At 42.2% G+C, this 125,516-nt stretch overlaps 7 protein-coding genes across 20 annotated transcripts in view; 5 read left to right on the top strand and 2 right to left on the bottom strand.

The window, feature by feature from the left end:
- zmynd19 (zinc finger, MYND-type containing 19) overlaps positions 1 to 2,530 on the top strand; it is a 3,096-nt gene extending 566 nt beyond the window's left edge. Inside the window, exons 2-6 of the mRNA XM_046368200.1 lie at positions 884 to 943; positions 1,100 to 1,206; positions 1,369 to 1,509; positions 1,973 to 2,153; positions 2,358 to 2,530. Of these exons, the coding sequence (XP_046224156.1) occupies positions 884 to 943; positions 1,100 to 1,206; positions 1,369 to 1,509; positions 1,973 to 2,153; positions 2,358 to 2,501 (633 nt within the window). The 3' untranslated portion in view covers positions 2,502 to 2,530. The remainder of the gene's footprint in view (positions 1 to 883; positions 944 to 1,099; positions 1,207 to 1,368; positions 1,510 to 1,972; positions 2,154 to 2,357) is intronic.
- A 14,747-nt stretch (positions 2,531 to 17,277) lies between these two features.
- tmem141 (transmembrane protein 141) lies at positions 17,278 to 18,917 on the top strand. The gene is made up of 5 exons (XM_046368199.1): positions 17,278 to 17,464; positions 17,737 to 17,803; positions 17,921 to 18,004; positions 18,157 to 18,264; positions 18,433 to 18,917. Exons 1-5 carry the CDS (start codon positions 17,411 to 17,413, stop codon positions 18,498 to 18,500), a joined length of 381 nt encoding a protein of 126 aa, XP_046224155.1. The 5' UTR covers positions 17,278 to 17,410; the 3' UTR covers positions 18,501 to 18,917.
- Positions 18,918 to 24,680: 5,763 nt separating this feature from the next.
- On the top strand, positions 24,681 to 55,970 carry LOC124048977 (suppressor APC domain-containing protein 2-like). Of its 3 annotated transcripts, XM_046370225.1 has the most exons (7): positions 24,682 to 25,720; positions 40,508 to 40,638; positions 52,044 to 52,190; positions 52,848 to 52,952; positions 53,250 to 53,369; positions 53,629 to 53,785; positions 53,834 to 55,970. In XM_046370225.1, the coding sequence occupies exons 1-6, from the start codon at positions 24,910 to 24,912 to the stop codon at positions 53,755 to 53,757; spliced, it is 1,443 nt and encodes a 480-aa protein (XP_046226181.1). In that variant the 5' UTR covers positions 24,682 to 24,909; the 3' UTR covers positions 53,758 to 53,785; positions 53,834 to 55,970. The 3 variants fall into 3 exon arrangements, with proteins under 3 accessions (XP_046226182.1, XP_046226181.1, XP_046226180.1); XM_046370226.1 differs by having other exon boundaries at positions 24,681 to 25,720; positions 53,253 to 53,369; positions 53,629 to 55,970; XM_046370224.1 differs by having other exon boundaries at positions 53,629 to 55,970.
- A 5,607-nt stretch (positions 55,971 to 61,577) lies between these two features.
- On the top strand, positions 61,578 to 62,601 carry LOC124048017 (proteinase-activated receptor 3). The gene has a single exon (XM_046368370.1). The coding sequence runs from the start codon at positions 61,703 to 61,705 to the stop codon at positions 62,516 to 62,518; it is 816 nt and encodes a 271-aa protein (XP_046224326.1). The 5' UTR covers positions 61,578 to 61,702; the 3' UTR covers positions 62,519 to 62,601.
- Positions 62,602 to 63,048: 447 nt separating this feature from the next.
- Positions 63,049 to 65,852, bottom strand: LOC124047874 (zinc finger protein 260-like). Its single transcript, XM_046368198.1, has 2 exons — positions 65,539 to 65,852; positions 63,049 to 65,278 (listed from the first exon to the last, which is right to left on the bottom strand). Exons 1-2 carry the CDS (start codon positions 65,735 to 65,737, stop codon positions 63,699 to 63,701), a joined length of 1,779 nt encoding a protein of 592 aa, XP_046224154.1. The 5' UTR covers positions 65,738 to 65,852; the 3' UTR covers positions 63,049 to 63,698.
- An 84-nt stretch (positions 65,853 to 65,936) lies between these two features.
- LOC124048975 (PH and SEC7 domain-containing protein 3-like) lies at positions 65,937 to 80,190 on the top strand. 8 transcript variants are annotated; one of them, XM_046370218.1, is made up of 18 exons: positions 65,937 to 65,999; positions 66,581 to 66,721; positions 66,814 to 66,961; positions 67,964 to 68,058; positions 69,805 to 69,861; positions 70,015 to 70,703; positions 71,044 to 71,104; positions 75,482 to 76,694; positions 76,873 to 76,953; positions 77,076 to 77,247; positions 77,379 to 77,468; positions 77,593 to 77,636; positions 77,844 to 78,016; positions 78,215 to 78,285; positions 78,423 to 78,568; positions 78,945 to 79,089; positions 79,350 to 79,502; positions 79,624 to 80,190. In XM_046370218.1, the coding sequence occupies exons 6-18, from the start codon at positions 70,170 to 70,172 to the stop codon at positions 79,906 to 79,908; spliced, it is 3,168 nt and encodes a 1,055-aa protein (XP_046226174.1). In that variant the 5' UTR covers positions 65,937 to 65,999; positions 66,581 to 66,721; positions 66,814 to 66,961; positions 67,964 to 68,058; positions 69,805 to 69,861; positions 70,015 to 70,169; the 3' UTR covers positions 79,909 to 80,190. The 8 variants fall into 8 exon arrangements, with proteins under 8 accessions (XP_046226174.1, XP_046226176.1, XP_046226175.1 ...); XM_046370220.1 differs by lacking the exon at positions 69,805 to 69,861 and having other exon boundaries at positions 70,149 to 70,703; XM_046370219.1 differs by lacking the exon at positions 69,805 to 69,861 and having other exon boundaries at positions 70,020 to 70,703.
- Positions 80,191 to 97,937: 17,747 nt separating this feature from the next.
- LOC124048974 (paired box protein Pax-8-like) lies at positions 97,938 to 111,293 on the bottom strand. 5 transcript variants are annotated; one of them, XM_046370211.1, is made up of 13 exons: positions 111,145 to 111,293; positions 110,511 to 110,675; positions 106,405 to 106,533; positions 105,308 to 105,473; positions 104,869 to 105,066; positions 104,588 to 104,664; positions 104,015 to 104,140; positions 103,720 to 103,889; positions 103,400 to 103,520; positions 102,555 to 102,791; positions 102,007 to 102,108; positions 99,991 to 100,077; positions 97,938 to 99,063 (listed from the first exon to the last, which is right to left on the bottom strand). In XM_046370211.1, exons 3-13 carry the CDS (start codon positions 106,472 to 106,474, stop codon positions 98,993 to 98,995), a joined length of 1,425 nt encoding a protein of 474 aa, XP_046226167.1. In that variant the 5' UTR covers positions 106,475 to 106,533; positions 110,511 to 110,675; positions 111,145 to 111,293; the 3' UTR covers positions 97,938 to 98,992. The 5 variants fall into 5 exon arrangements, with proteins under 5 accessions (XP_046226167.1, XP_046226169.1, XP_046226168.1 ...); XM_046370213.1 differs by lacking the exon at positions 106,405 to 106,533; XM_046370212.1 differs by lacking the exon at positions 110,511 to 110,675.
- Positions 111,294 to 125,516: the final 14,223 nt, after the last annotated feature.

The following is a 125,516-nucleotide window of genomic DNA, read 5'->3' as shown; positions in this document are numbered from 1 at the left end:
CTAGCCATGCTGAAGCTAGCTACATTTAACCGACGTTCGTAGCTAACTAGCTAATTTATGGACGCAACGATGTTATGGGTCAATGTTAAAAAAAGTAAAACATATCCTGGCCTCCAAATGCACACTTCACAAACGGTCAAGCAAATTGTAATGTAGCTAACTGGCGACACTGGCTAGCGAAGTAGTAGGAAGCCATTGCCACGCTCTACCAGGAACACCGGCATGACAGCTCTCAAGTAACGTTTGTTACCTTTTGTGTTTTAGCTAACTACGGTATTATTATTGTTTAAACAATCTTATTGTTTTGTCTTTACATTTGAAGGCTGTCAAACTTCGTCTATGTTCCATTATTATTGACCTGTAACTGACGTTACCCCTAGCTAGTGTTTTGTTTAGCTACGTCAAACAGTTTTTACCAGACGAATTTGAAGTGACTTTAATATTTGTGTCTTCTTGTTTTTAGCTAGGACAGTTGGTAAACATTGAAATGTCACTTGTAGAAATGAGAACCACTTGGACATATCACGTGTAATGGAGTGACCCCTGGTACATTAATCCATCTAGAGACCATATATAATAGTCCATCAACACTTTACATTTACATTTAAGTAATTTAGCAGACGCTCTTATCCAGAGCGACTTACAAGTGCTTTTGCGTGCCAGTCAGTGTGATCGATAGCTATGTTTCCTCAAAATGCTTCTGTTTTTAAATGATTGCTAACATACTCAAAGCAAATTGACTCAGGATATTGATTATACCATCACATGTGTTAGGTCATCTCACACAACTCATTGTTGTAATCTTGCCCCATTGTTTTTAATCCCACACAATAATAGTGTAAACTCGCATTACATGTGGCAATAACTGTCCATTATTTTGCAGACAAAGTACACACTGATTGATGAACAGGACATACCATTGGTGGAGAACTATGCTTTTGAGGTAAGAGGGTTAGGATTTATGTGGAGGTTTTGTGCGAGGGTTGTTATACTCAGACCATTCCCACGCTATCCTGGCCTGGCCCTGGTAAAAACAACTGGACTTGTCTTGACTATGAGGCCTTGGATAAATAAATCAATGTTACACCATATTTTTCAGGCACGCATGGAGGTAGATGCAGACGGCAATGGGGCAAAGATCTTTGCTTATGCCTTCGACATTGGCAAAGGGCGCTGGGCTGGCAGGCCACTGCACGAGCTGCTCTGGTGAGTTGGTGTCCCATCTCCAAAATCTGCAACTAAATACATCCTCATAGTCTGTCGGTTAGGGCAGCTTTTTGCCTTTATCTAACAAACTGCATGCTTCATATTCAGTGTGTGATGCTGGCAGACCAGTTGAGTCATAAGACGATTTGAATGTTTATCCAGGGAGAAACACAGAGGAGGCATCGCTCCCAGCTTCCAAGTAGTCCACATAAACTCTGTTACAGTGGATAACCGTCTGGACAACCTGCGACTGGTCCCCCTGGGCTGGAGCCCTAAATCAGAGGAGATCTCCAGCAAGCAAAGGTATTGCAGCTGTGCGCTTCTGCTCCACTACAATTACTAGAGCTACATTCTGCTCTCCTAGCATTCTTCACTTCTCCACTACAATTACTAGAGCTACATTCTGCTCTCCTAGCATTCTTCACTTCTCCACTACAATTACTAGAGCTACATTCTGCTCTCCTAACATTCATTACTTCTCCACTACAATTACTAGAGCTACATCCTGCTCTCCTAGCATTCATCACTTCTCCACTACAATTACTAGAGCTACATCCTGCTCTCCTAGCATTCATCACTTCTCCACTACAATTACTAGAGCTACATTCTGCTCTCCTAGCATTCATCACTTCTTTACTGAGGAAATGACAACATAATATTGAGAAAATACAAGGTTATTCAGACTTGGCCTGGTATTACTTGTCCATTTACATGTTTCACTTGTCAGAACATAACTTTGAACGGGTCTTTTTTTCTATCCCTGTAGAGAGCAGTCTTTGTACTGGCTAGCCATCCAGCAGGTACCAGCTGACCCCGTAGAGGAGCAGTACCTGGAGCTCAGTCGTACCCGCTATTACAATGCTAACGGAGAGCTGGTGGAGGAGGAGGAGTGCTCCTGTACTTACTATGAGTGTCACTACCCACCCTGCTCGCTCATCGAGAGGAGAGTATGTACTGCTACCCATATATTCTGCTTTCTGTTATTTTCACTCTATACTCACTCTTGGGAAGGGAGTGCTGAAGTACATGGCTTTGAGGATATTTGTGATCAGAGGCTGACATAGATTATTGTTGCTATTTTGAGGTGTTTAATATAAGTCTCAGTACAGTGTCTTTCCACCAGTTTGACTTTGTATTCCATCTGCCCACAGCTTAGAGAGTTCAACATCTGTGGCCGCTGTCAGGTGGCTCGCTACTGTGGCTCCCAATGCCAGCAGAGGGACTGGCCCGCCCACAAGAAGCAGTGTCGTGAGCGCAAGAGGGTCCTAGCCCTAGAGTCTGAACCTGAGCGATGATCTCTGAATCAATCACCAGAATAGGGGAATGGGGGTGGAAATGAAGTGCGGGGGGGGGGTCTGCTGACAGACAAATGACAGAGGACAATGTTGGTTGGTTGAAAGGGTGGGAAGATAAAAAAAAAAAAAAAAAAAAACTACAACCAGTTCACAGAACTACAAATCTCCATAACTTGCTTTTTTTGGAGAGGGAGGTCCTCCTGGAGCTCTACCTGCTGCTATGAATTTGTATGTTTGAGTAAGAAGAGGTCACATGGATGAAACTGGCTGTACTTCTTTTGGACTACAATTGATTACAGTTGTCATCAGCTTTCTCCTTACTCCCACCCACCAACCAGTAATGCCGTGTGTACAGGGATATAGGGATGACAGTGCCTGCTGTTCACCTGGTACAATGGACATGGACCTTTTCACTGTACTATTACTCCCTCTTGGACCTTTGGTGCACATACTCAAGACACCTTCCTGTCATGCTCCAAGACCAACATAAAACGGATAGATTTTCCATGCTGTTTCACGCTAGCAGTATTGTGTGTGCTGCCATTATGGACTGAAGGATATAGATGAAGTGTTGAACATTGGGGGGAAGGGGGGTTCTTTTGTTCTGTGTATTATTATTTTTTTTGATGGTGGGAAGGGGTTAGTGATTTTTGGACTTGTGTTGAACATCCCTGAATGAATCTCTCTCGATCTGTTCGGTTTCCCTTCCAGACGCTCACACCCAGTCCCTGTCGCTAATGTTTGAGGGATGTCCTGGGAACAACTTAAACCCAGGTTGGCCATTGGACAGGCTATGTTGGGATTGTATGAAATGGCCCGAATATGTTTTGTTTTCTACACATCAGTCATTAAAGAGATCTGTTCTATGTCCAAGTGATCGTAGATGAAATTATACATTTTCCAGATCACCACCTCAGTGTACTATTCATGCATACCTGCTCACACTTTGTCTTCCTGTAACCTCGCTCCCATGCTATTCCACACAGTGAATATAATCCTGGTACATCAATGATTCAAAGTTGGATTTTAGTGGTAGTGACCATAGCATTTTATGGGAGTGAATTTACTGAGTAAAGTATTTGTAGTTATTTTAGCTAGTCGTGTGACTGCTTGGGGTGTGCTGGCATACAGGGTAGAATTAGGGGAAGGTGTTGTGGGAGATGATTGGTAAATTAACACAATGCCTCTGCGCCGGGAGTTTCTCTTGGTTTTCCTGTGTTGGCTGGAGAAGTTTGAACCGTTGGTCTACCAGGCTCTTTGCGCATTTGGGAAGAAGTGTATGGGAATGAGATTTAGGTGATTTCAAGATAACTGGGAATTCAGCAATAACCCAGGTCAAATCATGACGTTGGGGATCTTTAGGTCGGAAAGTCTGAGCTCGAGAAAGATGCCAGCTTACGACTTGGAATTCTGAGTTCAATGACCATTAAAAATTACTTTCCCAGTCGGAGCTATTTTTTTTCTGACTTCGCAGTTGTCTTGAATGCACTGAAGTCGGAAGTCTGAGATTTCCCAGTTGTTTTGAATATGGCATTAGTCTTCCTGTTTTCTTTTAGTTGATGAATCTTGACTAACATTCGCAGATCTAGCATGTAACAAGCAGACAGATGTAATACATGCAACACATTGACTGTTAGTTATGTATGTAGACCGGTTCATAACACTGCACTGAGTTGTTTTAACATACCCCACTGTTATCTTTTTTTTCGAGGAAGGGAGAGTTTGGACCATTGTGTGTCTTTAAAAAAAAGTTTAAATGGTAAAGGAAAAAGCATGAATCAGAATAAAGACTAAAGTTTGGGATAACTGTAAAATGAAAAAATGTTTCACATTGATGTATGACCCTTGTGGGAATTTAAGGGACCCTCTTGGTATGTCACCACTAAAATGACTGTTCTTCACATACCTATGATTTATGATGTTGGTTCATTTAGAGCATTCAGAAAGTATTCAGACCCCTTGACTTTTTCCACATTTTGTTACGCTACAGCCTTATTCTAAAATGTATTAAATATTTGTGCTCCTCATCAATCTACACACAATACCCCATAATGACAAAATGAAAACAGGTTTTTGGAAATGTTTGCAAATGTATTAAAAATAAAAACAGAAATACCTTATTTACATAAGTATTCAGACACTTTGCTATGAGACTTGAAATTGAGCTCAGGTGCACTCTGTTTCCATTGATCATCGTTGAGATGTTTCTACAACTTGATTGGAGTCCACCTGTGGTAAATTCAATTGATTGGATGTGATTTGGAAAGGAACACAACTGTCTATGTGCATGTCAGAGCAAAAACCAAGCTATGGGGTCAAAGGAATTGTCCATAGAGCGCTGCGATAGGATTCTGTCGAGGCACAGATCTGGGGAAGGCTATCAAAAACATCTGCTGCATTGAAGGTCCCCAAGAACACAGTGGCCTCCATCATTCTTAAATGGAAGAAGTTTGGCACCACCAAGACTTCCTAGAGCTGGCCGCCCTGCCAAACTGAGCAGTCGGGGGAGAAGAGCCTTGGTCATGGAGGTGACCAAGAACACGATGGTCACTCTGACGGCTCCAGAGTTCTTCTGTGGAGATGGGAGAACCTTCCAGAAGGACAACCATCTCTGCAGCACTCCCAATAAGGCCTTTATGGTAGAGTGGCCAGATGGAAGCCAATCCTCAGTAAAAGGCACATGACAGCCTGCTTGGTGTTTGCCAAAAGGCACCTAAAGGACTCAGACCATGAGAAACATAATTCTCTGGTTTGATGAAACAAAGATTGAACTCTTTGGCCTGAATGCCAAGCGCTACATCTGGAGGAAACCTGGCACCACCCTTACGGTGAAGCATGGTGGTGCAACAGTTTTTCAGCAGCAGGGACTGGGAGATCAGTCAAGATCGCAGGAATGATCAATCAAGCAAAGTACAGAGAGATCCTTGATGAAAACCTGCTAAAGAGTGTGCAGGACCTCAGACTTGGGCGACGGTCCCTAGGCACACAGCCAAGGCAAAGCAGGAGTAACTTCAGGACACGTCTGAATGTCCTTGAGTGGCCCAGACTTGAACCTGACGAACATCTCTGGAGAGACCTGCAGTGCAGCGACGCTCCCCATACAACCTGACAGATGATATTTAATCCATTTTAGAATAAGGCTGTTATGCATCAAAATGTGGGAAGAATCAAGGGGACTCAATACTTTCCGAATGCACTGTATATTAACGAAACGGTCAATCTTTCATTTAGCATACTATAATAGTTTTACAAAGGGGCAATTTGAAGGGGTTGCATATCAGGGTTAGGCTCAGAAAATGATAGCAGGGAATTTATTGTGGAGCTTGTAAAATCAGATCGTTACCTCTTGAAAATGTAGGCCTAAATCTATTTGCTGGTGTGAATAAACTAAAGAGGTGACAGTAGGCAAATGTACAAATAAAGGAGCCTGGACAGTTTAATGTGTGTCTAAGTAAAATGGAATGAATAACCTTTACTCAACGTCAACATGGTGATCAGTGGGCTGGTCTGGTACTGTGCAGCTCTCTAGGACAAGAGATAGGAGCATAAGGAGCCTGTGATGTTTATCTCCTCCCTCTCCTTCATATTCCCCAAGCGAACCCAACCCAGGCAGAGAAGGGAGAAACCCTCACTATTGAATTAGGACCTATGTGAAAAAGCGGTTAAAGGATAAACATTTTTTTCCAGAAAAACACTGCGACTGCTACTAGAAAATGTCACAAGTCTATCTTCATTGCGGTTCAATTTGCCCAGAGGCTCGAATGGTGTTATCGTAGCACTAACGGACAGATTGCAATGCTTTCAAAAAAACAATATATCTTTGCACACCTGAGCACAGTGGATATTTAACTGGACTTAACGGACAGCCTTTATGGATTTCAAAGGTCTGTATCTGAGCCACAACTCTCACTCAGCACTGACCCAGTGACTATTTTAAGGCTTATGTTAATATAATTAAATGGGTATTATTTTAAGACAGACTGCATCTTGTTGGAACGCTACACAGGCAATCATATCCAAATCATTCAACTTAGACTCCCTTTTTATAGGGCTCCTGAGTGGCGCAGCGGTCTAAGGCACTGCATCTCACTGCAAGCGGTGTCACTACAGTCCCTGGTTTGAATCCAGGCTGTATCACATACGGCTGTGATTGGGAGTCCCATAGGGCGGCGCACAATTGGCCCAGCGTTGGCTGGGGTAGGCCGTCATTGTAAATAAGAATTTGTTCTTAACTGACTTGCCTTTTTAAATAAAGGTTACATTAACCATAAAAGGCACTAAAGTCCTGAAATAATAGAATACATGACAACTGATGGCCTGTCCTGACCCATGTCACACCAATAAGTGATATGGAAGCTGGAAGCTGGCTTCACTTGACTACGCCTGAGTATAATGTGACTACTGAAAATAATGTTTACTGCTACTGTTTGTAATTTGTATAATCATGGTTCTGAGACGCACATACATAATCTCTAAAGCATATTAATGTCAGGCTTTACAATGTGACAGCTCCTGACCAGTGGTTAATGTTTTTTCCCCTGCTCATTCAGGCTTTGCAGTACTGCAGCCTATCTTCTTGGAGTCCTGGTGGAAAGAGGTTGTGCAGCATCTGCAGGTCATGGCTCCAAAGTGCAGCAACAGCCTTGTAGGGACGCTAGGGCAACTCCTAACCAGACATGATCCAGCCATTGTGATGAATGCTGCTGGTGCCTTAGCCTCTTTGGTGTGTGGGTGTGGCAGCCTTACCAGTAACCCTCTGTCTTGAGTCATCCCTCTCTCTCAGGTTGAGAGCTCGGCTGGGCGTGGGTGGCTACACAGAGATCAGGCTGTGTTTGGGCAGGTCTTGACCAGCCTGTTGACCCTGCTGGACCAAGGACGGGAGAACAGTCAACTCTGCTGCCCTGATCCTGGTCAGGCTGTCTCTGTGTAAGGTGGCCTGCCAAGGCTTGTTACGCCACCCTGAAGTCCCCAGCACCTTAAGCCACCCGGCACAAAGCCGGACAGAGGAAAGGACACGGGGATAAGGTCTTGTGTGGCAAAACACAACTCTGCCATGATACTGCGCTGTTGATCCCAGAATGCCATGCCAGTAGGAATTGTGTTATTGCTTCACTACCTCAGATTGTTTCATCAAATATTGACACTGACAGGTTATCTTGATTTTGAATCCACCTCAAGCTCTGTTATTCAAAGGGGTATTGTTTTGTTAATCTCTCCAGGTTCACCGTCTACAAGCCCTGATGAGTGAGGTGGCTGAGCCAGAGGCGGGACAGACGGCCTGTTTTGCATTGAGTTGCCTAGTAACAGAAGATGGACACGATCTGGTGCTGGATAGCCCCTCCTTCCCCAGTCTGCTTGATTCCCTTCTTTACCGCTTACAAACAGAAGACCAGGACAGTTCCTGGTTCGCTGCCATGTATGTCCATCACTCCGCCTGGCTCATTCTGTCATCAAGAATAATTAATCTCGCTGTTACTGTACCATTAGAGAACATGGAAAATATTTCACAATCTATCATAGTGTAGCCAGATAGATACCTGGCTGAAGCACAGCCCCTCACCCTTTCCATCCTCTCACAGGGCAGTGAAAGTACTGTCACGAACAGCTGGAATTATTACACGTGAGAGCACAGGTTTCTCGAGTAGCGACTGAAAATTGGCTCAGACCACAGTACTCTCTGGAACATCTCTGTTGAACCAGATTATTCCAACAAACCTCGAATGCCATGCATGCTTGGTTGGTCAGTTATTACATAGCTTGAAAAATAGGCTAATATCAATAGGATGTCTATTACTGTATTGATCATATTACTATAAGGTTGATTTATATATCAATATCCATTAGTTATCAATTACTGGTGGTATAATTACATTAAAATGACAATTGCATACTCTTTTCAATATGGATAAACAACACCTCAACCAATGAAATTTACATTTTGTTGTTACTTGCATTTATTTCTCAATCAGGGGAGGCTGCTGAGGGGAGGACGGCTCATAATGGCTGGAACGGAGCGAATGGCATCAAACACATGGAAACAATGTTTGATGTATTTCATACCATTCTGCTCCATCCATTACCACGAGCCCATCCTCCCCAATTAAGGTACTACCAACCTCCTGTGGTCTCAATCCCATTCTGACTCCCCTCCAGTCTCTCTCCAGCTCTCCCTCCATTGGCCAGGAGCTCAGGGAGGAAGTGAACTCATGTCTTAGGAACCTGTAGCTGTTTTCCAAGCCATTGCCCCTGACAACTAGACTCCTCCCATTGGGGGCCTGCACTGTGTCCTAGGAGAAGAGTTTCCTTGAGAATGGGCTAGAGATCACATGCAGGTCAGCTGACTTTATTATAGGGACCTTTTCACCAAATAGACCCACTCCAAGGGTCAATATTTTTAGCAGAAACATAAATGAAAAAATAAAAATTGTTACATGGACATGCAACATTGTGTCATTCAATGTAGAATTGGAAATAGTCAACCAATATCAAAAGGTATCGTTGTGGAAGCAATTGCCTGATACTCTTTTTCGGTCCTCAGCCTTCTGGACAGAGACTGTTCTCTATCTTGGAACCCTAAGTCTTGTGACCTTGTCTGTCTTTATCCTCAAACATGGACATTGAACTCTCACTCCGACTACTCCACTCTACCTCTGAATCATGCCATAGAATCAGAGGATGGAGGGACAAGGCCTGGTCCTCCACAGGAGCTATGTGTGATTGGATGCACAGCGTCTCATGTGCGACGGAGTTGGGTTTCACTGGCGGGCAAGTTAAAGCCCAAGGTGTATCAACTGTATCGTGGTCAAGCGCTAATAGAGCTGGGATAAATTATGCTACTCCAGTCAATGCAGATTTTACTAACAGCAGCCTTAAACATTTACCATAACACCAAATGTCTTTTGTACATTTATATTTGCTAGGGCTATAGTGGGTGGTCTGTCCCCAGGAACCTTGTACCAGCTGAGTGTGTGTGCAGTGGGGCCTGGTGAAGAGGTTGGCCCCTCTGTGGCGGTGAAGGTCCGTACAGCCGAGGCCACCAACACAGCCTATACATGTACTGTAACGGCCATCACTTCCAAAGTGCGAAATTAGAGACTGCCTATCACCAAGAGGACCGACAGGACAAGAGGTCAAACAGGACAATGACCCTAAGCACACAGCCAAGACAATGCAGGAGTGGCTTTGGGACAAGTCTCTGAATGTCTTTGAGTAAATGAGCCTGGACTTGAACCATTGTGCAACAATGCTCTCCATCCTACCTGACAGCGCTTGAGAGGATCCACAGAGAAGAATGGGAGAAACTCTCCAAATACAGGTGTGCCAAGCTTGTAGCGTCATACCAAATAAGATAAGCTGTAATCGCTGCCAAAGGTGCTTCAACAAAGTACTGAGTAAAGGGTCTGAATACTTATGTAAATGTGATATTTCTGTTTTTAATTTTTTATACATTTGCACAAATTTCTAAACCTGTTTTTGCTTTGTTATTATGGGGTATTATGTGTAGATTGGGGGGGGGGGGTGTAAAAAGTCAAGGGGTGTGAATACTTTCTGAATGCACTGTTGGTGAGTATCAGAGCATGTTACATACACTGCTCAAACAAATAAAGGGAACATTTAAACAACACAATGTAACTAACTCCAAGTCAATCACACTTCTGTGAAATCAAACTGTCCACTTAGGAAGCAACACTGATTGACAATAAATGTCACATGCTGTTGTGCAAATGGAATAGACAACAGGTGGAAATTATAGGCAATTAGCAAGACACCCCCAATAAAGGAGTGGTTCTGCAGGTGGTGACCACAGACCACTTCTCAGTTCCTATGCTTCCTGGCTGATGTTTTGGTCACTTTTGAATGCTGGCGGTGCTTTCACTCTAGTGGTAGCACGAGACGGTGTCTACAACCCACACAAGTGGCTCAGGTAGTGCAGCTCATCCAGGATGGCACATCAATGCGAGCTGAGGCAAGAAGGTTTACTGTGTCTGTCAGCGTAGTGACCAGAGCATGGAGGCGCTACCAGGAGACAGGCCAGTACATCAGGAGGCGTGGAGGAGGCCGTAGGAGGGCAACAACCCAGCAGCAGGACCGCTACCTCCGCCTTTGTGCAAGGAGGAGCAGGAAGAGCACTGCCAGAGCCCTGCAAAATTACCTCCAGCAGGCCACAATTGTGCATGTGTCTGCTCAAACGGTCAGAAACAGACTCCATGAGGGTGGTATGAGGGCCCGACGTCCACAGGTGGGGGTTGTGCTTACAGCCCAACACCGTGCAGGACGTTTGGCATTTGCCAGAGAACACCAAGATTGGCAAATTCGGCACTGGCGCCCTGTGCTCTTCACAGATGAAAGCAGGTTCACGCTGAGCACGTGACAGACATGACAGAGTCTGGAGACGCCGTGGAGAACGTTCTGCTGTCTGCAACATCCTCCAGCTTGACCGGTTTGGCGGTGGGTCAGTCATGGTGTGGGGTGGCATTTCTTTGGGGGGCCGCACAGCCCTCCATGTGCTCGCCAGAGGTAGCCTGACTGCCATTAGGTACCGAGATGAGATCCTCAGACCCCTTGTGAGACCATATGCTGGTGCGGTTGGCCCTGGGTTCCTCCTAATGCAAGACAATGCTAGACCTCATGTGGCTGGAGTGTGTCAGCAGTTCCTGCAAGAGGAAGGCATTGATGCTATGGACTGGCCCGCCCGTTCCCCAGACCTGAATCCAATTGAGCACATCTGGGACATCATGTCTCGCTCCATCCACCAACGCCACGTTGTACCACAGACTGTCCAGGAGTTGGCGGATGCTTTAGTCCAGGTCTGGGAGGAGATCCCATCTGCCACCTCATCAGGAGCATGCCCAGGCGTTGTAGGGAGGTCATACAGGCACGTGGAGGCCACACACACTACTGAGCCTCATTTTGACTTGTTTTAAGGACATTACATCAAAGTTGGTTCAGCCTGTAGTGTGGTTTTCCACTTTAATTTTGAGTGTGACTCCAAATTTAGACCGCCATGGGTTGATAAATTTCATTTCCATTGATCATTTTTGTGTGATGTTGTTGTCAGCACATTCAACTATGTAAAGAAAAAAGTGTTTAATAAGAATATTTCATCCATTCAGATCTAGGATGTGTTATTTTAGTGTTCCCTTTATTTTTTTGAGCAGTGTATATCATATCTAATTTTATTTGTCACGTTTTCATAAACAACAGGTATAGACTAACAGTGATTCTTACTTTTGGGCCCTTCCCAACAATGCAGAGAAATAATAGAAAAATAATAACACGATAAATAAATTCCCAATGATTAACAATAACTCCACTATATACACGGGGTACCAGTACCGAGTCGACGTGCAGGGGTAGAAGGAGGTAGATGTGTACATAGAGTGTACAACATATTACGAACACCTGCTCTTTCCATGACTGTCCAGGTGAAATCTATGATACCTTATTGATGTCACTTGTTAAATCCACTTTAATCCATATATTTTATTAGGGATCCCAATTAGCTGTTGCCAAGGCAGCTGCTACTCTTCCCTGGGTCCAAAAACATTAAGGCACATCACATAAAAAATTGCAAATAAAACAGATCATATAACATTACTACACCCCTACTTATCCACAACACAAAATGTACAATAGCACCATACAACAATACCATTATGTGTGGAGTGCGTGTGCTAGCATGTGTCTCCTCACAGTTTGTTGTTCCATAAGGTGTTTTTTTTTCAATCTGATTTTACTGCTTGCATGAGTAACTTGGCGTGGAATAGAGTTCCATGTAGTACTGTGTGTTTCCCGGAGTCTGTTCTGGACCTTAGGGAGTGTGAAGATAAGGGGAGAAGACCGGTTAAAGAAGCATTTTTTAAGACTTGGGTCAATTGAGACATGGATTGTGTATTTGTGCCATTGAGAGGATGAATGGGAAAGACAAAATATTTAAGTGCCTTTGAACTGGGTATGGTAGTAGGTGCCAGGCACACTGGTTAGTGTCAAGAACTGCAATGCCGCTGGCTGTTTCACACTCAAGTTTCCTGTGTATCAAGAATGGTCTACCACCTGAAGGACAACTAACTGTGGGAAGCTTTGGAGTCAACATGGGCCGGCATCCCTGTGGAATGCTTTCAGCACCTTGTAGAGTCTATGCCACAATCAGTTGCATTGTCTTAGTGACGTTGAGCGAGAGGTTATCTTGGCACCACATTGCCGGGTTTCTGACCTCCATGTAGGCTGTCTCATTGTCGTGTCGTGTATTATGCTTTGAAATCCCTTCCTATAACAATAACCCTCTCTGTTCTAGGACCAGACTTATAACAGGACCAAGAGTACAGAGCGAAATCAGAGGAAGCAATTCTCTGACAACAAACTTGACCAAACTTTATGGGGACTGAATGCTGAGTTAAGGCTGCCAGGCTTGCTAGGACAGACCAGATGCAACTTCAATTAGCACTTGGGGTGTGAACTGAGAGGTGTTGAGGCCTTTGGGCCCAACAAGTGCAGGAGTCCCTCGCAGCCTGCCCCACCCAAACCCAAAGGCCTTTGAAGCCCCTTCCTGCTGTTCAGAGACCATCCACTGGCCTTTTCTACAAGAAATCTGCCTCCAGAAATAAAAGCTTCTCTCAAGTGGGTGTGTCACCTACTCCCATTGCCTGCTGCACTGCTGCTTGGATTCCACCTGGCGATCTGTTCACCTTCTGTCTCCCCCTGTCAGGTACCCCCAAGCTTTCGCTCGCATCGAGCACACACGCACTGTTGGGGCGAGTGACTCTGAACTTACAATGACTAGCCCCAAGTCGTTATATATGAAACATTTTCCGTGTGCATTTTGCTATTTTGTTTTTTGCCTCATGACTCCTGCATGCTTTGTTGACTATGAACTTTCTTGTTTGCCCAACCGTGGGACAGACTGTTTATTCCCACACTCGAGACTCTGACTCTCTATTGGTTACACTGACTTTTGGCCTCCCATCCTATTCTAACCACCTCTCTCCGGCTTTGTATTAATGTTACTGAAATTGCTGTACAATATGATCTTGTTGTCATCTAATGCACATTCAAATGTCATAAATCAACACTGCAGAGCTCTCCTTGTCCTCTGCTGTGCCTTGATTGTATTACTGCTGATGATGTCTGGAAATGTGCATGTACACCCTGACCCATCTACTGTTGCTAGCCACAATTCTGACTTGTGCTCTGATATCTGCTACACTGATTTCTGCTCTCGGAAAAGCTTGGGTTTTCTGCACTAGAAGCTTATTACCTAAAATGGATCAATTAAAAGTGTGGGTTCACAGCTCCAAGCCAAATGTGTTGGTTATTACTGAGACGTGGTTAAGGAAGACTATTTTGAATACTAATGTTAACCTTTCTGGTTGTAACCTTTTTCGACAAGACAAATCTTCCAAAGGTTGGGGAGTGGCAATCTTTACCAACAGTCACCTTCAGTGCTCAGTTGTCTCCATCAAGTCTGTCCCCAAACAATTTGATTTGCTGGTTTTAAGTATTAAACTTTCAAATACCTCTTTGTTGACTGTTGCTGGGTGCTATCGTCCTCCTCCAGCACCTGCCTGTACCCTACCTGCCCTAAACTCTCTTCTGCCCCCATACACTAAGTATGAATGTGTCCTGCTAGGTGACCTAAACTGGGACAATCTTAAACCATCTGACCAAGTCCTAAAGCAATGGGACTCCATAAATCTTTCTCATATTATTATCAATCCTAAAAGGTATGACTCCATACACGCAGAAAAGGCTCCTCTCCTCTATGTTATCCTCACAAATAAAAACAGGTTCAGCCCCTGGTTCGACAGTGATCTTGCGGATTTACATGCATACTCAGGCTGACTGGCTCTTGTTCAGACAAATGAGAAATAAGTGCACTCAGGCTATCTCGAAGGCCAAAGTTAGTTACTTTAAGGAGCGGTTCTCTCTCTGTGGGTCTAACCCCAAGAAGTTCTGGAAAATGGTTAAAGACCTGGAGAATAAACCCTCTTCCTCACAGCTGCCCATTTCCCTCAATGTTGATGATGTGATTGTTACTGACAAGAAGCACATGGCAGAGCTCTTTAATCACCACTTCATTAAGTCAGGATTTGACTCTGCCATGCATCCTTGTCCATCCAACATTTCCTCATCTCCCACCCCTTCTAACGCGACTATCCCCGATGCTTATCCCTCTTTTTCCCCTGCCCTGCTACAAAGTTTCTCCTTGCAGGTGGTCACTGAGTCCGAGGTGCTAAAGGATTTTCTTAAACTTCGGAGCTTCTTAAACTTCTAAACATGGTTTAGACCCTTTCTTCTCAATTAAGGTTGCTGCCCCTATCATTGCCAAGCCTATCTCCAAACTTTTTAACCTGTCTCTCCACTCTAGGGAGGTTCCCATTGCTTGGAAGGCAGCCATGGTTCATTCTTTATTTAAAGGGGAGCTCAAGCTGATCCTAACTGTTATAGGCCTATTTCTATTTTGCCCTTTTTATCAAAAGTATTGAAAAAACTTGAATAATCAACTGACTGGCTTTTATTTTTATCCAATTGGTAGTAGTTACAGTCTTGTCTCATCGCCGCAACTCCCGTACGGACTCGGGAGAGGCGAAGGTTGAGAGCCATGCATCCTCCGAAACACAACCCAACCAAGCCGCACTGCTTCTTGACACAATGCACATCCAACCCGGAAGCCAGCTGCACCAATGCGCAATGAGACAAGGATATCCCTGCCCGGCCAAACCCTCCCTAACCCGTACGACGCTGGGCCAATTGTGCGCCGCCCCATGAGCCTCCTGGTCGCGGCCGGCTGCGACAGAGCCTGGGCGCAAATCCAGAATCTCTGGTGGCACAGCTAGCACTGCGATGCAGTGCCTTAGACCACTGCGCCACCCGGGAGGCTTGACTGGCTTTCTTGATGTCTAAAGTATTCTCTCGGATATGCAATCTGGTTTCCGCTCAGGTTATGGACTGTGACACTGTAACCTTAAAGGTCCTCAATTATGTTACCATTGCCCTTGATATTAAGGAATGTTGTGCTGCTATTTTTATTGACTTGGCCAAAGCTTTTGATATGATAGACCATTCAATTCTTGTGGGCCAGCTAAGGAGTATTGGTGTCTCTGAGGGCTCTTTAGCCTGGTTGGCTAACTACCTTCCTCAAAGAGTTCAGTGTATAAAGTCAGAACATCTGCTGTCTCAGCCACTGCCTGTCACCAAGGGAATACCCCAAGGCTCGATCCTAGGCCCCACGCTCTTCTCAATTTACATCAATAACATAGCTCAGGCAGTAGGAAGCTCTCTCCTCCATGTATATGCAGTTGATAGTCTTATACTCAGCTGGCCCCTCCCCGGATTTTGTGTTAAACGCTGTACAACAAAGCTTTCTTAGTGTCCAACAAGCTTTTTCTACCTTTCACCTTGTTCTGAACACCTCCAAAACAAAGGTCATATGGTTTGGTAAGAAGAATCTCCCCACAGGTGTGATTACTACCTCCTGAGGGTTTAGAGATTGAGCTAGTCACCTCATACAAGTACTTGGAAGTATGGTCAGATGGTAACACTGTCCTTCTCTCAGCACATATCAAAGTTACAAGCTAAAGTTCAATCTAGACTTCATTTCCTCTATCGTAATCGCTCCTCTTTCACCACAGCTGCCAAACTAACCCTGATTAAGATGACCATCCTACCCATGCTAGATTACGGAGACGTAATTTATAGATCAGCAAGTAAGGGTGCTCTCGAGCGGCTAGCTGTTCATTACCATTCGGCCATCAGATTTGCCACCAATGCCCCTTATAGGACACATCACTGCACTCTATACTCCTCTGTAAACTGGTCATCTCTGTACACCAGTCGCAAGACCCACTGGTTGCTGCTTATTTATAAAACTCTCTTAGGCCTCACTCCCCCCTATCTGAGATATCTACTGCAGCCCACATCCTTCACATACAATACCCGTTCTGCCAGTCACATTCTGTTAAAGATCCCCAAAGCACACACATCCCTGGGTCGGTCGTCTTTTCAGTTAGCTGCAGCTAGCGACTGGAATGGGCTGCAACAATCACTTAAACTGGACAGTTTTATCTCAATCTCTTCATTCAAAGACTCAATCATGGACACTCTTATTGACAGTTATGGCTGCTTTGCGTGATGTATTATTGTCTCTACCTTCTTGCCCTTTGTGCGGTTGTCTGTGCCCAATAATGTTTGTACCATGTTTTGTGCTGCTACCATGTTGTGCTGCTGCTATGCTGTTTTGTCATGTGTTGCTGCCTTGCTATGTTGTTGTCTTAGGTCTCTCTTTATGTAGTGTTGTAGTGTCTCTCTTGTCGTGATGTGTGTTTTGTCCTATAATATTATTTTTTAATCCCAGCCCCGTCCCCGCAGGAGGCCTTTTGCCTTTTGGTAGGCCATCATTGTAAATAAGAATTTATTCTTAACTGACTTGCCTAAATAAAAGCTGACTATGACCAGTAGAGTAAAGCATTGGATCACACTGAAAAATCTTACATGTTCAGAGAAGAAAATAATCAAGACTGTGACAAGCATGTTCTATTGTAGTTTTGATTATGGGTCTTTTCATTTTTTTGTATGCTAAAATCTTAAACTTTTGCATAATATATAAATTACAAATCTTTACACAGCAGAAAACAAACTATACCAATACGATTGATCTACCCATAAAAGTGAATACAGTAATGCACACTTTATGCCTCATTAGTTAAGAGCTGCACTGACGCCCCCACACCACGAGGCGTCGTGAGTCATTTAGTATCACAGAAACCTTCATAAAATTATACCCTTTGGGATTTGTTTTACTCTTTGCGGAAGTTGCAAGTCTCATAACAGTTACGTACACATTGGCTTGTATATGTTGGATATTGTAGTGGTATAATAAATACGTAAACTTAATTAAAGTGTTTATTTACGAAATGGTCAACCTTGGACTCACAAAAGTGGACGATGCGCTTGCAGCAAAACATCCGGTTGGTCCTTTCTCTTTTTACTGCTTCAACCTTTTACGCAAGACACTGCTGAATGGTTGCTGTAGCTCAGCTGTAGATTACACGTGCTTTGTGTTTTGACGTTTTAAACACGATTATATACATTTGCTAGGTTTTACAGCCTTCCTTGCTAGTTGTGTTCTCAGATTTCTTACCAGAGCTACCTAACCTGGGACACATATTGAACATAAAATAATCTCTCATGATGATTGCATTTTGTATTCAACCCATTTGCGATCTTTCTTCTCTCTCAGGGTTTACAGCAGTATGCTGCCTGTCAGTCTCGTGCCTTCATGAAAGGGACAGCGACCTTTATATTGGGTGAGTGACACTCTCCCAATGCTTTGTTTTCACTTCATTTAATAGCAATTTATTCATGCATGAATGCATCGTGGAGCCTCTTTCATGTACCCTAACATTTCCTGTACTCTATTGTAGGGACAAGTGGATTATTTCTCATACAAAAAGTTATTCAGAAGAGGCTTCCATATCCTTTGCAGTGGAACCTGCTGATTTCAACAGGTGAGAGTGTGCTTGTGTACTCAAATGACGGAATGTGATGTTTAGCTATAACTTGCAGTAATATAGAGTTTAGAATGATTGTCTAAACGTCAATCATGTCTACCTCTTTGTCTCACCTTGTTCCTTTCATTGCCCTCTCTATTCCCCTTCAGCGGCTTCGTCAGTGGGCAGCTATGCAGTGACACGCTGGGAGACAATGAAGTGCACTGACCTATGGATGCTAATAGAGACAGGGAAAGTACCAGACCGAACACCACACAGTGAGTATAGCTGTGGTTCTACTCTATTCTATGCCATTCTATACTACGTGGACTAAATCTCAATGCCGGTTGTGAAGACGGACACAAAATAAGAGGGGTAGACATTAGGTCAGCAGTTTATTCAGCTCTCAGGTCTCTGACATCTCTCTGTGTCTGTCTGTATTGCAGTAGCAGAGCCTGCCCCTGAGGAACCAGCTGGGCCTAAGAAGACCCCATATGGAGATGTGATGGAATGACCACAGGACATACTCATGTACAGGCAACCCCAGTCCTCTGCTTCACATCTCAACCACTCAACCCTATCAATAAACACATTTATTTAGGTATTATGGTTCAACTGCGTCACCATTAAACAATGTTCTGCCATGCTGGACTTAGTTTCACGTGGGTTCAGTGATTGAACCCTTTATATAGATCAGAAAACCTTGTAAATTGATCATGGCATTTTGTCAGATTGGGCCAACCTGACTTGTGTCCAGATGAGTACTATATAGTGCATAGTTTATTTAATATATGGAAAAGGTAAGGGAAAAACATTATATGTTATAGAGTGGGCTTGAGGGTTGAATAAACAATGTCCGTTTGATCACATCCTGTAAATACTTCACCTGTTGTATTCGGCGCATGTGATAAATAAAATTTGATTTACTGGGTTTAATGCAATATAAATCATGTCTATCATTAAGCTTTTATCTCCTCAAAGGTAAACCACTGTTGACACATGAGTAAGGGTCAGATTTCCAGACCAATAGGCTGTGAGATTTGGATTTGGAGCGCAGGGTTTTTTCTGGATCAAAAAGGGTGGTTGGTAGGGGGTGTGGCAAAGAGCGTGGCTACATTTATAACACATTTTAGAGGCTCCCATCTTGGAGATGAGAGTCTAAAGCTATTTATCTAGGGCTTCCTGAGTGGTGCAGCGGTCTAAGGCAGTGCTTGAGGCATCACTACAGACCCGGGTTCAATCCCAGGCTGTGTCATTGGCCTAGCGTCGTCTGGGTTAGGGGAGGGTTTGGCCAGGGCGGGCTTTACTTGGCTCATCACTCTAGTGTACCGGGCGACTTTTGTAATGCAGCTGAGAGAAAATGTCGCATTTTAAAACTTCTTCGGGTTTGGTGTCTCTTCCACGGGACGGTAGAGCTAACGTAGGCTAAATCGATTAGCATGAGGTTGTAAGTAAAAACATTTCCCAGGACAGACATATCTGATATTGTCAGAAAGCTTCAATTCTTGTTAATCTAACTGCACTGTCCAATTTTCAGTAGCTAATATAGTGAAAGAATACGATGCTATTGTTTGAGGAGGGTGCACAATTTTGAACATGAAAAGTTATTAATAAACAAAATAGGCACATTTGGGCATCTTGATTTAAAATTTGAACAGAAATTCAATGGTTCATTCAATGGTTAATCAAAAATGTTTTACATACATGCCATCTTGTGGCCAAAATCTAAATTATTCCTGGGCAGGAATAATACATTATGGTCTTTCTCTTGCATTTCAAAGATGATGTATTATCTTTTACCAGATCTATATTGTTATATTCTACTACATTCCTTTCACATTTCCATAAACTTCAAAGTGTTTCCTTTCAAATTGTACCAATAATATGCATATCCTTGCTTCAGGGCCTGAGCTACATGCAGTTAGATTTGGATATGTCGTTTTAGATGAAAATTTAAAAAAAGGAGCTATTCCTTAAGAGGTTTAATGCTCATTTCCCACGATTCTACATATTCTGCCATGGAGCTGAGGATTTTTTTGTTTTGTTTTAAAGGTAGTTTCTTTTGCTTAAACAATAAAAAAATGAATACTGCTAAATTGTTTTGGTAATTTTCCTTTCTCCCTGCAGTCTAGTTTTTATTTTGGTGATTGTTAGTTCCCAGAGATTATATTATTAAAAAAGATATAGGTCCATTATCTTTTCAACATACTTTATATCTGGTTTTAGTCGTTTAAGTTTACACTTATTTTTTTATATTTTTTTACACTGTTTGCACTTAGGTGACCCGAAAAAACGCTTAGGTGGGCCCGCCCAAGGATTACAATGGCAGAAAAATCCCTGGAGCAGGATACGAGGGCAAATGTTGCATTTTGACAGCGTTCCACAAATTTGTTTTCACTTTTTGGGGGGATTCAAATTTTAAGCTCATGATCCAGTATTATTTTTTATGCCTTGGTTGGCATGCTGTACGGCTGAAACAAACCAATAGTTTCCTAAAGTGCCACTAGTGGTTAGTATGGATCATTGAGGTTTTGTAGAATTCTTGCACATTTAACACAGTTTGGGAAAGGTTATACTAGCAGCATAACATACAGTACATACCGTATATCACTAGGTATAATGCTTTGTTTCTCTTTCATTCAGAATTGACTTTATTTAGCAACTCCTCAACTTTACTTTGAGTCAACAGAGGGTGTGAGCAGGATGCCTTACAAAACTGTTTGACAAAGGTCTTCTAGAATTGCATTTTAAGGACTGTACTGTCTGTATTCATCCACTTGGTGAATGTGTCTCACACTTTATGTAGGCTAATACTACATCAATTTATTTAGGATATTTTATGATTATAGCTTTAAATACTTAGTGGATTTTTTAAATGAACACATTTGTGAGTACTTTGCATGATTTGCCTAATTCTGTTCAATTTAAAGTCAATGGAATTTGCGTTGATGAGAGATGGCAAAGAAGTGATGACCGGAGGGGAGGGAAGTCCACACGAGGGTACGCTAATGTGAAGATGTCTGTAATGATACATGACATAATGTTCATTGAACTGAAGCAGTTTAAAATTATTAGGCTAAAACAGATTAGCACAATGTGTTGATTTCCTGTTAGTGATAAGCATTAGTGTTAACGACGTACAGGATTTATCTCTGAAACATCCATTAAACAGATCATGTTTGCCTTTGTCACTTACAGTATATATATATATATATATATATATATATATATATATATATATATATATATATATATATATATATATATATAGTAAATGCTGTGAGTCTGGAGAGGGGGCTTTGGTCACCATTATTTAGACATGCCACCACTAGCTGGCTCACGTATATGTAAAGCCACTCACATCTCTCGTGCGGATTTGCTCATTTGGTTGAAGAAGAGGCATGAGAGCGTGAAACTATGACCATTTGACACTTCAAGTCAGTGTATTCTACCTCATGTCCTGTCTCATTGCAGTAACGGCATATAGTCGTATGTGTGTCTTAATCTTCTCATGTCCCAAATGACCAGCTTAACTCATTCTATTGACTCTGAATGACTTTTCAGGACATTCAACACAATGTGTACGTCCCACACAATGCATTAGCTGATAATCCAAAAACGATAACACCAAGCTTGATCCGGTGTAGTAGTGGCCACGACACCATTTTGCTCCTCCCTTTCTATAGGTATACACTTTTACAAGCACTTTGCTACACCCGCAATAACATCTGCTAAACACGTGTATGTGACCAATAAAATTGTATTTGATTTGAAGATTGTCAAGGATCTCAGCCACCCGAGCCACAGCCTGTTCACCTCGCTACCGTCTACAAGGCGGAGACAGTACAGGTGAATCAAAGCTGGGACTGTGAGACAAACATTCTCTATCTCCAGGCCGTCAGACTGTTAAATAGTTTCACTAGATGGCCTTCGCCCAGTACCCTGCCCTGAACTTTAGTCACTGTTTCTAGCCTTCTCTAGAGCAGAGTTTGTAAGGATTCAAAATATACTGATGCTGGGTAAAACATGAAGATGTAGTATGGTCCAAGCTCCTTTTCTCAAGGCCATTAAAAATCATACTTGAAGCTAGTGCTAACAGGCATATTGGAATTGGTCTGATATTTCTGTCTTCATACATACTAGACAGTGTGTCATTAATATGTAGTTTGGTATATACACTGATTAACAATGCTTCGAAGAACAAGAACACATTGTTCATAAGCCGCCTGTCACGTGATGAATTTGATAGATGGCTTAGACTAGAGCAAGACATGCATTACAATCTATAAATGCATACTGCATTCTGAAGAAGTCTGAAGAATTTGGCTAAGATATCAGTCCTTTGCATCATTATTGTTATAAAAAACACAGGATCAGCTTCATGGGTGGTAAAAATCAGTATGTGTGTAAATAGAACACAATGAGATTGTATTGTATCTTAAACTATACTGTGACACCATTTGCATAGCTGAACTAGTTTCCTTTTCAAATTTGTGCAAATATGTGTTTTTCTCTCTTAATGGAGGCCTGTGAAACAATAGTCTTTTTACACATAATTATCTGGAGAACCTAGGTGACCAAAGTCCATTCCCTTAGACACCCAGAGAAGTGCTTAAATAAACCCTCTTAATAAACCCAGAAACACCAGAAAAGCAGGAACAGAATGAAGGCTTGGAAATGGGGGATACCTAGTCAGTTGTACAACTGAATGCCTTTAACTGAAATGTGTCATCCGCATTTAACCCAACCCCTCTGAATCAGAGATATTTGGGGGGCAGCTTTAATCGACATCCACATCTTAAACACCCAGGAACAGTGGGTTAACTGCCTTGCTCAGGGGCAGAATGACATATTTTTACCTTGTCAGCTCAGGGATTTGATCCAGCAACCTTTCGGGTTACTGGCCCAACGCTCTAACCACTAGGCAATCCTTGTCATAGATGAGGATTGGATTGGTTTCATTATTTGGGAATAGACATTCACAGTCTAATCTGAAGGCTAAATGAGATAAAGACTTGGCACTATCTGTTCCCTCCTTCAGCCTCCATCGCTTAAATGTACTTCCACTTCTTCTTTGTCTTCCATTATGACTCAACTTAGGATAAAAGTCTAAGATTTGAAGCACTTCCGACAATAATGCAGTGACCCAGCTCTCAAATGGTTTGCCACATGCACAGCGATATTGCTGAAGGGAGAGACAGAGATACAAAGCACAAGTAAAAAAATATATATATAATGTGTGTGCGTGTGAGCGTGTGAGTTGGCCAGTGGGGTGAGGGTAAACCTATGGTTCTAATAAGTAAGATAAACAATAGCAGGGTCAGGGATAATTCCCTCAGTGCACTCATGGTTTAGCTTCCACTGATGAACTGTGGGCACTGTAGTGTGTGTGTGTGTGTGTGTGTGTGTGTGTGTGTGTGTGTGTGTGTGTGTGTGTGTGTGTGTGTGTGTGTGCTTGCGTGCGTGCGTGTGTGCGCAGGCTTATGTGTTTGTGTGACTGTGGCAGTGTATGTGCGTGACAGGGAGAGAGAGACAGGGTGAAAGGAAAAGGAGGGGATGGAGGCTGGTAGAGAATTGAGGATTAAATTGTCTGACTCTGAACCTGCCGATCAGTAAAAGAACACCACTCACATTGGCAGTGCAGTCTATCTCTCTCTGTCACGTGCACACACACACATGAGCATGCACACGCACGCACACACACCATCTTTTTCTCTAGCTATGCTACTACATAGGAGTGTGCACTAGCTGACCCCGGTGGAGTAGCCAAAGAGGGTTTACTGTTAGGATAATTCCTTCCATTAATGACCAAAGCCACTGTGTGTACGACCTTCTACTATATGCAATTGTCAGATCCTTTACTATGACAATCAATTTGATCTCACCCTCAGGCATTCAGTGATTCTGTTCGCAAAATCAATATGTTATCAATAATGACTAGTACTGTGTTGGTTGGTTTACAGTGAGAGGAGAGAGTAGAAACAGGGATACATCATAAATGTAGCCTATATAAGTTGCAGCATTCCCTGTGACAGAGTGAAACTTAAATGACATCAAATTAAAAGGTGTCCTCAAGGGATGAGAGAAGAATTCAAGTCTGAGCAAGCGAGGCTTGAGGATGAAATGGAAGTGACTGCTCTTCTCTAATGATGTATCTACATGGAGGAAAGACGAGATAGCTGTGACTTGTGTTAGTTATAAGAACCTTTTTTCTAAAGATATATTACGATATGTTTGGTCATATAAAGCTTACAAAGCCCTATATGTTAAACATTGTGAAATATTAGTGGCTTAGTCAGTTAAAACACTTTCATTTATGGAATATAGTGGTGATACAATGCTCTAATCTACAATGTCTCACTCATAGGCTACAGTGTATCATATGCCTATTACTATGTATAAACATTATTGTAAACATCTTGGATAAAGACTGACTATTTATTTTTATTTTTTTACAATTAGACCCAGATGTAGGGTAAACACACATATTTCCTCACTCATTAAGTGGGTAGGGTATGAATCCTTGGGCGAATAACTTCCGGCTCTATGAATAACAAAAGCACAACTCAAACTTCTACCTTCCACAAGTTCCTACCAATAAGCGCACGGCAATTCTGACGATGACCAATGGCTGTGTCCCTAGACAAATCTGCGCAGACGTTTGAAGGACTGTCCAGTTGAAATAAAGTATCCTGGAGCTGCAAATCCGGAGAGGGAAAGCAGTGTTTCGTCAATGGAAGGCATAAAGAGAAATGGGTAGAATTTCTCATTAATTTTGAATAAATATAGTAGGCTAGACTACTTATTACAAACGAATAGTTGTTGTATCACGCGCAAAGTAATAAGACTTTATAACCACGTTATAAAATATATCTTGGTGAGGTTTGAGTTTGCCATTATTCAGTTCAACGATTAATAAATGAATGGCTCTGATAGTGACTGATCGGAGGAGCAAATTGAACGGGTCATCGACAATTTACGGTAGGATTGGCACAAGAAGAGAAGGCAAGACCAGCAGAACCGGTAAAATGCAGCCTAAAGACACGGAATATTCAACAGATGGGTTACCCAAAGCATTTTTACACAGTTTGAGGACACTCTTTGACATCCTTGATGACGGGAAGAGAGGGTATGTGCACATATCGGAGATTGAGAGTCGATGGCAAGGGGCAGATACTCATGATTTGCCCGGCGGGGTGCTGGAGTGCCTGAGGCGGGTGGCCCCACCGCATGGTTGCCTGACATTTGAGCGCTTCGTGGCGGGGTTGCGATACTCGATGCTGAACCCGGACAACAATAACCAAATAAAGGGCCCGTCTGCCGTGCACCCGGAACACCCGCACTCGAAACAGCACCATCTGGCAGCGCAAAAACCAGCCCCGCTTTCTGCCTGCTCTGTCGGAACTCGGATTGAAAACAAAGTTATTCCACTGGATCCGAGCAACGGGACCAATAAAACGCATCACAACCGCGCGTCCTCACTTCAGAGTCGGTCCAGGCACGAGGAGGAGAACACTGGATACCCAGTCACCTCTGCCGCAGGTGGCCCCGTGCGGTACACCAATGCGGGTTATGAGAGATCAGGCAGAAGTTTGGAACGGATTCCCATTGTGTTCGAAAGCGGTTCGTATCGAGAAGATTCGGTTCGAATGGTGAAGCAAGCTCATCCACAGCAGAATCGGGTGAGGTCCATAGAGTCCCTTGCGCTCGAGTCACCAAGCCTCCAAAAACCAAGTAAGTTTGAATGTCACTCTTGATTGATTTCACATTGTGATAAATTAAATACATATCTGAATGAGTATTGAGTGAGTCTGCAGGAGAGATGAATTATCTAAGATCAGCACCAGTCATCCATCTCTCTCTCTCGCTGTCTCTCTCCATGGGTGTATTTTGTTTCTCACTAGGGTAAGCGATCGGGAAAGACTCAATGATGTAAAGCTCATTGATCGTCACTCAGTAATGAGATCAAGTGGGTTGTAAACCGGTCAGGGCTATTCTGCTGTCTCAGTCTCATTGACCCAGGTGTGGACATAGAGGGGTATGAAACACACACACGAGCACTTATCATCGCTATACCAGACACGCAGACATCCTCTCACTTAACCTCTGCAACACAACAGGTTAAGTTCCAGGTTACAAAATGTTTAGCATCAAACTAAATCAGTGGTGTAAAGTACTTAAGTAAAAATACATAAAAGTATCTACTTAAGTTGCTTTTTTGGGGTAGCTGTACTTTATGATTGATATTTTTGACTACTTTTACTTTTACTGAACTACATTTCTTAAGAAAATAATGTACTTTTTACTTCATACATTTCCCTGACACCAAAAGTAGTCATTACATTTTGAATGCTTAGCAAGACAGGAAAATGGCCCAAATCACACAATTATCAAGAGAACATCCCTGGTCATCCCTACTGCCTCTGATCCTCTGGGCACACTAAACACAAATGCTTCGTTTGTAAATTATGTCTGTGTGTTGGAGTTTGCCCCTGGCTATTTGTACATTTTAGAAACACTAAAATGGTGCCGTCTGGTTTGCTTAATATAAGGAATTTGAAATTATTATACCTTTACTTTTAATTTGGATACTTAAGAATATTTGAGCAAATACATTTACTTTTGATATTTAAGTATTTTTAAAACCAAATACTTTTAGACTTTTATTCAAGTAGTATTATACTGGGTGACTTTCACTTTTACTTGAGTCATTTTATATTAATGTATCTTTACTTTTACACAAGTTTGACAATTGGGTACTTTTTCCACCACTGGACTAAGTGTCAGCTGCCCTCTGAGCTCTTGATGCATGCAGTCTCGCAGGTTGACGTTTATTGTCATGAATCCTGCCCTGGAGGCAGAACTGAGCGATTTCCTCTAGATGGGCCAGCTACAAAGTCAATATTGGCTATGTGTGATCCTCCATTCAGCCTTATGTAGACTAGTAACATTTGATATTGCTTTTTTTACGTTGGATAAAAGTAGAGATTCAGAGCTATAAAATGCTATATCATACACTGCAGTTGAGAAAGTAATTCTGCTTTGAAAGTTGACAAACTTGTAACCCCACTTTTGAGAAAATGTCCCTTGAATGTTTTGGTACACCTACTGGAGAGCTCATCTTTCTCTACACCTATTCAGCATCGTTCACACACCCTTAAGCCTTAGCCCCACCTATCTCTTTACAAAACTCCAGGTAAAAATACACTTCATCTAGTACTTGGCCTATATCCTAATCTGACTTTGAAAGTGTCCAGATAAAAATATTTTATTTATATTTTATAATTAGCATATTAGATGATGCTTACCCAGACACTTGTCGAAGTTGATGGGTCATGTGAAAGACATGCTATAACCACCCCCAACCACATCTAGAAAAGTGGATGGGTCACTATTGTCTAGACATGTACAGTACACATGTTCATGATATACAATAGATGTCCGTAACCACCCCCAGACATACCTGGCTAACTTGATGGGTCATGTAATCATTCTATTGCGAAGTAGAGTCTTTTGTTTAGACATGTAGCCAGCTAGCTAGCTAAACAATGAACCATAATCCCAGCCCATAGCTACAGTACAAATGGATTGTCATAGCTAGCCACTATGCATGAAATGATAGAGTATGAATCTGCAGGTAGGTAAAACTAACCAACTATGAACCACAATCCCAGCCCATAGCTACAGTACAAATGGATTGTCATAGCTAGCCACTATGCATGAAATGATAGAGTATGAATCTGCAGGTAGGTAAAACTGTTAATGATAGCTAGATAGCTGTGTACTGTACATGTCTAGACAATAGTGACCCATCCACTTTTCTTGAAAGTCCAATATTTTAAAATCTTGGCTGCTGATATGCAAAACATTTTGGGACTGTATCAACAGTGGACTAAAGATACCAAAAGTTAAAAGATACCAAAAAAAGATACCAAAAGTTAGTTTTTGAGTGCATTTTCCATTTAAGATTCAGTGCTGGCAGTCAACATATAATAATAGAATAATAAAAAACAGAACACATTACCTGGAATGACATTCACTCTCACAGGTGGCCAAAAATAACAAACTGAAAGCTCAGCCCCAATAGGCCAGGCCTCCAAAATCACATTGATCTGTCAAAGTCGTTATTTGATTTCAGACTAATTGAATAGGTTGAAAGAACCAAAGCGTAATTTTGGATCATACCAATCAGAAAAAACACTTCAGATGAAGAACTGTGCCGTCCTACTTTTTACAGTGCAGGACAAGTACTGTGCAATAGGCTCCATTTTGAGTCAGCTAACTGATTCCCAGATCTTTTGATCACATCCTTTCTTTTAGTGTGAAGGTGCCTACTCTGAGCTTGTCATCACAGCCTTGTAACTTCTAATTTGACCTCACCTACACACATGCTAACACCAAACCTTACCCTACACTACACCCATACTGCTAGTGTCAGTGTTTATGGACAGCTCTCTTCAATAACTTAGCTGTTTGTTATCTCCCTCTATGTGAAGATGTTAAGACCAGTCACGCCGCTGCTGTACATTTTCTAGCCCTGGAACCACTGGAACCACTGCCAAATTGCCACATTAGAACAGAGAACCAGAGCCCACAGCTAGGGGCCACAGCTAGGGGCCAATCTTTCCACACTCGCTGGTATTTTACTAATGGGTGAGCTCAGCTAACTTAACCACCATTATTTCAAAGCCCTGGTATGCCTTTTAAATCTCTCCGCTCTAGTGAAAAGTGTGTAATTCAGTAATTGGCCTCCAACTTGTCCAGCGTGAGTCACAGATCATGTCTCAAATTCCTCAGGATGCTTAGCCAGAGTTTAGACTGGGGTTTGGACTGCTGCTAACGGGATCATCAGCCCAACCTTTACTGGTCCTTTCCCGGTGCCCTCATTAGACTGGCCTGTGTTCACCGAGGTTGTGAAAGCCATGAAGAAAATCCTGCTTTGTCACATGCATCTCACACACACACACACACACACACACACACACACACACACACACACACACACACACACACACACACACACACACACACACACACACACACACACACACACACACACACACACACACACACACACACACACACACACACACACACACACACGCACACGCACATACGCACACACACACACACACACTTTCTCACTCACTCTCTCACACACACACACACACACACACACACACTCTCTCTCTCTCTAATGGCCTTGCTGAATCCAAGCCTGTCTGTCTGTATAACTGGGAATGTCAGAAGCTATAACTGTGACATGTCTGTGAAGAAGCAGCCTGGAGGCCCTGGCTAGCTAATTACGTCAGTGCCACAGAGCCACTCTAGAGGAGCCTGTACATGGGATTGGAAAGTGTGGTGAATGGTGATGTTAACTCCCCCAGCAACCCCCTGGATTAGAGCAGATTACCACACGCAGGGTAATTGAGGCACGTCAGCTGTGAAATCCTGCCCACCCCTGAAGAAGCGGCCATTACCCTGCAATGGGCCAGCGGCTGGTGCTGGATTGTGGGCTATGGTTTACAGAGCTACTGACCCCAATGCTTTAGTGTCCTGCCAAGGTTATGCTGAATTAAAGGCATAATAACAATTATCATTCCTCTGGAGCACTGGAAAATAATTCCCACGCTTTTAAAGGCAGCTTCTGGACAGCATAACTGTGTGGGTGAAATGACATCCATGCTATATGATGCTCTAAACATTAGGAAAGATTTAACATTTTTCATGGCTGCAGATCCTGCTGTTCTATCTCTGTGTATCTGAGCAGTGAGCTGTAGGCAGCCAGACAGGCGGAGGAGGCTGTGTGGAAGTGGTTGGACAGAGAGAGAGAGAGAGAGAGCCTGTCAGAGCTTGCCTTCCTGACCCGTCTGACTGCAGATTAGCTGTGGGGTGTGAGGAACAACTCACCTCAGGAAAAACTGGCTCTGGAGAGAGAGACAACAGGGGAGGCGCAAAGTACAGGAGGGACATTCTTTGTCAGCCGTTACTGCTCAAGACAACATGACATCACCTGTGGATGCACGGATCAATAGAAACTGCTATAAAGACATCCCTCAACTGCCTGGAATGTTATTCATTCACAGCACAACAGAGTTAGGAATGTAGTACAGGCAAAGTCAGTGCCATATGTGATAATGTCAATATTTCCATCAGCACTGAGTTAATAATAGACAATGCTACGGTAAATGTTAAACTATTGTTAGCCTTCTATCCAAGCGTTAAAGAGACTCTATAATGAGTGCAAATAAAATGAGCTGAGTCTAGATCAGTTGAGTGTGATAGAATAAGCCTACAGATTCCCCCGTGGGTCACCATTTTATCTTAAGCTGAGCAGCATTCATACTCTGTAGGGCAGATTCTGACCCTGATATGATGATTTCAATACCAACTCACTATCTTTCTTGCTGTCTCTCCCACTGTCTCGCTCTTTCTCTTCTCTATACTCTCTCTCACTGACTGGCTCTTTCTCACATGCTCCCTCAAACTAACCTCTCCTCTGCTGTACAATCAAAAAAGTTTTTCATCACAATTTCTTGCTGCTGGAATGGAAAAACAATACATGTTGTGTTTATGTGTTTAGACCAAATGGGAAATGGCACATCGACAGAGGAAACCATTTCAATTAGCAATGCTGTTATAAGGTGTGCAAATGAGGCTTACGTACACTGGTAAACAATATCCTCTTCGGGTGCCAGAGTCCAACTTGAAGACTATCTAGAAACACTAAACTAGGAGCTTTACATATTTCTCCTTACATATTTGGCCACTCTGAACCCCACATACTTCTGCCCTCAAGGAATTATATCCAGTTACCGATTGGATAAGAGCGTCTGCTAAATGACTTAAATGTAAATGTAAATGTAACAGGATTTCTGGGAGTCATGACACAACATGGAAGACTATCATGTTTTTTCTGCTCTGTTATCTACTATCACCTGAACTTGCATTTTCTTCTCATCTCCCCCCTCAGAAATGTAACTTGTCCACATTCAAAACAACCAGAGGGAAACCTCTTGTCTCTCAGTTGATATTGGTTAGCAGGGAGGTTAGCTTCCTCGTGTGGCCACCATAGGCACTGCAGGATGTCTCACACACAAAATCAAATCAAATTCTATTTGTCACATGTGCCGAAAACAATAGGTGTAGACCTTACAGTGAAATGCTTACCTACAAGCCCTTAACCAAAAATGCAGTTTTAAGAAAAATAAATGTTAAGAAAGTATTTACTCAAATAAACTGAAAATAAATAAAAAGACGAAAATAGAAAAATAACAAATAATTAAAGAGCAACAATAAAATATCAGTAACGAGGCTATATACAGGGGGTACCGGTAGAGTCAATGTGGAGGCTATATACAGGGGGTACCGGTACAGAGTCAATGTGGAGGCTATATACAGGGGGTACCGGTAGAGTCAATGTGGAGGCTATATACAGGGGGTACCGGTACAGAGTCAATGTGGAGGCTATATACAGGGGGTACCGGTACAGAGTCAATGTGGAGGCTATATACAGGGGGTACCGGTACAGAGTCAATGTGGAGGCTATATACAGGGGGTACCGGTACAGAGTCAATGTGGAGGCTATATACAGGGGGTACCGGTAGAGTCAATGTGGAGGCTATATACAGGGGGTACCGGTACAGAGTCAATGTGGAGGCTATATACAGGGGGTACCGGTACAGAGTCAATGTGGAGGCTATATACAGGGGGTACCGGTACAGAGTCAATGTGGAGGCTATATACAGGGGGTACCGGTACAGAGTCAATGTGGAGGCTATATACAGGGGGTACCGGTAGAGTCAATGTGGAGGCTATATACAGGGGGTACTGGTACAGAGTCAATGTGGAGGCTATATACAGAGGGTACTGGTACAGAGTCAATGTGGAGGCTATATACAGGGGGTACTGGTACAGAGTCAATGTGGAGACTATATACAGGGGGTCCAGGTACAGAGTCAATGTGGAGGCTATATAGAGGGGGTACTGGTACAGAGTCAATGTGGAGGCTATATACAGGGGGTACTGGTACAGAGTCAATGTGGAGGCTATATACAGAGGGTACTGGTACAGAGTCAATGTGGAGACTATATACAGGGGGTCCAGGTACAGAGTCAATGTGGAGGCTATATAGAGGGGGTACTGGTACAGAGTCAATGTGGAGGCTATATACAGGGGGTACTGGTACAGAGTCAATGTGGAGGCTATATACAGAGGGTACTGGTACAGAGTCAATGTGGAGGCTATATACAGGGGGTACTGGTACAGAGTCAATGTGGAGGCTATATACAGGGGGTACTGGTACAGAGTCAATGTGGAGGCTATATACAGGGGGTACTGGTACAGAGTCAATGTGGAGGCTATATACAGGGGGTACTGGTACAGAGTCAATGTGGAGGCTATATACAGAGGGTACTGGTACAGAGTCAATGTGGAGGCTATATACAGGGGGTACTGGTACAGAGTCAATGTGGAGGCTATATACAGGGGGTACTGGTACAGAGTCAATGTGGAGGCTATATACAGAGGGTACTGGTACAGAGTCAATGTGGAGGCTATATACAGGGGGTACTGGTACAGAGTCAATGTGGAGGCTATATACAGGGGGTACTGGTACAGAGTCAATGTGGAGGCTATATACAGGGGGTACCGGTACAGAGTCAATGTGGAGGCTATATACAGGGGGTACTGGTACAGAGTCAATGTGGAGGCTATATACAGGGGGCACCGGTACAGAGTCAATGTGGAGGCTATATACAGGGGGCACCGGTACAGAGTCAATGTGGAGGCTATATACAGGGGGTACCGGTACAGAGTCAATGTGGAGGCTATATACAGGGGGTACCGGTACAGAGTCAATGAGCGGTGGCACAGTTTAATTGAGGTAATATGTACATGTAGGTAGAGGTAAAGTAACTATGCATAGATATTAAACAGAGTAGCAGCAGCGTAATGCAAATATGGGACGACAATGCAAATAGTCCAGGTAGCCATTTGATTAGCTGTTCAGGAGTCTTATGGCTTGGGGGTAAGACAAATTGTATATAAATGGAGAAAGTTCAGCACTGTTGCTACTCTCCCTAGGAGTGGCCGTCCTGCAAAAATGACTGCAAGAGCACAGCGCAGAATGCTCAATAAGGTTAAGAAGAATCCTAGAGTGTCAGCTAAAGAAATCTCTGGAACATGCTAACATCTCTGTTGACGAGTCTACGATACGTAAAACAATAAACAAGAATGGTGTTCATGGGAGGACACCACGGAAGAAGCCACTGCTGTCCAAAAAAACCCATTGCTGCACGTTTGAAGTTTGCAATAGTCACCTGGATGTTCCACAGCTCTACAGTAGAATATTTTGTGGACAGATGAAAGTTGAGTTGTTTGGAAGGAACACTATGTGTGGAAAAAAAGGCACAGCACACCAACATCAAAACTTCATCTCAACTGTAAAGTATGGTGGAGGGAGCATCATGGTTTGGGGCTGCATTGCTGTCTTAGGGCCTGGACAGCTTGCTACCATTGACGGAAAAAGGAATTCCCAAGTTTATCAAGACATTTTCTAATACAATAAAATTGTATTTGTCACATGCGCCGAATGCAACAGGTGTAGTAGACCTTACAGTAAAATGCTTTCTCATAAGCCCTTAGCCCTTAATCATCAATGCAGTCTTAAGAAGTAAAAAATAATTGAGGAGCAGCAGTAAAATAACAGTAGTGAGGCTATATACAGGGGGTACCGGTACAGAGTCAATGTGGAGGCCATATACAGGGGGTACCGGTACAGAGTCAATGTGGAGGCTATATACAGGGGGTACCGGTACAGAGTCAATGTGGAGGCTATATACAGGGGGTACTGGTACAGAGTCAATGTGGAGGCTATATACAGGGGGTACTGGTACAGAGTCAATGTGGAGGCTATATACAGGGGTACTGGTACAGAGTCAATGTGGAGGCTATATACAGGGGTACTGGTACAGAGTCAATGTGGAGGCTATATACAGGGGGTACTGGTACAGAGTCAATGTGGAGGCTATATACAGGGGGTACTGGTACAGAGTCAATGTGGAGGCTATATACAGGGGGTACTGGTACAGAGTCAATGTGGAGGCTATATACAGGGGGTCCAGGTACAGAGTCAATGTGGAGGCTATATACAGGGGTACTGGTACAGAGTCAATGTGGAGGCTATATACAGGGGGTAACGGTACAGAGTCAATGTGGAGGCTATATACAGGGGGCACTGGTACAGAGTCAATGTGGAGGCTATATACAGGGGGTACTGGTACAGAGTCAATGTGGAGGCTATATACAGGGGGTACCGGTACAGAGTCAATGTGGAGGCTATATACAGGGGGTACTGGTACAGAGTCAATGTGGAGGCTATATACAGGGGGCACCGGTATAGAGTCAATGTGGAGGCTATATACAGGGGGTACCGGTACAGAGTCAATGTGGAGGCTATATACAGGGGGCACCGGTATAGAGTCAATGTGGAGGCTATATACAGGGGGTACCGGTACAGAGTCAATGTGGAGGCTATATACAGGTGGTACCGGTACAGAGTCAATGTGGAGGCTATATACAGGGGGTAACGGTACAGAGTCAATGTGGAGGCTATATACAGGGGGCACCGGTATAGAGTCAATCTGGAGGCTATATACAGGGGGTACCGGTACAGAGTCAATGTGGAGGCTATATACAGGGGGTACCGGTACAGAGTCAATGTGGAGGCTATATACAGGGGGTAACGGTACAGAGTCAATGTGGAGGCTATATACAGGGGGCACTGGTATAGAGTCAATGTGGAGGCTATATACAGGGGGTATCGGTACAGAGTCAATGCGGAGGCTATATACAGGGGGCACCGGTATAGAGTCAATGTGGAGGCTATATACAGGGGGTACCGGTACAGAGTCAATGCAGAGGCTATATACAGGGGGTACCGGTACAGAGTCAATGTGGAGGCTATATACAGGGGGTACCGGTACAGAGTCAATGTGGAGGCTATATACAGGGGGCACCGGTATAGAGTCAATGTGGAGGCTATATACAGGGGGTACCGGTACAGAGTCAATGTGGAGGCTATATACAGGGGGCACCGGTATAGAGTCAATGTGGAGGCTATATACAGGGGGTACCGGTACAGAGTCAATGTGGAGGCTATGTACAGGGGGCACCGGTATAGAGTCAATGTGCGAGGGCACCGGTTAGTCGAGGTAATTGACGTAATATGTACATGTTCGTAGAGTTATTAAAGTGACTAATGCGTAGATAATAACAGAGAGTAGCAGCAGCATAAAAGAGGGGTGGGGGGTGCAAATGGTCTGGGTAGCCATTTGATTGGATGTTCAGGAGACTTATGGCTTGGGGGTTGAAGCTGTTTAGAAGCTTCTTGGACCTAGACTTGGCACTCCGGTACAGCATGCCGTGCGGTAGCAGAGAGAACAGTCTATGACTAGGGTGGCTGGAGACTTTGACAATTTTTTGGTGCTTCCTCTGACACCTCCTAATATAGAGGTCCTGGGTGGCAGGAATCTTGGCCCAAGTGATGTACGCTCTTCAGTGCCTTGCGGTCGGAGGCCAAGCAGTTGCCATACCAGGCAGTGATGCAACCAGTCAGGATGCTCTCAGTGGTGCAGCTGTAGAACCTTTTGAGGATCTGAGGACCCATGCCAAATCTTTTCAGTCTCCTGAGGGGGAATAGGAGTTGCTGTGCCCTCTTCACGACTGTCTTGGTGTGCTTGGACCATGTTAGTTTGTTGGTGATATGGACACCAAGGAACGTGAAGCTCTCAATCTGCTCCACTACAGCCCCGTCGATGAGAATGGGGGCGTGCTCTGTCCTCCTTTTCCTGTAGTCCACAATCATCTCCTTATTCTTGATCACATTGATGATGAGGTTGTTGTCCTGGCACCACGCTGCCAGGTCTCTGACCTCCTCTATATAGGCTGTGTCATCATTGTTGGTGATCAGGCAAACCACTGTTATGTCATCGGCAAACTTAATGATGGTGTTGGAGTCGTGTCTGGCCGTGCCATGACCAGCCTTTCAAAACACTTCATGGCTACAGATGTGTGTGCTATGGGTCGATAGTCATTTAGGCAGGTTACCTTAGTGTTCTTGGACACAGGGACTATGGTGGTCTGCTTGAAACATGTTGGTATTACAGACTCAGACAGGGAGAGGTTGAAAAAGTCAGTGAAGACACTTGCCAATTGGTCATCGCATGCTCAGAGTACACGTCCTGGTAATCCTTCTGGCCCAGCGGCCTTGTGAATGTTGACCCGTTTAAAGGTCTTACTCACATCAGCTGCGGAGAGCGTGATCACAGTCATTCAGAACAGCTAATGCTCTCATGCATGTTTCAGTGTTACTTGCCTCGAAGCGTGCATAGAAATTATTTAGCTTGTCTGGTAGGCTCGTGTCACTGAGCAGCTCTCAGCTGTGCTTCCCTCTGTAGTCTGTAATGGTGATACTAACACATCCGATGAGTGTCGGAGCCGGTGTAGTATGATTCGATCTTAGTCCTGTGTTGAAACTTTGCCTGTTTGATTGTTCATCAGATCAGGCAAATCAGGATTTCTTATAAGCTTCCGGAACATATTCCAGTCTGTGCTAGGAAAACAGTCCTGTAGCTTAGCATCTGCTTCATCTGACCACTTTTTTATTGACTGAGTCACCGATGCACCCTGCTTTAATTTTTGCTTGTAAGCAGGAATTAGGAGGATAGAATTATGGTCAGATTTGCCAAATGGAGGGCGAGGGGGAGCTTTGTACGCGTCTCTGTGTGTGGAGTAAATGTGGTTTAGAGTTTTTTCCCCTCTGGTTGCACATTTATCATGCTGATAGAAATCAGGTAAACCAGATTTAAGTTTCCCTGTATTGATGTCCCCAGCCGCTAGGAGCGCCGCCTCTGGATGAGCATTTTTCTGTTTGCTTATTGCGGTATACAGCTCGTGGAGTGCGGTTTTAACTACAGAAAACGTTTGGTTGAGGTTATTGCTGCCAAAGGAGGATCAACCAGTTATTAAATTCAAAGGTTCACATATCTTTTCCCACCCTGCATTGTGAATGTTTACACGGTGTTCAAAAAAGACATGAACACGTAAAATTGTTTGTGTGTTATTAGTTTAAGCAGACTGTGTTTATCTATTGTTGTGACCTAGAGGAAGATCAGATCTAATTTTATGACCAATTTATGCAGAAATCCATGTATATCCAAAGGGTAGCCTAGCTCTATGTATTTGATACTAACATTATATAAGAGCAAAGATACCCAAACACTAACATGTACCTAAAGTGTATGTTATTCCTCACAGCAAATGGTTAGGTTTTCATTTAATGTGTTAGAAGCATATACAGAGTTCCAACAGTATTGGGACAATTACACATTTTTCTTGTTGTTTTGGCTCTGTACTCCAGCACTTTGGGTTTGAAATGATACAATGACTATGAAGTTAAAGTGCAGACTGTCAGCTGTAATTTGAACGAATCATGAATAATGACGAGTGATAAAGTTACAGATGCACAAGTATCATACCCCCAAGACATGCTAACCTCTCACCACTACAATAACAGGGGAGGTCAGAATTATTTGGAGGGGTATGATATTTGTGCATCTGTAACTTTATCACTCGTCATTATTCATGATTCATTCAGGATTATCCGTAATCATATGGAAATGTCTGCTCTATCCAACATTACAACCAACTAGTTGCAGCATGACCACAAAAAATGGAGGAGGCAGGTAGAAGGGGGGAAAGTAAGGAACTTGTCTGTCGGCCCTGCATTAAAGACCATCATTTGTTAAAGAAAACTTTGATAAATAAAAATATATACCAGTTTCATTTAAGGACCAAAAAATTGACAGCTGTGCCATATAAATTGCAAAATAGTTGGGAACAGATTTTTGATGTACCGATTCCATGGCACATGGTTTATGAATTGACACGCAAAACGACGCCGGATTCAAAACTTAGAATTTTCTATTTAAATGATTATACAAAATTATTGCAACCAATAGAATGTTATATATATGGGGGATACAATCTTCCCAGCTCTGCAGAGTTTGCTGTGAGGAGGCAGAGTCATTAGATCATGTATTTTGGTATGTATCATGTATCATGTATCATGTATCATGTATCATGTATCATGTATTCTGTCCATATGTAGCTTGTTTTTGGTCACAGGTCCAGGAATGGGTGAAGAATTGCAACATTTACCTAGAACTAACACTACAGATAGCAATACTGGGTGATTTGAAAAGTCATAGTCAATGGATTATTAAAATAATATTTATTTTAGCAAAAATGTGTATCTTTAATTTACAATCTGTAGAAACTATGAGAATAGAAAGGTTCAGTACTTTTGTGAAACATCACAGCACAGTTGAAAAATATATGGCAAATAGAAATCCAATATTGATGGTGTTAAGAGATAGCTGGGAGGGGTTGAATGGAGATGAAGTATGGTGCTAATAACAAGAAGATAACCAATGTAAAACATACGGGGTCTGGAAAATGTATATAGGTTCAGAACTTTTCTGAATTACCACAGTTACAAATATATGGCAAATAGAAATCCAACTGGATGGACATCAGAAATAGAGGCCAGGACTAAAAACAAACTAAATATAACTATTGTAAAATATATTGTGTCTGTAAAATGTGATTAGTATGTATAAGCTGGAAGTAGAAGCCTATGTGTTATTGTTTATTAGTTTACTCCAATTGTGTGTGTGTGTGTGGGGGGGGGGGGGGGGAATAATAAAGGAAGGTATATTCTTTTTTTAAAGTGTGTATGTGTATATACAAGTTTACATACACCTTAGCCAAATACATGTAAACTCAGTTTTTCACAATTCCTGACATCTAATCCTAGGAAAAATTCCCTGTTTTAGGTCAGTTAGGATCACCACTTTATTTTAAGAATGTGAAATGCTTTTATGAAATGCTTTTCACATTCCCAGTGGGTCAGAAGTTTACATGCACTCAATTAGTATTTGGTAGCGTAGCCTTTAAATTGTTTAACTTGGGTCAAGCATTTCAGGTAGCCTTCCACAAGCTTCCTACAAAAAGTTGGGTGAATTTTGGCCCATTCTTCCTGACAGAGCTGGTTTAACTGAGTCAGGGTAATAGCACTCCTTGCTCGCACACGTTTTTTCAGTTCTGCCCACAAATGTTCTATAGGATTTAGGTCAGGGCTTTGTGATGGCCACTCCAATACCTTTACTTTGTTGTCCTTAAGCCATTTTGCCACAACTTTGGTAGTATGCTTGGGGTCATTGTCCATTTGGAAGACCCATTTGCGACCAAGCTTTAACTTCCTGACTGATGTCTTGAATGTTGCTTCAATATATCCAATATATTTTTATGGCGGTTTTGGAGCAGTGGCTTCTTCCTTGCTGAGCGACCTTTCAGGTTATGTCGGTATAGGACTTGTCGGTATAGGACTCGTCGGTATAGGACTCGTACTGTGGATATAGATATTTTTGTACCTGTTTCCTCCAGCAGCTTCACAAGGTCTTTTGCTGTTGTTCTGAGATTGATTTGCGCTTTTCACACCAAAGTACATTAATCTCTAGGAGACAAAACGTGGTACCTTCAGGCGAAAAATTGCTCCCAACTATGAACCATACTTGTGGAGGTCTAGAATTTATTTTTTGAAGTCTTGGCTGATTTATTTGGATTTTCCCATGATGTCAAACAAAGAGGCACTGAGTTTGAAGGTAGGCCTTGAAATACATCAACAGGTACACCTCCAATTGACTCAATTGATGTCAATTATCCTATCAGAAGCTTCTAAAGCCATTAAATAATTTTCTGGAATTTTCCAAGGCACTGTCAACTTGGTGTATGTAAACTTCTACAGTGAGTTATTAGTGAAATGATCTGTCTGTAAACAATTGTAGGAAAAATTACTTGTCTCATGCACAAAGTAGAAGTCCTAACTGACATGCCATAACTATAGTTTGTTAACAAGAAATTTGTGGAGTGGGTGAAAATGAGTTTTGATGACTCCAACCCAAGTGTATGTAAACTTCAGAGTCAAATGTATGTATAAATGTATGTATATGTATGTATATATACCCGCAATATTAAAGCTGATCCACCTCCCCCCAAAAAACAGCTGAGTCACAAGCTTGATGTCGTCATTGTGTGCTATGAATTTGAAACTAAATGCTTTACCTTTTACTACTTTAATACACATATAAGTGAATTTGTCTCAATACTTTTGGTCCCCTAAAATGGGGGGACTATGTACAAAAAGTGTTGTAATTTCTAAACATTTCACCCAATATGGATAAAACTACCATCAAATTAAAGCTGACAGTCTGCACTTTAACCTCATAGTCATTGTATCCAAAGTGCTGGAGTACAGAGACAAAACAACAGAATTTTCACTGTCCCTATAGTTTTGGAGCTCACTGTACAATGTACTAACCAGACAGTTGATACCTGTGTTCCAGACAAGATCTGGAAGTCTGTTGGTGACCACCCCTTCCTGCCCTCTCTCTGGTCCAGGTTTTGTGGAGGCTGGTTTGCCGAGGTCCCAGAGTGAATCAGCCACAGGATTCACTGCCTCCAGACGCCATGGGCGGAGCCGGGATGAGCAGAGACGCCACACTATCACCAACGGAGTGGGTTACGGAATGGTACGTACACGCGTACACACACACACACACACACACACACACACACACACACACACACACACACACACACACACACACACACACACACACACACACACACACACACACACACACACACACACACACACACACACACACACACACACACACACACACACTGTTGCACAGATTTAAGACAGGCAGTCAAACAACCATGTTCTCAACGCTGGTGATGTTCAGTGATGGTGTTCATGTTAGGGGTCATTTTATCTAGAGGATGGAGCTGAGAACAGTTCCATATATAAACAGGCCTTTCTGCTCTGTGCATACTTCTACTGCTCTCTGGCACCTTGTTTCTGTTGGCCAATACCCACCATTCCACCCCTCTCCCTACTTCCCTCCCCTTTTTTCTCAGTCCAACCCCTCTCCTACTGTTGCACTCTGAATCTCCTGCCCCCTTCCATGCCTCCTCTCTCTCTCTCGCTCTCGCTCTCTCTCTCTCTCTCCCTCTCTCTCTCTCTCTTCCTCTCTCTCTCTCTCTCTCTCTCTCTCTCTCTCTCTCTCTCTCTCTCTCTCTCTCTCTCTCTCTCTCTCTCTCTCTCTCTCTCTCTCTCTCTCTCTCTCTCTCTCTCTCTCTCTCTCTCTCTCTCTCTCTCTCTCTCTCTCTCTCTCTCTCTCTCTCTCTCTCTCTCTCTCTCTCTCTCTCTCTCTCTCTCTCTCTCTCTCTCTCTCTCTCTCTCTCTCTCTCTCTCTCTCTCTCTCTCTCTCTCTCTCTCTCTCTCTCTCTCCCTTTCTCTCTGTCTTTTCCTCTCTCCTTCCACTCTTTCTCTCTGTTGAGTTGTAGAGGGAGATCCTCCCCCTCCCTCCACCCCCCTCTGATTGCCTGTCCACATGGTAATGAGTCGGGTCGGACCCAGGGGCCTGGAAGCAGGGGACTCGCTTGGTCCACCCGACCCAGCCTGGACAGCCGTTTGGGCAGCCTACACCACTGTCTTCATCCCTCTCAGCAGCAGTCTGTACAGCAGTAAGGCACTGCAATTTTTCCTTTGGGTGAGTGAGAACAATTACAGGAGAGACGAAGAGAAGGAGGGATATTTAGACTGGCCATTGAGGAGTTTCCATGTATATATATGTCTACTACCCACTCCAGATGCGTGTCAAGCTGTGTCAATATTTAACTATGGAGTTATGAGCAGAGTCAGAGAGAGATAACAAGTTGTCAACTAGCTGAATGTTTGACAGTTCTGTTGTGTGTCTGTGGTTAATGAGTTGTTGAAGCTAGTGAACAGTGCCAGTGGACACTGCTAGTGTGGGTTTGTATCAGGTTGTGTCTTGTTGATAACCTGTAAACCCCTAGATGTCATCTTAATGCTCTAGCAGTTGTATGGTAGTTTGTACTGTTTGGAGCTGCTGTGTAGACTAGCCCCATGCACATTATATAGAAATAGGAGAAATCTTCTCCCTGTATTGGATTTTGGTGATATTGTTTATATGCTTCTCCCTGTATTGGATTGTGGTGATATTGTTTATATGCTTCTCCCTGTATTGGATTTTGGTGATATTGTTTATATGCTTCTCCCTGTATTGGATTTTGGTGATATTGTTTATGTGCTTCTCCCTGTATTCTCCCTGTATTGGATTTTGGTGATATTGTTTATATGCTTCTCCCTGTATTGGATTTTGGTGATATTGTTTATATGCTTCTCCCTGTATTCTCCCTGTATTGGATTTTGGTGATATTGTTTATATGCTTCTCCCTGTATTCTCCCTGTATTGGATTTTGGTGATATTGTTTATATGCTTCTCCCTGTATTGGATTTTGGTTATATTGTTTATATGCTTCTCCCTGTATTGGATTTTGGTTATATTGTTTATATGCTTCTCCCTGTATTGGATTTTGGTTATATTGTTTATATGCTTCTCCCTGTATTCTCCCTGTATTTGATTTTGGTGATATTGTTTATATGCTTCTCCCTGTATTGGATTTTGGTGATATTGTTTATATGCTTCTCCCTGTATTCTCCCTGTATTGGATTTTGGTGATATTGTTTATATGCTTCTCCCTGTATTGGATTTTGGTGATATTGTTTATGTGCTTCTCCCTGTATTGGATTTTGGTGATATTGTTTATATGCTTCTCCCTGTATTGGATTTTGGTGATATTGTTTATATGCTTCTCCCTGTATTGGATTTAGGTGATATTGTTTATATGCTTCTCCCTGTTTTCTCCCTGTATTGGATTTTGGTGATATTGTTTATATGTTTCTCCCTGTATTCTCCCTGTATTGGATTTTGGTGATATTGTTTATATGCTTCTCCCTGTATTCTCCTGTATTGGATTTTGGTGATATTGTTTATGTGCTTCTCCCTGTATTGGATTTTGGTGATATTGTTTATTTGCTTCTCCCTGTATTCTCCCTGTATTGGATTTTGGTGATATTGTTTATATGCTTCTCCCTGTATTCTCCCTGTATTGGATTTAGGTGATATTGTTAATGTGCTTCTCCCTGTATTCTCCCTGTATTTGATTTAGGTGATATTGTTTATGTGCTTCTCCCTGTATTCTCCCTGTATTGGATTTAGGTGATATTGTTTATGTGCTTCTCCCTGTATTCTCCCTGTATTGGATTTAGGTGATATTGTTTATGTGCTTCTCCCTGTATTGGATTATGGTGATATTGTTTATATGCTTCTCCCTGTATTGGATTTTGGTGATATTGTTTATATGCTTCTCCCTGTATTGGATTTTGGTGATATTGTTTATGTGCTTCTCCCTGTATTCTCCCTGTATTGGATTTTGGTGATATTGTTTATATGCTTCTCCCTGTATTGGATTTTGGTGATATTGTTTATATGCTTCTCCCTGTATTCTCCCTGTATTGGATTTTGGTGATATTGTTTATATGCTTCTCCCTGTATTCTCCCTGTATTGGATTTTGGTGATATTGTTTATATGCTTCTCCCTGTATTGGATTTTGGTTATATTGTTTATATGCTTCTCCCTGTATTGGATTTTGGTTATATTGTTTATATGCTTCTCCCTGTATTGGATTTTGGTTATATTGTTTATATGCTTCTCCCTGTATTCTCCCTGTATTTGATTTTGGTGATATTGTTTATATGCTTCTCCCTGTATTGGATTTTGGTTATATTGTTTATATGCTTCTCCCTGTATTGGATTTTGGTGATATTGTTTATATGCTTCTCCCTGTATTCTCCCTGTATTGGATTTTGGTGATATTGTTTATATGCTTCTCCCTGTATTGGATTTTGGTGATATTGTTTATGTGCTTCTCCCTGTATTGGATTTTGGTGATATTGTTTATATGCTTCTCCCTGTATTGGATTTTGGTGATATTGTTTATATGCTTCTCCCTGTATTGGATTTAGGTGATATTGTTTATATGCTTCTCCCTGTTTTCTCCCTGTATTGGATTTTGGTGATATTGTTTATATGTTTCTCCCTGTATTCTCCCTGTATTGGATTTTGGTGATATTGTTTATATGCTTCTCCCTGTATTCTCCCTGTATTGGATTTTGGTGATATTCTTTATGTGCTTCTCCCTGTATTCTCCCTGTATTGGATTTAGGTGATATTGTTTATGTGCTTCTCCCTGTATTCTCCCTGTATTGGATTTAGGTGATATTGTTTATGTGCTTCTCCCTGTATTCTCCCTGTATTGGATTTAGGTGATATTGTTTATGTGCTTCTCCCTGTATTGGATTATGGTGATATTGTTTATATGCTTCTCCCTGTATTGGATTTTGGTGATATTGTTTATATGCTTCTCCCTGTATTGGATTTTGGTGATATTGTTTATGTGCTTCTCCCTGTATTCTCCCTGTATTGGATTTTGGTGATATTGTTTATATGCTTCTCCCTGTATTCTCCCTGTATTGGATTTTGGTGATATTGTTTATATGCTTCTCCCTGTATTGGATTTTGGTGATATTGTTTATATGCTTCTCCCTGTATTCTCCCTGTATTGGATTTTGGTGATATTGTTTATATGCTTCTCCCTGTATTCTCCCTGTATTGGATTTTGGTGATATTGTTTATATGCTTCTCCCTGTATTGGATTTTGGTTATATTGTTTATATGCTTCTCCCTGTATTGGATTTTGGTTATATTGTTTATATGCTTCTCCCTGTATTGGATTTTGGTTATATTGTTTATATGCTTCTCCCTGTATTCTCCCTGTATTTGATTTTGGTGATATTGTTTATATGCTTCTCCCTGTATTGGATTTTGGTGATATTGTTTATATGCTTCTCCCTGTATTCTCCCTGTATTGGATTTTGGTGATATTGTTTATATGCTTCTCCCTGTATTGGATTTTGGTGATATTGTTTATGTGCTTCTCCCTGTATTGGATTTTGGTGATATTGTTTATATGCTTCTCCCTGTATTGGATTTTGGTGATATTGTTTATATGCTTCTCCCTGTATTGGATTTAGGTGATATTGTTTATATGCTTCTCCCTGTTTTCTCCCTGTATTGGATTTTGGTGATATTGTTTATATGTTTCTCCCTGTATTCTCCCTGTATTGGATTTTGGTGATATTGTTTATATGCTTCTCCCTGTATTCTCCCTGTATTGGATTTTGGTGATATTGTTTATGTGCTTCTCCCTGTATTGGATTTTGGTGATATTGTTTATTTGCTTCTCCCTGTATTCTCCCTGTATTGGATTTTGGTGATATTGTTTATATGCTTCTCCCTGTATTCTCCCTGTATTGGATTTAGGTGATATTGTTAATGTGCTTCTCCCTGTATTCTCCCTGTATTTGATTTAGGTGATATTGTTTATGTGCTTCTCCCTGTATTCTCCCTGTATTGGATTTAGGTGATATTGTTTATGTGCTTCTCCCTGTATTCTCCCTGTATTGGATTTAGGTGATATTGTTTATGTGCTTCTCCCTGTATTGGATTATGGTGATATTGTTTATATGCTTCTCCCTGTATTGGATTTTGGTGATATTGTTTATATGCTTCTCCCTGTATTGGATTTTGGTGATATTGTTTATGTGCTTCTCCCTGTATTCTCCCTGTATTGGATTTTGGTGATATTGTTTATATGCTTCTCCCTGTATTGGATTTTGGTGATATTGTTTATATGCTTCTCCCTGTATTCTCCCTGTATTGGATTTTGGTGATATTGTTTATATGCTTCTCCCTGTATTCTCCCTGTATTGGATTTTGGTGATATTGTTTATATGCTTCTCCCTGTATTGGATTTTGGTTATATTGTTTATATGCTTCTCCCTGTATTGGATTTTGGTTATATTGTTTATATGCTTCTCCCTGTATTGGATTTTGGTTATATTGTTTATATGCTTCTCCCTGTATTCTCCCTGTATTTGATTTTGGTGATATTGTTTATATGCTTCTCCCTGTATTGGATTTTGGTTATATTGTTTATATGCTTCTCCCTGTATTGGATTTTGGTGATATTGTTTATATGCTTCTCCCTGTATTCTCCCTGTATTGGATTTTGGTGATATTGTTTATATGCTTCTCCCTGTATTGGATTTTGGTGATATTGTTTATGTGCTTCTCCCTGTATTGGATTTTGGTGATATTGTTTATATGCTTCTCCCTGTATTGGATTTTGGTGATATTGTTTATATGCTTCTCCCTGTATTGGATTTAGGTGATATTGTTTATATGCTTCTCCCTGTTTTCTCCCTGTATTGGATTTTGGTGATATTGTTTATATGTTTCTCCCTGTATTCTCCCTGTATTGGATTTTGGTGATATTGTTTATATGCTTCTCCCTGTATTCTCCCTGTATTGGATTTTGGTGATATTCTTTATGTGCTTCTCCCTGTATTCTCCCTGTATTGGATTTAGGTGATATTGTTTATGTGCTTCTCCCTGTATTCTCCCTGTATTGGATTTAGGTGATATTGTTTATGTGCTTCTCCCTGTATTCTCCCTGTATTGGATTTAGGTGATATTGTTTATGTGCTTCTCCCTGTATTGGATTATGGTGATATTGTTTATATGCTTCTCCCTGTATTGGATTTTGGTGATATTGTTTATATGCTTCTCCCTGTATTGGATTTTGGTGATATTGTTTATGTGCTTCTCCCTGTATTCTCCCTGTATTGGATTTTGGTGATATTGTTTATATGCTTCTCCCTGTATTCTCCCTGTATTGGATTTTGGTGATATTGTTTATATGCTTCTCCCTGTATTGGATTTTGGTGATATTGTTTATATGCTTCTCCCTGTATTCTCCCTGTATTGGATTTTGGTGATATTGTTTATATGCTTCTCCCTGTATTCTCCCTGTATTGGATTTTGGTGATATTGTTTATATGCTTCTCCCTGTATTGGATTTTGGTTATATTGTTTATATGCTTCTCCCTGTATTGGATTTTGGTTATATTGTTTATATGCTTCTCCCTGTATTGGATTTTGGTTATATTGTTTATGTGCTTCTCCCTGTATTGGATTTTGGTGATATTGTTTATATGCTTCTCCCTGTATTGGATTTTGGTGATATTGTTTATATGCTTCTCCCTGTATTGGATTTAGGTGATATTGTTTATATGCTTCTCCCTGTTTTCTCCCTGTATTGGATTTTGGTGATATTGTTTATATGTTTCTCCCTGTATTCTCCCTGTATTGGATTTTGGTGATATTGTTTATATGCTTCTCCCTGTATTCTCCCTGTATTGGATTTTGGTGATATTGTTTATGTGCTTCTCCCTGTATTGGATTTTGGTGATATTGTTTATTTGCTTCTCCCTGTATTCTCCCTGTATTGGATTTTGGTGATATTGTTTATATGCTTCTCCCTGTATTCTCCCTGTATTGGATTTAGGTGATATTGTTAATGTGCTTCTCCCTGTATTCTCCCTGTATTGGATTTAGGTGATATTGTTTATGTGCTTCTCCCTGTATTCTCCCTGTATTGGATTTAGGTGATATTGTTTATGTGCTTCTCCCTGTATTCTCCCTGTATTGGATTTAGGTGATATTGTTTATGTGCTTCTCCCTGTATTCTCCCTGTATTGGATTTAGGTGATATTGTTTATGTGCTTCTCCCTGTATTGGATTTTGGTGATATTGTTTATGTGCTTCTCCCTGTATTGGATTTTGGTGATATTGTTTATATGCTTCTCCCTGTATTGGATTTAGGTGATATTGTTTATGTGCTTCTCCCTGTATTGGATTTAGGTGATATTGTTTATGTGCTTCTCCCTGTATTGGATTTTGGTGATATTGTTTATGTGCTTCTCCCTGTATTGGATTTTGGTGATATTGTTTATGTGCTTCTCCCTGTATTCTCCCTGTATTGGATTTAGGTGATATTGTTTATGTGCTTCTCCCTGTATTGGATTATGGTGATATTGTTTATATGCTTCTCCCTGTATTGGATTTTGGTGATATTGTTTATATGCTTCTCCCTGTATTGGATTTTGGTGATATTGTTTATGTGCTTCTCCCTGTATTCTCCCTGTATTGGATTTTGGTGATATTGTTTATATGCTTCTCCCTGTATTCTCCCTGTATTGGATTTTGGTGATATTGTTTATATGCTTCTCCCTGTATTGGATTTTGGTGATATTGTTTATATGCTTCTCCCTGTATTCTCCCTGTATTGGATTTTGGTGATATTGTTTATATGCTTCTCCCTGTATTCTCCCTGTATTGGATTTTGGTGATATTGTTTATATGCTTCTCCCTGTATTGGATTTTGGTTATATTGTTTATATGCTTCTCCCTGTATTGGATTTTGGTTATATTGTTTATATGCTTCTCCCTGTATTGGATTTTGGTTATATTGTTTATATGCTTCTCCCTGTATTCTCCCTGTATTTGATTTTGGTGATATTGTTTATATGCTTCTCCCTGTATTGGATTTTGGTTATATTGTTTATATGCTTCTCCCTGTATTGGATTTTGGTGATATTGTTTATATGCTTCTCCCTGTATTCTCCCTGTATTGGATTTTGGTGATATTGTTTATATGCTTCTCCCTGTATTGGCTTTTGGTGATATTGTTTATGTGCTTCTCCCTGTATTGGATTTTGGTGATATTGTTTATATGCTTCTCCCTGTATTGGATTTTGGTGATATTGTTTATATGCTTCTCCCTGTATTGGATTTAGGTGATATTGTTTATATGCTTCTCCCTGTTTTCTCCCTGTATTGGATTTTGGTGATATTGTTTATATGTTTCTCCCTGTATTCTCCCTGTATTGGATTTTGGTGATATAATAATAATAATAATAATATAAATAATATATGCCATTTAGCAGACGCTTTTATCCAAAGCGACTTACAGTCATGTGTGCATACATTCTACGTATGGGTGGTCCCGGGGATCGAACCCACTACCCTGGCGTTACAAGCGCCATGCTCTACCAACTGAGCTACAGAAGGACTGTAATATTGTTATTGTTGATATTGTTTATATGCTTCTCCCTGTATTCTCCCTGTATTGGATTTTGGTGATATTGTTTATGTGCTTCTCCCTGTATTGGATTTTGGTGATATTGTTTATTTGCTTCTCCCTGTATTCTCCCTGTATTGGATTTTGGTGATATTGTTTATATGCTTCTCCCTGTATTCTCCCTGTATTGGATTTAGGTGATATTGTTAATGTGCTTCTCCCTGTATTCTCCCTGTATTGGATTTAGGTGATATTGTTTATGTGCTTCTCCCTGTATTCTCCCTGTATTGGATTTAGGTGATATTGTTTATGTGCTTCTCCCTGTATTCTCCCTGTATTGGATTTAGGTGATATTGTTTATGTGCTTCTCCCTGTATTCTCCCTGTATTGGATTTAGGTGATATTGTTTATGTGCTTCTCCCTGTATTGGATTTTGGTGATATTGTTTATGTGCTTCTCCCTGTATTGGATTTTGGTGATATTGTTTATATGCTTCTCCCTGTATTGGATTTAGGTGATATTGTTTATGTGCTTCTCCCTGTATTGGATTTAGGTGATATTGTTTATGTGCTTCTCCCTGTATTGGATTTTGGTGATATTGTTTATGTGCTTCTCCCTGTATTGGATTTTGGTGATATTGTTTATGTGCTTCTCCCTGTATTCTCCCTGTATTGGATTTTGGTGATATTGTTTATGTGCTTCTCCCTGTATTCTCCCTGTATTGGATTTTGGTGATATTGTTTATGTGCTTCTCCCTGTATTGGATTTTGGTGATATTGTTTATGTGCTTCTCCCTGTATTCTCCCTGTATTGGATTTTGGTGATATTGTTTATGTGCTTCTCCCTGTATTCTCCCTGTATTGGATTTAGCTGATATTGTTTATGTGCTTCTCCCTGTATTCTCCCAGTATTGGATTTTGGTGATATTGTTTATATGCATGTGGCAACCCCTGACTCATCCTTGTAGTCTGTATAAAAATGTGGGATGGACCTCACTGTCTGTAAGAGAAAAAGCAATGTTCCAGAAACTCCCTTCATATGTAACTTCATTAAAATCACAAGTTACCAAACCCAGTCTCAGGAATGGATAACACTAGAGATCCTTTCAGTCTCCACAGATTTTTGTGGAAGGAACTGCTGAGTTTTATTTTTTTAACCTTTATTTAAACAGGGAGTCACATTGAGATTAAATATATATTTTACAAGAGAGCCCTGTATACATTCCAATAAAAACATCAGAATAAAACATACATATATATTTGTGTATATATATGTGTATGAAACAATATAATTTGATTTGATTTGATATAATTCAGCACACAATTAAAATAAACATATTTAATAAAAGCAATCACATTCAACTACATAGAGGTCCCCAATCAATCATTTAACTGCCTGAGTGGCACCAGAACATATAACTGCCTGAGTGGCACCAGAACATATAACTGCCTGAGTGGCACCAGAACATATAACTGCCTGAGTGGCACCAGAACATATAACTGCCTGAGTGGCACCAGAACATATAACTGCCTGAGTGGCACCAGAACATATAACTGCCTGAGTGGCACCAGAACATATAACTGCCTGAGTGGCACCAGAACATATAACTGCCTGAGTGGCACCAGAACATATAACTGCCTGAGTGGCACCAGAACATATAACTGCCTGAGTGGCACCAGAACATATAACTGCCTGAGTGGCACCAGAACATATAACTGCCTGAGTGGCACCAGAACATATAACTGCCTGAGTGGCACCAGAACATATAACTGAAGGAAACACTGGGGCAGCAGGTAGCCTAGTGGTTCGAGCGTTGGGCCAGTAACTAAAAGGTTGCTGGATTGAATCCCCGAACGGACAAGGTAAAATCTGTCGTTCTGTCCCTGAATAAGGCAGTTAACCCACTGTTCCCTGGTAGGCCGTCATTGTAAATAAGAATTTGTTCTTAACTGACTTTCCTAGTTAATTATAGGTTAAATATAAAAATGGTGATTTTAGATATGACAACATCATCAGTGTCATGCCATTGTTGGTGTTGTATGCTTTGTCATTTTAACACGGGTGATGTTAGCCTTGTCAGCTAGCTGGCTACCCCCTCTCCCCTCTCTAACTTTTCTATCATTCCCCTTGCACTTTCCCCCTCTCTCTACAGAGCTGCCCTCCCTGTGGCCCACCACACAAACACACAGCCTGACACTGGGTCACGCTTAATTTCAGCCACAATCCCCCCCACCCCTCTCCGTCTTTCTCTGCTCTCTCTCTCTTTCATCTCTCTTTCTCCTCTCCTCTGTCCTCTGTCCTCTGTTTGCAGGTCCCATTCAACCCAGCAGGGCCAGAGCTGAAAGGGAAAATGTGTTTAGTATGCAGTGATGGCACAAGAGGTTTATCCTGGCTGGTTATAGTCCAGATCAGATAACAACAACAGTATCAGCACACTCTGACAATGCTGGTTGGTTTATGTCATTGGGAAATAGGTCTTTGTACAGACATGGTTTTCCCAACAGTGATAGTGTATAGAGAGAGTGGATGACACATCAGGTGGCTGAATGCCAGGAATGGGGCCTGTGCTGTGCTGTGGCACTGGAGGATAAGATGGTCAGCAGAACTCAATGCTGTCTGCCTACCACTGGGACAGGACGGCCTGTTGGAGTGGCTACTGTTTACCCATTCTTAGGTCTATGCACGGTTACCATGGCGCTGGGCTGATTGCTCCTATGAATATTTCTCTTCCTTTTGAGGTCGGGGTACAATGCTGGCACAATTGGCCCTGGGCCATTGTCTCAGGACAACATGTAGAGATGTAGCTTTTTGACCATCATAAATGTGACATGCAAGCTTAGCTAATACACAACATTTACCCTGGGATGATTGTAAATTAGGGACCCCTTTTTTTGGGACTCAGGATGAGTCTAAGCTTGAGGAGCAAGCAGCAAGCATACAGAGTCGCCAAATGACTTCAGGTTAGTGACCCAAATTGATGATCATAGTGAGATAGATGTTGACTCCCTCTTGCTCCAGCTGAAGCAGATGAAGGAGTTGGAACAGGAGAAGGACTCTCTGCTGGCTGGTCTGGACTTGGTGGAGCGGGCTAGAGAGTGGTACCAGAACCAGATCCACAATGTCACAGAGAGACAGAGACACGTGGGCCAGAGCAACCACTGCACGGTAAGGACTGTTCATGAGGCAGCAAACAGAAGAAAAAAAACTGAAACAGGGAGGGACTACCTCCTGGACTTGTCCATTTTTATTTTTAAAATGAATATGTCCCGAGGGCCTCCGAAGAGGCACAGCGGTCTAATGCACTACATCACAGTGCTAGAGGTGTCACTACAGACCTGGGTTCCATCCCAGGTCTAGGGGAGGGTTTGGCTGGGGGGGCTTTACTTGGCTCATCGTGCTCTAGCGACTCCTTGTGGCGGGCCGGGCGCCTGCAGGCTGACCTCGTTTGTCAGTTGGACGGTGTTTCCTCTGACACATTGGGTGGCTGGCTTCCGGGTTAAGCGTGTGGGTGTTATGAATTGTGGTTTAGCGGGTCAAGTTTCAGAGGAATCATGCCTCGACCTTTACCTCCTGAGCCTGTTGGGGAGTTGCAGCGATGAGACAAGATCTAAATTGTGGGGGAAGAAAGGGAGTAAAAAAAATATATATATATATATGCTATATATATATATATTTTTAAATTACAAGTAAAAAAATATGAATATGTCCTAATGAACATGACCCAGGTCATGTACAGTATAATGCAGTACAATAGGTATGGATAATATATACATTCTCTGAAACTGTCTAGTTCTTACTGTCTCTCTTTCTCTCTCCCACCAGGATTTCTTCACAGAATCCCAGAATCAAAGTCGCATGGATGTTCTGCTTCCCAAGCTGCAGGAAGCCAACCGCTGCCTTAATGACCTCATTTCCTGCTCTGGAATGGTGAATATTGATGATTCACCTTGAAAGAAGACATATTACCTGACTGTGTGTAACTCAGCCTCCTCACTGCCCTATGAGGAATGGTTGTCTCATATAACTGTGCAATTTCTAAGTTCAATTTCTAAGTTCAAGTTCCAGTAAGAGGAAAACTCTTACTGAAATCCTCTCAGTGGCAATTATATGTTGAAAGTTCTTTCTATGTTTTAGACAGAGAGTATAGTCAACCCTAAACACTGGAGTCTTTACTGAAACATGGTAAATAATGGTGAATAATTTATTTCTCTCTCTCCCTCTTAGCAGTCTTTCCCATTCTCTGGCACCCAACCCACAGCAATCTCCTCCAGCTCCCAGCCTCCTGCCACTGCCCCACCACAAGCCATTCAGAGACTGAAGGACCAGAACCGCCTTCTCACCCAGGTAAACTGAAGATACTGTTAGATGTCAATTAAATGTACTGTATATGTATCCGTCCCCACTGTCCCTCTATGATCGTCTAACCTCTACCTATCTCTTCTCTTCTCCCTGCTGCATCGAAGCTCTGTATGTACACTCCTTAAATGCACAATAAAAGCTTGTTTAAACTCTCTTCTCCCCGGTCCATGTCTCCCCTCCTCATTTCCTCCTCTACCACTCCTCCTCCCTCCATCCCTCCATCCCTCTCTATGCCCTGGTGTAGGAGGTGACTGATAAGAGTGAGCGCATCACTCAGCTGGAGCAGGAGAAGTGCGCTCTGATCAAACAGCTGTTTGAGGCTCGCGCCCGGAGCACGCATGACAGCAGCACCATGGACTCCACCTTCATCTGAATACAGACACCATAATACAACTGTAGTGGTCTCCAGCTCTATCTGACCCCCCACTCACAACAAGACAACTGTAGTGGTCTCCAGCTCTATCTGACCCCCCACTCACAACAAGACAACTGTAGTGGTCTCCAGCTCTATCTGACCCCCCACTCACAACAAGACAACTGTAGTGGTCTCCAGCTCTATCTGACCCCCCACTCACAACAAGACAACTGTAGTGGTCTCCAGCTCTATCTGACCCCCGGCTCACAACAAGACAACTGTATCAGACTCAACTCACCACTCCTGGCATGATGAAAGCACCTTGAACTTTGACCCCCCACTTGACCACACCCTCTGGATCTCCCCAACTGACAACTCCACTTAAAATGGCCTGCACACTAATCTGGGCCGACCCCTCCTAGAGGAGAGGGACCCCCGAGTCCACCGTCTTCTGATACCTCACCCACTGGGCAGAAAGCCTGGAACACCATAGTCTAACCATTCCTAACTGGGACCTGCCCAGGATTCTACTCCCCCTCGAAATACTCCATGGATCTATTGTGATCCACTAGGATCCTACCTTATTTGACCAGACTTTCCAGACTTCCCTCCCATCACAGTATAAGCTATGTGATTGGACATCATGAACTAAATCTCAAACCCCTACATGGAGCTACTGGATCCCTGACAATCACAATGACAACAGCTCCTGTACAAATGCATTGGAGGGATTCCATTGGACACACACTACACAAAATGTATTTATTTTATGAAACATTTATTCCAGATACTTTGATCTCAGTCATACTTTGGTAGATATTTCTCCCCTTGTATTCCAATATATCCACTTGTGTATCTCAAACCTAATTGAAATGGTTGGTATGATGAGAAGCTGGGCTCTCCTGACCTGGAGGAGCTTACTGGTTTCTAGAGAGCTTTTCCCATCCCTGGGCGCCGAAGACGTGAATGTCGATTAAGGCAGCCCCCCGCACCTCTCTGATTCAGAGGGGTTGGGTTAAATGCGGAAGACACATTTCAGTTGAATACATTCAGTTGGAGAACTGACTAGGTATCCCCCTTTCCCTAAGGAGGACAACATGACTGTATAGTATCTCATTTACTGTTTGTCACTCTTTGTACCCTTAAGTGAGCCAAATACACATGATGTGAAGCACTAGTATATATAGTCTATTAAATACTGGGTGGTTTAAACCCTGAATGCTGATTGGCTGACAGCTATGGTATATCAGACCGTATACCACGGGTATGACAAAACATTTATTTGTACTGCTCTAATTACGTTGGTAACCAGTTTATAATAGCAATAAGACACCTCGGGGGTTGGTGGGGGGTTGGTGGTATATGGCCAATATACCAAGGCTAAGGGCTATATCCAGACATGCTTTGCATCGTGCGTAAGAACAGCCCTTAGCCGTGGTATATTGGCCATATACCACACCCCCTCGGGCCTTATTGCTTAATTACCCATCATCTTAAGAGTATAACAGAAGCGCAGCATGTAACTGTTGTTTTGTTTCCCTTAAAGGGAATGTATTGAGAGCACTAGAAAAGTGACACATATCCTACAAGCCAAGGAGACCTAGTAGAGGAGAGGGTAGTAGAGAAGTTTGCACGTAGAAGAGACTTGAAGATGAGAAGGATTGGTATTTTCTGAATGTGTTTGAGCCCTGGTCCCTGGTGGCAGAGGGACCACTGGAACGGGACAGGGTTCAGAGAAGAGTAATGTTGGATTGGCTAGTGGGAAAAAACGAGTCCTCCTTGGTTGATAGACTTCAAATGTAATGTAATGTGCTGTAATGATTCATGCGAGACTGGCTTTATAGTGCCACTTCCTCTCTGCCTTCCTACAGAGGTGTCTCAGAGCCTTTGTGTCAAAAATAAGTAATGCCATGTTAGTACAGGATGAACAGAATGTGCTTTGTGAGACCTGGTTCGCTGAGAGGTTAAAACCAAGCATAGGTACTGCTGCTCTTTCAATGCTGTGCTCATAATGATCCCACCGAACCAGAATCTAAACCAGTGGCCTCATAAACCACATAGTCAACTGGGCCCATTCAGTCTTGAATCCTCTTAGATTTCTAATTGAGAAGATGTTTTTTAGTGGCAGTAATTGCTATTTAACGCAACTATGTAATGATTTTGCAATGCAACTCTTATTAGGTACTGTTGTGAAGTCTGCATATAAATACTCTCTGCTGTGACTGACTGCCTAGCTGTCTCTCCTGTTTGATTTGATGTCTTTGGTCTTGTGATTATCTTGCTTCACATTGCATGTTAGTGAATGCCTTGCTATCCTTGCCTCTTTCTATTGAAGTATTCCCACTTAACAGTAAAATGAACTTGACCATAAGGTGCTATATTCAGGCCCCCTTTTTATTTATCTTGCAGTGTTTCACCTTGAGATCACTTTGGCTTCACTCTTCTATCCCTTTGTAATTACAGGGTCAATCCAGATGGTCATCAGTGGTAGAGGGTTTTGAAGATTTGATATATTGCCTCTTGTTGCACAAAGTTTACTTGATTTAGAAAGAGGTCTATTCAGGGGGATGTTACAGGATGTTGACTGAAAAGCTGTTGGGTGCAGGTGTCTCCAAGTCATGTTTTGCATGGCACAGTTGGGAGCTTAGACCTTTCATATTACTTCTCAATTAATATTCCAACCTCTTTTCCAGCACGGCAAACATTTAGAAAATGAAGTCAAATAGAAAAAATACTTACTTTGGTTAAACAAATGTTTATATGGACAGCACACTGGGAAAAGATGACACATTTGTATTAATCTTTGATTGAGTTGTCAGAAAACATGAATTCAAATCGAAATCAACCAAACCTTGTTGTTGATTTTGTAGTTGGAACCTGGGTTAAATTTAGAAATCGGAAACATCTATCAAAGAGCCATGTCGGGAACAACGTAGTCTCAAACAATGTTTACATTATGGGAACAACGTAGTCTCAAACAATGTTTACATTATGGGAACAACGTAGTCTCAAACAATGTTTACATTATGGGAACAATGTAGTCTCAAACAATGTTTACATTATGGGAACAACGTAGTCTCAAACAATGTTTACATTATGGGAACAACGTAGTATCAAACAATGTTTACATTATGGGAACAACGTAGTCTCAAACAATGTTTACATTATGGGAACAACGTAGTCTCAAACAATGTTTACATTATGGGAACAACGTAGTCTCAAACAATGTTTACATTATGGGAACAATGTAGTCTCAAACAATGTTTACATTATGGGAACAACGTAGCCTCAAACAATGTTTACATTATGGGAACAACGTAGTCTCAAACAATGTTTACATTATGGGAACAACGTAGTCTCAAACAATGTTTACATTATGGGAACAACGTAGTCTCAAACAATGTTTACATTATGGGAACAACGTAGTCTCAAACAATGTTTACATTATGGGAACAACGTAGTCTCAAACAATGTTTACATTATGGGAACAGCGTAGTCTCAAACAATGTTTACATTATGGGAACAACGTAGTCTCAAACAATGTTTACATTATGGGAACAACGTAGTCTCAAACAATGTTTACATTATGGGAACAGCGTAGTCTCAAACAATGTTTACATTATGGGAACAACGTAGTCTCAAACAATGTTTACATTATGGGAACAACGTAGTCTCAAACAATGTTTACATTATGGGAACAACGTAGTATCAAACAATGTTTACATTATGGGAACAACGTAGTCTCAAACAATGTTTACATTATGGGAACAACGTAGTCTCAAACAATGTTTACATTATGGGAACAACGTAGTCTCAAACTATGTTTACATTATGGGAACAACGTAGTCTCAAACAATGTTTACATTATGGGAACAACGTAGTCTCAAACAATGTTTACATTATGGGAACAACGTAGTCTCAAACAATGTTTACATTATGGGAACAACGTAGTCTCAAACAATGTGTACATTATGGGAACAACGTAGTCTCAAACAATGTTTACATTATGGGAACAACGTAGTCTCAAACAATGTTTACATTATGGGAACAACGTAGTCTCAAACAATGTTTACATTATGGGAACAACGTAGTCTCAAACAATGTTTACATTATGGGAACAACGTAGTCTCAAACAATGTTTACATTATGGGAACAACGTAGTCTCAAACAATGTTTACATTATGGGAACAACGTAGTCTCAAACAATGTTTACATTATGGGAACAATGTAGTTTCAAACAATGTTTGCCAGTGTGGGGTGTCTATGGAAAATCTAGAATCTTAAAACTGCTGGTACACAAATGTCTGGATGTAAGTATGTCAGTGAGGAAGAGAACAGGTATTCCACGAGATGTGATGTGTTTCTCCTGCATGGTGGAGAGAATGAGGCCTGGTTGTGTGAGGTCTGTCTAGAGAGAGATTGACTGATACATCCTCATCTGATACACTTTGTTCCCCTTCTATTGTATAACTACTTGTGTCTGTTGTTGCTTGTTAATAGCACTATTAAATAATCACACACATATACACTAGCACTGAAAAATTATGACTGATTTTGTTTCCAAATTGTCCATTCTCATCAAATATAAAAGTCACTAGTGCCAAGTTGATAGACAGGTTGAGATGAATAACCTTTGATTGTGTGTTATTGTAACAGGAGGGATGGACAGACACACAGTGTAACTAACCAGAAGATCTACCATGCTTAATGATCTGTCTATCAATAAGAATATCATTGAGAATATTAGGCACCACTTCCAGATTGCTAGAAGCTATATAGTCAACTCTCAGATAGAGATCTTTGTATCTTCTCTGTTGAGAAATAACACATGTGGCTTCTCTGACAGATCAGTGGCACCCATTGCAGTTGAGTAGGGGGCTCTTGCCTCACAGATAACCATCCGATTAGGAAATGTCCTACTACGTTCTCACTGCATGACATAATTCATCCAATATTCATGTTGTACCCTTGGATTTTATTAGGTCAGATCCAGTGGAGGAGATTTTAATAAGGAATATAATTCTGTTTGTCCTGGGCATATAATTCTCTGGAAAAAACTTGATTGGAATTGGTGTAATGTCTTGCCAAAGTTTTAGAAATGGTGAGACAGCGGGGTTTATTCATTAGAGACACGAGTTTAAAATATATTATATATGTAATACCTATAGAGCCAATTAACAATGAACATATGACATTCACATTTTTTATTGCTCTACATTTCACCAGCTTGAAACACAACAACAACCATGAACATTCCTAATTAATTACGATCAAGTCCACTGATTCCACTTGAAGCATGAATTCCCACTAATTAAAAGGGCACCCAAAGCAGCAACAACTAAGCATATTGAGTCAGAGACTCCAAGGGCAGTTTTCCTCTGCTGTTCATCTCTCTCTCAGAGACTAACTAAACAGAATGGCAATGGCATCCCAGGGGCATCGTGTCGTCTGCATGACTGACTGCTGCATGGTGGGGTCGTGACTTTTACACAACGCACTGTCTGTGGGATAGGAGAAGCATGGAAACAATGTCTGGCATTATGTGGTCTTCAATTATGTTGTTATGTTGTTCAAAAAGGTTGTCACTTTTCTCTAAGATACTTGCAAGAGAAAGGGATTTAACTCAACTAAATGGCATCTCCTTTAAACCTATCAGTTTCATTGCTGTCATTTTCATCAAACTTGGCAATCTAATGAGACATTTCCTGAAACTGATAACTGAAATTACAAGGAAATTACATGAAACAAAATCAGAATGGAATAATTAAAATGTATATGACATTTGAATGTGGGGACATTTAAATGAACTTTGCTTTGATCTTTTGTCTGCTGATAAAAACAGAACCTGGTCTTGTGGCTGCAGGTGGAGCTCAGAGCCCCGAGCAGAAAGTGGCGCGTGTCTGGGAGTCTTCCCTTATATGAGCAAAATATGTCCTGTATGAACATAGAAGTAATGTAGACACAACCTTGGATTCAGTCACGATGAACAAACCTGGGTTGTCTTTCGACAGATGCTGTGGCAAGTTGTAATCATTAACCAAGATAAACACACAAAGTTATACAGAAGTTATAACCATATTCACCCCAAAAAATCAGACAGAAACAAATCAGACATACAAATTAGTAAAGGAATCAGGTGAATCCTTCTGGACTGGATCCAGTTGAGTTGATTGACAGTCATTGGATGAAAAGTTTATTCAAATACTTTAAAGATAACCACCAATATGTGGCATCATAGTGAAGTGTCATTTAATTCCAATTTATAATTGAAAAAAAGCTTCCTTCATTTGTGTAGATGTCTTTATTTCTCTAAGTTACGGTTCTTCCATAATTGTATGAAAATGAAGAAAGAACAATCTGTGCTCTGTAATTTGAGAGGTCATCTGAAAGGTCAAACAAACTCTTTATGAGATCAGTTTCCGACATTAAGAGTAGGCTATTAGGAGCTATTCTATATATCTGTACAGATAACATGCCAAACAGCACATGCAGGCTATGCATCAAGGAGCCTTTTTCGCCAATGAAGCCAAACACAAAATCCTCACTGCCAATGTACTGTGTACACCACTGACAGTCCTCACGGATCACAAAATAATGCATGTCATGCCCATGTAACAGATTACCCTTTGTTACACTGAATTTCAGAAGTGATCTTCTGGATTGTTACATCAGTTGTTTACCACCAAATTTCCGTCAGGCTCCAATGGCGTGTTGCATCATTGCCAATCAGTGTGAATGGCAATGGCTTCTCACGACACATTCTCCAAACAAACCAATGGAACCATTATACCCACACCTCTCTTTAAATGTATTATTATTACTATATGTATTACACTATAACTGTTTAATAAATGACAAAACAGTACTGTTACATAGTGTTTTAGCCATGCAAATGGCTTAGTGATGTGTGTACAGTGAGTTAACGGCCAAGCGTGCTATGGATGCCAGGGGAAACATTTTCCAGGTTTCCACACCCTTATCTTCATGTGGTGATTGGAGCATCAGGATCCCCGTAGTGTTGGGTCATCGGTGAGGGGGTGTTCTCTACACCTTATTTTGTGGTGAGGGCTCAGTCCATACTCACACACTCACAGATGAACACAGATGAAGAATTGAGGATGAGCAACAGTGGAGACACCACAGTGCAGACACCACAGAGCAGATACCATTCACTGCAACACAGAGCTGAACCAGCTGAAGACATACTGTTCCTTCAAACCAAAAGCCCTGTATAACCAGTAAGTCTGTCTCTTTATTTTGCATAGACTGGGAGGTTCTCTCCATTCAAATGTTTTATTACCGAAAGCCCTGTAACCTACCAGTCAGTCTGTCTCTTTGTTTTGTATATACTGGGAGTTTCTGTCCATTCAAATATTTTCAGAAACCATCAATGAGCTTCTTATCAGTCGAGCTCCAGGTCAGGTGTCCCATTATTAGAACAGAAGAACCAAAGTTTTAATTTATATTGTCAAGCATTGTATATGAGTCTGGGCTTTAGCTACCGTACATAGGAATATCTCCTGGGAAACAGAGTACATACGGCAAGTCTCAGTCTTTATTACGTGCCTAGAAACTAATACGGCATGTACTCACAGTTTACGTTTAAACATGGTACATATTACAATCATGTGGCAAGGGGAATATATCAGACAACTAGATTCTGGAATTAGGTAACATGATTTCTTTTTTAAGACAGATATTAAGTCATGTTGATGTTCTTCAGTGGGTAAAGAGAAAAATGAAGATGCTACAGGAAAGGTTGTTTTAAGTGTCAAACTAGCTGTTAAAGAAGTTGTGCTAAATCTGACAAGTTTGTATTATTTTTTTGTCCAGATATAGAGTTCTTGTCCAGTGTCCACTGAGTCTCCCACTAGTCCAGACATCATGGAGGTGTTCTTCAACTCGTCTTTGCTCTTCATCTCACACAAACCATTAAACTCCAGCATAGGGGACAAGACTGTATATGAGCAGTGTGACGGCATGCCAGACCGTGCTTCTCTTCTACCTGGTGCTGCAGTTCATCAACATGTTCTTGGGGATCCCAGCCAACGTCATGGTGCTGTGGCTCCTGCACAAGAACAAGAGTGACTCCACCACCTCGGACATCTTCATCAAGCACCTGGCCATCCTGGATACCTTCTTCTGCCTCATCCCCCCTCTGGAGCTGGCCAACATCGTCTACCTGACCAGCAGCAGCACCTGGTACGTGATGCGCTTCTTCTACGGCGTCAAGGACTCCTCTCCACTCTTCCTGTCCTGCATCTGCCTGGACCGCTACATGGCCGTGCTCCACCCAATCACCTTCACAGAGCTCAAGGACCGCAGCCACCGGCCTGTGCTTGCCGCCGTCGTGTGGATTGTCACGCTGGCCTACTCCACCGCCAAGTGCGTGGGCAACATCGTGAACTTTGACAAGGTCTTCACAATCATGATCCTGGCAGCATTCGCCTTCATGGTATTCTGTAATGTCGCCATCCTATGGGCCCTGAGGCAGTCTGGGCCGGGCCGTGACGAGATGCACCCTGTCAAGAAGAGAGCCTTTAAAATGGTCCTCATCATATTGGCAATCATTGTTTTGAACTACTTCCCTCCTGTGGCTCTGTTCCCCTTCCAGCAATACTTCTCCCCAGATGTATTCCAGTGCTACATCCACTACATTGCCTTTGGCTTCATGGACATTAGCAGCAGTATCCAACCTGTGCTTTACCTGTCAAAAGAGAAAATACTACCACAGAAACCTGGCTGCTGCTGTACCAGAAATACAGCCAACTCAGGATGATCCCTCAACACACATACAGTACTGGTAGAAGTCTGGTTATTATGGTGGGAAGTAGTTTTGGTCCAAAACTGACAATGTAAGGACACAAGATGTTGGTAGACTACTAGTAGACAACTATTCTCAGATTTAAGGTGAAACTAAATTAGCATATGGGCAAAATGTTTTTTTTTTAAACTTCCTTTATATCTTTGTTTTTACTTACTTCACGCTGCATATATGGGGATGGAAATGCCTTCGAGAAAATAAGCCTATCTAGAAAGTAAATGCAATAAAATGTTGAGCATACTCAGTTCTTTTGACATGTGTTTGTATGCCGATGTCATTTCATGTTACTTCTGTTGTATCAAAGGTGTGTAATGAATTAGTAACACAAATATTAACATATACTCTATCATGTCTTCGAGGATTATGCATTTGGTTGTCTGTATACCAACTGATTTGAATGCTGGTGTCAGAATGATAAAAGGTCAAAAATAAAATTGTAGAAATAAATACAACACTGTAGAAACTGAGGAATGGAGGTATTTGGTTTTGATAAATTATTTTTAATTTGGACTAACAGCAGAATATATTCCATATTAAGGATAGATCCTCAGTAACAAGTCAATTTTTATGTATCATTTACCACAATACATCGGCCAATTAATTACACTTTGAATAATAAATAATTTCGAAAGTTTGGCATCATTCTTACCAAAATAATCCAATATTCTACCATAACATTCATGTCTTAAAAGTATGGCTTCTAAAACCATTAACTGTGAAAATTAGTGACATGTTCATAGATTAAATAAAATGGTTTGTCTCTAGGTAAAAGCCATTGCAACCAATCATTATTTACACCTTGCACAGCCTAAAATGCATGACACTCTTAAAGAAAATCAACATTTTGTTGATCGAGAATATGCCTTAAAAGCTATGTACAATGTTAGAAAATAACATTACCTCTTTATACATAGAAAGTCTAACACAAATGACAATCATTACCATACTTCATTACTTGTCAAGAATGGCTCTTAGGCTACATACACTCAAATCTGTTTCCTGTCCTACTACTTGGGGAAATCTAAGCTTGAGTTCTTCTGAAATTCAGCAGTGTTTCTACAATGTACTGATACATCAACATTAAATAGCCATATAGAGTGCACTGTAACACATACAGTAACATGACATAACAGTCTTAGTCTTCAGTCTTTATTTCCAGGTTATGGGGAACATCAATCCCACTGGTACTGCTCTCATTCTCCTCGGTCCTCAGCTCCTCAGCTCCATGAGTCTTCTGGTGCTTTTTGAGGGATGACTGGTCGGTGTAGGTCTTCCCACACTGGTCACAAGGGTAGACCTTCTCCTTGGTGTGGACCTGTTCGTGTCTCTTCAGATGGCCAGACCTACTGAAGCTCTTCCCACAGTAAGAGCAGCTGAAGAGTTTCTCCCCTGTATGAGTCCTCAGGTGCAGCTTGAGGCTGCTCGCCACACTGAACCTCTTACCACACTCTGAGCATGTGTACGGTTTCTCTCCTGTGTGCATCCGCTTGTGTATGGTGAGGTGGCCTGCCTGGCTGAAGGTCTTCTCACACAGGTCACAATGGTACGGCCTCTCCCCTGTATGAATCCTGTAATGTGTTTTCAAGTCCCCCATTCCATTGAACCTCTTGCCACACTGTACACAGCAGTAAGGCTTCTCACCAGTGTGGATTCTTTGGTGTATCCTCAGGTTACCTGCGTTGCTGAAGGTTTTGGCGCACACAGAGCAACTGTATGGCCTCTCTCCTGTGTGAGTTCGTAAATGGACTTTAAGCTGGTTGTGTTCACTGAAGCGTTTCCCACAGTGTGGGCAGCAGTACGGTCTCTCTCCCGTATGAACACGCTTGTGTATCCTGAGCTGGCCCGGGTGACCGTAGTTCTTACCACAGAGGTCGCAGCTGAACGGTCTCTCTCCCGTGTGAGTGCGTTTGTGGGACTTGAGCAGGTCTGCTCGGCCAAAGCGTTTGCCGCAGTAGTTGCAGCAGTGGGCCTTCTCGCCACTATGAGTCCTCAGGTGGATGTTGAGGGATTGCACTCGACTAAATGTCTTCTCACACTGGGTGCAGTTGTAGAAGCCTTGTGCGTTTTTAGAGGACTCTGCAGAGTTCAAAGTGGGTAAAATATCCTCCCCACTCATCCCAGCAGGGTTAGATCCCATGTCAGGGTAGTATGTCAGGAAGGGGTCTTCTTCTGGTTCAGCCTCTCCAGTTACATTGTGACACAGCCTTCCCTCTGACTCAACAAAATGGCCACACTCGTCTCCCATCTCCATGTGACTGTCAGACACTATGGTGACTTTGACGTCACTGTCGCTGTCTCTAGAGTCCACATCTGTGTCCAGTGGTGACTGAAGGTGTTCATCATACTCTTCAGGAATGATGTAATTCACCTCAGCACTCTCTGTCTTAATTTGCTTAGAAGCCAGGTTGAGAGGAGACGGGGGCTTTGAGAGGTCTATGGCGTAGTCATCCTCCATATCAGGTTCTGTCTTTATGTTTTTGAACATTAAGGCAGAAACGTTTTGGAGGCATTCTGGTTCCTGCTGAGTTGCTGCATCTGTAAAAGAGACAGACCCTCTGCTCTGAGGCATTTTGTCCTTCTGCTGTCTCCTGGAGCTCCTTCGCTCATCACCCTGTGTTTTGATTGGCTTCTGGGTTTGGCCGACAACTGAATGGCTGGAACAGGTCTTCCTTGACAAGTCAGGGAGGTGAACAGCATCCTGGTTACTTCCAGGGTCTGTGCAAAACAAAACACATGTTTAAGTTTTTTTTAATTTTTTAAGTAAACTGTTATCCATGGTTTCAATGGGTGTCTGGAATAGGACATGTAAACATGCAACAGAGTGAGGGTCAGCTTGGCTCGGTGGCCATATTGAGGGCGGCTTGTACCTCAAGTTTGGACAACAAAGGACAGTTAGGCCTACCTCGTTATTTTGCAACCAGGTGTGCATCGATAGATGCACACATTTTTAAAACAACTGTGCATTATGTACATACCCTTAACTATCGAATCCTTGTTGTCTTGATCGTGCAACCTTTGTCTAAGATCTTCATTCTCAGTTTCAATTCTTTGTAATTTACCCTTGTACTCAGACAATGTCTGGTCCACTGACTCCAATATGTCACTCACTGTGGCTTTAAAAATCGCATTCAGAGACGACTCCAAGAATACTTTTAAATCTTTTGACTTGGCCATAGTTTACTAATAAATAGCATACAAATAAACGATAAACATATTTTAAAACCTTCTAAACTATCTTACAAGATGGGTGTGTATGATGTTGCTGCCGTGTACGGAACAAAGCGAACCAGTAAACGTCGCGTGAAAGTGACGTACCGTTCCTTCGTTTCGTTGTTCTCTTTCCGTAGTGCCTTTTTACCGCCTCCGCAGTTTAGGAGTACGCATAGCATGTGTGTTGGCCGTCTATTCAAGCGTAGCAGCCACCTGGCAGGTAAAGGTACGTTTAATGTTCATTAATATGACATGCATTTAGTGCATTCTGTCGAGGGGAGCTTGTAGGGGGTTGTTTGGTGATTTGACACGTGTTTACTGTTCAAGTAGCTAGTGTTCAAGAAGCATCGATCCAAGTTATACTACTTGTCACAACAACTAGCTCTTCATGTGGTGTCCTACTGTATGTAGTGCTACAAAACAACATCATTTAGGAAGTCAACACATGTAAAGTGCTTGTTTACCTTTATTATTATTTTGATGTTTACATGGAACAATCCTTATGAAAAAAAACAGAGGGAATGTTGTCTAGGGAGCGTCTTCTTCCTCTGTAAGTAGACCTGGGGAATAGGGTCCAATGGCTTACATCGTCATTTGCTTAAAATAATGCCTGCTGTGTTCTGAGGCTCTACGAGTTCACTCCCTTGTGTCAGTCTGAGTTTCAGGAATGAAGTTCAGACACTCCCCTAACCTGTGTGGGTGCCTTTAGGCTGTGGGCAGAGGCCCAATGCTCTCAGGTGTCTTTGTGCGCTTTCTCTGACTGCCAATCACAATGTGGCTTTTCTTCCTGTTTGTTGCCTCTTTCAGCTCTCTCATTCCACTCCTCCTTCCCCTTCCCCTGTCTTTCCCAGGCATATCCGTGTTGCAGATGAGCAGAGAGTGGCGGAAGTCTGGGATCTGTTACCTGGAGATGAGAGGTATCTGTCACAGAGGAGTGGATCAGGACTTGTGAGTTGCATGCGTCCTCTCTCTGTGACACCCCAGGCTAGCACTGTCTGAGAGAGGCTGTAAGACTTGTTTGTTGTGGGTCTGTGTTGCAGCACCCAGATTGACAAGTCACTGGAGGGATTACGCCGTGTGCTGTAAGCCGTCTATCTACATGGCAATAAAGAGTTTTTTCCCCCCAGACTGACTTAAAGCCGTACTAGCTAACTGATCATATGATACCCCTTGAGAAAGCTTGAAAGGGTAAGTCGATATCCAAGTTTACTATGAAATTGGCAAGTGTTACTCTGTGAAACCTTGGTAGTTTTTAGGGACATTATTACCTTTGTAGCTCTAACCGTGCATTTAATGTATTTGAGTTTTTAACGATCTTAGCCATGTTCTGCTATGTCTAGTTTCCAGACAACAGTAGTGCTTAGTATCTAGAGTTTTTCCACACATGAGTAATATACTGTATTTTAAACATGTTAGTCTGTTGGTATATATGGTTTCATTCAAGTTTGTGGTTTGATTTCTGCATATTTGTATGTGTCATGTAGCGGCTTTGGTTGTGTTGTTTAATAGTCAATGTGGTTACAATCAGTTTGGAATCTCACTCTGATAGCCTGTAGGCTGCTTCAACACCTCTAGACTAGAGTTTCATGCAAAGTGTATGCTAATACGACGGTCCACTGGTAGGGGATACCAACAGATCCACATAATTACTGGGACATCCACAAGTTCATGTAATGGTTCATCAGCTGCGCTAAACCTTTGCCATTGTCTTCTTGTCGCTATTCCTTATACCTTCATTCCCTAATTTGGCTAAACATAAGGTAGTAATTTTAAAGGACACAACTGGAATCTCTGTTTTATCAATGCACGTTAATTCCTCAACTTTAAAAATCTGAAATCTTCATCGCCAGCATCATTCAAATCTAAGTACACAGATTAGTGTTGTTATTACACCAAACAATAGATAGGCCTATATTGTGCCTGCAAGGGAACAATGTTCCTCAAATTAGATTTCAAGTGGAACCCATAACCTCCTGAATAGCTTCAAATCTTATACCTAAGGAAAGTTGATAACTGTAAAGTGTTTTGTCCAGACTCCAATAAAAGAGTAAAAGAGTTGGTACAATACGTGTGGCTTTTTATACAATCTCAATGAATCTCAATCGCAAAAATTCAATGAGGAACTATGAGGTGCAGAAAGAACGTGTCCATTGATCATTCTAACTTTCCTCCACTCTTTGGTATTGGTAGATGCAGCGCCAGCCCAGCAGCCTGACAGGAAATGAGAAATGAGCACCCAAACAGGAAGTGTGGCCAAGCATTGTCCCGGATGTCGGTTGTGTGACGTGAGTAGATTATTGAAGAAAAGACTGAGAGAGTGACAGAGAGAAATGGAGTGAAAGTTTAAAATGGAGGGAATAGGTGTCCAGTATTTGAAAAATTTCCACATTAACCTACTTTTTATGACAGCCAGTAAATTCTGAAGACTTGAGGCTTAAAATGAGGCTTATAATAATAATAATATAATATATGCCATTTAGCAGACGCTTTTATCCAAAGCGACTTACAGTCATGTGTGCATACAGGCTTCACATGAATCGTTACCAAAACGCTGTGTTTAAATCAGATAGTGTCCTTGGTATGGATCAACAATACTACTGTATATCTTCACTGATATTTTCAGGGTCTGTCCATGGACAGTGACATACATGTACATACATTTACGTGCATGACATGAATGTACATTGCGATAGCTCAGGTTCATGGTTAGCAGTAGACATGAATATTCATGGCATCTGTTCACACCCCAACCCTCTGGCTCTCAATCTCTCTCTCTATCTTTGCTCTCCACCTTTTCTCTCTCTCCCTCTCTCTCATTCGGAGAGAATACTCTTCTGTGGTCAGGAAGTAAATGCGCCTCTTTAATGTTTCAACAAAAGTCATTGCAAGGCGCGTCCGCCATGCCATGCCAAAAGAGAGTGCAGTAAACAGGGTTTATTAAAATAAATTAACAGTGTTTGGTATACAGAAGTGAATGGTGAGTGTTGGCTTACGTTTTAATATGTTTTAGAGGCTCTTGGTTTGTTTGTCACTGAACCATGGCTGTTTGTGTGTGTGAGTGACATGAACCGCCACAGGTCTACATTTAGGGATTTTGTCTTTCTGTCAATTTAAAGAATGTTAATCTCACACCATAGTCCAGTTTTAGAAATTGTATACAATTTACTAATTTAAATGTCTTACTGTAAGAGTCTTAATATATTAGTCAGGTAGACAGTATTGGTGAGTAGATTTTAGACATGAGGCAGCAGACTGGTATTTTCTCTTGGATGTACTGCACCTGTTCAGATAGGCTTTCCTTTCATAGCTGGGCATAATATATATTCAGTACCAGTCAAAAGTTTGGACACACATACTCATTAAAGGGTTTTTCTTTATTTTTACTATTTTCTACATTGTAGAATAATAGTGAAGACATCAAAACTATGAAATAACACACATGGAATCATGTCGTAACCAAAAAGGTGTTAAACAAATCAAAATATATTTTATATTTGAGATATTTCAAAGTAGCCACCCTTTGACTTGATGACAGCTTTGCAAACTCTTGGCATTCTCTCAACTAGTTTAATGAGAAATGCTTTTCCAACAGTCTTGAAGGAGTTCCCACATATGCTGAGCACTTGTTGGCTGCTTTTCTTTCACTCTGTGGTCCAACTCATTCCTAACCATCTCAATTGGGTTGAGGTCAGGTGATTGTGGAGGCCAGGTCATCTGATGCAGCACTCCATCACTCTCCTTCTTGGTCAAATAGCCCTTACCTCTCAACAGTTTTCTTAGTATTAGCCTATCTAGTAATTTCATAATCACCCAGGTTTGGTAGCCTATGCTGTTTGAGGCAACACTTTCTGGCCATGGCCATGGTTGTTCATGCGGTGGTCAAAATATATCACTGATCAAATGTTCTCATAAGGTTCTCAAAGATTTTGTTACAGGAACAGACCTTTTTTCATGCACATTTTTTTTGTATACAGCGTTTGATAATTGAAATATCAGCCTCAACTTCTAGAGTTGCTTTTTTCTTTCTGAAGGCTAATCTGGGACATTTCTGGGGACAGCTCTAGACAGGGACAGGCCACCGAAATCAGGTACTCTCCCTGGATATTGGGGACGTCTGGTCACCCTACTCTACAAACACTACTTTGGGAATTTATGAACAAGGAGTCAGTAGTTACTCTGGGGTTTGGATTAATGTGTGTTGTGTAGTCATTTTGTTGTACATGAATGTTATTGCTTACTAGGGCAGCACCGGAAGCTGTAACCAACCACAGGAGTCTACCATGACAGCATCATTGTGACCTAATTCCGAGATGGATAACCTGCCCTGCACAGAGTAATGAGACTGAACTAAGCTGAACCGTATCTCTCTGCTTAGGACTGAGTGAAGAGAGAGGTTATGGAGGAGGCTATGGTGTGCTCTCCTCTCCCAGACCTCAAGCAGCCAAACAGCCAGGTATGCACCTCCTTGGAGCTCCTACCACCGAGCAGGCCCCTGGAGGAGGCTATTCGGTGGGGAGAGATGGAGAAGCAGGTGAATGAGGCCGACAGGGAGAAAGAGGACAACTCTCCTCAAACTGGAAGGATCTCTGAGGAGCCAGAGGAGCACTGGGACTCAATGAGTTTACCCGTATACCCCATGACCTGTCCCAGTGTCCTTCTGTCCTTTGCCACAGTGCAGTGGGACATGCCTGACCTTTCCCCTGACACACCCTTCCCCATGACTGACAATAGCTTGGCCGATGAGCTGGATTCCAGTGGAGCAGCCAGTCTGGACTGGACTGTGAACCCGCTGTCCCTTCACCACCAACAGCAGCAGCAGCATCAATCCTGTGTGACAATGATAAACATAGAGCTGTCTGTCCAGGAGAAGACAGAGAAGCACAATAGACCGGAACAGCAGTTGCCTCTGGACAGTGAAAACTCCCATCCGGTACGTCAGCCCAACAGGGAGGGACTGTGGTTATGTGTCTGTTTGAGATGATAGCATTGGGTACAATGTGTGTGCGTGTGTGTGTTTGTTTGTCTGCTAGAGTGCAAGAGGAAGATAATATTTAAAGTGATAAATACCAATACGTCTGTGTTCATAGATACCAGTATTTAAGTTTCAGTCATAGGCGGAGAAGAGGTGGATGGAATATATACAGTTATACGTATCAGTCATCTGAGACCCAGGTCCCCTCTGTCTGAGTGCTGATCATCCCACGTCTTACTTAATCACAAGTTCTCCCCGGCCCAATGTTTATTGTTGAAGGCTGCTGTTGCAATTCCAGGCATGTGACACACCGAGCCCAGATGTGGAGGCTTCAGCACAACAGCTATTTGAGGAACATGGTGAGTGCAGGCCCTAGTCATTGTTCACAAGCAAATCACAGGCAAACTATTATGTTAGCAACGGTCGTTGAAAAATTCATTCAATTAAATGCATGAGTTGGACAATAGATGAGGATGCTCCAAACTTATAGAATTTAAAAAGTCCTAGCTTATATATCATTGTACTGGCACTGACAAAGAATGCATGAAGTTTAGGCATTTTGGTGGGAATTCAGGTATTCAATTTATAGTAGAATTGAACGTTTTTTATGCACTCATATATAGAATTTTTTTCTTATATCAGTTTTAAAAAATGCATTGTGATAAAATAAAGAACTATATGTGCCTCATTTGCATATACAGTACATTTGGAAAGTATTCAGACCACTTTACTTTTTAAAAACATTTTGTTAGGTTACATCCTTATGATTTTCCTCATCAATCTACACACTATACCCTATAATGACAAAGCAAAAACAAGTTTTTAGACATTTTTGCAAATGTATTCAAAATAAAAAACTGAAATATCACATTTACATAAGTATTCAGACCTTATACTCAGTGCTTTGTTGAAGCACCTTTGGCAGTGATTACAGCCTTGAGTCTTCTTGGGTATGACGCTACAAGCTTGGCACACTTGTATTTGGGGAGTTTCTTATTTTCTGCAGATCCTCGAAGAGCTCTGTCAGGTTGGATGGGGAGCATCTCGCTGCACTGCTATTTTCAGGTCTCACCAGAGATGTTCGATCGGGTACAAGTCCGGGCTCTGGCTGGGCCACTCAAGGAAATTCAGAAACTTGTCCCCGAAGCCACTCCTGTGTTGTCTTGGCTGTGTGCTTAGGGTTGTTGTCCTGTTGGAAAGTGAACCTTCTCCCTAGTCTGAGGTACTGAGTGTTCTAGAGCAGGTTTTCATCAATGATCTCTCTGTACTTTACTCCGTGTATCTCTTCCTCAATCCTGACTAGTCTACCAATCCCCTCTGCTGAAAAACATCCCCACAGCATGATGCTGTCACCACCATGCTTCACCGTAGGATGGTGCCAGGTTTTCTCCAGACATGATGCTTGGCATTCAGGCTAAATCTTGGTTTCATCAGACTAGAGAATTTTGTTTCTCATAGTCTGAGAGTCTTTAGGTGCCTTTTGGCAAACTCCAAGTAGGCTGTCATGTGCCTTTTACTGAGGAGTGGCTTCCGTCTGGCCACTCTACCATAAAGGCCTGATTGGTGGTGTGCTGCAGAGATGGTTGTTCTTCTGGAAGGTTCTCCCATCTCCACAGAGCAACTGTGGAGCTCTGTCAGAGTGACTGTCAGAGTTCTGTCAGAGTGACCATCGGGTTCTTGGTCACCTCCCTGACCAAGGCACTCTAGGAAGAGTCTTGGTGGTTCCAAACTTCTTCCATTTAAGAATGATGGAGGCCACTGTGTTCTTGGGGACCTTCAATGCTGCCAAAAAATTTTGGTACGCTTCCCCAGATATGTGCCTCGACACAATTCCTTCGACCTCATGGCTTGGTTTTTGCTCTGACATGCATAAAAACCGGTTTTTGCTTTGTCATTATAGGGTATTGTGTGTAGATTGATGAGGGAAAACATTGATTTATTCCATTTTAAAATAAGGCTTTAACATAACATTGTGCCAGCAGAATACCAGCCTGCATCCCACTGCTGGCTTGCTTCTGAAGCTAAGCAGGGTCTCCCTAGATGGGAGACCAGATGCTGCTGGAAGTGGTGTTGGAACTCCAATAGGATCCACCCTTTCCTCTGGTCTAAAGAAAATATCCCAATGCTCGGCGTAGGGTGCTTTTCGGATGGGATATTTTACGTGTGTCCTGACTCTCTGTGGTCACTAAAGTTCCCATGGCACTTATCGTAAGAGTAGGAGTGTTAACCCTGGTGTCCTGGCTAAATTCCCAATCTGGCCCTCATACCATCATGGTAACCTAATCATACCCAGCTTACAATTGGCTCATTCATCCTCTCCCCTGTAACTATTCTCCAGGTTGTTGCTGTAAATGAGAATGTGTTCTCCGTCAACTTATCTGGTTAATTAAATTTAAAAAATAACAAGTGTGGAAAAAGTGAAGCGTCTGAATACTTTCCGAATGCACTGTACATAGTATACACTGTATACGCTAATGCACTGTACATAGTATACACTGTATACACTAATGCACTGTACATAGTATACACTGTATACACTAATGCACTGTACATAGTATACACTGTATACACTAATGCACTGTACATAGTATACACTGTATACACTAATGCACTGTACATAGTATACACTGTATACGCTAATGCACTGTACATAGTATACACTGTATACGCTAATGCACTGTACATAGTATACACTGTATACGCTAATGCACTGTACATAGTATACACTGTATACGCTAATGCACTGTACATAGTATACACTGTATACGCTAATGCACTGTACATAGTATACACTGTATACGCTAATGCACTGTACATAGTATACACTGTATACGCTAATGCACTGTACATAGTATACACTGTATACGCTAATGCACTGTACATAGTATACACTGTATACGCTAATGCACTGTACATAGTATACACTGTATACGCTAATGCACTGTACATAGTATACACTGTATACGCTAATGCACTGTACATAGTATACACTGTATACGCTAATGCACTGTACATAGTATACACTGTATACGCTAATGCACTGTACATAGTATACACTGTATACGCTAATGCACTGTACATAGTATACACTGTATACGCTAATGCACTGTACATAGTATACACTGTATACTCTAATGCACTGTACATAGTATACACTGTATACGCTAATGCACTGTACATAGTATACACTGTATACGCTAATGCACTGTACATAGTATACACTGTATACGCTAATGCACTGTACATAGTATACACTGTATACGCTAATGCACTGTACATAGTATACACTGTATACGCTAATGCACTGTACATAGTATACACTGTATACACTAATGCACTGTACATAGTATACACTGTATCCACTATTTACATGAATTACTAAATTAATATAAAGGTGTGGAACAGGGCTGCAACCACTAAAAACTTGCCCTGTCACTAGTCTTATACCTGTTACTAGTCTTATACCTGTCACTAGGCTTATACCTGTCACTAGACTTATACCTGTCACTAGGCTTATACCTGTCACTAGATGTATACCTGTCACTAGACGTATACCTGTCACTAGGCTTATACCTGTCACTAGGCTTATACCTGTCACTAGGCTTATACCTGTCACTAGGCTTATACCTGTCACTAGGCTTATACCTGTCACTAGGCTTATACCTGTCACTAGACTTATACCTGTCACTAGACTTATACCTGTCACTAGGCTTATACCTGTCACTAGGCTTATACCTGTCACTAGACGTATACCTGTCACTAGACTTATACCTGTCACTAGACTTATACCTGTCACTAGGCTTATACCTGTCACTAGGCTTATACCTGTCACTAGACTTATACCTGTCACTAGACGTATACCTGTCACTAGGCTTATACCTGTCACTAGACGTATACCTGTCACTAGGCTTATACCTGTTACTAGTCTTATACCTGTCACTAGGCTTATACCTGTCACTAGGCTTATACCTGTGGCTAGACTGCCTCATGAATTATTCATTACTGTTGTTGTCATGTAACCTTGCATAATTCAACAAGTGTACTATGCAATTTAAAATAAAAAAACGCCTGGCTCTAGATTACACCTATCAATACATATTTTACATTATTTGCAAAATCAGACACATTTTAATAATCCAAGTGTTCATTTTTGGAAATTGCTTTCATTTCAGAGCATTAAATTGTAAAAATCAACACTCCATCAAAATCAAGTTCTTTTTTTCCTCTTTCTTGTGACGAGACGGTGTGTTAAGTCTCAGACGAAGCATTGTTTCAGATACAGCGGAAAGCCGATGTAATCCATTGAGCTCATTTCAGCCAGAGTGTGTTTGCTGGGTAATTACCAAAGTTTCCGCAGTCGTTACGTTAAGAGAAACAAAACAATGGCAAGAGTGGGAAAGAGTCACCTGAGTAAAATGAAAGCAATCAATCCAGCGAGATGAGTTAAGTGACAAGTGGATTTTGCACCCCCTAAACACAGGAAATATATGGCTGAAAGGAAGAGATCCATAGGTGGGCAGGGCATGTGCGTTGCCACTTATATTAGCACACAGCTTGCATTTTTCCAAACACTGATCATTCCAACCCAATTTGAATGTTGTACAGTTTATTGAACAATTTTTGACATATTCTGATAGATGCTACCATTTCAAATGCTTTTGACTTCTCGTGACACTTTTACTTCATAAAGTACAGAGTGACTTGGTCAATGTTAATATGGGTATCTCTGTGTTCAGACTCTCTTTCAGAAAGCTCTCCGCGGCAGGAGACAGAGAAAGAGATGGGACAGCCTGTGACAGAAGATACTATCCCACCCTCTGACAGAGCTCCTAGCCCTGTACAGACAGGAGAGTCAGAGACTGGGCAGGATAGTGAGAGTCTAGACTCTGTACTGGGAGAGGAACAGGAACAGACTAGTAGAGTGCTAACAATACCAATCAATTCAGAGCAAGGATCAAGTTCTGCGAACTATGAGGAGAAGGGACAGGCTGTAACTAATTTAGTTTATAATGGAGATTGTGACGAGCAGACAGAACAGACCGAGCAGTCAGAGGGGAGGGAACAGTCAGATAGGGAGGGGGAATCCGAGACTATAGAACTCTTAGAGCATCTATTTGAGCCAGCTGAACTGAAAGAACAGTCAGAACTCACAGAGAAGTCTGAACACAGTTGGCAGTCAGAGCATAACTACACAAAACAGAGTGAATACAAAGACAACACCGAGACAACAGAGCAGCCAGAAGAGTCTGAGCAACTTGTAGAGTCCGACCAGGTAGAGCATTCAAATCAGTTAGGGGAGGAAGAACAGCAAACTGAAGAGACCCGTTTACAACAGGCAGAACAGTCAGACAAGATAGACCAGTCAGAGTCAGAGCAGACAGAATGTTTAGAATCAAAACAATTGCAACAGACACAACATTCTCAACAAATAGTGCACTCAGAGCAGACCGAATTTTCAGTGCAGACGGAACCACAGACAGAACCATCACGGGAGATGGAACACTCAGAGGATTCTGAGCAGTCAAAACAATCAGGGAAGACGGAACAGTCGGAACAGTCAGAGCAGACGGAACAGTCAGATCAGACAGATAACAAACCAGTACATTCAAAGCAGTTAGATCTATGTTTCCATTGCACAGAGGAACTTGAACAGTCAGACAGTACAGAAGAACTGACTGAGTTGACAGAAGAGAATGCGCAGACAGATCATTCCAAGCAGGTAGAAGAATTGGAACCAAAAGAGTATAAAGAGGATTCATGTTTGCCGCCCAGGGAAGGAAGTTTAGAGCAACTGGAGTCTCAGGTACAGCAAACAGAGGCCTCAGAAACAGTGGTGGTCCATATGAATGGTGGAGGTTTGGACAGGGAGAAGGCCTGCAGGCTGGCTGAAAGACTCTACAGGCTGGATGGGATCCACAAGACAGATGTGGTCAAACACCTAGACAAAGAGTAAGAACTAAAGGCTGCAAAACATGGAGTGACCAAACGTTACATTACATGGTTCTTATGCAGTAGTAACTATCAGGGTAATGATCTAGTAAGTGCATTCAGAGTTTCTTTCGCAGAAGGTGTCACCTTGAATCATGCACTTGACCTGTCCTTGTTTCCCTGCTCCTCTCTAATTCAGCAATGGCTTTAGCCAAGCTGTTGGGCAGGAGTACCTCAAGTTCTTTGACTTCACCGGTCAGAGTCTAGACCAAGGCCTGAGGTTAGTCCTTCACACGTCCTAATGAGATTTCTCCTAGTTCACTATAATAGTAATGCTCTTAAATGAGCATATTCCGTTGATAAATCATTCTCTACTTCCTCTATTTTGTCCTCCTCTCCCAGGTCTTTCCTGAGGGTGGTGGTGCTGATCGGTGAGACCCAGGAGAGAGAGCGAGTACTGCAGCATTTCTCCTGTCGCTTCCAGCAGTGCAACCCTCACACCTTCTCCTCTTCAGGAGAAGTACTCACACTCACCTGTGCTGTGATGCTTCTGAACTCTGATCTGCATGGACAGGTGAGTCCCCACTGCAGTGATGAAATACTGTGGCAAACGTGTAGATTTTTAGGCCTTTCACTGTAAGGAAATGGTTGTGTGGGTTGTGGGATATGTACACATTTAAACAATGTTTTTGTGTCTGTCCTCAGAATGTGGGTAAAGCCATGTCTGTGTCCAGCTTCGTGTCCAACCTGGATGGGATGAATGAGGGTGAGAACTTCAGCAAGGAGCTGTTAAAGGTAAGATTACACTCCTCATTCTACACCTACTCAATATTTCAGGAGAGACTGTTAAGTGTCCTTATGTAAGACTTAAGTGTCCTTTCAGTGTCCTTCTTTCAGTGTCCTCTTGTCTCTTTCTCAGGCTCTCTACAACACCATTAAGACTGAGCCTCTGGAATGGGCAGTGTAAGTAGTCTGACTTAAGAACAAGGAAATGGGTATCATTATTCTAAATTATTTACCACCAGCTGTTCAGTATCACAGTATTCTGTTACTTTCCCCAATAGATTTTGATTTTGTTTCACTTCTCACCTTTCATATTTTAATTACTCTTTTATTTAATTCCCATTGCTTCTTCATTTCTCCCCTCATCTCTCTATATGCCCTGTGCAGTGATGAGAAGGAACTGAAGAGCTCCATGCTGTTGGTGGAGGACGCTAAAGAGGACGCACCCTTGCGCTCCAAGAGCAACCCGTTCCAAGATGTGCCTCATGACAAGAAAGCCACAGTGTTCAAACAGGGCTTTCTCAAACGCAAGGCCCACGCTGACATCGATGGCAAACGCAGTGAGTTAGATTGTGACACTGTTTGCACAAAAACATAGGAACTAAAATGTCAGGGCAATAAACCATGTACAAGAGCATCGTAGTGTTTTGATGAATCTTTTGATGATTCATCAGTCTGACTAAATGATTTAGTGTGTGAGTGTGTTTGAGAAGCATCCTTTGACCTCAGGAGTGATGTAATGTAACTGTGTGTGACAGCTCCTTGGGGAAAGAGAAGCTGGAAGACCTTCTATGGAGTGCTGAAGGGAATGGTCCTCTACTTACAGAAGGTTAGTCTCCTCCTCCTCCTCTTTCTTGTCAACTCCTCCTTTTCCATACTTACCATTGAACAGCCTCTTGATAATGTCCAGGATGCCTTTCACACTAACCCCTCACTGCTAGTTACCTTGTCCTCCCCCCTCCCCAGGATGAGTATAAGATGGAGTGGCAGAGTACAGAGGAGGTGGTCAGTGTGCACCATGCCCTGGCAGAGCAGGCATCAGACTACACTAAGAGACCACATGTCTTCCGTCTGCAGACTGCCGACTGGAGGGTCTTCCTCTTCCAGGCCTCGTGAGTCTAGTGTGCGTGTGCGTGTGCGTGTGCGTGTGCGTGTGCGTGTGCGTGTGTGTGTGTGTGTGTGTGTGTGTGTGTGTGTGTGTGTGTGTGTGTGTGTGTGTGTGTGTGTGTGTGTGGTAGTGTCAAAGAGAGACAAGAACTATATCTATGTAGTATTGGAATTGTGAATGTACGTTTGTTATACATGAGACTAATGTGTTTGATGGTGTGAAGGAACAAACAAATGACTCAGGATGCAACAGTCCGGTAATCCCATGACTTTGCCTTTAATTCACATGATATGTTCTTATATAGTATATAAAACTAATATTAGATATATGTTAACTAATACAGTATATTCTATGTACATGGACCCATTGTCGTCCTTCAGCTCCACAGCAGAGATGAGTTCATGGATCAGTCGTATTAACCTGGTGTCAGCCCTGCACTCTTCTCCTCCCTTCCCTGCTGCCGTGGGCTCTCAGAGGAGGTTCTGCAGACCCATCCTGCCTGCCTCCCAGTCTGCTCACACACTGGTACTGTACTCACCACACACTTTCACACTCTTGGTTCACTCCCCATAGTCCCTGTCTCTTTGTTTTCTAATCTAATGCATTGTTTTCATCTTTGTAAATTGTGATATTTAGTGGTCTAGTAGTACGTTGAGACTGTTATGTACTATAGTTGTGCTGAGGCAAGTCGGGTCATCTGATCCTAGATCTGTGGTTAGGGACACCTTGTACCTAGTGTGTTGTGAGCCTGTTCACTGAGCCTGGCTCTCTGCTGCCCCCTGCAGGAGAGACAGCTGCAGTCCCATGCTCGCATGCTGCTGTCCTTCCAGGAGGACCTGGCCTACCTGCAGCAGAGTCTCCCTGGGAGCCGCAGGGCCAAGGCCAAGGCCAAGGAGCTGGAGGAACACCGTGTCAGAGAGGAGTACCTGCAGCATGAGGTGTGTGAGAGGACAATGAGTCTGCGTGGTGTGTGGGTATGGGTTTGTGTGTGTGTGTGTGTGAGTATGTTCTTGTTTGGTCTTTAACTCACAGTCCCTCTCACCCCACCTCTCCCTACAGAAATGTCGCTACGAGGCCTACATCCAGATGCTGGAGGTCTGGAAGGGTTTGAATCAGTCAGTCGATACTGAGGTGGGAACCAGCGAGCTCAGCCTGTTTGACAGAGCTTTGTGTAAGGACACAGTGGATGAAGAGGGAGAGGAGGGAACCCTGAAGAAGTCCCACTCCAGCCCCTCTCTGGATGTGGAGATGGCCTTGCCCCACGTGGTCAAAGTCAAACGCAACATCTCGGAAAGACGGACCTATCGCAAGATCGTCATACCTCGACGCAACCGGGACATATGAGAAAAGGTGCCCAAATGGGATTAAAATATGACTCTTACATGAGTTTTTAAATGGCTCCTTTGAGGACATAGACACAATGTGTTACTTCTAAGCACTGTCCTTTTCATTTTCATGTTCAGCAAGAAGGCAAAAGTCATCAAAACAGAATTAATCAATCTCAGGGATCTTGCTTGTGTCCTTTTCTTTGTTACATTTGCTTTACATAAAAGTATTTAATTAATATTTGTGCACTTTCAATTGAACAAAATGAATTAAACCTCAGAAGTCAATGCTCCCTGCTGAGACAGTTTGTCTCTGAATTATTTTATTCCCTTTAAAATGCACATGAACATACCTACACCTCTGAATTTCCTGTGATATGTTGAGATTCGTGTTTATTTCTATTAGAAATGTATCTCTGCAGTTACAAAATGTTACTTGTCTGCGCCATATGGTATATGTATGCAGTGTGCAATTGTAACCTCAAGAGGGTGCTATACAACAGCATATTACACATGAAGGCATGTACAGTTTGAAAAATCATCAAAATTATGTCAGTATGCTCATTTTAAGTTCTTGTATCTTTTATGTAATTTTATATAAACATATTTGTACTGCATCTCCATGAAAGACTAACACTACCATTATATTACACTGTAAGTATCACAATTATTTTCTGAGAACAGAGACGTTTATGATAGTTAATTTATTTCAATCCCAATTAGCCTTTTTGAGTTTAGTTCAATTATCCATCCCGATTCATTGAGCCGGCCAGTCACATATCCCCTTGTGGTAATAGGAATGGCATAAAGGGAATTAATAGCAGACAAAGACAACTTTTTGATCTCTCTTGGTGGCACATGGAGGAGTTCTGGGCCGTTTTGTTCTCTTTCAGAGTGACATCTTTAGCCGCGGTCAACCTGGAGTGTCTCAATAAAGAACAGGATGTTTCAGAAGACCCCCACATTGCTCCTTAATGTCACTGTTGTGGATGACACATAGGAATGTGATGTGACAATAAGGAACGCAGTTAGGGGCACAGACAATACAGATGGGGCTAACCTTGTCTCACTGGGCTGGTCTCTTCAGGATCAAGATTGGTAGCTTTAACAGGAACATACGTACATTCATAAATAAATGATACATTCATCATTTTATTGGGAACCAACTACTAGGGCCCAGAGTTTTTCTTGTTCAGGTCACTTGGTAAGGATAAAGGAGGGACCCTTCTTATGAGACATGGGTTCATCAAATATGTCATTTTATGATATTGCTGATACAGGACCTGGGTTAATGTGATAATGCTTATGTGTATGTATTTTCTGTGAAAATAGTTCCTATTCATTTATTTCAATAACAACAGACTATTAAGATGAAGTCAGACTCTAAAGATGTGGATGATTGATTGAGCAAATGATTGGCAGGAGCATCAGGCCATGGCAATGCTCCAGGTGTGTCTGCCTGATAAACTGAAAAGACGCCATCTTGGAAAACCTTCATGTTATTGGTCTGTTGTACATGAATTGTAACAGTAGGAGAAATCCAAAATCCTGCTGTTCTGGGACAATGTTAACCTGTTAAACACGTGAGACCTCATTTATCAATGATGCATAGGCACAAATCTAGGTGTAAATCATGGGTGGGATTATTTCGACGCAAAGTGTGAGATTTATCAATATGACTGGTTGATTGAGAGTGTGTGTAGATTTACACACAGCCATGACCATGCATACGCACAGGGCCAGTGGTGGAATAAGGGAACTCCTTGTCAAGAGTAGAATTGGGAAAATGTATGTTGAAAATTTGTCAAATTGAGAGAGTAATAATTAAATAAATGTTCGATTTCATAGGATTTCCATTGTGAATTCATGAAAAATATCTTGACATGCTGTAGCCTATAATTTGACCACATCAGTGCATTTATTACGATAATCCATATAAAGTACAGCCATTTGTTAAATTAGAGGTATGTGTGAAAGTGAAGCTATTGTTGAAATACTATAGAAGACAGATAATGGGAAATGGAATGAGAAATGGCTTGCTCCGTTTGAAGATTTGGCCCACGCTGCATTTCTCCGAGAGCACGTTTTTAGAGACAGGTGGGACTTTTTCTGCAGAAAGTACAGATTGGATCATCCGATATCATTTCCCAAAACCAATGTTATAGGATTTTTGAGAATTTAAGACCTACTTTAAAAAGACAAACACATGCTATTCCGGTTCACATCCAAGTCTTATCTGCCAAACTAACCCTGATTCAGATGACCACCCTATCCATGCTAGGAGACGTGATTTATAGGTCGGCAGGTAAGGGTGCTCTCAAGCGGCTAGATGTCCTTTACCATTCGGCCATCAGATTTGCCACCAAAGCTCCTTATAGGACACATCACTGCACTCTATACTCCTCTGTAAACTGGTCATCTCTGTAGACCCATCGCAAGACCCACTGGTTGGTGCTTATTTATAAAACCCTCTTAGGCCTCACTCCCCCCTATCTGAGATATCTACTGCAGCCCTCATCCTCCACATACAACACCCGATCTGCCAGTCACATTCTGTTAAAGGTCCACAAAGCACACACATCCCTGGGTCGCTCCTCTTTTCAGTTTGCTTCAGCTAATGACTGGAACGAGCTGCAAAAAACACTCAAACTGGACAGTTTTATCTCCATCTCTTCATTCAAAGACTCAATCATGGACACTCTTACTGACAGTTGTGGCTGCTTCACCTGATGTATTGGTGTCTACCTTCTTGCCCTTTATGTTGTTGTCTTTGCTCAATAATGTTTGCACCATGTTTTGTGCTGCTACCATGTTGTGTTGATACAATGCTGTGTTGTCATGTGTTGCTGCCATGCTATGTTGTCTTAGGTCTCTATTTATGTAGTGTCGTAGTGTCTCTCTTGTCGTGATGTGTGTTTTGTCCTATACTTTTATTTTAATCCCAGCCCCCGTCCCTGCAGGAGGCCTTTTGCCTTTTGGTAGGCCATCATTGTAAATAATAATTTGTTCTTAACTGACTTGACTAGTTAAATAAAGGTTAAAGAATATAAAATCCACTCTCGTGTTTTTGGCAAGAGCTTTCAGTGGGAGCTTTCCGATTGGCATCTCACAGCCCTCGAGCCAATGTTTTGGATGCAATCATCAGCAAAACCAACAGTAACACATACAATTTCCATACAGAATCACACAACATGTTGAAGTCAAGATGCGTTTCTTTGCCATGATGCCATCAATTGGTTCCCAAATACAAACAGAGCAATAGACGGCACTCACATCGCCATGAAATCACCATCCCAAAACAATTTCAACTATGTGAAAAGGAAAGGCTTCCACTCTTTATGTGCAGGTGATAGAAATATTTGATGCGGAAAAGCTGCTGCTGAATGTGGAGGCAAGGTGGAACGCACAACTTGTTCATTCTGCAGAACAGCAATGTTGGCCTATACACCTACAGCTGCAAACTGGTCTTAGAGCATTTCATATTATTCTGTACATAAATCCAAGACCCTCCATTTAGAACGATATGTTACGTTTCATATGGTATGTATTAATTTGTGGATGTCGATCACCCATTTCATATGATATGTTACGAATTACTATTAGTATAATGTTACGAATTTGCAAAACATACAATTGTTACAAATTTGCCAAATGTGCTACAGTGGGGCAAAAAAGTATTTAGTCAGCCACCAATTGTGCAAGTTCTCCCACTTAAAAAGATGAGAGAGGCCTGTAATTTTCATCATAGGTACACTTCAACTATGACAGACAAAATGAGGGGAAAAAATCCAGAAAATCACATTGTATGATTTTTAATTAATTTATTTGCAAATTATGGTGGAAAATAAGTATTTGATCAATAACAAAAGTTTATCTCAATACTTTGTTATATACCCTTTGTTGGCAATGACAGAGGTCAAACGTTTTCTGTAAGTCTTCACAAGGTTTTCACACACTGTTGCTGGTATTTTGGCCCATTCCTCCATGCAGATCTCCTCTAGAGCAGTGATGTTTTGGGGCTGTTGCTGGCCAACACAGACTTTCAACTCCCTCCAAAGATGTTCTATGGGGTTGAGATCTGGACCTTAAAATGCTTCTTACGAAGCCACTCCTTCGTTGCCCGGGCGGTGTGTTTGGGATCATTGTCATGCTGAAAGACCCAGCCACGTTTCATCTTCAATGCCCTTGCTAATGGAAGGAGGTTTTCACTCAAAATCTCACGATACATGGCCCCATTCATTCTTTCCTTTACACGGATCGGTCTTCCTGGTCCCTTTGCAGAAAAACAGCCCCAAAGCATGATGTTTCCACCTCCATGCTTCACAGTAGGTATGGTGTTCTTTGGATGCAACTCAGCATTCTTTGTCCTCCAATCACGACGAGTTGAGTTTTTACCAAAAAGTTATATTTTGGTTTCATCTGACCATATGACATTCTCCCAATCTTCTTCTGGATCATCCAAATGCTCTCTAGCAAATGATTAATTTGATTGCTTTTCTGATTTTCGTGACCAAGTTACCTGCCTCTGGGTGTACATAATGTTTTTCTGGTATATCGATAAACTTACACAAACGCTTGTATTCTTTTCGCTGTAAAGCATAATTTCAAAATCTGAGACGACAGGGTGATTAACAAAAGGCTAAGCTGTGTTTCGCTATATTTCAATTGTGATTTCATGAATATGAATATTTTCTAGTAAGATTATTTGGCCGTTGCACTCTGCTATTTAGCGTAGTTGATGACAATTATCCCGGATCCGGGGGGGTCCAAGAGATTAAAAGGGTTAAGGTTAGGGGAAGGATTAGCTAACATGCTAAGTAGTTGCAAAGTAGCTAAAAAGTTGCTATTTAGCTACAATTCAAAAGTTGTACGTTATGAGATTTGAACTCGCAACCTTTGGGTTGCTAGACGTTTGCGTTATATGTCCACCCAACCACCATACTTTAGTTTTTGCCTTAAGTAACAATCTGTCTTGCGTAATCATACCAAACATAACATATCTTACTAATTTGAGTGTCCTGGATTTACATGTACTATGTTAAGTCTAGTCTATGAGACCAGGCTGGCCTAAAGGAGGGGGGTTGTTGAGGATGGATGGCTGTGGAGTGTTGCCTACTCATTTGCCTATTCATTTGTCCTGATGGTCCTCTTTTTGTAGCTATGTTTTTATTTTTACTGGTCAAGCCACAACTGAGCGAGCCAAATAACACCTTTTGGAGCCAAATAACACCTTTTGGTTACACTCAATTTCGGACACTTGCACCTCTATTTCAGCCCCCCCATGGTTGTGCCATTGTATTTCATGGTACGGCATTGTATATACTCTACAGGCTTTAAAGGGATGATTTTGACCATATATGGTTAATTAGGGGGGTTTGGAAATACAAACATCCAAGGTACTGCAAGAGCACTGAGGCTGAGAACAAATTGGAATTTATCAATAGTTATCTCCTACTGGTGTGCATATGACGCTGGTAGGACTGTTTGATAAATCACACTTTTTAGGCATATGGCCATTCTAAATTCAGTTCTAAGTAGAATCGTTTCTATGCCATATTGATAAATGAGGCCCATGGACTTTAATACATTCACATATGGTTTCTTCTTAATGCATGCAGGGAAGAAATTGCAGTGCATACTTTGGCTTTCATCAATGGATGGGTCTTGACCCAGGCTTTATGCATGGCCTCTGGACCATGACAGCAGCAGTGGTGCTGGGTTGGAGTGCCATCTTTCTCCGCTCCACACAAAGAGTGGCCATGGCAGTCAGGCAGGCAGGACTCAGGCTTGCATTAGCAGAGGTTAGGGCCATACTTCAGATGGAAAGGTCCTGTTTTTGTTCCGCCTTCTACTCCCCCATTCTGTGGACTGGAGAGCTTTGTGGCGCTCTGTCAGGGCTGGTTGGGTAATTAAAAAGGCCAAGCCAGAGTTGTGATCATTAGGGGCTTGTCCAACGGTTGCATTGGGCAGCATGCTCAAAATAAGCCCCTCCATGCATAAGGTGTGACACATGCACACAAACACTCGTCCTGTTATGAACGCCATATAACATTCCAAAAGCTCTAATATAGACACACACACACTGTATGTGTCCCTTTGCTTCCTTTTCTCCGTCTGTCTCCTGCCTCTGCACTATGTCCCTGCCTCTGCACTATGTCCCTGCCTCTGCACTATGTCCCTGCCTATGCACTATGTCCCTCCCTCTGCACTATGTCCCTGCCTCTGTACTATGTCCCTGCCTCTGCACTATGTCCCTGCCTCTGCACTATGTCCCTGCCTCTGCACTATGTCCCTGCCTCTGTACTATGTCCCTGCCTCTGCACTATGTCCCTGCCTCTGCACTATGTCCCTGCCTCTGCACTATGTCCCTGCCTCTGTACTATGTCCCTGCCTCTGTACTATGTCCCTGCCTCTGCACTATGTCCCTGCCTCTGTACTATGTCCCTGCCTCTGTACTATGTCCCTGCCTCTGCACTATGTCCCTGCCTCTGTACTATGTCCCTGCCTCTGTACTATGTCCCTGCCTCTGCACTATGTCCCTGCCTCTGTACTATGTCCCTGCCTCTGCACTATGTCCCTGCCTCTGCACTATGTCCCTGCCTCTGTACTATGTCCCTGCCTCTGCACTATGTCCCTGCCTCTGTACTATGTCCCTGCCTCTGCACTATGTCCCTGCCTATGCACTATGTCCCTGCCTCTGTACTATGTCCCTGCCTCTGCACTATGTCCCTGCCTCTGCACTATGTCCCTGCCTCTGCACTATGTCCCTGCCTCTGTACTATGTCCCTGCCTCTGCACTATGTCCCTGCCTCTGTACTATGTCCCTGCCTCTGTACTATGTCCCTGCCTCTGTACTATGTCCCTGCCTCTGCACTATGTCCCTGCCTCTGCACTATGTCCCTGCCTCTGTACTATGTCCCTGCCTCTGCACTATGTCCCTGCCTCTGTACTATGTCCCTGCCTCTGTACTATGTCCCTGCCTCTGCACTATGTCCCTGCCTCTGTACTATGTCCCTGCCTCTGTACTATGTCCCTGCCTCTGCACTATGTCCCTGCCTCTGTACTATGTCCCTGCCTCTGCACTATGTCCCTGCCTCTGCACTATGTCCCTGCCTCTGTACTATGTCCCTGCCTCTGCACTATGTCCCTGCCTCTGCACTATGTCCCTGCCTCTGCACTATGTCCCTGCCTCTGCACTATGTCCCTGCCTCTGTACTATGTCCCTGCCTCTGCACTATGTCCCTGCCTCTGCACTATGTCCCTGCCTCTGCACTATGTCCCTGCCTCTGTACTATGTCCCTGCCTCTGTACTATGTCCCTGCCTCTGCACTATGTCCCTGCCTCTGTACTATGTCCCTGCCTCTGTACTATGTCCCTGCCTCTGCACTATGTCCCTGCCTCTGTACTATGTCCCTGCCTCTGCACTATGTCCCTGCCTCTGTACTATGTCCCTGCCTCTGTACTATGTCCCTGCCTCTGTACTATGTCCCTGCCTCTGTACTATGTCCCTGCCTCTGTACTATGTCCCTGCCTCTGCACTATGTCCCTGCCTCTGTACTATGTCCCTGCCTCTGTACTATGTCCCTGCCTCTGCACTATGTCCCTGCCTCTGTACTATGTCCCTGCCTCTGTACTATGTCCCTGCCTCTGTACTATGTCCCTGCCTCTGCACTATGTCCCTGCCTCTGTACTATGTCCCTGCCTCTGCACTATGTCCCTGCCTCTGCACTATGTCCCTGCCTCTGCACTATGTCCCTGCCTATGTACTATGTCCCTGCCTCTGCACTATGTCCCTGCCTCTGCACTATGTCTCCTGCCTCTGCACTATGTCCCTGCCTCTGTACTATGTCCCTGCCTCTGCACTATGTCCCTGCCTCTGCACTATGTCCCTGCCTCTGCACTATGTCCATGCCTCTGCACTATGTCTCCTGCCTCTGTACTATGTCCCTGCCTCTGCACTATGTCCCTGCCTCTGCACTATGTCCCTGCCTCTGTACTATGTCCCTGCCTCTGTACTATGTCCCTGCCTCTGCACTATGTCCCTGCCTCTGTACTATGTCCCTGCCTCTGCACTATGTCCCTGCCTCTGCACTATGTCCCTGCCTCTGCACTATGTCCCTGCCTCTGCACTATGTCCCTGCCTCTGTACTATGTCCCTGCCTCTGCACTATGTCCCTGCCTCTGTACTATGTCCCTGCCTCTGCACTATGTCCCTGCCTCTGCACTATGTCCCTGCCTCTGCACTATGTCCCTGCCTCTGCACTATGTCCCTGCCTCTGCACTATGTCCCTGCCTCTGTACTATGTCCCTGCCTCTGCACTATGTCCCTGCCTCTGTACTATGTCCCTGCCTCTGTACTATGTCCCTGCCTCTGCACTATGTCCCTGCCTCTGTACTATGTCCCTGCCTCTGCACTATGTCCCTGCCTCTGCACTATGTCCCTGCCTCTGCACTATGTCCCTGCCTCTGCACTATGTCCCTGCCTCTGCACTATGTCCCTGCCTCTGTACTATGTCCCTGCCTCTGCACTATGTCCCTGCCTCTGCACTATGTCCCTGCCTCTGCACTATGTCCCTGCCTCTGCACTATGTCCCTGCCTCTGCACTATGTCCCTGCCTCTGTACTATGTCCCTGCCTCTGCACTATGTCCCTGCCTCTGCACTATGTCCCTGCCTCTGCACTATGTCCCTGCCTCTGCACTATGTCCCTGCCTCTGTACTATGTCCCTGCCTCTGCACTATGTCCCTGCCTCTGCACTATGTCCCTGCCTCTGCACTATGTCCCTGCCTCTGCACTATGTCCCTGCCTCTGTACTATGTCCCTGCCTCTGCACTATGTCCCTGCCTCTGTACTATGTCCCTGCCTCTGTACTATGTCCCTGCCTCTGTACTATGTCCCTGCCTCTGTACTATGTCCCTGCCTCTGCACTATGTCCCTGCCTCTGCACTATGTCCCTGCCTCTGCACTATGTCCCTGCCTCTGCACTATGTCCCTGCCGACACACATTGTCCATCTGGTGCTGACGCCTCCCACGCTCTACTTGTTACTTTTTTATCTTTTATCCACACTAACCCTTTATTTCTCGCTCTCGCACCCCTCTGTATTCGATTTAGCTTTTAACTCCCTCTACCTCTCCCCCTCCTCTTTTATATCCTTGGTCTTTCAGTCGCTCCACTCTTGACTGCTGGCGTCGTGGCGTGGCTTCCTCTGTGGCCCGGCTCTTGAATTCTCTCTTTCTCCCTGTGATCTTTTCAGGAGTCTCTTTTCCATTTGGAACCTGGTCCCCCCTTCACTGAACCACTCTGTCAGCTCCCTCTGTTCCACTTGAGGTAGAGAGTCTCTAGTGCGCGTCTCGACCCCTGGACTGGAACACACACACACACACAAGGAGCAAGAGAAAAGGTGCTCAATTTCATAGTTATGCTGTTTCCTTAAGTAACTCTATTGTTGATCCATTTTATTGTTTCATTTCAGTAGATTCATGTTCACCATCGTATTTCCTGTTGCTCTCCTCCTTCTGTTTTCTTTTGTCTCTGTCATAGGTGACCAGATGAGAGGGCACGGAGGCTGGAAGTACAGAAATAGCACTGGCTACATCCTTTTCTTATTCCTAGACAACACTCTATATGTTGTTTTCCCCCTTTTAGACTCACAGACCAGACATATTTATTTTACATGCTAAGCAGACCCAGGCCGAACATGAATAACACTTAGATGTTCTACTCTTTCCTCCATACCCTTTAGAATGAAGGCCTTTGTACCCGTGGAGTCTCTCACTGGAACAGCTAAGGTAAAGTGCCTGGCTTAAGGGCATTTCAATGCATGACCTAACTTTGCCCTCTCCACTTCCACACACTCCTGCCTGTGACAACACTCCCTGGGCAGGGATTCAGTGCTTCTCAGACACACTAGCTGCAGACAAACATAACGATACATAGCGTTTAGAGGCGGCAGGATGCTGCCGTTAGAGCTCTTCATCTGGGAAGGCAGGACCAACACTGAATATATGTTGACTGTGTTCTTCTTTTCAATCTAAGCATGACTGATCTTTAATCAGTAGTTGTGATGGGGTTTAATCTTGGTGTTATGCATGATAGATCTACAATAGTACTTTATAGCAAATAACATGTTGAGTGTGAGGAAAGTATGTTTCGAAGAGTCTGATGGAGATACCAGTGTTGGTCTTGGTTGACTCTGTCCCCATGTCCAGAGTTCAGGACTCTCCCTCGGGGCAGTACCTGATACCTGGCAGATTTGATCCAGGTGGGTGTATATAGGTGCGTGTGTGTTTGGGTCCGGAAGGTGTGTGCTTTGAAAGGTGCGTTTCTCTTGATGTCTCCAGTCAATAGTGCTTCCTGCCCTCAGGGCTGTGTGCTAATAGGCCAGTCAAACAGAGGGCACCTGTCTTTCACCTCCGATCCTACCACAGGCTCACAGAGACTGTCTGTTTGGCCACTTCGTTCCTGTTTGACCACTGCAATTGTTTTATGTCCTTCTATGGTTTAATGGACCGATGAGATCCTTAAAGTTGCTGAGGGTGTTTATTATACATGTTTGAGGGAGCAGAACTGTTTTCATCTGTATAATTGAAAGTAGAACTCTTATTAAAATATGTTGATTGGTAATCACATAAGCTTTTCTTAGGTTGATTCTGACAAAGAGGAAACATGGTGACGTCATAGAGACCATTCAGAATTGGTATAACAATTTCATTCCAGGACAATAAGCTCATTTGAAATAGTTCCAATTATTCACGTTGGTTTGAAAGAGGAGGAACCTTTATGTAACAGACCAACAGGGCTCACATTAATGAACGCAGCGCCATCCAAATCAATAAATTAAGGTGATGTGTTCACTCACACAGTCTGGGTTAAGTGCTTTTCTCCAAGCCACAAAGCCTGTCCTCACAATGGCGTCCGGCAGACAAGAGACCCTCAGCGCAACCTTGCAGCCTCGCCATTCACAGTTTAAAACAACAGCAGCCTGTGTTTCATTTAGGCAGACAAATATTGTCTTGTGCACAATGCTTATTTGCGAGTCTGAGTTGGTTCACCAGTGTCTCAGGCCCAGAGATAAGTGGTGAAGTTTCCAGTTGACTGGCGCGGGACAACTCTGACCCGTCATTCCACTGATTGCCACACACTCCGCTCTGCACTGCCTTTTTGTCAGCAGCTCCTCCAGGGGCCCCTATCTGTCTCTTAGTTTGTCCCAGTAATGGCTACACACACATGCACCACACACATGCACTGCACGCACCACACAAACGCACACACACACACACCACTCTGTCCCTCTCTGTGTTAAATGTAGTTACCCCAAGCCCCCAGCGCTCTCCCCATCCTGCTGGCTTTGTCTCCCCTCAGCTGTTCCGGCCGGGTGCCTGTATTGTGCTGCCGGGCTCATTACTAGAAGCACTGTGGCCCAAAACCTCAATACTAATAGGCCCACTGTCGCCCAGAACCAGGATTGGGATAGGGAGGATGTGCGTGTGTGAGGGAGAGAGAGAGCGAGAGCGAGAGGAGAGAGAGAGAGAGAGAGAGAGAGAGAGAGAGAGAGAGAGAGAGAGAGAGAGAGAGAGAGAGAGAGAGAGAGAGAGAGAGAGAGAGAGAGAGGGAGAGAGAGAGGGAGAGAGAGAGAGAGAGAGAGAGAGAGAGAGAGAGAGAGAGAGAGAGAGAGAGAGAGAGAGAGAGAGGGAGAGAGAGAGAGAGATTAAGTATTTGTGTTGTAGTTGGTTGTGGCGGCATTATGTTGTTTTCGACTCTTTGGCTGCAGGATTGTTAATGTTTAACAGTTGCTGTTATTATTTCCCTGGCAGTCCATCAGCTGGCTCTGTATGTGGAGGCTTTGGAATTTGAATTGGATTGCCTCATTTTGCTGCTGTTAAAAAAACAGAGGGGACATTTACTTTAAAGCTCCTCTGTGTCTCTGGATGTGATGTGTGTTTCTGTGTGCCTGCGAAGCAAACTGAAAAACTGTGTTCCGTTCGATTGATGTTAGAGTGGCATCCCACTTCAACAACAATGGAGAAGGGAGCATTGTCAAAAGTAGACAGGACAAGACAGGACAGGACAGGACAGGACAGACTGTAGAGGAAGGGAGTGAGCATGAGGGTTGCAGCTTGGACATAGGGTAGAGAGGTGTGAAGATAGAGAGAGGGAGAGAGAGAGAGAGAGAGAGAGAGAGAGAGAGAGAGAGAGAGAGAGAGAGAGAGAGAGAGAGAGAGAGAGAGAGAGAGAGAGAGAGAGAGAGAGAGACTGCACGCTGGGTATGTACATCATCAATGGTAGGCTTCGAAGGGACTCCTACATTAGCTCATGTCTTGGCAGTAGTACTGTAGAGAACTTTATCACTGACCTCTACCCAGAGTCTCTCAGAGCGTTCACAGTCAGGCCACTGACACCTCTATCAGATCACAGCAAAATCACAGTCTACATGAACAGAGCAATACTCAATCATGAGGCATCAAAGCCAAAGGAACTGAATAATATTAAGAAAGGCTATAGATAGAAGGAAAGTATTGTGGAAACCTACCAAAAAACAATTAGGCAACAACAAATTCAATCCCTTTTAGACTACGTTCTGGACAAAACATTTGACGTTTGACTGTAATAGTGTAAACTTGGCAGTAGAAAACCTAAACAGTATATTTGACCTCTCAGCTTCCCTATCAAGTCTAAAAATATCAAACAGAAAACCAATTTTATTTTACAACAATGACAAATGGTTTGATGAAGAATACAAAAACCTAAGAAAGATATTGAGAAACCTATCCAACCAAAAACACAAAGACACAGAAAACCTGAGCCTACGCCTTAGCTATGGTGAATCACTAAAACAATACAGAAATACACTACGGAAAAAGAAGGAACAGCACGTCAGAAATCAGCTGAATGTAATTGAAGAATTCATAGACTCTAACCACTTCTGGGAAAATGTGAAAACACTAAACAAACAACAACACAAAGGGTTATTTATTCCAAAACAGAGATGTATGGGGAAACCACTTCTCCAATATTTTTGGCCTTACAACAAAACACAAAAGGCAAAAACATATTCATCATCAAATACAAACCTTAGAATCTTAGACCCACTGGATTCTTCCAATTACATTGAATTTACTAAAGGAAAAAATAAAACCCCTCCAACCCAAAAGGCCTGGGGTGTTGATGGTATCCTCAATGAAATTATAACATATACAGACCACAAATTCCAATTGGCTATACTTAAACATGATCCTTAGCTCTGGCATCTTCCCCAACATTTGGAACCAAGGACTGATCACCCCAATCCACAAAAGTGGAGACAAATTTGACCCCAATAACCACCATGAGATATGCATCAACAGCAACCTTGGAAAAATCCTCTGCATTATCATTAACAGCAGACACGTACATTTCCTCAGTGAAAACAATGTACTGAGAAAATGTCAAATTGGCTTTTGACCAAATTACAATACGACCGACCCTGCACACCATAATTGACAAACAAATCAAAATAAAGGCAAAGTCTTCTTATGCTTTGTTGATTTCAAGAAAGCTTTTGACTCAATTTGGCATGATGGTCTGCTATACAAATTGATGGAAAGTGGTGTTGGGGAAAAACATAGGACATGATAAAATCCATGTACACAAACAACAAGTGTGCAGTTACAATTGGCAAAAAACACACATTTCTTTCCACAGGGTCATGGGGTGAGACAGGGATGCAGCTTAAGCCCCACCCTCTTCAACATATATATTAACAAATTGGTGAGGGCACTAGAACAGTCTGCAGCACCTGGCCTCACCCTGCTAGAATTTGAAGTAAAATGTCTACTGTTTGCTGATGATCTGGTGCTTCTGTCCCCAACCAAGGAGGGACTACAGCAGCACCTATATATTCTGCACAGGTTCTGTCAGACCTGGGCCCTGACAGTTAATCTCAGTAAGACAAAAACAATGGTGTTCCAAAAAAGGTTGCCAGAACCACAAATACAAATTCCATATAGACACCTTTGCCTTAGAGCACACAAAAAACTATACATACTTCGGCCTTAACATCAGCGCCACAGGTAACTTCCACAAAGCTGTGAATGATCTGAGAGACAAGGCAAGAAGGGCCTTCTATGCCATCAAAAGGAACATAAAATTCAACTTACCAATTAGGATCTGGCAAAAAATACTTGAATCAGTTATAGAACCCATTGCCTTTTGTGGTTGTGAGGTCTGAGGTCCGATCACCAACCAAGAATTCACAAAATGGGACAAACACCAAATTGAGATAGCATGCAGAATTTTGCAAAAATATCCTCCGTGTACATTGTAAAACACCAAGAATGCAGGCCGATACTCGCTAATGATCAAAATCCAGAAAAGAGACATTCAATTCTACAACCACCGAAAAGGAAGTGATACCCAAACCTTCCACAATAAAGCCATCACCTACAGAGAGATGAACTTGGAGAAGAGTCCCCTAAGCAAGTTGGTCCTGGGGCTCTGTTCACAAACACAAACAGACCCCACAGAGCCCCAGAACAGCAACACAAACAGACCCCACAGAGCCCCAGAACAGCAACATAAACAGACCCCACAGAGCCCCAGAACAGCAACATAAACAGACCCCACAGAGCCCCAGAACAGCAACACAAACAGACCCCAGAACAGCAACACAAACAGACCCCACAGAGCCCCAGAACAGCAACATAAACAGACCCCACAGAGCCCCAGAACAGCAACATAAACAGACCCCACAGAGCCCCAGAACAGCAACATAAACAGACCCCACAGAGCCCCAGAACAGCAACATAAACAGACCCCACAGAGCCCCAGAACAGCAACATAAACAGACCCCACAGAGCCCCAGAACAGCAACATAAACAGACCCCACAGAGCCCCAGAACAGCAACACAAACAGACCCAACCAAATCATGACAAAACACATTGGAATGAATTAACAAAAACACTGAGCTAACTAGAATGCTATTTGGCCCTAAACAGAGAGTACACAGCGGCAGAATAACTGACCAATGTGACTGACCCAAACTTAAGGTAAGCTTTGACTATGTACAGATTCAATGAGCATAGCCTTGCTATTGAGAAAGGCTGCCATAGGCAGACGTGGCTCTCAAGAGAAGACAGGCTATGTGCTCACTGCCCACAAAATGAGATGGAAACTGAGCTGCACTTCCTAACCTCCTGCCAAATGTATGACCATATTAGAGACACGTATTTCCCTCAGATTACACAGATCCACAAATAATTAAAAAACAAACCCAATTTCGATAAACTCCCATATCTATTGGGGGAAATACCACAGTGTACAATCACAGCAGCCAGATTTGTGACCTGTTGCCACAAAAAAATTAGCAACCAGTGAAGAACAAACACCATTGTAAATACAATGAGGGGGAGGGATGACGGAGGGCGGGAGAGAGAGGGGAGTGAGAGAGACACAGTATACAGTAAATAAAGAGATGTCATGACTCATCTTCGTCAGGTGCTAAGTACTGCCCTGATTACATGGTATTGCTTGCCAGTTATCATTGATATTGTGTGCTTAAAACCATTTTTCAAAAGGCAGCTTAGCCTTAGTTTTATTAGATTTTTGATGGTTCTTTTCGTGGTAAATTAAGGCCATAATACACTCAGTCTTTGAAGGGCGTACAGTAGCCTAGGCCTATGTTCATAAGAAAAACAACACATTTATTGAAATAAATTAATATAGTAAAAAAAACAACACTAGGCCTACATAACAAAACATGTGCTATGGTAAAACTAAAGTAAACTAAACAAAATGCTATTTCAGCCTGTAATTCTATAATGTATGAATCTTTATTCTGAAGTAGGCTACCACCCTCAGTTGAGCAGTGAATTTCAAACACAGATTCAACCACTAAGACCAGGGAGGGTTTCAATGCTTTGCAAAGAAGGGCACCTCTTGGTAGATGGGTAAAAAAACTGACATTGATGATCCCTTTGAGCATGTGATCCCTTTGTGCAAGTTATTAGTTACACTTTGGATGATGTATCAATACACCTAGTCTCTACAAAGATACAGGCGTCCTTCTTAATTCAGTTGCCAGAGAGGAAGGAAACCACTCAGGGATTTCACCATGAGGCCAATGGTGACTTTAAAATTTATGCAGTTTAATGGCTGTGATAGGAGAAAACTGAGGATGGATCAACAACATTGTAGTTACTCCACACTAACCTAATTGACATAGTGAAAGAAGAAAGCCTGTACAGAATAGAAATATTCCAAAACATGCATCCTGTCTGCAACAAGGCACTAAAGGAATACTGCAAAAAAAATATCAAACTAAATTCACTTTTAGTCCTGAATGCAAAGTGGTATGTTTGGGTCAAATCCAATACAATTCTCCATTTTTCCAGAATAAAAAAGAAACGAATGGAGCTAAGCACATGCAAAATCCTAGAGGAAAACCTGGTTCAGTCTTCTTTCCACCAGACACCGAGATGAATTCACCTTTCAGCAGGACAATAACCTAAAACACAAGGCTAAATCTACACTGGAGTTTTTTTTTACCAAGACAGTGAATGTTGCTGAGTGGCCGAGCTACAGTTTAAACTGAATTATACTTAAAATACAATGGCAAGACCTGAAAATGGTTGTGTAGCAATTATCAACAACCAATTTGACAGAGCTTGAACATTTTTAAAAGAATAAAAGCCAAATGTTGCACAATCCAGATGTGGACTTACCCAGAAAAACTCACAGCTGTAATTGCAGCCAAAGGTGCTTCTACAACTTATTGACTCGTGTGTGAATCCAAAAAATTGCAGACATTTCATAAAACATGTTTTCACTTTGTCATTCAAATCAAATCACATTTTATTGGTCACATACACATGATTAGCAGATGTTATTGCGGGTATAGCGAAATGCTTGTGGGTAATGTGTGTAGGTGGGTGAGTAAAAATATATGTTTAATCAATTTTGAATTCAGGTTGTGATACAACAAAATGTGGAATAAGTCAAAAGGTATGAATACCTTCTGAAGGCCCTGTATGTGGCATGTAACCTATTACATTAGACAGCTCACATTCAAGGGGTAATTGCGCGGAAACTCATTGATAAAGTTGAATATGAAACAGTAGGACTAGGGGAAAATCAAGCCAGTAACGAATTGATCCCTAGTCTAACATTACAAATAATACAATTCGAGACAAAACGGGATTGGGTCCCTTTCGAAACCAAAATACATTTTTTTTCCAGAGATAGCCTTTATGTATAGGTCTACTCTCCAACATCGTGGGGTGTGATTTGGTATTTCGTATTGGCTGTATCCACGGCGGAGAGGCAATCCGTCAAGTCCCGCGGCCTTTGCTGTGACGGTGGGTCCAGGTGGGCTGTGGCACCGCCGAACCATGGCCTCGTTACCGCGGTATAATAATGAGGCCGCAAAGAGGGGAGAAATAATTGCAAATAAAACTACATGATGCAGAAAATAAAATAATAAATTAAACAGATGTGCGTGTGTTCAGGATCATTGCTTTCGTCCTCTTACGTTTCCAGTAAATTGCTGAGTTGCAGAAAATAGGTAACATTTAAGAGTTTTGCAGTAGAACCATATAGGCCCTACTACTACTAGTACTACTACTAATAATAATAATAATAATAATGATGACAATGATAAGTTACTCTGTTATAACTATTTAGTTCACTAATGTACAGTATTTATTGTGCACAATGGGAACCCTACGTCCTACATCCATGGCAACAAAGTAGACCTACTGTCTTTGTGGAGAATTTAACAGCACAAATAGGACACAGTAAAGCAGTGTGACTGTGAAGTAGGAAGATATGGTCGGATAATGTGTTGATCATTTTAAAATAGCAGAACAACTATTTCGACTGTAGGCTAAACGGCCTTCACCTATTTTACACCTAAAGATTTTCACTGATACTAGACCCCACAGAATTGGACCCAAGTTTTAAATTCTGCTTGTGTGACGCAAGCCTACATACTATTCCAGTTTTGTGATTATTACACAATAGGAGTTTTGACTTGATTTAGTAAGATGTCCAAAAAATATGCAAGGCAGAGAATCACTTTGTCATGCTTTATTTTATTAAAATAATTCTTTAGAAATTCCGTATTTACATCTTCAATAATATTAATAACAGTATAAGAAAAAAAGTGTTTAGTCACAGTTCTTACGAAACATCAGCATTACAACAAACTCGAAATATCATTGAAGAAAACCCCCCAAATCTTTCATGAGTCATTAATCCCCACAATATTCACCCCAAATCATCCTCATGATAAAGTTGAATTTTTTTCTTAAGAGCAGTTTGCAATTTACTATATATACATATTGCCAAACAAGAGTAGCGTAACCCAGACAGTTCAATTCATGTCGCACATTTTCTTTGACAAAGACATGAGGACATTTTGCTATGTTAATGATACCATGTGTGACTGTATTCCTCATTTAGACTATTGGCACTGTGTCACATTTAAGATCTGGAAGGTTTTGCTGGGTGATGAGCTCAAATAGGCTGAATTTTGAATTCAACACAGAGAATCCTGAAAAACATACCCTGGAATGCAAAAGGGACATGTGTATTGTATAAAACTGTTGTAAACTTGATGCAAATTCAGGCCTGACTTCACATAAAAGCAGTTACCACACGGTGACACCATAATTCATCCTATGATGTCACCATGAAGTCAAAAATGCATGTCAGAGTTGTAAAAATGTGCTAAAAATAAAGTCTTTGGTGAAACAGCTTTAGAGTGATGTATACACGATGCAGGATTCAGGGTGTTGCCGCTGAAAAAGTCATAGAAATCAGTTGCCCAAATGTATTACAGTGTTTAGAATGTCATGTGTAAACGTGTAAAGTCATCCTGGATGAGGCTGTCATTAAAAACAAATAAATAATTCATTAGTTAGCCATGGGAAGGTATTGTCCATGAGTTCATGCTCAAGCACTGCTGATCCAGTGTTGCCATTAAAAGTCTCCAAAGTCTCCATATGTTTACTTCCCTGTCCATTATTGGGAGACAGTCCAATTCTCATCATAGCTTCCTATCCCTTGCTGCATTTGCCTATTGGTCCCCATTACCAGTCCTCTTGATGAGGGTTGGTCCATGGGAGCTAGAGATGGTCGTAGGCTGCAGTGGATGGTGGAGCAGTGCGGGAGGCCGAGCTATAGTAATAGGGTGAACCTGCAGGGGGCGACAGAGATAAAGGAGTTTACTATTGTGGTTTGTTTTTTAGCTTGGCTTTGATGGTGTTAGGAGGGACAATGCAATGTAAAGCAGGCTTTCTTTATCCCATCCACCACATGACAATAGCAGATGGTTCAGATGGAAATCTGCCCTGCTTGGATAGTTTGTCCCATGAATAAAGCTGCCTGTTTTGCAATCTCTCTTTTAAGGATGGGTCTGCTACTTGATGGAAGAAATGTCACAGAATGTATTGTGTTATGCATAGAATTAAGCATTTACAACACACAAGCATTAATACTGTTTATTTTCCCCTGTGTCGTTAATAACTGGTGAAATCAGCTGGGTCAAGGTGACACTAGTTCTCAGGCTAGTCAGCTCCAAGAGAGTTACTGTACACCAATGGGCGGCAGTGGTTTGAAGCCGACCTCCTGGTAATTGGGTGACTAGTTTCCATGGGGACTAGGGGAAATCATGATACATGTGACGTGACTGAAACCAAACATTTGGCTGTACATGATTTCCTGGTTGGAGTGAGGATATGTATTTGCGGAGTTCCCATTGATACTCAGGGTTCATTCATTGTATCTTAGGTTCAAAGCAGTAGAATAAAGTATAAAATTGACATGACATGAATGGTTTGTATTCAACATTTCAAAGGGAAGCTTTAAACAAACATTTTAATTGGAAGCTGGAACTTTTATCTACAACAATTCAGTCTGATCCGTGAGTTATATTCTGAAGACCTTAATTTTGTATTTGTTCATGAAGATCACGTTCGATCCAATCATAACATCAGCTTTATAAACAGTACAGTCCTGTGTGGAATCATACATCGTTCCAGTACACAAACAACACTGACTACAGTACATGCTTCTAATACTTATGAAAGGTGAACACCACTGTGCCGGACTGACTGTGACTCACCCAAAATGCTGGAGTTGGTGAATCTCCAAGCTTCACTGTAGGAGGTGTAGGGGGAGTGAGTGTAGGTCTGGCCAGAGTAGTCTGCACCTGTAGGACAGGGAACAAAAAACCAACACATGCATCAGATGTACATTGAGACATATATACAGTAACCAACATCATTCAGTAAGAAGTTCAAACACGTACGTGTAGCCTATGGACAAAATGAAATTACAGTCTAGACAATATTATGCATTATATTTCTTAAAAAGACATAACTTCCTCAAAGTTTTATTTTGCCTTCATTTGAGGGTGTTTGTCCTCTTGCCAGCATCTGCTAAGACTTAGCTCATAATTCACCAACGGTTAGGGTAGCTTGTAAACCATTAATCTATGAGCCAGGTGAATGGCTGGGGGTAAAATCCCTCGACTCATTGATGCGTGTGGCTAGTCTCCACATCCTCTCTATAGCATTTAACCCTCCCCTCCCTGTCCCTCCAAAATGGCCTCCTCTCCTCTCTATCCCTCACTTCCTGCTTTAGCCTTTCTACCTTTCTCTCTGTCCTCTTTTCTTCTTCTTCTTTTTTTTTACATTCCAATATCTAATTGGTAATTATGTTGGCTGGATTGAATCCCTCCGCTCCCCCCCAGACCCCCCCTTTCTGTGAGTAATTGTGTATGAACGCTTCCTCACAGCGAGCCCACCAGAAAAATAATAAATCAGACCCTCTCATTTCGCGCTTCGGAGGGCAGACTTCAAATAAAAAAGGCACATCACACACACACACACACACACACACACACACACACACACACACACACACACACACACACACACACACACACACACACACACACACACACACACACACACACACACACATGCACACACACACACACATATGCACACACATGCACACACACACACACACACACACACACACACACACACACACACACACACACACACACACACACACACACACACACACACACACACACACACACACACACACACACACACACACACACACACACACACACACACACACACACACACACACTCTCTCTCCCCCTCTCTCCCTCTCACCCGGGCCCACTCTGCCACCCTGTGGCCCCCCACCCTCTCCCCGTCTGGTGGGGCCCCTGGTTCCCATGGCGATGTGTGGTCAGAGGGGCGGCGTGGGGGTGCGGGCAGCAGGGCGGAACCCCCAGCCTGTTCCCTGTACCCCCTGGGCCCTGGCTGCACCGCCGTGCAGTTCACCAGCCGAGCAGGCTACTTATTAACCACCATGCCTTCCTGTTAATCTCCAATCCTCCCTCCCAGCACTTATCTCTCCCTCTCTCACTCCCATCCTTGCTTTTTTAACGTTGGTTTTGGTCACTGCCTTACCCCAAAACAATGTTTTGTTTTGTTGTCTACATTCTTCTCAGTGGTGCTTTGTCCTCATAGCATATTCAATTTTAGCTTTCCCCAAAGGGAAAACCCAGATGGGATCATGTTTGGGTCACAAATAAAACTATGAACTGCATTTAAGGGCCCAGTGCAGTCAAAAACATGATTTCCTGTGTTTTATATATATGAGATTGGAATAATACTGCAAAATGATTGCCCTTTTAGTGTAAGAGCTGTTTCAAAAGACTGCCTGTCATGTCAACCTGTTTTGGTGGGATGGAGTTTTGGCCTTCCATGGTGGCATCACCATGCAGTAAATTAGTTAACAGACCCATAAGAAAGAAAGTTCCAAACCTCTCTGCCAATAACAGCTCATTTTCTGTTTTCCCCTCCCCACTCAAACCACTCCCAGACAGTCCTTGCAAAATTATGGCTTAAGAAATTGCTCATTGCTAAAAACAATAACAGTATGGTACTTAATTGTTAACGAACAATTATTTGATATTGAGATAAAAAGGGCTGCATTGGACCTTTATGTAAGCTCAACTGAAAGGAGAGACATCATTCATTTATTTCTCTGAAACCCCATCTGAGATGCCAATGGCTGTCTCAGTGTGAATGTCAATGGATGGGAGTCTTACCTGCGACCATGCCAGTGATGGCGGAGGATGAGTAGCCTGTCTGGCCACTGGAGGGGATGTGAGGAGGGTAGCCGGGGAGAGTGGAGCTAACCATGTCCCTTCCTGAAACAGAGAAGGACAAAACACACAATGTCAGCTCTTCTCAGGAGGTGGATGTACACATGAAAAACAAATAAATTCTTTGGCTCCCCCAAAATATGTGTCATGTACATGAAATCATGCCAGTTACCATTCCACCATAGGTATTTATATTTTATTTATTTAACCTTTCTTTAACTAGGCAAGTCAGTTAAGAACAAATTCTTATTTACAATGATGGCCTACCCCGGCCAAACCCAAACCCGGACGACTCTGGGCCAATTGTGCGCCGCCCTATTGGACTCCTATATTCTACCATCATATACAGCAAGTGATGTTCGTGTACAGTACTGCACATGGGGTTTGGTGGTTGTGGCAGGTGACATGATAAGAGAGTGTAGTCTACCAGTATACTGTCCATATGAACCCCCTACAGGGATTGGCAATGGATGAGATGAATGCTTCATTACCTGCTATGAGAGACTGGCTGCTGAACTGGCTGTACACTGGTGCATGATGGGAGAATGAGTTGAAGGCATGGGGGAAATGGTTGGAGCTGCTGCAGCTGCTACTGATAGACACAGGGGCCTGCAGCGATTGCAGCTCCAGAAAAGCTGAGTTGGCCACCACATTCGGAGAGGGGCTTGTGCTGGTCACCTCTGGGGACATTTCCTGTTTCAGACAAAGTGGGAGGGGCTGTAGGGGGTCTGAGGTGGCACGGCCAGTGGTTCAGTGGATGGGTGAGAAAATGAAATAAAATGGAATTAACTGATATGAATGGATTAACAAGTAAACAGCAGCAATAGCCTGTTAGCTGATTGAAATGAATGATGAGTGAATGGGTACTACATCGTGTTTGATGTGTTTGCGAACTGCGCTGCGGATAGACATACAGCACATCATGTACATCTGTTTTAAATTAAACTTGAAAGGGTGCTTTGGGCAGCTTGTGATAATACGCCAAATTAATTGCACAGCGCATCAGCAGGCACGGCAAGCTAAAATGTGGCTGCACTACAGAGATAAACATCAACTGCTATGATAGCTCAGTCGGAAACCAAGATCTATAATCAGATTGATGACAACCGCAGTTGATACAGTTTCGAGTATACGCCTAAACAGACTGCTATTACATTCACAGATTATGAATGCATTATTACATTCAACATAACTGTCTTTGTGAATTGGGTCTTCTGATATGCTGATGGAAAACAATGCTCCCGTGTGTCAGCGTGTTCAGTTTGTCCTCGGTTTCATCTTTAAGCTCTGATATTTGTGCAGGGTGAGAAGGCAGCATCCATCATAAGAGTTTTACCTGCCACCACAGTGTAGCCCTGGTGCGCTGCCAGATTCCGACCAATAGCAGCACTCGATGTTGAGAGGCCGGTCTTCCCGTCTTCTAGACTGCCATTGATGAGCGAGAGAGGGTACACAGTCTGTGGAGGATAGATCGGATTAACCATTTGTGTGTAAGTGTGTGTTGCATGTGTGAAAGCGAGAGAGGGAGAGAATAAGAAATTGACAAAGAGAAAGACAAAGAAAGACAAAGAGAAGGATAGAGAGAGTAATTTTGGGAGTGGAGTTAATCAGGATCCACCAGCTCTCAGTGCCAATGTGCCATGTAGGCTGCTGTACCTGCTCGGTCTTGCTAGCTGCAGCAGAGCTGAAGGAGTCTGGGGGGTAGTGGTGGCGGTCGAAGCCACAGTCCAGGTGCTGCGGTGGGAAGTGCTCTGGTCTCAGTTGCTTTCTAGGAACGCCCCCGCTGCCCTGAGAGTCCACACTGTGTCTACAGCTTTCTTGGTCACCTGAGAGAGAGAGAGAGAGAGAGAGAGAGAGAGAGAGAGAGAGAGAGAGAGAGAGAGAGAGAGAGAGAGGAGAATTTGGGATTGCACGAGAATTTGGGATTGCACAAGAATTTGAGGGTACTTACTGTCGTCATGGCTCCTCTTGCCCTCCTGGCTGGGTTGTGGTATCCCCAACAGTCCACTGATGGAGTAGGTGGAGCCCAGGGAGTCGGACTGGGGTGATTCAGGGGGAGTGACGGCTGAACTGGGGACTGACAGACAGACAGACAGACAGACAGACAGACAGACAGACAGACAGACAGACAGACAGACAGACAGACAGACAGACAGACAGACAGACAGACAGACAGACAGACAGACAGACAGACAGACAGACAGACAGACAGACAGACAGACAGACAGACAGACAGACAGACAGACAGACAGACAGACAGACAGACAGACAGACAGACAGACAGACAGACAAAGGGAAATGGACCATTATTACTCCAATATTATCGTTGACCATTAGCGTTTAATCTTACGTACCATTAAGCATGGAGTTTCTTTAGGCTTAATACTGCATGATCAGATCATAATGCTGGACCTTAGTGAAGGCGTGTGTCTGTGCTTACAGTGCGGGGAGTGTTAGCGCTTTGTTAATCACAAGGGTGGATGTGAGTGTGTGTGTGTGTACGTGTGTCTGTGTAGAAACTCACTGAGTATGTGTCCTGGGCTTAGGCCTTTGCCATCCAGAGGCAGATTGAATGGCTGCTGCACCTTGGTTCGGATTATTCTGGAATAAAGAGCCGGGATTAGAGAACAGTGCAAAATCTATTGAACCACTTCAGTGGGTGAACAGTGAAAACTCCTTTTCTTCGGCCCAGTTCATTTCTAAACACTTGTCTTACATTACTAAAGAGATCACAATGGTTATTTTAAAGGTCCACTCTGATATGTATTGGTTTACACATAGCATAATGTAGAGGTTAGTCACTACCTGTTGATAGAGCTGACACTGGGCACGGTGTCGCTGTCACACACTCCCTCTGCCAGCAGCCTGTCTCTGATCTCCCAGGCAAACATGGTGGGGTTCTGACGTTTGTAATCTGCTATTTTATCAACCACTTTGGGAGTGGCCACCTTGGGCTTGGAGCCCCCAATCACTCCTGGCTTGATGCTGCCAGTCTCGTAGTAGCTGGAAAAGGACAGAGAGATTTGCTACATAAGAGAGCAATATAGTGAATGTGGATGGTCATCATTTCCATTGTACAAAGATTAGTGTTTACGATACCAATTCCATACTGTATAGCGAACCCAGAATGTTTAAATAATGGGAGACAGTGGTTCTTGGTCTAAGTGTCTTGAGAACACAATGGAGGGCCATAAACAGTATAACCCCATTGTGTAAAGTTGCAAAAGTTCTATGAGGTCCTCACCGTCCCAGGATCTTGCTGACACAGCCGTGGCTGACGCGGAGCTGCCGGGAGATGTCACAGGGACGCACGCCCTGGTGGGCCATGTCCACGATGCGCTGCCGGATCACCTCCGGAAGCGGACGGCCGTTCACAAACATTCCGCCTAGTTGATTAAGACCCCCATGACCTGGGGGAGGAGGGGGGATGAAACATACATAAATGTCATGGAACCTGAGCCCACTACCACCCACGCTACCACCCACACTCAGCACTACCTCTTACAGAAGATACACACACACACACACACACACACACACACACACACACACACACACACACACACACACACACACACACACACACACACACACACACACACACACACACACACACACACACAGGGAGGGCTGACTAAAATGGGTTCTGAGCTGATTTTACTTGTCTTCAGGCTATTTGTTTGGTCTGAAACAGGGCTTACTTAGCACCTAACATTCTTACATAGATAGGATTATGACATACTACAGTCAGGTAGAACAAAATAGATTAATTCATGAAATAAATAAAATATTATTTAGGTGTCTATTGGCAAAAGTATTTTCAGAATGCATAAAACAAATAGGATAAAACAAAGTGGGTCATTTGGATTTGTAAGAGAAGATGTAATTGAACCTGTTGGGAAAATTCAGCACAAAGTAAACAAGAATGAGTGAAGTACAATATATTATTTATCTAATTTCTTCACAAAATTGTGTATGTCATGAGCCAAAAAATGTGCATTTATTTCCTAGAATTTGTTAAAAAAGCATTGTTTTCAATAAAGTTAATTTAAGTTGGGGATTTTTATGTTGAGGAGAGGAGACAAGCATGTCTGGCGAGTTCAAGTTTATATATAATTGATATGAACGTTGGATCATAAAACAGTTAATCAAAATATAAGTAACCCTAACCCGGGTATACTGCTCAGTAGGGCTATATAAAAAGAATGACATCAGCGATGTGAATGATGCACATCAGAACATATTTTGTAAATGTACCATGCATTTACATTTACATTTACATTTAAGTCATTTGCATAATTCATTGTTGTTTTAAAAGAGTGGTAAAAGAGGGTAACTGACCAATTAAGTCGGATCTAGCTAGAAATTTGACAGCTTCTGGTCTAGACAGCTCTGTGTATGTCTTCCACATTCTAGATGTTCTCAATCCTGGTTCTGACCTCTAGATTCCTCTCTCCGGGTTTGGGTTTCCTATGGGACACACAAGGCAGCGAGAGCAGGGTAGTCATTCCTCGCAGAGAAAGTAAGTTTATCCTAACTTTGATATAAATTAATGCCACGTTAAACGTTATAATACGGATAGATTTAGATGTGTTATTTTTTTCAGAAGTTTGGGGCAAATAAAATGGCCTAATTTAGGCATATTCTAGCACGCGACGTGGAAAAACAGCTCACATGCACAGTGATCCCCTATTGCCATAATTTCGATTTCAACATACCCTGAAGTGATACTGTCTAAGCTACAATTCTATAGCCTAAATATCACGGTAAATTATTTGTCATCATGTTATGTTTTGGAGTTTGTTTTTCTACGATTTGGTTAGTTATTCTTTGGAAATTGTTGTATGTATGCGAGGTCAACGGGCTCCTCCTACACAGCAAAGTTCAATGTGAAACCAGCTCTTTGATTGACATGTATAACACGTTAATAGTCTAATGAAAACAAAACATTACAATTACGCAAAAGAAATGTTAACCATTCGTTATTTATATATTAGACAATTTTACATTGTGAGCAAGTCGACCATTTCCAATGACTGTTTAGGTCAAATATCACTCAAATAGGCTTTCAATAACTTGATTCACCCCACACAAATGCTGTAGGCTTCTCATCTCTCCACATCGATGGGCGGCTGTCGGTAGTCAGTTGGTATAATAAGGTTAGTATTCTAAATACAATATAGGGTGATGTAGATTATATGGCAGATTTGTCTGTATTTGAACTATAGGGATTGAATGAAATAGTTACTCCTATTTGGCCTAGGCCTATAAAACTCTCATGTTTCACCACTTATACGCTCAGGATAATGCGCATATTCATTTGTAGAAGAACATTCATTCCCTTGTGTCCAGGCTGAAAGTAATACCATAGGCCTGCACCAGGGAATAGGCTACATGTTCTAGTTATAGTTGGCCATTTTAACGTAAAAAAATTAATACAAAAATCGACTTATCCTTTATGTGAGGACTTGGAAATGCAGCTGTGGAGAGGTTTGCCACGTCATTTTGAAAGTTGTCAGCAGCTACTCTGTCTTTCTATGGACTGCATCAGTGACTTTGTAAGAATCCCAATGCTTTTAATTTAACCCATTCAGCAGCTTGCTTCCCCTGGCTCTTTTTTTCAGTCCTTTCCCAGCTTTCATTTCCACATCAAACGGAGGCCGGACGAGGCTGGGTGGGGAACAGGACACCATTAACGGTGCTAGCGGAGTGTGTAAAAATCTCCCCGCCAAGCTTCACCAACCTGCAGGATATTAAAGCCAAGCAACCCCAAGGGAATAAACACACGCATATACACACACGCGCGCGCACACTCTCTCTTCTCTCTTTTCTGTCTCTCACACACACACACACACACACACACACACACACACACACATCCCTCATACTGACTTTTTATTGTAATTGCACAATTATAAGCCTATATGGTCTCCATGTATACGCCATTTATAGATATGCCATAACTTCTTCTTTAGGTTGTTTCCCTTGAAATAATTCATCTTTATAGTTTTCCCCATCAAAGTGGATTCGGATTTATAATCCTCTGTAAAATGTACAATTTTATTGGTTCTCATATTTGAGGCTACATAGTCATGGAACACTGGTCACTTTAAATAATGTTTTACACACTTCATATGTATATACCGTATTCCAGTTAATAACTTGACGTGTTTTGTCATTTAACAGTAGGGAGTTCATACATCGCCGTACATTTTTCGTATTGGTGCCCCGTGGAAATCGAACCCATAACCATGGCGTTGTAAGCCCCATGCTCTACTAACTGAGCCAACTGTACATACACTTTTCTTCAGGTATACTACATATTCTATCCATATACTGTTCATATGGTCTATACCTCCCATCACACACACATAGATATACAACAATACACAGGAATCTATATGTACGTGTGATGGGATGTATAGACAATATGGACAGTATATGGATAGAATATATAGTATATCTGGACTCCTCCTAATATTTTTCTTTTTCTTAATTCCATTAGTTTACTTTTTAGATTCGTGTGTATTGTTGTATATTGTTAGATATTGCTGCACTGTTGGAGCTAGGAACACAAGGATTTCATTATAACCCCAATAACATCAGCTAAATATGTGTATGCTACCGACACAATTCGATTTTTGATTTGGTTTGATTTGAATTATACGGAAATACGCCTAATGTTATAGGTCTACTACAGGCCTACCGTTTTGGATGCACGTTTACGAGGACATACTCTACAATGTAACATAAGGTGCCGTCAAAACGCCTGAGAAAAGATCTGCCATAAGTGTTTTGTTGTTACTTATATTAAATAGAATATACACGACATTTTGCAGAACCTCTCACTTTCATGAAAACCATGTTGGTTCCATAATAACTTCAATAATGCAGCATTTCTGTTACACTATTTTGTTCCTATACCCTTTTGATTTGGTAAGCTATATCCCACTAACTCACCATTAGGCTATGGAATCAATGTGTGGCCACACCGGTCAAGATTAGCCTTACCCATTATTTAGTTCAAATTCAAAACAAGATCGTTTGTCTGTGATTTGTCCAACATTGCTTGATTCCCATTACAATTACTGATAACACAAGAAATTAAGACTATGTTTCACATAAGCAGGTGTTTGCTCCTGCGCTCACGGGCCATAAGCTACAATTATTTATCAACCACTAATTTAGAGATCGAGCCTACATTTGACAACTTGGTTGACTATTGACTATCCTATACTCCCAGCAATTTTAAACAATATGTATTATGTCACCTTTGTATGTCACGTAATTTGATTACATCCATAAACCAACAAAATAAAAACATTGAGGTGCAATGCGGCACTATAACTTCTGAACGGTTATTGTAACCCCTGACAGAGGGTGCTATGATAACATGAAAGAAGATGGCGCGTCTGAGGCGACAAGAGGGTGTCATAATTTATGCCGCGGGGTAGACCGGGTGAAACGTAAACAAGCCATACCATTCAGCTCCCCACGATTCCATCATTAACTCGATTGAAGTGACAATGACCACGGATTGGCCCAAATCTATATCTGACAGCTAAACTAACGTCCAATTAACTTCCCAACCCCTCCACGAGAGAAGGAAAATCTATTAGTTTACCCTGGCTTTCTGTTGAATGAACACACACACGAATTATAACACCATGCTCAACGTTCAGAATTGTTGGTCAATCACTGATAGTTTGCTTTCGTATAGGCCTACATGTTACATTCATAAATGGACATAACTTTTACAAAGACCCTGAAATGAAGGAAAATAAATCTAAAAACAATGTAGGCATATAAGGACAGGTGCACATTAACTTATTCAATTAGTGATCCTTATGGCTTTCATTGATTAAGGTTATTGGCCTTCCAATCTCTACTTTGATGCATAGAGACCAATTACTGTATAAACAGCCAGGGGCGAATTCTAGAAACCATGCTAATGTGTTCTATAAAATATATTCCTACAAAACAGTCTGTTTCTGTTCATAAAGTCCTTACTCAACATGAATAATGTCAATTTATTAGAATGAAACAACAAACAATATTTCAGGGTTTCCTGATTCAAGGCAGCCGTAAACCACCATTTCGTTGGTGCACAAATCCAGTTTACTATCAGCCTAATCACCCAATTACTTGAAAAGCAGTTCATTTTCATGCCATTAGAATTCCACATGAATAATGTTAGATATTTCTACTGAAACATAACTGGAAAATATTGACAGGCACTTATTCCGTTGTCAACACCTATATGAGCATAAACTTTTGACGGCTGATTTCTGTCTAAGCTACAGCCTCCAAAATATTTAGTCATGCCTATATTACATTATTTTGCTTGCTTTGACAATTACATATTTCATATGTATGAATGATATCTTCTGTTTACCGGCCAAAATATAGCAATACGAGGGAAGGGGGTCTCAGATATTGTGTTTTACCTCGTCCGGTGTTGTTGGACATAACTCTGAGGTCTTGGTCGTTGGGTGTCCTTGCCAAATGTAAGAGGGTCCACGCGCTCTCTCTCTCCCAGTTAATTAGATGTTTTTAGTCCATGTGGGGCCTCGCTTGGCATGAATGTGTTCCTGAGTGCACGCTTAAATGCTCTGCAAGAGGACATTGTCATAGTTAATATGGGTTTGTTATGAATATCGTGTGGTGATGTTGTGTTTCTTTAGTGTGCCTATATTATTGCCCGCGCTGCAGTTTTAAGTTAAGACTTCCGTTCTCTCATCTCTTATCGCCCTCTTATTTAAAAAAAAATATAGGTCTGTAATAAACCAAAACAAAAAAACACTTTTCACTGCTTATCGTAGCCTATACTCCGTAGTAGGGTAGCCTTGGACATTTGTTGGGACTACTCTCTCACATTACTCAGCGAATCGAACCTGACTCGGTAGACTAACTAAACGATCAGCCAATACCCTGCTCATTGTTAATAAGCTACACATTTACAACCATTTGTTAAATATTTTAACAACCATTCACATTTGCTAAAACAGTGATGTATCACATGAAAAGCCTTTCGAACATTGCTTTTACAATCTAAAGCACATAATTGGGGCAAAGAATTACCTTCGCCTTGCAGAAAAAAAGGTCCGGGCAGATATCCTTATATTATTATCCAATGCTAGACCACACTGGCGAAAATGTAACCTCGGCCGGGGAGATCCAAGTCAATCGTTGATAAAGCGTCTGTTATGATGCTCTCTCAACAGTCAAGAGGTGGTGTAACTGTTTAGGATCCGCTACTAATTCTGTGCGAGGTTTTATCCAACAGATGCTCTCCGAGGCGCGCAGTGGAGACGGTGCGCGGCGGCCATTGGATGATGGAGTCTAGCGGGGTGCAGTAGAACGAAGGATGAGGTGTGGCTATTTGAAAAGAGGGTGTCACCCTTCCCAAAGCCACATGGATGACTGATTTTGTGGTTTGAGTGGCACTCCACCCAACACAGCACACTGACTGAGCAAAACAGCAACGTTTACGGAAACACTCGTCAAGAAGCGGGTTTGTTTTCATTCACCCCCAGCGACAGCTTCGCTTTGATTAGATTGTGTACAAGATGTGACACGATTTCCGGGGGTCTGTGAATTCAGGTTCATTTGGAGTACACTGTTTTCACACACAATTTGGTAGGTCTTACTTGATTTGTTGTGAACTGTCACAATTTCTGCTATCACACAACAGGTATAGGCCTATGTCCCCTTATTTGAGTGATAAAATGATGACTAAATAGACCTATACCATGTCAGGGACATGGGTGTATGGCCTATATATTGAAGATGTTTAAATCATAAAGTTTAAGTACATCAGATATATTGTATTACATAGACCTACTTACAGTCATAATTGAAGTATATCTAGGCTAACGTATTATTTCGTTTCAGAGGACAGAATTAAATTAGAATGACAAAATAATGGATAAAATAAAATGTTGCATAGGCTATTGTTAATATTTTATGACTTTTTACACAACTTTCAACCAATTAAATATGGCTCAAATAGGCTCTGGTTGCCCATAATCATTTAGCTTGCATTATTACTTTTTGCACATTAATAGCCAACATGTCTGTTCCAATATAATTGCTTATTGTCTTTGTTAGAATAGCCTTTTTCAATTGTGTTTTTATTACTATTAGCATATTATTATTATTATAATAATTATTACATTATAACTGTTTTTATTCAGTTGTTACACATTGGTAGATGCAAAGGTAAATCCCATACAACATATCCTAATCTTCAACATTATCGCCACCTTCAGTCAAAAGAACAACTACTCGGTGCTTGATATGAGATTACATTATTCTATTACCTTTCAACCACTTGCCCTTAGATTGCTTTCTGTGGTTGTTTGTGTCGTTGTAGGTCAGACAGTGTTACATGGATTGTGTTCTATCCCTCTAAGCACCTGAGCAAAGCCTACTATCCTGTTCGTCTCTTCAGTTACCATCAATAAGCGCTGTAAATGCCAATGCTACATTTCTAATGGTCTCTTACATAATACTCGTCTATAGACAGTTCTTTAGGGTCACACCAGTTAAAGTGCCTATCCAGTTTACTTTGTTCAGACATTACGTCTGAAAATCCCACGTCTGTTCTATTTGAAACATATTGGTTATGATATATAGCCAAAGCGTTCTGATGTTGTGTATTGAATGCCTTAGTTTATTTGACCCATTCACCACTTAATCGAAGTGAGTGCGCTCCATGAAATACGCGCGTGGTTCTTCGCAACAGGGTGTCGGTGTCCCTCTGCGTTCCAACACTGTTAATGTTGTTCTCGTGAGCTTGTAAAACAAACACAACACCACTAATGACTCTCGTTTATGGCCCCATGTCTCCTAACATGGCCACAGTGTCGTCTGCCCAGCAGAAAGTACGGGCTATTTAACCATATGGCTCGTGGCACCAATTTACAGTTGTTTTACAATTTTGCCAGCTGAAAACATGGCAAAATTGAGTAGTCAAAAATGCAACATTTTGCCATGGAAATTGGTTGGAAAAACAGAACAAATATGGTCCGAGCAAGAGTAGGTCCTTCAAAACAATCTAATAGAAACTCCGATTGACCTAGGCCTGTTAGTTGCGAGATTAGGCTACGACCTATAGGCAAGGAAGATAGAAGAAGGGGACCCTTGTGCGCCCCAAACAATTTAACATCATTGGTCAATGCACCTCAATTCCTTATCTCGTTAGGCTACAATTGCTGAAGTCATTCTCCATCTTCCCTGGCCCGCGGTGCAATGTAAATACCATTACATCAGTGCCGCTCCGGGACAAAAGGGCGAGTGTTTTGAAATAAAAAAAACTGTCGAGGGACTAAAGCGAAACATAACATTAGATGGAAGTAGAGAATTCCTCTATAAAGTGGAGAGAGAGAGAGCGCGAAGGGCAATTGCCTGGGGAGGGGAGAGATGGAGAGAAAGAAAGAGGAGAGACAGAGGTTATCGAGAGTTTAACAGGGGATTAAAACTTCTAGATGGGTATGTAGATCAGAGGTGTAAATTGTAATAATGTTTAATTTCAGGGGTTTTGTTATGTGGCTTGCTTTGAGGCAAACTGGCCGCATTAATATACACCCAATCAGATGACTGGGTCATAGGGTACCCATTAATAATTATTATAATAAAAAATATAGTATGTTAATCTTTATTAGTCTACCTTTGAAACTGTTAAAATAATTATATGACCCCCCCCCTATCCTCCTAGCCCATTTTGGTACATCATTCCAGCTCTTCCTAGTAGTCCTAATATTATAGTGATGATGATGATGAAGATGAGAAGATGAGAAGAGGAGGAAGAAATTTAAAAAGAAGAAATAACATAATTAGGCCTCCATCAATTTAATAACTACATCGACGATTATGATGGGGATATTCATGTTGTGTGTATTGTCAAAACTTCGTTCAATAACTATGATGAATTATTCACCTAAAATAATCTGTTATATTTCCAATAATCTCATAACTCCTTTGACAATTAAACAGTGCGACTGCATAGTTATCACGAGCCTCTGCAATACAAACATACACACGGAGAGCGTCGCTCTGCGGGGAATACAATAGGCCTATATATATAGTTTCTAAACTTTTTGTAAATAGTCTATAGTCATCTATAATCATATCGAAATAAAACCTGAAATATTCGAATAAAGAATATAGCATATGCAATGAATCTGGTTTTAGATAAACTCGTAGACAGTTTCTGAAAGGATTCTTCACCCAGGCCATATCAACAAGACAGTTTAATTTGCAACTTGATTGATTATTAATAACCCCTACTTCCATTGCTCTGCGAGATTTTATAAAGACAACCGGCAGATGGTTTTTCAGGTCCGCACATCATGTACAGTGCATGCCCTGCAGTTCAGAACCACTCTCAGATTTGGTTGTCAACATGCAATGGAGAAAAGCATTTCGCCAGAGGATATTCTCAAGCTCTTATGCGATTTGACTCTAGAATGGACCGACACAATAAACGTAGCGCTCCGGTGGAGCCAGTTAATACAAAGTCAAATGAAAATCTGAAGAAAAAAACCCATACATTGATCAAAGAAAAATACATCTTTATAACAGTTGTAGGATATGAGCACATCCCACCTTCAGCAAAAATGCTAAAAAAAAACATTGCTTGCAAAAGAATAACGTCTCCTCAGTCCAAAGTTGCTGTGATTTTTCTCCATGAATACAGTTACTATGGCTATAGCCTACTTTCTTTAAATGCATGTTTTTAAATGAATGGCTCAACGACTACTAGCCTACCACTGTTTGCAGTTTGGACGAAGTTGTGCTCTTGAAATACTGTTGCTTTATCTCGACAGGTATAGCATCAATGATCACACCAAATTAAAAGAAGAAGCATCAAAGTCTATGTTTTAATCGTAATAATTAATTCATATTTTAACAGTAACATTTCACCACTGCCAGAATAATTGACATTTTCTGAATTTCAATCACAACTATTCTTTCCGTTGTGCTACTTTTCCCTGAGGGCAATATTGAATTGCTTTTCTGTACAAAAATCTAACATGGATAGGCCTACAATACCTATATTTAAATCGCTCACTTACATACGTGATACTCTGTGACTTTTTTAAGGGCATGAGGCCAAAGAAGATGCACGCCCCAAATGTGTCGGGTGTGTCTTGTTGATGGTTTAGAATTTGCAACCGGGGTCTCCGGATTAAGCTTCCCCGACCAACTCTGGACCGGCAACAAAGTTCAGACCCCGGGGTGACAGGTGAAAACCAGAGGGCAAAGGTTTGGAAAAGCAGGATCAATTCTGGTCCAAAAGAGAAGCTACAAATATAAAATGAAACCGATTCACAAATGACGGGCCAATATAGGCTACCATAATATCAGGCCTGTGCTTTTCAACTGAAGTGTATCATAAGTGCATTGGATTTAAGTTGTAGCCTCAAGCAAAACAATTAATATTCCATAATAACAAAATCTTTTTTCACGTATTAGGGCTAACCTTTCTTAAGCTTGACACTTTACATCGGTAAAAGGCATGTTGTACACCATGCAACTCAGCTGAGCTATGTTTCACTGGATAATGATTTTGAGAGACCATAAAGGGAACACCACGAAGTAGACTACTGCAAATTATATATTTTTCAAATATAGGCTATGACATGACAACTGATAAACCTAAGAGGCCCGACATTTAATCGGTGTAAATTATAAAAATTCAAAAATTAATTTTCTATTGGGCTTGGCAAATGCTCAGGCTATACTAATAGGCGTACACATTTTTCAAATTTTCGTAGTGTACACACTGCATAGGTCTAAAAGACAGCCCACAAAATAAGAATAGACCGAACTGTATCGAGAGAGTGGGCTAAAGAACAGGCCAGATTCAGTTGATAGACATAGCTTATAGGCTGTTTTTTCTCATACAACCAACATTGTCACCAAAATTGTCATTTTTCTGACTTAACTTTCCGTTGTGAAATTCTTGTCAAACTATTTTACAAAAACTAAACGACCGTTTTGTCTTGTCGTAGTCTCTCCACCTGCAGTGGGTGCGAAGTGAAGAAAAAGTGAATTCGCGTGCACGCGCGTTTCCCGTCCCGGTCTCTGCGTGATGCATTGCCTCCACTTGCTCCACGAGGCTCCGCTTGTCACTCCGCACGCTCTGCAAGATGAATGGGCTCATGTTAAAGCCCACTTTATAGCAACTTTTATAAATATACCCTTACGCTTGTCTCTTTGTTGTCAGCGATTCGAGATGAGCCAGATAATTAGATTATAATAGCTGAAGAAACGCCTCAATATTGCTGATTCCATTATCTCCTTGCAAACATGTTTTGCCTGCGTTGGTCCAAACTTAACCGTTTCCACCAGGGTCCTGTTACAATTCCAATGCATTCTTATTTTATTCAATGCGCCCTCTATTTTTCATGGATTTCCACTCATCTACACTCACGTTTGATGTCCATAGTACTTTTTTCCTGATGTTCCAACATATAGCATGTTCTATTGTTTTATATTCTTCTTTATAGTCTCCTTAAATATTTAATTTGTGTTAAAGGGATAGTTCACCCAAATTACAAAATTACACATTGATTTCCTTACCTGTAAGCTGTCCATGGACAAGTTATGACAATCCATGTTTTGGTTTAGTTTCCCTGGCACTGTTTCCACAAGCGAACAGATAATGGGATGTCCAAATCATCCGAAGGTATTTCAAATTGATTGTGAAGCTTAACAAAGTCCCTTTTAGATGTTTTGAACATGTATGAAAAATGCAAATATCGGTCCCGTGACTTGAATGGGATTTGTGCCACAAATGCTAAAACATTAGCATGTGGAAACGGTGCCAGGGAAATGAAACTAAAGCATGGATCGCTGTCATACCTGGTCCATAGACTGCTTAGGGTAAGGAAACCAATATGTCATTTTGTAATTTGGGGGGAACAGTCGTTTTAAATGTATGTCAACCATGCAGTAAATGCATTGCATAGTTTAGACCTACATAAAAGGATCCAACTAGAATTGCAGATGCTGTACCATGAATATGTGAGGGGATACAAATAGCCTACTGATCAACTACAGCATGAGGAGAGCATGAGCCCCCCTTGAAACCATTACAAGATGTCATTAATGCATCCATTGATGCATTCAGTCATTAATGCTTAGTTGGGCTATGTAAATTAACAGTATGTTGCCAATTGCCATATGTGATTTACCCACTTTTAGTTAGGTACTCAGTCACTCTCTCGACTGACCCTCTGATGTATATGTTGCAAACAGCGACCTTTTCCTGTTCTTTGGTGCTTGCCTTTTCTCTCATACCTCCTCTTACCATCTGTTTTGGTACCCCTCTATTCTGTCTCCATCTTTCTATCCTCATCTTCCTGTGTTTTGTGCACCGTCACCCCCCTCCAGCTTTGTCTGCCCAGTCCAGCCCCCTCTATTGTTCACCCTCTGCCTCCCATTTCCACTTTGGGTCTGACCCCTGACCCCACACCCTGTTCCTCTCTCCCCCTGGCACCCCAAATCTTCTTGTTCCTCTGTTGACTGCTCCCCCTGAGGTTTTGGGGCTAATAACTGTTGCCGGCAAGCTCCTCACAAAATCCCAGCGTGACGGCCATTGTACAGGCCACAATGGCACCCAGGCGGTAAAAGCCATTAGCCACGGAGCGGCTTGCCCCACATTAAGCCCTACCTGCCCTGCCATCCAGCCTATTTGGGCTCTACCTTTCTCTCTCCTGTCACTCTGCCTACCCTCCTTTTCTCTCCACCTATCTCTCTCTTTTTCTCTCTCCATCTCTCTCTCTCTCATTCTCTTTCTCTCGTCTATTGTGACTGTCATCAGTGACTTTACTTCATACTCGCAGGCTTGAGGCAGAAATCTCACACACTGAATGGTGTCTGCCGGGTCTGTGGTATAGTAGTCAAATTTGAGTCTTTTTGCACATAGCAGCTTATTCAAAGGATTATTGTTTGATTCATGCATGTTTTATTAAGAAAATATGTGGACCTTTCCCTCAGAGATTTTGCAATTAATTTCAAGGCCCAACCTTCAAAATGTATACCTCATTAACCACATTAAATTGTCTGGGCAATGATTTTCTTCAGCTATTTAAAACATTTAACCACAATCCTAACACAGAATCCCCTTTAAAAAAAAGGACATATGGATGAAAGAGATAAATTCAATCAATGAGATCAGGGCTACTCCTTAAACAAAGACAACTGCTGGCCCCCCGGGTGGCGCAGTGGTTCAGGGCGCTGTACTGCAGCCCCTGGGTTCGCGCCTAGGCTCTGTCATAACCGGCCGCGACCGGGAGGTCCGTGGGGCGACGCAAAATTGGCCTAGCGTCGTCCGGGTTAGGAAGGGCTTGGCCAGGAGGGATGTCCTTGTCTCATCGCGCACCAGCGACTCCTGTGTTGGGCCGGACACAGTGCACGCTGACCAAGGTTGCCGGGTGCAAGGTGTTTCCGGGTTGGATGCGCACTGTGTTAAGAAGCAGTGCGGCTTGGTTGGGTTGTGTATCGGAGGACGCATGACTTTCAACCTTCGTCTCTCCCGAGCCCGTACGGGAGTTGTAGCGATGAGACAAGATAGTAGCTACTAAAAAACAAACAATTGGATACCACAAAATTGGGGAGAAAAAGGGGTGAAATAAAAAAATAAAAAGACAACTGCTAACATGTGAATGATGAACTTACATTTACAGTAATATGTAGACAGACAGAGAGACAAACAGGTAGACAAAGTATAAGCAAAGAGAGAGTTGGATGGCCAGAGTGATTAGTAGTCCCCCTCTTCCTGCCTGTCAGTCAGGGTAGTGGTTTCCATAGAGACTGACATCACAGGGTGCAAAGCAGTTGCCTGTATGTTGGGGGCGGGGGGAGTTGAGAGGACACAGGTGAAGCCATGTTCAGGTGGTCCATTGTTCAGGTGGTCCACTTTTCAGGTGGCAAACATTCTACACCACCGGAGAGATACTTGAAAGAACGAATGGTCAAATAAATCAATTTACAGTCCAACACAGCATAATTGGATTATTCATCTAGATAATGTTTAACATCAGTCAACTCAGTATTTAATCAGTCAATGGAGTGCAAGGGAACAGCCTATAGGCTCTGTGAGTCTGAAATGCTGTTCATGAAGAAGATACAAGAATCTGCAGAATCTCCACCCACTCAATTTGATGTGTAGAGAAAGGTCTTAGGTGAAGTTGGCCATAATAGAGGGAGGAGGGTGCAGCTGTGTTGATGAAGCCATAATGTGTGAGCAGGAGATTTTGACACATGGAATGAGCCAGAGGGCAGAAGGTCAGGTAAGGACTGCCACAGGGTCCTCCTGGGTTCACAAAGACCCCCAATCCTTTTCAGACAGGCCTGAGCAGTGTCCCTCTTGTGCCCCAATTCCAGCAGCATCCTTCACCCCCCTCTGAGAAAGACAATAGGCCAAAACACATCAGCTCCTCCTTGTTTGATGGGTAACTCTTCCCTTTTTCATATGTAGACCTCGCAGTTAGCTGACACAGAAAATACCAGGAAAAATGTGGGGCCCTATGCCCTATTACAAATAACAAGGGCCCATGAGTTTTTCCTAATCAAGTCACGTGACACTCATTGATTTGAATACATTCAAATACAGATACATTTTTATGCGGCCCACTATGTATCTGGCAGTTGGTATTTGTTTGTTTGTTACCAGTTATGAAGTCAGTCCCCTTTTGTCAATCCAGCGAGTTTATCACCACAGTTTACGCCATAAAACAGGAATGTGCTTGATATGCAAATTAACCACGCATGCATCGAGTTCCATTATAAGAGGGAGAGTGCTCCCCATGCACACGAGCCCCCCTGCAAATCTACTGCTGACATGTCCCGTGGACACGTTGTCTGACGATTACGGACGGCCCAGAGTAATAGCAACGTAATTAGGCCTTTATTGCCATGTAATTCTCCGTCAAGCACATTGTCAACATCTTGGTTGATGAGGTTGAAAGTGAGATTGGAGCCACTGACCCAGGTCAAGCTTGATAATTATAGCAACCTTGCAAAGCACTCTCTCCCTCTCAAGCATGCTTGGTAAATGTGTGATAGATGTTGGTTATGTTGTGGTGTTTGTCTTTGTCCCAGTGTGGATATACCCTGTCGTTTTATTACGATATACCTTCTGGTATTCATTTGAGTGTTTCATTTGTCAGCTTGAGTGAAAAGTTTAGGAGGGGTGAAGACAGAATGCAAAGGGGATTGAACTAGGGATGGCTAGGGAAGCAAAGTAAGGAGAGAGGCAGGGAAAAAGAGAGAGAGTAGTATCTCCTCCTCCCTAGCGTGTCACTGGCAGCGTGTCACTGGCAGATTTGCTGGTGCGGAAGCAGATCTTTTCCCTCAGTGACTCTATTAATTTACCTCATTTATCTTAAACCCCCCCCCATAAATACTGGAGACCTTAGTCAGAGTGAGAGTATGTGTGTGTGTGCGTTTGTGTGTGTGGGTGTTATGTGTGTGTGAAAGAATAAAAACACAGCAGCTCCCTTTTCCATTCCCAGAGGACAAATCCGTAGCGGAAAAACTCATTTTCCTGCAAATAGTTTGTCAGCCAAGCTAGGAGAAGTGATAAATTATCACAAACGTTAGGTGAGGGAGGGTGAGTGGGAGAGGAGAGAAGCCCTCCCTTTCTCCTACTCTCTCTCTCTTTTCCCTTCCCTCTCTCCTTTCATTCTACTTCTCACTCTATTTCCTTCCCACATACTACCTCTCTTTTCCTCCTTTCTATTTACCTCAATTGCTCTGTTCCCCCTCTTTCTCTCCCACTCAGATATAAAAAACAAACACATTAACGTAATACACACACATTCACATTCACATTCACATTCACATTCACATTCACATTCACATTCTTATTCACATTCACGTTCACATTCACATTCTTATTCACATACACGTTCACATTCACATACACATACACATACACATACACATACACATACACATACACATACACATACACATACACATACACATACACATACACATACACATACACATACACATACACATACACATACACATACACATACACATACACATACACATACACATACACATACACGCACACTCACATACACATACACACATTCACATACACATACGCATGCACACACACACACACACACACACACACACACACACACACACACACACACACACACACACACACACACACACACACACACACACACACACACACACACACACACACACACACACACACACACACACACACACACACACACACACACACACACACACACACACACACACACACACACACACACACACACACACACACACACACACTGCCCGGTACAGTGGAAATTGGGAAAATGTTGCTGCCCCTACAACTCAAGTGTGACTCCCCATCCCAAATGATAAATTGATGGGCTGCAAAATGGATTTGTTTTCAACTAGTAACACATCAAAGAAATAATAATTCTGCACGGGGAGTGTGGCGGAATGATGAATGGGTTGGACAGCTGGATCACAACGGAGCAATGTAGTGAGAGAGAGTGAAAAAGAGAAAGAGAGAGACAGAGGGAGGGGGGATGAGTGAGAGAGAGAGAGGAGAGCGAGAACAACTGGAAAATCAACAAGCAAACAAACATTGCATTGGTCACTGAAATAGTTTGCATTCTGTTTTCATACACAAAACTAGCTGAAATAGACACACTCCAGATAGCAGATTATATGTGTGACTGAGAAAACAAGATGAATTGAAAGGAACGGTCCAGCAGATGTCCTTATAGCAGAAAGTGTTGGCACCATTCTTTGAAATGATGGAATTCACTGCTTCATTTAGCCTCATAAATACAGTTTAGTTAGTTAACCATAGTGATTTATGATATATTTTCAGAGCCGTTTGAGCAATAATTTAGCAGCCAGCTGAGCTATAAAAAGTATTTGAATATTCAGAAGAAATGTTATCTTTACTCTTTAAGTTGAGTAAATGGAAAGGCTGAATTGTCAATTTCACTTGTGACTACCTTGCCAACTAAAGGCGATAAAACTGTCATTTCACTTGTGTAGAAATATGATTTACATTTAGTTTGGTCGAAGTTGTAGGATTTTCTGCAGACATCAGCTGAAAGTAACCAATATATTTGCATAGCTGAACATTCTCACACTATTACAACAAATACAATAGTATTATTTCATAGTGTGGGACTCAGATGGGTTCTGTTTTCAACAGAACAGAAAACTGGTGTCCTATATTTTGTTTCATGAAAGATTGATTGAGAGACTGATGTTTTTGAATGCTTTATAGTAAGGACCTCTTTCAGTACTCAGGAGTTTAGGCCTTTTAGCATTTTTAAATGCCTGTAAAAAAGTGACGAGGAGGAGTCCAAATCAAATCAAATAGAGAAGCACATTCGGCAGTTGGAAGTGAAATAGGCCACCCTCTTCGGTGCTTTTAGTGTGGCAGCTGTCGGCCATATATTTACACATAAATCTACACACAACAGAGCTGAAATATATTTTATAGGCACCTAAACCTCTTGTTAGGATGATTACAAAAACAACAAGCTGTTGTTGATGTAAGCTACAGTATTTCAGAATTGTGCATATCAAGGACATTGGCAGAAGACAACATACTTTCCATTCTCCCTTTGCTTGGGTCAGTCCTCTTCCCAGAAAATGAAAGTCTCATAACTATGATGTAATTGTCAAAATGGAAAGAAGAAAAAAGTACATTCGGCAAAACACACTGAGATGAAAAATGTGAATAGGTGACGGTTTTTAGCTCAGGCTTTTTTAAACCATTTCATATTGATTCATTAGGAGAATTTCCTATCATTACCATAGTGTTACAGAGATGACAGAACTGCCATATCCAGTAACCTCTCTCCATCTGTACGTCTCCCACTCAGCCCTCATAACGCTCAGTTAGGGATCTCACAAAGGTAATAACCATAACAACAAAGGACATACAATTACCATAAGTACTATCATCACCATCCTCATAATCATCATCATCATCATCATACAATTATAATTACAGCCCCAGCCAAACAGTGCACCATTCTGCCGCTTTATTCACACTGTAGTCAAGCAGTATTGGAAAAACACATTTATTTGAGACACCATTAGGCATGGCAAATTATTAATAACGGCTGTTATACCTTTCATTTTGTTGACTTTGTCTCCCTTTTTCTCTTTATAATTTATATTCTATGTCTACACACAATGTGTTTTGTATCACTTTTTATCAATATCTCTTTTTATTATTTTTCTCTCCCCCACACACACACTCTCTCTTTTGGTTTACCCTCTCTCGCTCTCCCTCCATAGTGATTGATGGAGTTAGGCGACAGAGCAACGTGTGGCCACCAGTCCGAGACAGCCTGTTTCTCAGCATTCACTGAAAGAGAGAGAGGAAGAGAAAGAGGGTATGGGAGGGAAGGAGAGAGAGTGGGGGGAGAGAGATAGAAGACAGAGAGAATGACAGAGAGAGGGGGGAGAGAGCGAGGGGGAGAGAAAGAGAAGAGAGAGGGAGGGGAGGAGAGAGAAGGGAAGACAGAGAGAGGGAGGGACAGAAAAGGGAAAGGAGGGGAGGATGGGGAGGAAGGGAGAAAGAGAGGCTGGGATGGAGGGATGGAGGGAGGGAAAGAAGGAAGAAGGGAGAGAGAGAGAGAGAGAGGGGGAGGGAGGGAGGGAGTAAGGAATGAAGGAAGGAAAGAAGGAATGGAGAGAGAGAGGAAGGGATGGAGAGAGAGAGAGGGAGGAAGGGAGAGAGAGGGAGGGAGGAAGGGAGAGAGAGGGAGGGAGAGAGGAATGGAGAGAGAGGAAGGGAGGAAGGCAGAGAGAGAGAGGGAGTGAGGGAGAGAGAGGGAGGAAGGGAGGGAGAGGGAGGGAGGAATGGAGAGAGAGAGGAAGGGAGGAAGGCAGAGAGAGAGAGAGGGGTGAGGGAGGAAGGAAGGAAGGAAGGAAGGAAGGGAGAGAGAGGGAGGGAGTGGGAGCGTGGAGTGTATGAGGGAGAGGGGAGCTCAGCTGAAAGCCGCAGACTTAATTCTATGCATCATTAAGCAGTCTCACTCAATGCAACATCCCCTATACATCATCCACGCTCAGTAAACACAACAATGACATTACATTAGCAACTGCAAATGAATTTTCTTTTAAGAGGGAAATTGAGAATACTCTCTTTTTTCCCTCTCTCCCGCTCTCTCACACACACACAGACCGTCTGTTTGTGTGAGACGCTCGCAAAACTCAAACCCAAGCCATTAAAAACAGGAAGATATTCAAACAAAACAAAAACACCAACAATATTTCCCTTTCCCCCTTTCTCTGCCTCTCTCTCTTTCTATCTCTGTCTCTTTTTCACTCTCTCACAGAGAATCAGAGATTCAAATGTACACACACCACTCTGTTATATGATCTTTAAGCATATATTTGTAAACGTCTAACTGTCATAATATCATGTGGATATTACAGTACTTTTAATTTTGCATGAAGTAATTATGAAATATCTTGAAAAAAAATGTATGAAAAAAGGTTTTGGTTTCTAGAGAGGGATGTTTTACACTTTTGGGGACAGTATCAATACATATTTTTATTTACAATGACGGTCCAGGAACAGTGGGTTAACTGCCTTGTTCAGGGGCAGAATGACAGACTTTTACCTTGTAAGCTCGGGGGTTCAATCTAGCAATCTTTCGGGTTACTAGCCCAACGCTCTAACCACTAGGCTACCTGCCGCCCCATATTGTGCTTTTAGGACCAATTTTTAAAAATTTTATTAGGCAAGTCAGTTAAGAACAAATTCTTAATTTCAATGACAGCCTAGGAACAGTAGGTTAACTGCCTTGTTCATGGGTAGAACAACAGATTTGTACCTTGTCAGCTCAGGGATTTGATCTTGCAACCTTTCGGTTACTAGTCCAACACTCTAACCACTAGGCTACCTGCCACCCAATATCTAAAAAAACATATTGTATAGATTCCTTCCCTATCATAAATATGCATTTTAATATGTTTGGTTATTTTCTTATTTCTATAACAAATTATATTTCTTCTGCTTACCTTTTAATTTTCCAATTCTTTTGTTCTGCATAAATATTTTCAGTCATGACAATTCTCATTGTCAGAAATCTGTGTATCCTAAATAACACACTCCAGTCACTATTAAGGCCTAAGACAATGTGAGTGGCATAAATTATCAGGCTAATCAAATTAATAATTATGTTTTTATTGCACACATTATGTATTTTTCTCCAAGTAATCAGCCTTTGAAGTCTAGGAAATCCATTAAGGCCATGCAATAGATCATCTCATCTGGCCGACGTGTATGTATATCGCCAGGCTCGTTTAAGAATATTGAATCTGTTACAGTAAAGTAACCCCCCGGATTGAGTCGAATGTAAAAATCCATTCCTTTCATGCATCTGTGAAGAGCTGTCATTGTGTGCTGTAAT

The sequence above is a fragment of the Oncorhynchus gorbuscha genome, linkage group LG11 (assembly GCF_021184085.1).
Source record: "Oncorhynchus gorbuscha isolate QuinsamMale2020 ecotype Even-year linkage group LG11, OgorEven_v1.0, whole genome shotgun sequence".
In the NCBI taxonomy this organism is placed as follows: Eukaryota; Metazoa; Chordata; class Actinopteri; order Salmoniformes; family Salmonidae; genus Oncorhynchus; species Oncorhynchus gorbuscha.
This window is presented reverse-complemented; position numbering and strand designations above follow the sequence as displayed.

Excerpts from the sequence above, each read along its gene's own strand:
- tmem141 (XM_046368199.1), top strand. The coding sequence starts at position 17,411 with ATGGTCAACCTTGGACTCACAAAAGTGGACGATGCGCTTGCAGCAAAA. Across the intron at positions 17,465-17,736 it reads CGCTTGCAGCAAAACATCCG|GGTTTACAGCAGTATGCTGC; the intron begins GTTGGTCCTTTC and ends CTTCTCTCTCAG. Across the intron at positions 18,005-18,156 it reads GAACCTGCTGATTTCAACAG|CGGCTTCGTCAGTGGGCAGC; the intron begins GTGAGAGTGTGC and ends ATTCCCCTTCAG.
- LOC124048977 (XM_046370225.1), top strand. The coding sequence starts at position 24,910 with ATGGCTCTGATAGTGACTGATCGGAGGAGCAAATTGAACGGGTCATCG. Across the intron at positions 40,639-52,043 it reads ACGGAGTGGGTTACGGAATG|CTGAAGCAGATGAAGGAGTT; the intron begins GTACGTACACGC and ends CTCTTGCTCCAG. Across the intron at positions 53,370-53,628 it reads AGAACCGCCTTCTCACCCAG|GAGGTGACTGATAAGAGTGA; the intron begins GTAAACTGAAGA and ends GCCCTGGTGTAG.
- LOC124048017 (XM_046368370.1), top strand. The coding sequence starts at position 61,703 with ATGAGCAGTGTGACGGCATGCCAGACCGTGCTTCTCTTCTACCTGGTG.
- LOC124047874 (XM_046368198.1), bottom strand. The coding sequence starts at position 65,737 with ATGGCCAAGTCAAAAGATTTAAAAGTATTCTTGGAGTCGTCTCTGAAT. Across the intron at positions 65,279-65,538 it reads CAAGGATTCGATAGTTAAGG|ACCCTGGAAGTAACCAGGAT; the intron begins GTATGTACATAA and ends TGTTTTGCACAG.
- LOC124048975 (XM_046370220.1), top strand. The coding sequence starts at position 70,170 with ATGGAGGAGGCTATGGTGTGCTCTCCTCTCCCAGACCTCAAGCAGCCA. Across the intron at positions 76,954-77,075 it reads AGTCTAGACCAAGGCCTGAG|GTCTTTCCTGAGGGTGGTGG; the intron begins GTTAGTCCTTCA and ends CTCCTCTCCCAG. Across the intron at positions 78,569-78,944 it reads GTCTTCCTCTTCCAGGCCTC|CTCCACAGCAGAGATGAGTT; the intron begins GTGAGTCTAGTG and ends GTCGTCCTTCAG.
- LOC124048974 (XM_046370211.1), bottom strand. The coding sequence starts at position 106,474 with ATGTGGAAGACATACACAGAGCTGTCTAGACCAGAAGCTGTCAAATTT. Across the intron at positions 103,890-104,014 it reads CAAGAGGAGCCATGACGACA|GTGACCAAGAAAGCTGTAGA; the intron begins GTAAGTACCCTC and ends TCTCTCTCTCAG. Across the intron at positions 100,078-102,006 it reads CATCACTGGCATGGTCGCAG|GTGCAGACTACTCTGGCCAG; the intron begins GTAAGACTCCCA and ends CCTGTCCTACAG.